General features: G+C 41.2%; 3 protein-coding genes across 6 annotated transcripts in view; 2 read left to right on the forward strand and 1 right to left on the reverse strand.

Moving 5' to 3' along the window:
- LOC125461025 (lactosylceramide 4-alpha-galactosyltransferase-like) overlaps nucleotides 1–12357 on the forward strand; it is a 17042-nt gene extending 4685 nt beyond the window's left edge. The window contains exon 2 of the mRNA XM_048549308.2: nucleotides 10997–12357. Within this exon, the coding sequence (XP_048405265.1) occupies nucleotides 11045–12163 (1119 nt within the window). The 5' untranslated portion in view covers nucleotides 10997–11044 and the 3' untranslated portion in view covers nucleotides 12164–12357. The remainder of the gene's footprint in view (nucleotides 1–10996) is intronic.
- Nucleotides 12358–41642: 29285 nt separating this feature from the next.
- cdpf1 (cysteine rich DPF motif domain containing 1) lies at nucleotides 41643–59541 on the reverse strand. Of its 4 annotated transcripts, none has more exons than XM_048549142.2 (4): nucleotides 59450–59541; nucleotides 52404–52516; nucleotides 47591–47702; nucleotides 41643–46712 (listed from the first exon to the last, which is right to left on the reverse strand). In XM_048549142.2, the coding sequence occupies exons 2-4, from the start codon at nucleotides 52514–52516 to the stop codon at nucleotides 46605–46607; spliced, it is 333 nt and encodes a 110-aa protein (XP_048405099.1). In that variant the 5' UTR covers nucleotides 59450–59541; the 3' UTR covers nucleotides 41643–46604. The 4 variants fall into 4 exon arrangements, with proteins under 4 accessions (XP_048405099.1, XP_048405098.1, XP_048405100.1 ...); XM_048549141.2 differs by having other exon boundaries at nucleotides 59251–59536; XM_048549143.2 differs by lacking the exon at nucleotides 59450–59541 and adding an exon at nucleotides 57499–59235.
- A 63-nt stretch (nucleotides 59542–59604) lies between these two features.
- Nucleotides 59605–98530, forward strand: nampt1 (nicotinamide phosphoribosyltransferase 1). Its single transcript, XM_048549500.2, has 11 exons — nucleotides 59605–59808; nucleotides 65759–65915; nucleotides 67537–67640; nucleotides 75725–75853; nucleotides 76008–76166; nucleotides 76645–76781; nucleotides 77720–77945; nucleotides 83932–84051; nucleotides 85465–85605; nucleotides 86514–86648; nucleotides 90441–98530. Exons 1-11 carry the CDS (start codon nucleotides 59755–59757, stop codon nucleotides 90549–90551), a joined length of 1473 nt encoding a protein of 490 aa, XP_048405457.2. The 5' UTR covers nucleotides 59605–59754; the 3' UTR covers nucleotides 90552–98530.
- Nucleotides 98531–119270: the final 20740 nt, after the last annotated feature.

Genomic DNA, 119270 nt, shown 5'->3' on the forward strand with positions numbered 1-119270 from the left:
AGGGGTATGGGCCAAATGCTGACAAATGGAACTAGATTAATTTAGGATATCTGGTCAGCACAAATGAGTTGGATTGAAGGGTCTGTTTCCATGCTGTACATCCTTAACTGTATGACAGTGTCTAGTGCCTTTAATCACTTTGTAGTATCATGTGAAATACTTGAAGACTGGTAGCTGGTACCTCCAATGATGGTAAGTTGGGTCCTCTGTTAGGCAATTCTGATTGAAAGTAATTGTAAATGCTTCACTTTTTCTTTTGCACTGGCATGCTGGACATAAAGTCACAGTCATAGTCATACAGCACGGAAACAGACAAACAGACCCTTTGGACCGAACAGTCTATGTTGAACATAATTCCAAACTAAATAGTCCCAACTGCCTGCTCCTGGCCCATATCGCTCAAAGGACTGAGCAATGAAGGCAAGAGTGGCAAACACCTTTCTAAACATTGTGTATATGTGGTGCAAACTTCAAGGAATTATGTATCTGAATCCCTAGATCCCTCTGTTCACCACCACTACCCAAAGGCCTATCATTAATTGTAAAAAGAAACCTGTCCCTGTTTGTTGTACCAAAACACAATACCTTACATTTATCCAGGTTGGATTCCATCTGCCATTTTTCAACCCACTGACCCATTTGATCAACATCCCATTGTGATCTTAGAAAACCTTCTTCATTGTCTAGTATGCCACCAATTTTGATGTCATCTGCAAACTTACTAATCATGCCTTCTATATTCTCATCCAAATCACTTATATAAATGACAAACAAAAGACAAATTTCTTGATCATTGAGATTGGGATGTTTGGGGAACCTCCTCCAGTTAATTATTTAAACGTCCAATTGTCATAACTGGATGTGGTAGCACTGTAAAGCATTATTCTGGTATAATGATTGGAGGATAACTTAGTTTTGTTTGTTGCATAACATTTCTGTCTGTCAGCACACATTGTCCTGTGTTGTAGCTTAGCTGGACTGATGCTTGGAGCTGTCTCTGGAATTCTGGAGCATCTATAATATACAGGACTTTCTTGGTGGTGGCAGGGAGGCAGTGAGGAAAGAACAAGATTCCCATTCTGTCAAACAGAATATTCCATTTACTCATCAATCTTGTTCAGATATCATGTATAATTTGTCATTTGTTTGAACATGAATAATTGCCCTGGGATGAAGTCTAGGTTTAAAATCACAAGGCTCCTTCCTCATTCATTGGCATAACATCGAGCCTGGGATTGGATTTGCACCTGGGTTTGGGACTAGACCTTGTTAACATCTCAATGCAGCCACTGGGACCCAGGTGCATGAGCAGAGTGCTGGGACGGACAGCAGTGCTGAAAATCAGCCTACGTGTGTATAAGGAAAGCTATTGTTCCATTTGCGCAGTTGAGGGGAAAAATCTAAGGCTCTTTTGCATGTTCGTACAAATTTCAAACCAAACCAAGTTCCTGAGATTTGGATGTTCCACTGCAAGTTCACAAGTGAGGAAACAATGCCCCTCATGATTTCCTGAAAGAGTTCAGAATGGGTACATTTTATTTCCAATGACTTGATTTGCACCCGGGAATGCATTCCATAAACATTGGGTGGGGCTTGTGACCAATTCAATATTGCACATGTGAATATCCAAAGACTTTATCGGCAGTTACACGTAAATAGAGTGTACGGTGAAGTTTGATCAATAATAGCAACAGAACAATAAAAATCAACACTACTGAAAACTTGCACTGCAATGGCATTAATGTTCAACTATCTATTCTTCCAAACTCACCTCCCTTATGTTCAGCAGCAGCATTGTGTACTGTCTACAAGATGCATTGCAGAAATTCAGGCAAAGTTCACGAATTTATTACAGTTTCAGGTTGCATATGTGAATTTGCTAAACTTCCAGGTGAGAAGGGATGAACTGACTCACCTTATTTATTCACCCAGGCCCTGATCACAATGCGATTAATTTAAAATGAGCCTCTTCCCTTGAGGATACCAAATTGAATTAACTCCCTTTAAAATGAGCCAACTTAACCTGGCTTCCTTGAGTTAATGAAAAGTGAATTTATTGATTAGAAAATGTGACTCAAAACTATTAAAACAACACAAACGTGCATTAGAAATAAGTGGTAAGTTCAAAAAAGTAAATTTGAAATTAGGTCTCTGCATTTAATCACTTCTGGGATATGGGCGTCACTGGATGGCCAGCATTTATTGCCTACCTCTAGTTGCTCTTGAGAAAGTGACGGTGAGCCGCATTCTTGAACTGCTGCAGTCCATGTGCTGTAGGTGCACCTGCAATGCCGTTAGGGAGGGAATTCCAGGATTTTGACCCAGTGACAGTCAGGGAACAGTGATTACGTTTCCATATCAGGATGGTGAGTGGCTTAGAGAGGCATAGTGCTCTCATAGATCTGCTGCACTTGCCCTCCTAGAAGGGAATCATCATGGGTTTGGAAGGAGTTGTCTAAGGACCTTTGGGTGAATTTCTGCTATGCATCTTGCAGACAGTACACAATGCTGCTACTGAACTTCAGAGAGGAGTGTGTGGATGTGGTGCCATGGAGAATGGACAGTTGATCATTAATGTTATTGCAGTGAAGGTTTTCAGTCGTGTCGATGTTGGTAGTTTAACAATCAATTTCAAGGTTCTTAAATTCTCGGGTAGATTGAGGTTCTGTTGTGATTCCTTTTGACTGTGACTGAACTCCACTTTAGGAGTGAGAGAGTTCATTTATGTCTTATTTCCTTTTGTCTGGGTCAATATCCAGTCCCTCTAACCTGAAATATAAGGATGACTAGGGAATGTTAGCTCTTTGACTGTGACCTTCACAGCACAGTAACATGCAATGTCGGGTAGGAGACACTCAAGAACTTCAATCCCAGTATTGCCATCTGAAAAAATTGAAACTGACTTCTTTAATCCCGTACTCTGTGACGTACAAACGGAAGAACACAGCGTATTAGCAGCTTGGGACAAGCTCTTTCTCTCCAATTAGCATTTACAGCTTTAAAGCCTTACTGGCTTTCTCACGCAAAGTTTGGAAGCAGCTGAACAGCAAAACAGTCTAAAGAAAGGCTCAGGGAAAGATCACCAAGGGAAAAACAGCTAGTAGTGGAGTCTTTTATTTTACTTTAAACAGGGTAAGTGAAACACAGAAGCAAGTAAGAACTAGAAGCAAGTCACACCTGACTGCTGAAGCCTGTTTGAAAGTGAGGATGTGTAGGAGCTGATTTGATTTCAGATGTTCAACTAGGAACTGGACTGCAATTGGAGCTCCAAGTAAATTGTTGATACAACATTCCTTTTGGGCAAGATGCAAAAGTGAAATTAGCGATGCAGAAATGGGCTGAGAAGGCTGAAAGTTTTAAGGTATTTTTTTTAAAAAAATGTGCTTGCAGCTCAATATGTTCCTGACATTCGGTGCCACAAGTAATAGCTACAGGTGGACAGTTCAAGGTGATAGGTGTAATTTAAACTGAGGTTTCAGCACCAGTATTATCATTAAACCAGACTTGCTGTGATTGGGTTTCCAGAAAGCCTTTGATAAGGTGCCACACCAAAGATTATTGTGGAGAATAAGAGCTCATGGTGTAGGGCTAACATAGAAGATTGGCGAGCTGGTTGGCTGTCAGAAAACAGCATGCATAAATGGGCCTTTGTCTGACTGACGTGTGGTGTTCCACTGGGATCTCATCTTTTTTGCGTCAATAACATTTTTTTTAAAAAAATTCATTTATGGGATGAGGGCATCTCTGGATAGACGAGCATTCATTGCCTATCCCTGATTGTCCAGAGGGCAGTTAAGTGTCAACTGCATTGCTCCAGTCTGGAGTTACATGTAGGCTAGACCAGGTAAGGATGGCAGATTCTTTCTCTAAAGGCCACTAGTGAACCAAATACATTTTTTGCAAAAATCAACCATGGAATCATAGTCATCGTTCAACTCTTAATTTCAGATTCTCATTGAATTCAATTTCCACCATCTGCCATGACAGCTAAAGCACGGGAACGTTACACTTTACAGGATCTCAGGATTCTGATGCTGCTTTCTCAAAAAAAGCTATACTGGCAGCATCCAAACGAATGCTGGAGTTGCATTGGAATTTACAGAAACAGCCCAAGCAACCCTAAGTGAATTCAAAAGGATTATGCAAACAAATTTTTAACAGGTGGATATGAACAGTCAAAGCTGTAACCATGCATGAATCTCTTCAAGAAATGATTCTGTTTGAGCAATTTCAGAACTGTCAACGTTTCACAGTAAGAGCCCATGTTGAGTTCCTAAGAGTTGCAATTCCTAGATACGCTGTTGATTTATGAGCTACTCCATAAACCTGAACCTTTTTTGTTACCTTCCAATTCAAAAGGGATAGACAATGGAAGGGCGAAAGGAACACATGTGGTCAGGGTAAAGAATAGATAGTTGGAATGCCTCAAGGTCTCCTTGGATCAGAAGGAAAATGTTGAGGGTGGAAGTGAAAGTTGAAGCCAAGGTGTTTCTGTTGCCACTAAGTGGTTTGTTCAGAATACTGGAATGAGGGAAACAAATGGGACTTCTTGGAGCTCGTAAGAATGCATCCAAAAAAGTCTCCAATCAGCTTGTAGCTTCAACCACAATGAAAAGACCAGAGGTAAATGCTGCTGTGAGTGTAAAAGAGGTGTACTGGGGACGTGAGAGAAATGAAGGGTTTCATCAAAAGGGAAGATCATCCCTTTTTTTTTCTTCAAATGAAGCCTCCATATCTATAACAACACAAAGGAATGCAGGAAAAGGATTTGTTTTTCCCTCCCAGATAGTTCAATGACAGTCAATGTGTTGTTAAATGGCTAAGGGGGAGAGTGTAGTTCCATTGTCCAGTGGTAATTGGGGAAGCTAAGAAATTAGCTGTGCAAGAATGGGTTCTAGTTATTTTTCCATCATGTGTGGTTACCAAAAAAAAGCTAAACAAGTCCAAGTAGTAGAGTTCATAGGAATACTACAAGCCAATGCTGGAGCAGCTTAAGCTCTTAAAATGAGGAAAATTTGAAAGAAGTGTTGGGCATGTTTCATTAACTGAAGCTCAGGAAGCAAATCCAGGGTTAAATAAGTTAGCACAGACAGCTCACACTGAAACTGAGGCTAATGGAATTACAATAACCTTTTGGATTAGAAGCAGAGTTGTGATGAGCGCATCCTCTCGGACCTACAGATGAAAAATGGACAGTTGTTTGTCAAATAGTGGTTCCACCCAGATATCATAAAGAGATAGAACATAGAACAGAACAGCACAGTACTGGCCCTTTGGCCCTCAATGTTGTGCCAACTTATTATCCAACTCGAAGATAAAACTAACCAGCATACCCTTCATTTTGCTATGATCCATGTGCCTATTCAAGAGTTGCTTAAATGTCCCTAATGTATCTGACTCCACTACCACCACTGGCAGTGCATTCCACACACCCACCAATCTCTGTGTCAAGAACCCACATCTGACATAAAATTATGCCACCTCGTAATAGTTATTTCCACTCTGGGAAAAAATCTCTGGTGATCCACTCTATGCCTGTCATCATCTTGCACTCCTCTATGAAGTCACCTCTCATCCTTCACTCCAATGGGAAAAGTCTTAGCTCCCTCGACCTTTTCTTATAAGACCTGCCCTCCAGTCCAGGCAGCGTCCTGGTAAATCTCCTCTGTACACTCTCTAAAGCTTCCACAATCTTCCTATAATGCAGCGACCAGAACTGAACATGATATTCCAAGTGTGGTCAAACCAGGGTTTTACAGCCCTGCAACATTCCATTGCGGCTCTTAAACTCAATCCCTTGCCAATGAAAGCCAACACACCGTACGCCGCCTTAACAACCCCATCGACTTGGGGAGCAACTTTGAGAGACCTATGGACGTGGACCCCAAGATGCCTCTGTTCCTCCACACTGCTAAGAATCCTGCCATTAGCCCTATATTTTGCTTTCAAATTCAACCTTCCAAAACGAATCACTTCACACTTTTCCGGGTTGAATTCCATCTTCTACTTCTTTGCCCAGCTCTGCATCCTGTCAGTGTGCCTTTGCAACCTGCAATAGCCCTCCACACTATCCACAACTCCACCAACCTTTGTGTCATTAATAAACTTACTAACCTACCCTTCCACTTCCTCATCCAAGTCACTTATAAAAACCACAAAGTGCAGAGGTCCCAGAACAGATTCCTGCAGAACACCATTGGTCACCAAGTTCCAGGCTGAATACCTTCCATCTACTACCATCCTCTGTCTTCTATTGGACAGCCAACTCTGTATCCAGACAGCCAAGTTTCTCTGAATCTTTTGCCTCCTTTCTTTCTGAATGAGCCTACCATGGGGAACCTTATCAAACACCTTGCTGGAATCCATAGACACCACATCCACTGCTCAACCTTCAGCAATGTGTTTTGTCACATCCTCAAAGAATTCAAAAAGACCGTGAGGCATGACCTGCCTCTCTCAAAGCCAAGCTGACTCTTTCTAATCAAACTATGCTTCTGCAAATAATCATAAATACTCACTCTCAGAATCCTCTTTGACATTTTGCCCACCACAGAAGTAAGACTGACTGGCCTATCATTCCCAGGGTTATTCCTATTCCCTTTCTTCAACACAAGTAACACGTGACATCCCTATGGCAGATGTGGAAGTATAGAAACAGCAAACGCCAAGACAACATAAAGACATGATATTGTTCCGTGAAAGATTTAGTACGAAAACCTCAACCTCAATATATAAACAAACCTTTGACACCCTTATCAGTTTTTGAACCATTTAGTGTTGAGTGTTAAGATTGTGTAGGAACGTACCTAAAAATAAAATCAGGCCATCAATACATCCTTACAATTGTGGAGATGAGAACCCGGTTTTCCAGAGGCTATTCTTTTAAGGATGATTACAGCTAGGGTACTGGTGGGAGAAGTTAGCTCTGCTTTATTTCTACTTGTGGAGTACCAACTGAGATGCAACCTGCTCAAGGCTCTAACTTCCAAAACTTTTATTTTCCCGGGAAATCAATAACAGTTAAAGCATAAAACAATTGAAGTTAGTTGCTTGCTTGTCACCTGTAAACACAAGGAACTTTAGAGAGAATATCACATTGTCAAAACAGTGATTAAAGCCTGTACCCACAGGATTGGAATGAAGGATTAGATCTCTTACCATAGTCGTGAGATTAAAGCTCTATTCAAACTGTTTAGGGAGAAATTATTGAACTGAAAATATACATCCTCAATGGTGGATTACATGTCCGCCTTTCTAGAAAGATTCTCTGGAGTCTGTAAGATAGCTCAAGGTCAATCAAAAGTTCCAAAAGTGAAAAATGAATTAATGGAAGCAGGAGTAACTTACCTGGACGTATCATACAAGGACAAGTGTTGCCAAAAATAGTGAAAGTAAAGACTCTAATAGAATACGCTGTTCTAGAACTAAATGAAAAAGCATGAGATGTTTAGAAATGCATGAGTTTCTCTGACAATCTGTGCACAATAACTGTAACATCTTTTTAAAAAGTTCTTAAAAAAATATGCAACAATGATACGATAAGTAGAAAGCCAGGCCACCTTTGAGAAATTGAAGGTAATTTCTAATAACCAGTGTTAGCTGCCCCTTGTGTTTCTAAGCCTTTCAATATGTAAACTGATGCCAATGATTTGGAAGTAGGTGCTGTGTTTTTGCTGGTTGATAAGTCAGGAGTGGCGAAAACAAATCCAATAAGTACTCTGCCATAAAAAAGAGACTTTGGAATTGTTGTTGGTTCTTTAATACTTTTGAAGACCTTCATTGAGAAGTTTAAAATTCTAAACGTGACTCTATTCAGATGGAGTCTTTTGTTCCAATTGTTTGGATCTGGCCATGAGACCCACCAGTCTTTATTTGACTGAGCACTCAAATGGGAACTCTTGATTAAGCCTTTATTCCCTGTCCGCTTGTAATTAGTAGGCTAATGACACCTAGTAAAATATGGGTCTTAATTCTACATTGAACAAACTCCACTGGTACGTAGACTGCTAAGTTTCAATGTGCGGAACCAGGCTGCTCTTGGCTTTACCAAAATTCACACTAGAATTCTCCCCGGTAATAGTAAAGAACTATGAGGGCTGGAGTTGTCAATTCAACTTGTCAATGATTCAAGTTTATAATTAAAATATAGACAGCCCTGAAAGATCCTGGCTAGTTCCAAACCATTTTGGGTATGAATGTTTTTATATGCTTCATAGAATTTATTAAGTTTACTGTGAATGATAATGAATAAGGCAGTGGATTTAATCAGTCAACAGCAAGGCATTAGGTGGTGACTTGAGGCTCACTGAGCACTTCTGAATTTGTGTGCCTGCCTGCAAAGCATTGCTGTTTATTAACCTTACCGGCACTCCGTCTGTGATGGATTGGTGGCATCTCTGAAAACTACAGAGGGTTCAAAGACTTTTACCCAAGATGTTGCCTGGTATGGAAGGTTTGAGTTATAAAGAAAAGCTGGTTAGGCTGGGACTTTTTTCATTGAAGTGTAGGAGGTAGAAAGGTGACCGTATAGAGGTTTATAAAATCGTGAGGGGTTATAGATAGGGTAGGTGTCTTTCCCCTAGGATTGTGGGATTTCAAGACTAGGGAACATATTTTTAAGGTGAGAAGAAAGGGATTTTAAAAAGACATGAGGCAGTTTTTTTTTTACGGAGAGTGGTTTGCACGTGGAGTGACCTTCCAGAGGAAGTGGTTAATGCTGGTACAGTTACAACATCTAAAAGACACTTAGAAAGTACATAAATAGGAAGGGTTTGGAGAGATATGGGCCAGGCAGGTTTAGAATTATATTCAGCATGGACTGGTTGGACTGAAGCCTCTATTTCCATGCCGTGTGTCTCTATGAACAACAGCTGAGCAGTCTCAGACTGGCAAGATGCTGTATGCCTAGAGATGGTAGGAACTGCAGATGTTGGAGAATCTGAGATAACGAGGTGTAGAGCCGGATGAACACAGCAGGCCAAGCAGCATCAGAGGAGCAGGAAAGCTGACTCCTCTGATGCTGCTTGGCGTGATATATGCTTAATTAGTTTAAGAACCACGATCATCATACTGCTATCCTTTTTCTGTTATCATCTAACTGGCTTTCTGAAATGTCAGTCACTTGTGGGAGCATCTTATTATTGAATTTCTCTGTTAGTAATGAGCTATAAAGTTAGTTTACTAAGATAATGAGGTACCTCCAGGTGAATCTTTGTCTCTGCTCATTTTTAATTGATGCACGGAAGTGTCTTGGGACCTAACATATGCCTTAAAGAACAATTGTTAATGGCTGTTTGTTCCTGTAGCCTTGTGTGAATCTGTTCAATGAGTAACCAACCTAAAAAAGTAAAAATCTTGATCAGTCAAGCCATGTTTCACTCTGGGTTGTCCAACATTACCATCAGCTCACATCATAGCAACTTGGCCAAATGTTTGTCTATTCTTTGAAAATGAGATTCCATCTATACAATCTTCCATACAGTGGTAGGCCTCTTTCCAGGATGTTTTGAACTCTCAGATTTGATAATTATGGTAGCTTAAATACATCAGAACTGACATTCTATGTGGCTGAATTCTGGGCATTTGATCAGTTAGGAGTGAATCCTTTAGGGTTAGATGGCTTAAACGTATTTAACTGCTCAGGAATGTGACTCTGTTTCAGCTTGCTGACTGCTTTCTCTCTCTAGCTCTTCTCTTGCCTGTCTCTGTCTAGAATATAGCTGTTTATATTTGAACTTCCTTCCTGTTGATTTTTTTTTAATTTGAGAAAATATACTTTATTCATAAGATGTACAAAAAATAAAACATATTTATACACCAACCCAGACATGCAAGCCGCTCTGGGTTACCCAGGTGGTACGTACACCAACTAAAGGATAAAAACAAAACAAAAGGAAAAAAAAACAAAGCAAAGAAAATAGCCCGGCAGTTGACTCCCCGCACAGACCCCGTTGGACCCCTGACCAGTTGGGGAAAACTTCCTTCCTGTTGATTTTTTTAATTTGAAAAAAATATACTTTATTCATAAGATGTACAAAACATATTTATACACCTACACAGCCATGCAAGCCGCTCCAGGTTACGCAGGGAGTACGTACACCAACAAAAGAAAGAACGAAAGAAAACAAATACCCCAGCAGTCATTTCCCTGCACAGTCCCTGTTGGCCCCCTGACCAGTTGGGGAAAACTTCCTTCCTGTGGATGCTGCTTCCAAGTCCATAGTCACTGCAATACACCAACCAAAAATGATGCTTGACTTCATGATTATACAATTAAACAGCCAATCAAATGGCGACTTGATAAACCATAACACAAACTTGATTTAGGCCACTAAAATATCTACCAATCAAAATCAAGAAAATTAACTACTCTTAGGCAGCCTATATAAAGCCAAGCACCAGCGGAATCACCCACCTATGCACTGATGATGTCTTCTCGACTGGAGACAAAATGTTTGCAATTCATTTGCCAAGCTCGGCGAACAAACCAACAGCCGACCAATTTACCCGAGCTACCAATATTTCACAACATCTCTAATGCTTGACTCCTTCGCAATTAAGCACTTTTAAAAGTTACTTTCAAAAGTTTTAAAACACACACTCTTCAAACATCTTTAAAGTAACCAACATTTATTGTTACTACTTCTGGGGCAAAAACCATCACAGAAGTACCTCATGATCTCAGTCCTAGCCTTAATCCTGACCCTATTTGTAGAAACCCAAGTGAATCCCTGTGAATGCCCACCAACTATATCAAAAGAAATGTAATAATTTTACAGTTAGCAATTTGTTCTTGCGATATACTTTCAAAATGTTTTGAATATATAAGGTGGATTATGTCATTTTTTATTTTGTTTTCTGGTTTCTCTCAATGGCATAATTGCCATTTATTGAATTTGCTTTTAGTAGTTGCTAATTTTGCTCAGATTTTGTTTATTTTTTAAAAAAGTGTTAGTAACTTGGAAAACCAAAGATAATATTTGTCTTTTGTCTGCAGAAGAATCTACGTTGAAAATTTGAACATTGCTTCGCAATAGTCACAAAAATGAGCCAATTTTCCAAAAATTCATCTGACGATAAGCAGAAACAGCAGCAGAATTTCATTAAGAGATATTTAGTATCAAAGAATAAAGTAAAAAATAATTTACAGTGTAAGTTATGGATATGTAGTCTGATTTTGCTCAAGTTGGTATCATTGACATTAATGCTGCACTACAGAGGTGATGCCCAAAGCCTACCTGTAAAGTACAGGTTAGACAATAACATCAAGTGTCCATCCATTGACTTCAATAATGGTACAGATGGTGACTACCATGCTCACGATAATACAACTATTTTCTTTGTGGAGGTCTCTGACCGAACTAATCCTACTTTTTTATCCTTGTGTTCTGTGGAATCTGCAGCAAGATCTCATCCCAGGGCCAAGATTGTCTTTTACATGAAGGGTCTTTCAGCTGCAAAAGCTAAAACCTTTGGGATTTCCTTACTGAACTGTTTTCCTAATGTTGAGATCAGGCCATTAGACCTGATAGATCTTTTCGCAGACACACCGTTGTCTTTGTGGTATTCCAGATTGCACCAGTGGTGGCAACCTTATCTAATACCAACCATCGCCGATGCCTGCAGGCTTGTCCTTTTGTGGAAATATGGTGGGATTTACTTAGACACGGACATTATTGTTCTCAAAAATCTGTTAAATCTCACCAACAGCCTTGGCAAAGAAGAACAGTATTTACTGAATACAGCCTTTTTGTCTTTTGATCGGGGCCATGACTTTATTGGAAACTGTTTGAAGGATTTTGCTGAGCACTTCAATGCATGGATCTGGGGCCACCAAGGTCCCCAGTTAGTAACCCGTGTTCTTAAAAAGTGGTGTCAAAAGAGGAGCGTAGCCAAGATTCAGCAGTGCAAAGGAGTGAGTGTGTTACCTCCTGAGGCTTTCTATCCAATTCCTTGGCAGGACTGGAAAAAATACTTCAAGGTAATGAGCAGGTCTGAAGCTCAGAGGTTACTGAAAAATTCTTATGCGGTACATATATGGAATAAAATGAGTCATGGAACTTCGTTTTCGAGGGGATCGAAAGTGATGATTGACCAACTGTGCTCAGTTTACTGTCCCATCTCGTATCAAGTAATGAGGTGGCAGCAAAACTTGGAACACTGAAAATATAGCAATGATTACAACATGACTTTGAAGGTGGATTTAAAAATTGAAATCAAACCATGTCAGCTGTAAGATTTGATTTTAAAGGTATGCATTTTTGAAGTTGTGCCCCAATTTAAAATGACCATGCGTGTTTCAGGATAATGAGCTGTTAAAAGTGGATGTATAATTGTAATAACAATAAATGCTGTCATTTTGAGGACCAAATATCAATATTGAGTCAATAGAAAAATCTTTTTTGTATAAGAAAAAAATTGCAATTTTGACTGACAAATGTTTCACGTTGTCATGTTTGCCAGGATTGAGTGAACCTCTTCAGAGGCCATCAGAAGCAGGAGTGGACCATTCAACTGCTCAAGCCTGCTTTACCATTCCACTCAGTTTGGGTTGATATTCCACCCCAATTGCAGCTTTCTGAGTGATCCCCATACTCTTTAGTATCCAAAAATCTTTTGATCTTGGCCTTCAATCTTCTCACTCGGCATTCTTAGTCCTCTGTATAGAATGCACGGGATCCAAAAATTTTTAAATGAGATTCCGTTTTTGAACGCAGTGCCTCTTGTTCTGGAAGTTTGACCCTTTGCTCCAGAGCCTCAGCCAGCAGTAACATTTTTCATTGAGATATCTTCTTTATTTCAAGGAACATAGGTCCAGTCTTTCTTCAGGACAATACCTCGGTTCCAACAATTGGTCTAATGTTCCTTCTTTTTATTTTAAATATTCAGTGACAGGGTTGAGGGTGTAGTTGAGTGAGACAACACTATTGTCCGTCACTAAGTTCAGTTGATTCGATGGAAGTGTTGTCTAGCTACAGTGCTTTTAGCAATGGAGGTACACTCATTCTGAGCTTACGATATACCTCCTTTTGCTAAGGAAGTCAAAATGGTACACCGTATTCCACGTCTTGTGAAATTGCAGTAAGCATTCTTCACTCAATTACTCCAGTTTCTTTGTGAAAAAAGAGGCCAATATAACATTTGTTTTCCTAATTATTTGTTGTACTTTTTATGTTCACTGATTCATGGATGAAAAACACCCACATCCACTTGAATATTAACATTTCACAGAGCTACAGAGCACAGAAAGAGGCCCTTTGTCTGTTGCATCTGCACTGGTTATCAATTACCTATCCACTCGAGTCCCATTTTCTAGCACTTGACTTGTAGCCTTGAATGCTATGGGGTTTAAAGTGTTCATCTAAATGCTTTTTTTAAAGGGTTCTTGAGGATTCCTGCCTCTGCCACCCATTCAGGCATAGAGTTTCAGATACCAACCATACTCCGGATGGGGGGAAAAAAAAATCAGTCCTCCTTTAATCCAATCTTGACCTCCTTTCTCCTTATCTGAAATCAATGCCCCTAGTTATTGACTCCTACACGAAGGGGCATATTTTCTTCCAACCTACCTGAAATATGCCCTTCATAATTTTGTATGCCTCAATCGAGTCCTTCCTCAGCCTTCCCTGTTCCAGGAAAACATCCTGAGCCTATCTAGTCTCTCTCCATTGCTGAAATTCTCCAGCCTGGGCAACATGCTGATTGAAAACTGAGAGAACTACGGATGGAATAAATCAGGAACAAAAACAAAGTTGCTGGAAAAGCTCAGCAGGTCTGGCAGCATCTGTGGAGGAGAAAACAGAATTAATGTTTTGGGTCCGGTGACCCTTCCTCAGAACTAATGGTGGCTGGGAAAACATCAGTTTGTATGCAGAAAATAGTGAGGTGGGTGGGTAAGAAGTAAGTGATATGATAGAGCCCAAAGAGAGAGAAAAACAGTGGGACAGACAAAGGAGTTGCTAACTATTAGGCTGGGAGGGTGAATAGTTGTTAATGGGGGCTGTTAATGATTAACAACAGTGGGTGTGTAGTGGCAGGCTATGTGGTAACAAGGCCTGGTGTGTGTGGGGTGGGGGCTAAGACATGGGAGAGTTTAGCCCCTAAAATTATTGAACTCAATATTGAGTCCAGAGGGCTGTAGGGTCCCCAAGCAGAAAATGAGTTGTTGTTCCCCCGGCTTGCGCTGGGCTTCGCTGGAACACTGTAGCAAGCAGAGACAGAGATGTTGACCAGGGAGCAAGGTGGTGCATTGAAATGGCAGGCAACAGGTAGCTCAGGGTCTTCTTTGCGAGCAGAACATAAATGTTCTGCAAAGCGATTGTCAAGTCTACGCTTCATTTCCCCGACGTAGAGGGGACCACATTTTGAGCAGTGAATGCAGTAGACTAGATTCTTGGGAGTGCAGGTGAAGTGTTGCTTCACCTCCCTGCGGAAGGTGGACAAAGGAGGGGAGGGAAATATGTGTCTGGTGGTGGCATCTTGCTGGAGGTGGCAGAAATGGCATCTGATGATCTTCTGGATGTGGATGCTGGTGGGATGGTAGGTGAGGATAAGGGGAACCCTATCACTGTTGGAGGAGGGAAGAGAAGGGGTGAGGGCAGAAGTGCGGGAGATGGGTCGGACCCGATTGAGGGCCGTGTCGACAACAGAGCTGGGGAATCCTCGGTTGAGGAAGAATGTGGACATTTTGGAGGGTCCCTTGTTGAAGTTTGCCTCATCTGAACATATGCGATGGAGACGGAGGAACTGAGAGAATAGGAGTCTTTACAGGAAGTGGGTGTGAGGATGTATAATCCAGGTAGCTGTGGGACTCGGTGGGTTTGTAATGGATATTAACGGCCAGTCTATCCCCAGAAATGGAAACAGAAATGTCGAGGAAGGGAAGGGAGCATGCTGATGAATCTTTTCTGCACTGTCTCTGGTGCAATCACATTCTTCCTATTGTATAGCAACCGGAATTGCACTCTGTACTCCAGCTGTAATTATCACCTTTATACAGCTCCATCATTCTCATTCTAGTATTCAGTGCCTCTACGAATAAAAGCAAGTGGCCCATATCTCCTCTTAAATACCATTTATCTACCTGTTTCATTGCCTTCAAAGATCAATGGGTATGCGCACTGGGGTCCCTCTGATCCTCGGAGCTTCCTAGAGTCCTACCATGCATTGACGACTAGTAAGGGAGTTCACACACTGTTCAGATGCAGCAGACATTGGTTGGAGTTATCTATAGGCCACCAAATAGTCATGTTGTTATGGGGCATGGCATTAATCAGAAGAGGAGAGAAGCATGTAACACCTTTACCATGGGTAACTTCAATTGAGCACCAAAGCTGTACAGTGCGCATTTCTGAAGTGTGTTTGGGGTATTTTTCTAAAGCAGTCTGTTGAGCCACCTTGAGGATGTGCTATTTTAGATCTAGTACTACATAATGAATAAAGGCTAATTAATAATCTTGTTGCAAGAGAAACCTTCAGGAATATAAACTTAAGTCAATTCTCAGAAAAGAAAACGATAAGAAGTCTAGAAACTTGAACACTAAGTGCCATTGATATAGGTTGTAAATAACTGAGGGCCAAGAACTGACACTTGTGGTATTTTATTTTCCAAACTAATACCTACCAAACCTAGTCGCCAGGCAGTTGCTTACCCTGTATTCATGATGTCACCATGCCAGCGGTTTCAGCACAGGGAGGTCTCTCGATTCGGACCGTATTTCCTCCCCCATTCATCTCTTTTTCTCTCACTCTTTCGCACTACCATCGCCATCTGTCCTGGATTCCCACTTTGACGTAAATTCTCAGTTACTCACTCTGTGTCAGCAAAGTCTCCTGTACTCTGACCCTAAGACTTACTCTGACCAAGTGCTTTGAAAGAGCCTTTCATTTCTTTCCGCTTAAGATTATCACCAAAACACCTGCATTACTAATTTTAACAATTAGCAAACACTACCCAGCAGCAGTAATGCAACATAAACGGAAGTGGGAGGGATATAAATTAAAATGGATTTGGAGGGGGAAATAATGCGCTTAAACCCCCGCAGTGCCCACCTAACAGTGCTGAAAACAACAAATGCTGGAGATCACAGCTGGTCAGGCAGCATCTATGGAGAGATAGCAAGCTAACATTTCAAGTCTAGATGACTTTTCATCAGAGCTGAAGGTGCTTTGTCTTAAACAGTGAGTTGAGTCACTTAGTTTTTCTTAACCTCCTGCAACTGTAATCAACAACTAAATCAGTGATTTATAGATAACTGCTGATATCAGGCAACTATCAATTCAACTCGGTTATTTTAACTTCCTGAAAGGCAATTCGTTCGAAGTCTAATTCTGGCTTTACCTTTGCAATTAAATTTGTAAAAGATTTACCATTTGAATTCCTGCTTTGATTCATTGTCCAGTAATTTATTCTGTCTCTGTCTCACTCTGAGTGTCTCCTTCAGTCTGTCCATTAGGTTTACACAATAAGAAAGTAGAAATTCTTTGCCTTTACTGATTAGTCAGGTCACTCTCCTTGCCTATGATTTCTTTGCTCCTCTGTGCTAGTTTATAAGTTTATGTTTCTCAGAATTACTGGGGCTGAACCAGTCTTTAACAGCTATCGCTCAACAAGCTATTCACTGTGATAGTGAAGTCATTTTTGTTTCTCACACTCAGTTGAGCAATTCTGGTCAGGGCTCCCACGCAGGTCTAAATCCTCTTACCCCAGAAGGAAACTGATTTATAATTGTAAGTGAATTGCTCAATTGCAGACACAGTGCTTGATTTTATACAAGAGTAACTCTTTAAACTTAAAGCTTTCTCCTTTCCTTTTCTCCAGGCTCAATATTAACTGTTATGGACCAGGCCCTCTCAAAATACATTAAGATGATAACCTAGACTTTAACTTTTTTCTTATTTTAAAGGCAAATACCCGATGTATTGGTCTGGATGCAAACTACTGGATTTAAAACAAAGCACACTTTATTCATCTACTATAGCCTTGGGCGACTGTCTGTGTGGAGTTTGCACATTCTCCCCGTGTCTGCGTGGGTTTCTTCCGGGTGCTCCGGTTTCCTCCCACAGTCCAGAGATGTGAAGGCTAGGTGGATTGGCCATGCTAAATTGCCCGTAGTGTTCAGGGGTGTGTGGGTTATAGGGGGATGGGTCTGGGTGGGATGATTCAAGGGGAAGTGTGGACTTGTTGGGCTGAAGGGCCTGTTTCCACACACTGTAGGGAATCTAATCTAATATATAACTAAAGAAGGAAGAATTTGGAATAATTTACTCTAATGGAAAACTTAATAGAATAATTGATTTTTAACCAACACTAATTAACTGTTCCAATATAATAAAGTGAAAATTCAGAAAACAGATTACCTCACATGCAACTCTAACAGTAGAAAGACAATGTGGACTTCACCAGCTTCATAATCTCCCCTTCCCCCACTGCATCCCAAAACCAGCCCAGTTCGTCCCCTCCCCCCACTGCACCACACAACCAGCCCAGCTCTTCCCCTCCACCCACTGCATCCCAAAACCAGCCCAGCCTGTCTCTGCCTCCCTAATCTGTTCTTCCTCTCACCCATCCCTTCCTCCCACCCCAAGCTGCACCTCCATCTCCTACCTACCAACCTCATCCCACTTCCTTGACCTGTCCGTCTTCCCTGGACTGAACTATCCCCTCCCTACCTCCCCACCTATACTCTCCTCTCCACCTATCTTCTTTTCTCTCCATCTTCGGTCCACCTCCCCCTCTCCCCCTATTCATTCCAGAGCCCTCAGCCCATCCCCCTCCCTGATGAAGGGTCTAGGCCCGAAACGTCAGCTTTTGTGCTCCTGAGATGCTGCTGGGCCTGCTGTGTTCATCCAGCCTCACATTTTATTATTATAGTAGAAAGAGAAGCCCCAGCTTTTAGCTGTAACCTAGGGAGTGAAAAAGTAGTTTACATTTCTTTAAGACCCCAGTAGAAATGGCTGAAAGCTAAATCTCAAAATCCCAGTTCTGTAGGAGCTTGGCCACACCCATTCTGGCTTCTTCTATTGTTCTAACTTTTAAAAAGAACCCAAAAGCTTCACAAGCTGTTTGCTTTACAAATTTCCAACAGATCGATCATCACCTCTGCCTTAAAACCTCTCTTCAAAAAAAAGGGACAGGAACATCTAAAGCCACGTTGTCATCACATAAGACTCTGCTGGCAGCATACTCTCTGACTCCCTGTCCAAGGGTCCTCACCTTACCCATTCCTTAAGTCTGTCATCACTTCAAATAATTTGCTTTACTACTCTCCTTCCAAAATGTGCAACTTGATACTTTCCCATAACATATTATATCTGCCATGTCTTTCCCAGTCACTCGACCTATCTACATCCTTTTGCATTCCATACATATGCTACACATCCTTTTTTGTCACCTAACTTTGTATTATCAGAAATCTTTTGAAATAATACACCTGGTCCCCTCACACACTAACATAAATTGTAAGTAACTAAGGGTCAAGCTCATACAATATGTCACTTGCCTAGCCAAAGCTGAACCACTTATTAATAGATTTAGGTCTTAATGTCATGCCTACTCAAGTACAGAGTGCATCACGGTGAAAAGCGGATAATGTCGCCACACATGATGTCACCTTAGGGACAGTGTACTGAGGCACAAAATCTTAGTTACAGAAATGGAGAAATAAGAAAAAAGTTTAAAATGTTGACCATCAAAATCCCAGTCCCAGTCCAAACCAAGAGATCTAGTTTTCTGTCATAAGCTTGAATTACTTTTGACAATCTAAGTATCATATCTACTAACTCTTAATAGATTTGTCAAACACAATTTCTCTTACTTAAATTCATTTCGACTTTGCCGAATCATATTATGATATTTTAGGTGCTCTGTCACAACACCATTAGCACTAGATATGAGTACTTTCCTAATGTGGATGTGAGACAACTGGTCTGTTGTTCTCCACCCCCCCACCACCGGCAATTTTCCATCCCCACCCTTGTCTGCTTTCCGGAGAGACCACTCTCTCCGTGACTCCCTTGTTCGCTCCACACTGCCCTCCAACCCCACCACACCTGGCACCTTCCCCTGCAACTGCAGGAAATGCTACACTTGCCCCCACACCTCCTCCCTCACCCCTATCCCAGGCCCCAAGATGACATTCCACATTAAGCAGAGGTTCACCTGCACATCTGCCAATGTGGTATACTGCATCCACTGTACCCGGTGTGGCTTCCTCTACATTGGGGAAACCAAGCGGAGGCTTGGGGACCGCTTTGCAGAACACCTCCGCTCAGTTCGCAATAAACAACTGCACCTCCCAGTCGCAAACCATTTCCACTCCCCCTCCCATTCTCTAGATGACATGTCCATCATGGGCCTCCTGCGGTGCCACAATGATGCCACCCGAAGGTTGCAGGAACAGCAACTCATATTCTGCTTGGGAACCCTGCAGCCCAATGGTATCAATGTGGACATCACAAGCTTCAAAATCTCCCCTGCCCCCACTGCATCCCAAAACCAGCCCAGCTCTTCCCCTCCCCCCACTGCATCACAAAACCAGCCCAGCTCGTCCCCTCCCCCCACCGCATCCCTAAACCAGCCCAGCTTGTCTCCGCTTCCCTAACCTGTTCTTCCTCTCACCCATCCCTTCCTCCCACCTCAAGCTGCACCTCCATTTCCTACCTACTAACCTCATCCCGCCTCCTTGACCTGTCCGTCTTCCCTGGACTGACCTATCCCCTCCCTACCTCCCCACCTATACTCTCCTCTCCACCTATCTTCTTTTCTCTCCATCTTCGGTCCGCCTCCCCCTCTCTCCCTATTTATTCCAGAACCCTCTCGCCATCCCCCTCGCTGATGAGGGGTCTAGGCCCGAAATGTCAGCTTTTGTGCTCCTCTGATGCTGCTTGGCTTGCTGTGTTCATCCAGCTCCACACTTTGTTATCTTGAATTCTCCAGCATCTGCAGTTGCCATTATCACTGGTCTGTTGTTCTGTTTTCTTTATTCCTCCATTCTTGAATTAGTTTATATTGCAATCTGTGTGGACTGTTCTAGAATGTAAGGAATCCTGGAAACCAAGGTTGGGGGGGGGTCAGCACGGTGGCTCAGTGGTTAACACTGCTGTCTCACAGCCCCAGGGGCCTGGGTTCAATTGCAGTCTTGGGTAACTGTCTGTGCAGAGTTTGCACATTCTCCCCTTGTCTGTGTGGGCTTCCTCTGGGTGCTCCAGTTTCCTTCCACAGTTCGAAGATGTGCAGGCTAAGTGGATTGGCCATGCTAAATTGCCCGTAGTGTTCAGGGGTGTGTGGGTTATAGGCGGATGGGTCTGGGTGGGATGGTCCAAGGGGCGGTGTGGACTTTTTGGGCTGAAGGGCCTGTTTCCACACTGTGGGGATCCTAATCTAATTAGGGCCATAGTTTCCTTTTTTAAAGCCCTAGTTTTGAATTTAACTGGATGATTCTCAAGTAAATGTACCATAGTGTTTTCACTATTTCCCTGCAGGTTCTTCTACTCCAGTTGATTGATTAACATACCCTCATTGCGCGTTGCTAGGTGTAAAATGTCCTATTGCTCATTTAGTTCCTCAACAGGCTAACATAGAAAACTACCTTTGAATATATTCCATGAACACCCTCCATACTATTGTTACAAATTGGTTTGTCCAGTTTATATTGCATACCCAAAGATTACTCTTGTTAAATATATCAGTAATTTTTGTTCTATACTCTCTAACATCACAACTATTGTTAGGTCGCTGGAAGTCAAAAGGTAAGAAGCTTATTTCTTTGTCTTCACATGGAATGTGAATGACTGTGGCAAAGCTATCAGTTGTTGCCCACAAAGAATTGAACCTTAGAGTTGGCTTTGAGCCCAGTTTCATGTAATGATATATAAGCCATAATGGGTAAGGATGGCAGACTTTATCCCCTCCTAAAGGACATTAATGAAACACAGGGAGTTTCACAATCTAGTTGTTTCATACTCATTGTTACGAAGGTTAGGTTTTTATTCCAGATTTATTTATGAAATTTAAATTTGCCCAGCTGAAATTCCATCTCCAGGGTATCAATCCGGATTTCCGAATTACTAGATTATTAACGTGACCACTCTGTTACTGTCACTGTTGAATGCGGGATTAGAGTTCCTATTTCCATGGCTCCTTTGGCCGTCATCTCTTTCCTAGCCATCTCACTCCATCTATTCTGCTGGCAAGCAGCTTGTTGAAAATCAGTGCCTCATTGTAAGACCTCAGATAAGGTGTCTGTCATTTTGTTCTGAGTAGCAGACATCGACAGTACTGCTGTACTCATGACCTGCATTTGAGAGTTAGTCTTAACATTGCTATCCCCTCCATGACAGACAACCTCTCAATTCTCTGCATCATCAGTTTACTACTTTCAGAGTTGGGTATCTCCAGCCTCTCAACTTTTGTGGAAATTGTAACTTGCACATGTGGGCAGCACAGTGGCTGAATAGTTTGCGCTGCTGCCTCACAGTGCCAGAGACCCGGGTTGATTCCACCCTCGGGTGACTGTGTAGAAATTATACATTCTCCCGGTATCTGCTTGAGCTTTCTCACGGTGCTGAGGTTTCCTCCCATAGCCCGAAGATGTGCAGGTTCGGTGGATTGGCCAATGCTAAATGTCAAGGGATGTGCAGTCTAGGTGAATTAGCCACTGGAAATGCAAGCTTACAGGGATAGGATAGGGGTGGTGGATCTGGGTGGGAAGCTCTTCGGAGTGTTGCTGTGGATTCTTTGCGGAATGGCCTGATTCCATGTGGGGATTCTATGATTCTACACCTTGCAACACCTCTCACACTTGCCACACCTCCAGAATTTCCTTTCCAAGATAGCTCACCCAGGCCTGTGTCGAGCTGAGAGAGATCCAAGAGGATTGGACACCCTGACGTGGACTCTTGACAACTATCCTTGCCGGCAATGCCCACTTGTGATCACCTCTGCATTAGCAAACCTAAGACATTGCCAAAAGGACTCAGCAAAGTGCATGTATTTCCATTGGTACTTTCAGAAGAATTGAGGTCCTATGAGAAATCGTCATCATGCATGTTGGCAGACTGTGGCTCATCATTGCTGTAAATGTCCTGGAATACAACAGAAACAATGAAGTTTAAATGTGGCAAAGTGAAATCTTCACAATCACCATGTACACATTTTTCATTATTTAGGTTTATTGAATTATTCAGTACAACTGTATCTGAGGCATTTTTAATTCCACCTCAAGCTATCTGTGAATTTCCAGCCTCCCCGTCTCTGATTGAGAGATACAAAGTACAAATTTACTCTATGGCATCTTCTTCTGCATCCGTGAGCTGGGTAATTTTGAGGTGTCCTAGGTCCAGTCATCTCTTTCTCCCTTACAGTTTGTGCACGCTTCTGGTACAAAAAAAAACTGACCTGTGAATCAGCAAAGAACACCTATGATGGTGCACCTGATGTGCATATCACTGAATGGACTGCTGCTATTGGATCGATGCATTACTTGCATAATAATTGGAGCGGGTGACAATGATCTGTTGATAAATGAAGAGATGAGTTGTGCAACAATGGTGCACCATGAGTGAATTTGTGGAACTTAGATGTGATAAGTCAGAGGTGAGGGGATTTCTTTTAACAGTACAGGAGGTGCTGTATATGGATCAGCTACTCTACACACTTTTTTTTCAGAATCTCGTTGGGTCATTAAAATGCTTCCTGCTCTTTAACCAAGACATGGGAATACCAATTGTGCAATTCGCCAAATTGGCTACTTCCATCCATCAATTACCATCATGCACGTTGGCAGACTGTGGTTCAACATTGCTCTCAATGTCCTGAAATGCAAAAGAAACAATGAAGTTTAAATGTTTAAAAGTTTAAATGTCTTTATTTTTGTTTTTGTTGATGGGAGGGGATGTGAGGACAGAGGTGTGAGAAACGCAAAAAAATACAGTTCAGGGCATTTTTGAACACTGGAGGGGAGATGTTGCAGTCCTTGAATGAGGAGCGCATCTGGGATGTGCGGGATGAACACGCCATCTTGGGAACAGATGCGGCAGAGATGGAGGACCTACTCTCAATTCCTCTGCCTCCACCACGTCTGTCAAAAATAAAGACATAATCCCTGTTGTCCTCACATATCACCCCACTGACCTCTGCATCCAGTGTATCATTCTCCACCACTTCTGTCACCTACAATCCGGCCCCACAACTAAAGATATATTTCCCACTCCTGTCTGTCTTTCATAGGGAATGGTATACTGGTATACTGTATCCATTGTACCCGGTGTGGCTACCTCTACATTGGGGAAACTAAGCGGAGGCTTGGGGACCGCTTCGCAGAACACCTCCGCTCGGTTCGCAATAAACAACTGCACCTCCCAGTTGCGAACCATTTTAACTCCCCCTCCCATTCTTTAGATGACATGTCCATCATGGGCCTCCTGCAGTGCCACAATGATGCCACCCGAAGGTTGCAGGAACAGCAACTCATATTCCGCTTGGGAACCCTGCAGCCCAATGGTATCAATGTGGACTTCACCAGCTTCAAAATCTCCCCTCCCCCCACTGCATCACACAACCAGCCCAGCCTGTCTCCGCCTCCCCAACCTGTTCTTCCTCTCAGCCATCCCTTCCTCCCACCCCAAGCCGCACCTCCATTTCCTACCTGCTAACCTCATCCCGCCTCCTTGACCTGTCCGTCCTCCCCGGACTGATCTATCCCCTCCCTACCTCCCCACCTATACTCTCCTCTCCACCTATCTTCTCCTCTATCCATCTTCAGTCCACCTCCCCCTCTCTCCCTATTTATTCCAGAACCCTCTCCCCATCCCCCTCGCTAATGAAAGGTCCAGGCCTGAAACGTCAGCTTTTGTGCTCCTGAGATGCTGCTTGGCCTGCTGTGTTCATCCAGCTTCATACTTTGTTATCTTGGATAGTGGCCAAGGGTTGCTTTTCAGACTAGAGGCCTGTGACCAGCGTGTGCCGGAAGGATCAATGCTGGGTCCACTGCTTTTTGTCATTTGTATAAGCGATTTGGATGTGAACATTGGAGATATGATTAGTAAGTTTGTAGATGACACCAAAATTGGAGGTACAATGGACAGCTAAGAAGGTGACCTCAGGGTACAAATCGATGTTGGTCAGATCGGCCAATGTGCCGAGGAGTTACAGCTGAAGTTTCATTTAGATAAATGTGAGGTGCTGCATTTTGGAAAGGCAAATCAGGGCAGAACTTATATACTTGATGGTTACGTCCTGGAGACTGTCTGAACAGAGAGACCTTGGAGAGCAACTTCATAGTTCTTTGAAGGTGGAGTTGCAGGTATCTAGGATAGTTAAGAAGGCATTTGATATACTTGCCCTAATTGGTCAGTGCATTGAATAAAGGAGTTAGGAGGATATGTTGCAGCTGTACATTGGCTAGGTCACTACTGCAACACTGCATGCACTTCTGGCCTCCCTGCTTTGGAAGGATGTTGTGAAACTCAAAAGGTTTCAGAAAAGATTTGCAAAGATGTTGTCCGGGTTGAAGGGTTTGAGCTCGAGGGAGAGGCTGAATAGACTGGGGCTATTTTCTCTGGAGTGTCAGAGACTGAGGGGTACCTTTATAGAGTTTTATAAAATCATGAGCATCATGGATAGGGTAAATAGACAAGATCTTTTCCCTGGGGTGGAGGAGTCCAAAACTAGAGGGGAAAGGTTTCAAGGGGAAGATTTAAAAGGGACCTTTAGGGGTAGATTTTTCATGCAGAAGGTGGTGTGTGTTTGAAATGAGCTGCTAGAGGAAGTGTTCGAGGTTGGTACAATTACAACATCTAAGAGGCGTCTGGATGGGTAGATAAATATGAAAGATTTAGAGGGATATGGGCATAATGCTGGCAAATGAGACATTTCAGGATATCTGGTGGGCGTAGATGATTTGGATCACAGGGTCTGTTTCCTTGCTGTATATCTCTGTGACTCTATGTTGTGTGCAATGCCAGAATGAAATGCTGAATTAGGCAATTCATTTTGATGTTGGGTATTGCTACTTGAAATTTTCTTCTGATTTCAAGCAAGCGATGTATCACCACGCCATTCCGCCCCACCCAGATCCACGTTTACATTAAGGCCAGAGCCTACATTTGTAATATATTTTGTCAAATGAGATCCAATACAATTGCTGGTTGGGTTTTGGTAATATATACATTTACAAAGAGCTTGCCATTTCAGCCTCATATAATTTTTGAGTTAGCTGGTTTCAATCTCAATGGAATTTCAACAGAAAATCATATTACCTCTGAACTGGAAGCTATACTTTTCCTTGTGTCTGCTGTTTTGTACCATTGGGTTCTGGAAACAAACCATTTCTAAAACTTATTAGTTTTGTCTAAATTTTGCATCACAAATTGACCAAATCAAATTGGTGAAATATTAAATGTACATTAATTTTTTACAGTCCAAATCAACTGAAAATATCTAATGACCTTAAGAAGAGACCTTAATACAGTGGACAAAATAACTTGGCGGATCCTGTAAGTATCTCTCTGGCATTGAAAATCTCCTTAATGTTTTTATTCATTTTCTAGAACTATAACATCCTGTTGCCATTATGTGTTGCTCAGGGTTTAGTTATTGATACTTAACATTGAAAATGTCTATTTAACCAGCTATGTTTGGAATTTCTTATGTAAATGGCTGCTAGTGATATTTAATTAGCACAGTGAGCTCCCCTGCTGTATCCTACAACCTTCAGAAAATAAGATTGAATTTAAGAAAAGGTTGTTTGAAATCACTTAACATTGATAAACATGATCTTTGGTTGACGTTAGTACTTCCACAGATTTGAGGCAAGAGCATTGATTTTCTGGTTGGTTGACTTGAAAATATAAATTGTGCAGTGCTGCTTTTGAAAAAAAGTGGTCAGGAGACCAAATATTGTGATCAGAGATAATGGGAACTGCAGATGGTGGAGAATCCAACATAACAAAGTGTGAAGCTGGATGAACACTGCAGGCCAAGCAGCATCTTAGGAGCACAAAAGCAGATGTTTTGGGCCTAGACCTTCATCAGAAAAGGGGGATGGAGAGAGGATTCTGAAATAAATAGGGAGAGAGGGGGAGGCGTACTGAAGATGGATAGAGGAGAAGATAGGTGCAAAGGAGAGTATAGGTGGGGAGGGGATAGGTCAGCCCAGGGAGGACTGACAGGTCAAGGAGGCGGGATGAGGTTAGTAGGTAAGAAATGGAGGTGCGGCTTGAGGTGGGAGGAGGGGATAGGCGAGAGGAAAAACAGGTTAGGGAGGCAGGGACAAGCTGGGCTGGTTTTGGGATGCAGTGGGGGGAGGGGAAGAGCTGGGCTGGGTTTGGGATGCAGTGGGGGAAGGGGACATTTTGTAGCTTATGAAGCCCACATTGATACCATTGGGCTGCAGCATTCCCAAGCGGAATATGAGTTGCTGTTCCTGCAAACTTCAGGTGGCATCATTGTGGCACTGCAGGAGGCCCATGATGGACATGTCGTCTAAAGAATGGGAGGGGGAGTTAAAATGGTTCGCGACTGGGAGGTGCAGTTGTTTACTGCGAACTGAGCAGAGGTGTTCTGCAAGTGGTCCCAAAGCCTCCGCTTGTCTTCCCCAATGTAGAGGAAGCCACAACGGGTACAGTGGATACACTATACCACATTAGCAGATGTGCAGGTGAACATCTGCTTGATGTGGAAAGTCTCCTTAGGGCCTGGGATGTGGGTGAGGGAGGAGGTGTGGGGGCAAGTGTAGCACTTCCTGCAGTTGCAGGGGGAGGTGCCAGGTGTGGTGGGGTTGGAGGGGAGTGTGGAGCGAACAAGGGAGTCACGGAGAGAGTGGTCTCTCCAGAAAGCAGACAGGGGAGGGGATGGAAAAATGTCTTGGGTGGTGGGGTCAGATTGTAGGTGGTGGAAGTGTCGGAGGATGATGCGTCGTATCTGGAGGTTGGTGGGGTGGTATGTGAGGACGAGGGGGATCCTCTTGGGGCGGTTATTGCGGGGGCGGGGTGTGAGGGATGTGTTGCGGGAAATGTGGGAGACGCGGTCAAGGGCGTTCTCGACCACTGTGGGGGAGAAGTTGCGGTCCTTGAAGAATGCGGACATCTGGGATGTGCAGGAGTGGAATGCCTCTTCCTGGGAGTCGATGTGGCGGAGGCGAAGGAATTGGGAATACGGGATGGAATTTTTGCCGGAGGGTGGGAGGAGGTGTATTCTAGGTTGCTGTGGGAGTCGGTGGGTTTGAAATGGACATCAGTTTCTAGTTGGTTGCCTGAGCTGGAGACAGAGAGGTCCAGGAAGGTGAGGGATGTGTTGGAGATGGCCCAGGTGAACTTGAGGTTGGGGTGGAAGGTGTTGGTGAAGTGGATGAACTGTTTGAGCTCTTCTTGGGAGCAAGAGGCGGCGCCGATACTGTCGTCAATGTAATGGAGGAAGAGGTGGGATTTGGGGCCAGTGTAGGTGCGGAAGTGGGACTGTTCCACGTAACCTACAAAGAGGCAGGCATAGCTTGGGCCCATGCAGGTACCCATGGCCTCCCCCTTTGTCTGTAGGAAGTGGGAGGAAGTTGTTGTGGGTGAGGACAAGTTCGGCTAGGCAGATGAGGGAGTTGGTGGAGGCAGACTGGTCGGGCCTGCGGGACAGCAAGAAGCGGAGGGCCTTGAGGCCATCTGCATGAGGAATGCAGGTGTATATGGACTAGACGTCCATGGTGAAAATGAGGTGTTGGGGACCAGGGAATTGGAAGTTGTGGAGGAGGTGGAGGGCGTGGGTTGTGTCATGGTGAAAATGAGGTGTTGGGGAGGCCAAATATTGCATGTTTTGTGGAAGAGTCATATTGGACTTGAAACGTTAACTCTAACTCTCTGCCCATAGAAGTTGAGTTTCTCCAGCATTTGTCTAATATTGCATGCCATATCCACACCCGAAGTGATTTGAGCAGCCTGCTATCCTCTCAGGCAGCTGCCTGAAATAGACACTCAGTCCACTACCCATGTGCATGAGAATTTGGATCCCAACTGAGTGCAGCAGGGAGTGCATTCTTTTTATATCCCTGTAAAATAATCTGAGGATTAGCTCCGTGACTGTTTGCTGACCTCGGTGCTCTAGTTACAAACAATTTGAGGTTGTCAGGCCAGTTGTCCATCCTTGTGAAATCAACCTACTGTGCAGCAGCAGCACAGAATTCAGATCATATTCAAATTATGAATGCTATCTGATCTCCCAGCTTTTGTCTGATTATTGGATTGAATAGCCTGAAAAAAAAAGCAGTCTCTGATTCTGTAACTCAAGTTTTCTACGTCTTTAGATTGAGTTAACATGACTTGTCATACCTGTAGAAAGCCATATTTTGGACTATTGGATATCATCATCAACCATGAAGAGCATTAGATGGTAACCAAGGGAGATGAGTGAGCAATAACTAAGACGGTCGTTTACGAGGGAGCACTTCTACTTCTCTTTGGCTCTGCTATAGGACATAAGTTAAAAATTGCCCTTAATCAGGGATTGTGAGTGCAAGCGAGGGATACTGAGATGGGACTGCATGTTATAGAGATATACTGTGACTTCTGAATTGCAGTAACACTAGTTTCATTGGAATGTGTTCTTCCAATGGTAATGCAACTGAAGAAGCCCATTAATGGCATGTGTTAAGTTGTTACGCACCTCCAAGATTTGCGAAATAATCTGGGCTGTTGCTACTCTAGGAGCTCTATTTTTCAAATCACAACTGCATCTTGCTCATCCTCCCAGTTTGTAAATTACCTAGCTGTTGGCCACAGGACTTCATCTGGGGAACTGTTGCAGGACATTGGCTTGGTGTCTGATGTCACACTTTAAAATTAAGAGGGCCACTTCAACAGTTACCATGTTCTTGTTGTTAATAACCAAAGTGGGTTCTATGGAGTTAATATTGTCTCCAAAAAATATTGCTGAGAAATAGGTGACACTTCAAAGAGGATTTCTGTCCCTGTTCAGAACAAAACATTGTTTGGCTGCTTTTTTTGTATGTGCATCTAAAAATGTTCTTTTCAGCCTATGGATCTACAGGAACATAAACAACATTGCTGGAAAAGTTCAGCAGGTCCGGCAGCGTCTGTGAAGAAAACAAATCAGTTAAAGTTTCAGTCTGGTGACCCTTCCTCAGAACTTCCTCCAGTTCTGTAGAAATTCTTTAATGTGGAGCTCCTGTTGTTCACTGCAGGCATAGGTGACTTGAGGCAGAGTCTGAAGATACTGGAAAAAGTTTAAACATTTACAGTTGCCAGCATGTGGCACGAGGCAGTTAAATGGGAACCACACACTGCACCCCATGTTACATGTTTAGCTGAACCCAATCTGCACTTCAGTATATGGTAGGTTTGCTATCACCTTCCTTTTCTAAGCTTAGAAATCTACAAAGTCTGTTTGGTCTCATACAGTAGAGCACACCACTTATTGGTCTCCCTGGAAGATGCTTTTGAATTGAACAAATAGTCTATTGCATGCTCACAACTAGTCACGTGTTACATTAATATGATAGACATCATTGTAGAGACTGAGGAAGGCTTGAATGCGAGGTCTTACATCTCTGTGGCTTTAAGATACTGTGCCCTCAAATAAAATGACATCATCATAGTAGGCAGTGCTTAAAGCACTCTTTGGTATTAACACTTTCAACCCTTTACACGCTTGCACACAACAAACGGCATTGACGTGTTGATGCTGTTGTTATACCTCTGCCAGTTAGTTTCAGTTGCAGTGAGATAAAGGGATAGGTGACATTACAATTAATTTATTACTACAATCCATATTAAAGGTGTGTATCATGAACCTGAGCACTGTAACCTGGTAATCAAACACCTTTGCACATACACAGCCAGCAATAGGAGAATGAGTTTGAGTGGTCACTAGGCATATTGTTTCAAGGTAGTACTGCAGCCTCCTCCAGATCTGAATATGTAGTTCAAATATGTAGTTCTGTCAATTTTCTGTGCGATCACCCTTGGCATTGGAAAATCAAGCTGTAATTTCAAGTGTAGAAACAAATGGTTTCCTTCCATATGGTTCTACCACATTCTGTGGATGCTTTATTTGAATTCCTCCTTATCTATGTTTGTGCAAATATTATATTGCCCAGTGACATTGAACAGTATATTTTGAGTTTACCTATCATCATGGGATATGAATAGCTGAAATCCACTTGTTTCAGGGTGTTGGTCATAACTAAATATTGAACTTGCTGTTCTGTGAGTCAAAAACCAGTCAACCTTTTACGATACAATTGAAGACTTTATCACTTTTTTTTACAATAGCTTTTACTTTTCTTCTGCAGACATTTTTTCTTACCTTAAATAAACATTAATTTGATCTGACTACATATTTCTTCCAGAACAGAGACAATATATTGATGGCATGGAACAAATTGACTTTACAAATTGAGTACAGAACATTTATTTTTATGGTTAATAACTTCCCAGTCAAAGTCTGGGTGAGTACAAATCTCCTGCACTGATTGGTTGTGAGCTACATGAAATGATGGTGATTCCCAATCAGCAAACTTAGGAACAGAAGCAGGCAATTTGACACCTCAAACTAGTTCCACCATTCAATGAGTTCATGTTTGATCTGCATACCCAATCTCCCTTACTACTTTTTGAGTAACAATAAAAAGCCATTGATGTCCTTTTTACAATTAACTATCCTTTTTATCTGACATCCTGTAGACCTTTGCAAAATATATTTGATGGCAGTGCTACCAGATCTGAAAACAAAACAAATTTCATGTCCTTTTTTCCCAGTGCACCTTGACGCAATTTGCAAGTTTTTAATTTTCACCAAGTTAGTGGTCAGCCTGAAGCTGTCGCATTAGAAGCTGATCAAAAGGCTTTGGTAACAAATTGCCACATATGACAAGGACAAAAGGACCATCTCCAATTGAGTTTCAGCACAGGAAATGCAACGTGACATTATGAAGGAGAATAATAAAAAAAAATTCTAACTATACATAATCTTTTCTGCTGTACAATGATTCTGGTAAATAATTCCAAGAGTGCCAGTGTGGTTGTATTTATCTCGTAGAATGAGGAAAACCTCACTGGGAGGAACAAACAATAAGCCCAATGGAATAGAGTAATGAGGGTTCTCTATTTGATCAATGTTCCCTGTGTTCAGATGCATGTGGACAGCTTAAGACTACTCAGAGTGGAGTGAATTTATATCATGATGTGGAGGTGCTGGTGTTGTACTAGGGTGGACAAAGTCAGAAGTCACATGATGCCTGATTATGTCCAACGCGTTTATTTTGAGAGCTACTCTTTTGTCAGATGAAGTGATCAAGAACTGGCATGATTCCAACATCTTAATTTCTTGCTTGTTGTGGTTGGAATCTATTAAAATTGTTATCCAAATTAAACTTTTGGACCAAAATTTACCTAACATCACAAAAACAAATTACCTGGGTTTGTCACATTGCTATTGGTGGGAAACTGCTGTTTGCAAATTAACTGCTACCATCACTTCCATATTAACAAGTGCACTTCAAATGTACCCCATCAGCTTAAAACACTTTGGAACGAGACGAAATAATGTGAGATAACAAGGTGTAGAGCTGGATGAACACAGCAGGTCAAGCAGCATCAGAGGAGCAGGAAGGGTGATGTTTCAGGCCTAGATTCTTCTTCAGAAATGGGGGAGGGGAAAGGGGATCTGAAATAAATAGGAGGGGGGGGTGCTGATAGAAAATGGATAGAGGAGAAGATAGGTGGAGAGGAGACAGACTGGTCAAAGAGGCGGGGATGGAGCCAGTAAAGGTGAGTGTAGGTGGGGGGGTGTAGGTAGTGGATAGGTCAGCCCAGGTCGGGAGCGGGATGAGATTAGTACATAGGAGATGGGGTTGAGGCTTGAGGAGGGAGGAGGGGATAGGTGGGAGGAAGGACAAGTTAGGGAGTTGGGGGCGAGATGGGCTGGTTTTGGGATGCACTAGGGGGAGCGGAAATTTTTAAGCTGGTGGAGTCTACATTGATACCATTGGGCGGCGGGGTTCCAAGCGGAATATGAGTTGCTGTTCCTGCAACCTTCAGATAGCATCATTGTGGCACTGCAGGAGGCCCAGGATGGACATGTCATCTGCAGAATGGGAAGGGGAGTTGAAATGGTTCGCGACTGGGAGGTGCAGTTGTTTATTGCAAACCGAGCTTAGGTGTTCTGCGAAGCAGTCCCCAAGCCTCCGCTTGGTTTCCCTGATGTAGAGGAGGCCACAAGGGGAACAGCGGATGCAGTATACCACATTAGCAGATGTGCAGGTGAAAATCTGCTTGATGTGGAAAGTCTTCTTGTGGCCTGGAATGGGGGGGGAGGGGGAAGGTGTAGGGGCAGGTTTAGCACTTCCTGCGGTTACAGGGAAAAGTGCTGGATGAGATGGGGCTGGAGGGGATCGTGGAGCAGGCAAGGAAATCAGAGAGAGAGTGGTCCCTCCGGAAAGCAGATCAGGGTGGGGAGGGAAAGATGTCTTTGCTGGTGGGGTCAGATTGCAGATGGCGGCAGTGTCGGAGGATGATGCATTGGATCCGGAGGTTGGTGGGGTGGTACGTGAAGACGACGGGGATTCTGTTTTGGTTATTATTACAGGGAGGGGGTATGAGGGATGAGTTGCAGGAAATGCTGGAGACACGGTTGAGGGTGTTCTCAACCACTGAGGGAGAGAAGTTGCGGTCCTTGAAAAACGAAGACATCTGAGACGCTGCTTGGCCTGCTGTGTTCATCCTGCTCTACACCTTGTTATCTCAGATTCTTCAGCATCTGCAGTTCCTGCTATCTTTGAAATAATGAGGGTGCTGTTTAAATATAACGACTTCCATATACAGGTTGCACTGCAGAGCACAGATTTACATTGTTAATTATCAAAGCCAATCTATAGCAAAGATTTTGAAACACTTATATTCTTGTAATCTCCAGTCAAAATTTTAGTCTTAATCATGGACTGACCATTAATTCCATTCTTCAGCGGAGCTGATGGCTTATCTAGTGTTCAAATTCTTAACAATTAAACTCTGATTAAATGATGAGAGATAGAAAGGACATATTCTACAAGTATATTTGGATCAGTTACTAATTATGAAAAGTAGTGACAAAAAACTAATTTTCTTTATAATAAAATTACATGTTAAACAACTTCCACTTCTTCAAGAATTCAAAAAAGCTGACATTTTATGTCATTTTTAAAAAAATCATTCAAGGCATTTGTGCATTGTCAACTAGGCCAGCATTTATTCCCAATCCCTAATTGACCTAGCGGAGAGGATAGTGAGCCCACATATTATAGGCACACCCACGGTGTCATTAGGAAGAGGATTTCAGGATCTCAACCCAGCGATATTGAGAAACACTTATATAGTTTCAAGTCGGGATGGTTTGTAGCTGGAAAGGCATTTTCGCATATTTGCTGCCCTTTTCTTATAGATGGTGTAGAATGCAAGACAATCAGTGCCTTGGTGAGTTGGTGTAGTGCCCTTGTAAATGGTGTACACTGTTGAAATTTTGCATCAATGGAGGGTGTGAATTTGGAAATTTGTGGAAGGGGTGGCAATCTATTTGGCTGCTTGATCCCAGTGTCAAGTTTATTGAGTATTGTTGGGACTGCACTCATTCAGGCAAGTATTTCACCAAACTCCTAATTTATTCCTTGTAGATAGTTACAGGCTTTGAAGACACCTGAGGTGAGTTACCTGCCATATGATTCCAGCATCTGACATGTTTTCATATGTATTTATATGGCTGGTCCAGCTCAATTTTGGTCAGTTGTAATCCCCAGGCGATTGAAAGGATGGGGGAATTCAGTGATGGAAATGCCATTGAATGTCGAGGGGAGACTCTCCCTTGTTAGAGATAGTCATACCTGGCTGTGTGATTGTCACTTGGCACTTATATGCCCGAGCCTGGACGTTTTCTGGGTCTTATTGCCTATGGGCACAGTTTCCTTCCACACCTCTGCAGTCCGGACAGTACTGAACACAGTGAAAACATCAGTTAATATCCCCACTTCTGACCTCATTTTAAGGCAAGGTCATTGGTCAACTGATGTTAAAACAAACACGAAGAATGCTGGAGAAACTCAGCGAGTCTGGCAACATCTGTAGAGAAATAGAGTTAGAATATTGAAACTGATATGACTCTTCTCCAGAGCTCTGGATATCAGTTCAAACCAAAGTAGTTAACTCTCCTGTCTTTTTAAATGTCTGCCCAAGTAATCAAGTTGCATCAAATTGCTCTGGGCATTTACTTGAAGTTGGCAATTGCTACCAGCTTTGTCAGCCAAGCTCATATCCCAAGTAAATATAAGATTTTCAAATTGCATACGTTCAAGTTAGCAGGTAGCAAGCTATTTCCTGGCACAATTGTATGTTATTTACGGCTCTCGTCTAGCTTTGGAGGACTTCAGCTCTACTGTAACCATTATGTCATTAATGATTTGATGAGCCATATGGGGAAATCAAACAACAAAAATATGGAAATAAAACTATGGATGCTGGAAATCTGAACTAACAATAGGCATAGAAACTCAGCAGATCTGGCAGGATCTGTGGGGAGAAAGCGGAGTTAACAGCAGAACTGACAGTAGCTAGGAAAAGGTATTTTAAATGCTGGAGACAGAGAGGTGGGGTGACAGGAAAAGGAGCAAAGAATTGGTTTAGAGAGAGCCCAGAGAACGAGAGAGACAGGCAAAGGGATGACTAAAGCAGGGAGAAAAATGCAGATACCAGGGACTCTAAGTAGATGACAAGGATTTGATTGTGCTAAAAGCAGCTAATGTCATAACAGGACCTACAGTGTAGAGGTAGGTGAAGGACGGAGGAAGATATTCAAATTGTAAAATGGTTGAATTTGATATTGAGTCCTGAAAGTAGCAGTGTCCCTGAGTGGAGATTTGTTGCTCAATATAGAGTGGCATTGTTGCCATCTAATGGTATGCACTGCAATTACATCTTAAAGTTTAAATTTGGGCTGTCTGCTGATAAATGGCAAACTTGGAAGAGGGGTTAAGATCAGGACGTGGGGGAAGAGATCAGAATTCGGAAGAGTGGGATTTTGGCATTGGGAGAACCTCAGGAGTTGGGAGGGAGAGAGAGATAAAGCTTGGGAGGAGAAGTGGGGGGAGGCGGGGGAGAATGGGAGAACAACGTTCAATTTCACCCATGGCTATCTAGTCCTCTCTCTCTCTCCTCTTGTGATCTTCCCAACCCCAACCAATCCTCCTGGTCTTTGCTGCTAGACCCCTTTTCAATACCACTGTTGTTCTGTGCATATACATAGTGCACACTTTGCACACGATGCAACAACATAGTGTGTCTGGAACGGTGCATGTTCACAGTTTCAAGTGAGCACAGGCACGGTTGCCTTGCAATTTCAGTGTCAGAAAACATTTCCATATTTACTGGGTAATATTTTCAAAAGCACGAGTTGAATTTTCATCACACAGGCTAAAAACAAAATCCAATCTTGTCAGAAAGCCTTCCCTGTGTTGGGTTCTGATTAAAGCTAAAACGTTCATAAGGTGTGTGCCTATCTGAGCATAGATGGGTTTCCTATCCATTTAGAGGCAGTGAGATCAGACGAAATGTAGGAATCATTTGGATTCTCCACTGCAGCTATCCCTGAGGCTGCCACTTAGCTAGACGGAGAGATCTATGGTTTATGTCCAAGCCATCCACTTCACCAGATCAAAACAAAATTTCGCAGAAGACCCAACGGCTTGGCTTGCAGAGCCAAGCTGCCCATTTTCATTCATGTTGACCTGCATCCAATGTTGGAAAATGTGTTTGTGTTAGTGAGGGAGAGGAGATTTACAGGAGGAGGATGCTTTGTTGTCCAGCAGGAACATAGATCTCTTCAGAGACATTCACCCCTCTGCTTCCAATTCCCTGTCCTCTCTTAGTCCCTGGTACTGATTCATCACCTGAAGAGCTGTCTCCTCCCAGGGTTTCTCAGTGCTCAAGTTGCACACCTCTCTGAAATGCAATGTCAAGAAGAGCACAGTAAAGACCACAGTAACTGAGAACTTTGCAGAAGAGTACTGGAGGGTATCACCGCATTATTCGAGGCACTGGATTTGCATTTTCAGAAGCCTGATGTTCTGTTCAGTGCTTGTCCTACTTACAGTGGCAGGTTCAATTCCAGCCCGAGGCAACTGTCTGTGTGGAGTTTGCGCACTCTCCTGTGTTTGCTTGGGTTTCCTCCAGGTGCTCTAGTTTCTTATCACAGCCCAAAAGATATACTGTTTAGGTGGATTGGACATGATACAAATTGCCCATAGTGTCCAGGAATGAGTAGGCTACGTGGATTAGCCAAGGGAATTGCAGGATTATAGGGAAAGGCTTAACTCTTTAAATGGTAAGTGTAGACTCAATGGGTTGAATGGTCTGCTTCCACATTGTTGGCGTTTTATATTTCTACCTTGAAATCAAGTAATGGAGGTGATCCCCAATGGCCAGCATCCCTGCAATGCTGTGTCTTCCATTAAATGAATGCACCGGACCGCTCTGGCAAACAGGACATCAGTGACTAGATGCAGGGGCATGCAGCCATTTATGACATGCCACTATTGTTCACATTTGATCTTTGGAAGGAGTCAAGGTTCAAGGTTAAAATGATTTTGGCAGCACCCACACACCAGAGCAACTAGTATTACAAGGTGTGAGTTCTTTGGTAGTGAGGTAGTGGATGTTGTGATAATTTGCTTAGTGAGATGCAAACCCCAGCATCACTGCTTCCTGTACATTGACAGGTAATTTATCTAATCCTGTGTGACTAATCATGTATTATATGTCCTACTCTTCTCTCTGATGTCCTCCTGATGCTTCACTTAGTTTCCTCTTAGACCCAAAATCTAACAGTTGTACCCTCATTGCTAGCTAAAGCTTTCCTTCTGAACGTGTGGCTCTCTTGCTCGTTAAATTTCTGCATCCCAAAATGCTCAACATGTGCTGACTCATTTTTGGAAATTTGGGTTCTGAATGCCCACTTTACCTGCCACTTTTGCAACACCAAGGAGACCCCTTAGCAAAATGCTGAGTTTCCTTGATACACTAGGTGGCACGGTGGCTCAGTGGTTAGCACTGCAGCCTCACAGCGCCAGGGACCCGGGTTCAATTCCAATCTCAGGTAACTGTCTGTGTGGAGTTTGCACATTCTCCCTGTGTCTGCGTGGGTTTCCTCCGAGTGCTCCAGTTTCCTCCCACAGTCCAAAAATGTGCAGGCTAGATGGATTGGACATGCTAAATTGCCTGTAGTGTTCAGGGATGTGTGGGTAATAGGGGGATGGGTCTGGGTGGGATGCTTCAAGGGGCGATGTGGACTTGTTGGGCTGAAGGTCTTTTTTCACACTCTAGGGAATCTCATCTAAATCTAAACTACTGGGGTGTAGGCGATATCCTGAGGCAGCCATAATTGTCTTACCATTGCACAGACACCTTCCCTCAGCTGTTCAGAAACTGACAAGATTCTGATACCTATGTGCTTTTAAAAAAAAATGCTATCCCTTCAATAAAGTCTTAAGTGAATTTTTAAACCAGTTTTGATCAGCTCATAAGAGACTAAAGGATGCCTATTCAGTCTGCTCATTACTGTGGGCCCAGGAATTTACACCTTGAAGTGAAATGTCACCTTCAGTAGCATTTTGGGGAAGCCCTCCACTCTGCTCCTGCCTTCAGGTCTGTGGCTTATCATCAGAATTGAGGACAGAAAAGCAACATAATATGCAATTAAAAGTTGGGGGGACAGGGGATGGTGTGTGAATGGCATGCCAGCAGAATAAATAAAAGGGAAGTCTGTCATAAGGTGGAAGACAGGAGTGATCAAATGAGAAGGCTTTCATGGTTAAATGAAAGCCAAATAAAGTGGCACTGGATAAAGTAACCAAAGATTTCTCTAGATGAAGTGTGAAGTGCTGGATAGAATGTATTAGAATGTAGATTTAAAGAAAATTAAAACAAAAAGGATACAGAGATAACAAAATGGAGGCAGAGATTATGATTTAAATTTGTTAAACTCAAATGTTGATCCTTGAAGGCTGTGGAGTTCTGAGTCAAAAGAAGAAATGCTGTTCCTTGAACTTGTGTTCAACTTCACTGGAAAAATGATGTAGACCAAGGATAAAAAAAGCCAGAGCGAGGGCCAAGGAGGAGAATAAAAATAATTAATGACAGCAAGCTCAGCGTCATGCTTGCACATTGAATGCAGATGATCAGCAAAGCAGTCACCCAGTCTGCTGTTAACCACCACTGACTAAATACAAACAAGTCGATATTTATTTTGTGCAATAATGTAAAAGGAGTGATAATAACTCCAGAGATAACAGAGACTGCAGATGCTGGAGAATCCGAGATAACAAAGTGTGAAGCTGGATGAACACGGCGGGCCAAGCAGCATCTTAGCAGCACAAAAGCTGGCGTTTCGGGCCTAGACCCTTCATCAGAAAAGGGGGGTGGAGAGAGGGTTCGGAAATAAATAGGAAGAGAGGGGAAGGTGGATCGAAGATTGATAGAGGAGAAGTTAGGTGGAGAGGAGACAGACAAATTAAAGGAGCGGGGTTGGAGCCTGGAGAGGTAAATATAGGCAGGGCGGTAGGGAGGAGATAGGTCGGTCCAGGGAGGACAGACAGATCAAGGGGGCGGGATGAGGTTAGTAGGAAGGAAACGGAGGTGCGGCTTGAGGTGGGAGGAAGGGATAGGTGAGAGGAAGAACAGGTTAGGGAGGTGGGGACGAACTGGGCTGATTTTGGGATGCAGTGGGGGAAGGGGAGATTTTGAAGCTTATGAAGCCCACATTGATATCATTGGGCTGCAGGGTTCCCAAGCGGATTATGAGTTGCTGTTCCTGCAACCTTCAGGAGGCATCATTGTGGCACTGCAGGAGGCCCATGATGGACATGTCATCTGAAGAATGGGAGGGGGAGTGGAAATGGTTTGTGACTGGGAGGTGCAGTTGTTTATTGCGAACCGAGCGGAAGTGTTCTGCAAAGCGGTCCCCAAGTCTCCACTTGGTTTCCCTAATGTAGACGAAGCCACAGCGGGTACAGTATATCACATTGTCAGATGTGCAGGTGAACATCTGCTTGATTTGGAAAGTCTCCTTGGAGTCTGGGATGTGGGTGAGGGAGGAGGTGTAGGGGCAAGTGTAGCACTTCCTGCGGTTGCAGGGGAAAGTGCCAGGTGTGGTGGGGTTGGAGGGGAGTGTGGAGTGGACAAGAGAGTCCCGGAGAGAGTGGTCCCTCCGGAAAGCAGACAAGGGTGGGGATGGAAAAATGTCTTGGGTGGTGGGGTCGGATTGTAGATGGCAGAAGTGTCGGAGGATGGTGCGTTGTATCCGGAGGTTGGTGGGGTGGTGTGTGAGGACGAGGGGGATTCCCATTATGTCTGATATGGAATCTCCAGCATCTGCAGTTCCCATTATCTCTGATAACCGCAACATCCTCGCCACAGTAGTCGAGAACACCCTCAACCGTGTCTCCCGCAACTCATCCCTCACATCCCGTCCCCGCAATAACCGCCAAAAGAGAATACCCCTCATCCTCACATACCACCCCACCAACCTCTGGATACAACGCATTATCCTCCGACACTTCCGCCATCTACAATCCGACCCCACTACCAAAGGCATTTTTCCCTCCCCACCCTTGTCTGCTTTCCAGAGGGACCACTCTCTCCAGTACTCCCTTGCCTGCTCCACGCACCCCTCCAACCCCAACACACCCGGTACTTTCCCCTGCAACTGCAGGAAGTGCTGCACTTGCCCCCACACCTCCTCTCTCACTCACATCCCAGGCCCCAAGATGACTTTCCAAATCAAGCAGATGTTCACCTACACATCTGCCAATGTGGCATACTGCATCCGCTGTACCCGTTGTGGCCTCCTCTACATCGGGGAAACCAAGTGGAGACTTGGGGACTGCTTTGCAGAACACCTATGCTCGGTTCGCAATAAACAACTGCTCCTCCCAGTCACGAACCATTTTTACTCTCCCTCCCATTCCTTAGACGACATGTCCACCCTGGGCCTCCTACAGTGCCACAACGATGCCGCCTGAAGGTTGCAGGAACAGCAACTCATATTCCGCCTGGGAATCCTGCAGCCCAATGGTATCAATGTGCATCTCACAAGCTTCAAAATCTCCCCTTCCCCCCACAACTGCATCCCAAAACCAGCCCAGCCCTTCCCCACCTCCCTAACCTGTTCTTCCTCTCACCTATGCCCTCCTCCCACCTCAAGCCGCACCTCTATTTCCTACCTACTAACCTCATCCCACCCTCTTGACCTGTCTGTCCCCTTTGGGCTGACCTATCCCCTCCCTACCTCCCCACCTCTACAGGCTCTATCCCCAGCCCTTTAACTTGTCTGTCTCCTCTCCGTCTATCTTCTCCTCTATCCATCTTCGATCCACCTCCCCCTCTCTCATTTATTTCAAAACCCTCTCCCCGGCCCCCTTTTGTGATGAAAGGTCTAGGCCCGAAACATCAGCTTTTGTGCTCCTAAGATGCTGCTTGGCATGCTGTGGTCATCCAGCTCCACACTTTGTTTTCTCTGATAATAACTCCAGTTAGTTTTACATTATGCTTGATTTACATTTCCATTGAATTCAAATTCAGTAGAGCTGTAGCATGGTATCTCCTTTTTCACTTTTGCATAGTCATGATCTACCTGAAACCTCTAGAACCTATGGCAATAGAAGAAGAATATTTCAGGTTTAAGATAACAAAGTGTGGAGCTGGTTTGGTTGATTATACGAGGAAGAAGTCGTGAGTTTAGTATTTAATACCTAATCCTGCTATTATAGCTTCTGACTTGTGTCTAAACCATTGAATGGCGGCTTGCATCAAGTCGACGTGATAGATCACCTTGTTTGATCACTTTGCTTCCTTATTTAGAAGTTAACACATACTTCGTCCACTCAAAAGCAGAACTTTATTTTAGAATTTCCTTCAGTAATGCTGGAAACCTCATACTGAACAACTTTAGAGGCATGTCATATTAGCAGATGGTCGAGAGTAAACATTGAAAGATTAAGTCCTTCATTTAACTGAACTTGTAAATATGTAAAGTCCATTACACTTGTTAGATGACAGCTCAAGTGTTTGGACACTGCATCATTGCTAAAAGAGTATTTCAATAATACAGGTAGACTTATACATACTAGGTTAGATAAAGCAAAGGTGAGAAGATGGCTGAAGAAGCAGATAAAAATTCCTGATTACAATTTAATATACTAGGCCCAACAGGAAGCACCAAACATAGCAAAAATGCTCAATGGTTCAAAGGCCAAATGAAGAAAAGGACAAGGGCCTTTTTTTTTGTCTTGTACTAACAGAGGAATAGTGTAAGTCATGGAAACATATCAACCACACACTGAAAGCAAACCAGTTATCAAACATGCCAAATAGCATCGGAGATAATGTGAACTGCAGATGCTGGAGAATCCAAGATAACAAAGTGTGAAGCTAGATGAACACAGCAGGCCAAGCAGCATCTCAGGAGCACAAAAGCTGACGTTTCGGGCCTAGACCCTTCATCAGAGAACCACAAAAGCTGATATTTTGGGCCTAGACTCTTCATCAGAGAGCCACTCTGATGAAGGATCTAGGCCCGAAACATCAGCTTTTGTGCTCCTGAGATGCTGCTTGGCCTGCTGTGTTCACCCAGCTTCACACTTTGTTATGCCAAATAGCATTTAATCTTTTAAGGGTGATAACTACTACATTGTTCTTCAGCAAAACCTAGCTAATGCTGAACTACTATGGAACATGTAAACTATGTCTTTTGTCAATAAAGATTTCAACTTTATTTGTTCATGCACTCTGTAAAGTTTAACGTTGGAATGTTATCAATTATACTGTCAAAATTTTAAATGAAATGTGATTCACTGATGCATTATACTTTATCTTTGAGTTATGGCTGCAAGAAGGGAATAATTTGTTAAAGTCAGAAGTCACACATCATCAGGTTATGGTCAGGTGACAAAGGGCTACGCTCTGAAAGCTTGTGATTTCAAATAAACCTATTAGACCATAACCTGGTGTCATGTGACTTCTGACTTTGCCCACCTCCACATCATGGCTACCATTGACACCACAACTTGTTAAGTCTTATACGTAATCCTTGTGCTGACTGGATTGGTTTGATAGCTATCAAAATAATGCAGACTGGCTTATGTAAGATGTTCGAAAGTGAAGCCATATAATGCATCTTTGCAGAGGAAAATTACAAATGGAAAACGTATAACCCAGTTCTCTGATGTGTGCACATCAGAAAAGGGAGGAAAAGATTTACCTGATAACCATACAGCAATTGTCAATCCAGATTCTGTATGCAAAATTTTAATTTAACATACAGCTTTATTATTTGATCAGTTTTAGACGTTGAACGTTCATGGTGCCAATGACATGAGGAGCCATTGTTCAGCTACAATCATCCTTTAATATTTATGGAATGAAAAAAAATTTTGGAGAAACTCAAGGTCTGGCAACATCTGTGAAGAGAGAAACAGAGTTAAATGTTTCAAATCTGATATGACTCTTCTCATTTCAAATGGGACTGAATTAAATAAGTCCGAGAAGAATGCGCAGAGAGTGTGAAAACGAGAGCACTCACAAACTCCATTAACTCTTTAGCTCTTTTGAGATACCATGTTGAGTATTCCACTTTCTTAACTGCCTGGGATTCCAATACGTCTTTATAGCTTTCTTAGCTACCTTTTTGATTGTTCAATAGTCCTTCTTTCAAATGTCTCTGATATTGCTGCTTCTCCGTTGCTAGTTATTAGTTCGGGAAACCATCATTAGCACCTGTATTGGCTTCATTGAATCAATATATAGAATTTGCCTCACTTCCTGCATTCTACCAGTATTCTGCCATATGGAGCAACTGATTGCTTCAACTCAAGGCAATACAAATGGAAAGTAGGAGATTTGGACAATCAAACAACATTACTAATGCCCAATTCTGAACAGTCATATAAATGAACCCTATCTCTCTCTCCATGGATGCTGGCATACCTGATAAGTTTCTTTAGCACTTTGATTTTATTTCACACTTTTAGCAATATTTTTCTTTTATTACCTGAGCTCCATTATAATTAGTTTCAGTTGTATTTTATGATTCAGAGGAAATTTAAACTCTTACTGAAATAGCAGGATCAGAAATGTTTCAGCTAAGGCACACTAAAAGTAAATGTTTTGTTAATTACAGTTTGCTAAAAAGCAATTTGTAGAATTGCCAGTGAAAAAAGGGACTTTTTTTTCTTTATTCATTCACAGGATGAGGGCATTGCTGGCCACGCAGCAGTTATTGTCCATACCCAAATGCCCAGAGGGTAATTAAGAGTCAACTACATTGCTGTTGGCCTGGAGTCACATGTAGGCCAGACCAGGTAAGAAAAGGGGGGAAAATATTTTCCTTCCCTAAAAGGACATTAGTGAGCCAGATGGGTTTTTCTGACAATTGGCAATGGACTCACGGTCGTCATTAGACTCTTAAGTCCAGATATTTATTGAATTCAAATTCCCTAGTCTGCTGAGGCAGGATTCAAATCTGGGTCCCCAGAACATTACCTAGGTCTCTGGGTTAACAGTCCAGCAATAATACTAGTAGGCCACCACCTCCCCTACTTTGTACCGTTTGCAACTAAGACTTGAGTCACAATCTCTGGAATATTGTAAACCTTAGAACTATGGTTTAAACTGAGTTGCTACTGCCCATACTTCAACTTGCAGCTATGAAAAGATTTGTATTAGTAGACCTATTGCCTAAATAAAAAGCTATGAGGCTGTTGGCTTGCTTGCCGAGCTGGCTGGTTATCATACAGACATTTTGTCACATGCTAAGTAACATCATCAGTGAGGCCTCGGACGAAGTGATGTTGTTTTACTCCATTTGGTACTGACATGATCTGGTCTGTTATGTTATGGTGGGCTGTGCCATTTCCGGTTCTGTTCTGCATGAGTCTGTATGTGGAGTCTAATTCCACATTTGTTGATTGCATTATGGATTGAAAACTAGGCCTCTAGGAATTCCTGTACGTGTCTGTGGTTGGCTTGAGCAAAGATGATCACATTGTCCCAGTTAAATTAATGGCATCCACTGAGATGAGTGAAAGTTTGTCGTGTTGTTTTGCTGCTAGCTGGTGTTCATGTATCTCAATAGCCGGTTTCCTTCTGGCTGACGTAATGTTTGTGTTGCGGTCATTGCATGGCATTTAGTAAACTCCATTGATCCTGCATGCCATGGGTATGGCGTCTTTGGTCCTTGTGTTTGTCACAGTGTGGCTGTAGGTTTGTGTGCTACCAAGATTTTTAGTGATTGCAGGAGTCTCGTTGTCAGTTCTGACATGATTAGATTAGATTAGATTCCCTGCAGTGTGGAAACAGGCCCTTTGGCCCAACAGGTCCACACCGCCCCTTGGAGCATCCCACCCAGACCAATTCCCCTATAACGCACACACTCCTGAACACCACAGGCAATTTAGCACGACCAATCCACCTAGCCCACATGTCTTTAAACTGTGGGAGGAAGATATGTTCTTGATAATAGCGTAGTGTGGCCAGTACACTGGGGCATACTGTGTCCTCTTGTTGTTGTTTGTTGATTGCATTACGGGTTGAAAACTAGGCCTCTAGGAATTCCCTCGTGTGTCTGCAGTTAGCTTGAGTTAAGATGGTCACAGTGACCCAGTCAAACTGATGGCCTTCATTGTGGAATTGGGCCCCATATACAAACCCATGCAGAACAGAACCAGAAATGATACAATCCAACTTAACAGACTGGGTCATATAGATAGCAAGTGGAACAGAACAACATTGCTTCATCGGAGGCTGCACTGATGATGTCATCTCACGTGGTGACAAAACATTTGTACAACAACCAGCCAGTACGTGCAGCAAACAAAAAACTCATCACAACCTGAGCTACAAATCTTCACAAGAACAATAAATAAAAAGCTATGTTAGATCTAAAGTTTTACAACCTCAAGCATGAAACATACAGTGGAAAGTGTGACTGTATTTCCTGAAATTTCAAAGCAATTGCAGGCTACTGTTGATGCCATCATTTATGGAACAGTTTAAATGCTGGATAAATCAGACAATGAACTTAGAAATTTGTAAATGTACAAAACAAAACTTTTAAACTGGCTGAATCTTTAAGAGGTTTAACTACCACATTCATCCTCGTATTAAATATTCTTTCACTTCCACACGCGATGGATCTTCAATGGTGATGTGGGGCTGAGGAAGATGTGGTGCAACAGGAGATGTAGAAAGAAAATAAAGAACAATAAATGTGGAATTCAAGAAAACGAAAACCAATATTTAGAAAGAAGTATTTTAGTCAAGTTAACTCAAAAAGAAACAAAGCAAGAGGAAGTTCGTCAGCAGCAGAAAACCTGAAATTTTCACAACTTCAGTGTCTGACTTGAGGATATAATCCATCCAATCAGCATATTTGTCTACTTTCACCCTTGAAATAAATGGAACATCTCAGGGTGAAGTAATGGACAATGACTTCACTTTGGCCCTTACCTCAAATGTCCTCCCTAAACTCCTGTCCCTCCATCTTATGTTTCTCAAAAAATTTTAAAACTCTTTATCCAACTGTTGAAACCTTATTTCCTATGTCAAGGAAGAGTCGCATGGAGCACAAAGGGACTTCAATTACCTTAAATTTACTTCACAAAATGCAAGTTGTTCTTGTTGAAGTATCCCCTTTCATTTAGACCCCAAAAGGAGTTCAGAAATAATGAAGAGGACCAAACCAGTAAATAGCATGAGATCAAGCACTGCTAATAGCTTCAAAGCTTCAGATACCACATTTTTGGATACAGAAGTTTAATTATCATCTCATGAATATATCATCATTTTCAGGGCTGCAAGCCTCATCATTTTTCCCAGATTTACGGCACAACATCGTGGGCCGAAGGGCCTGTACTGTGCTGTACTTTTCTATGTTCTATGTTGCAAGTATGAGATGTATTTATCTAAAGAGACTTTGGTGATATCTTTGCTCCAACATGCTTTTGCCACTGCAATAGTAGTAGTGTTCACAAAGGCAGAGTCCCTTATAGGAGCAATTTAGTCAGGAAGATGTACACAACAAAAGCAATGGGTACTCTGTCAAAATAAAGATGGAATCAGTGAATGGGGTCTTTTTCTTACTCGTCTGGTGATGAGCAGCCTAGGGAAGGTACGACGAACAGAAAGAAGACTTTTCGATATTGTGAAATATTTTAACAATTGACAAAGTTTTCTTGGATCTCTGAAAAGATGATTGAGGAATACAATAATCTTTTCTCCTCTCATAGATCAAAATGACTGTCACTGCAGAGCTATTAGCCCTTAAATGCAAAGATGTAAAACATGATTTCTGCAGCGGACATCAATACATTGTGCTCCATAGAAGAAACATCGACTGAGCTTACTCTTGTTATAGCAAGTATTTCCTAAAGAACTGGCAGGCAGTTGAATTATGAATGAACTATAGCTCTTAACTTTACATAGAGAAAGAAAACCTCTTTCAAATGTCCAGGTTACTGTGAATATTTAACTCCCTTATTTTCATCTTAAAGCTGATTCTTTGCTGTGTTCACCTGAAGGCTTGAAGTTTGTTACTGCTTTTTCTTCTGCAGGTCCAGCTGAATCTCTTCAGGAAATTCAGCTATATGCTTCTTCACACAGGGGATGCAGAATCGCTTTGTATAAAACAGGCTACATTCCTAAGAAGATTATTAAAAAGGGAAGAAAAATATGGTTAAAAAGTTTATGAAATGCATAGTTACGTTTGCCATCCTGAGTTCCTCACCAACACAGTCTCCATCAAATCTCCGTCTCCATTCATGGAATTTATTTTCTCTATATATTACTCTTCAAACTTCCTTAACTGTTGTTCCTTGATGTAATACCATATGCCAACCATGGGCATCCTTCTCAGTGCTTCAAATTGTAACTCCTACTTTACAATGCATCAGAAAGAATTAAAGGAGTTAAAGATTTAGAAAATTACAGGTATCTAAAAGGGTATGGGGTATGTTGATTCAGTGTCAGGTCTCAAGAAGAAACAGATAAAGGAGGATGCTTGTAAGTTTGAACCAAATTAAGGCAAGATGAGACAGAGGCAGTCCAATGGGGACAGCAAGCAATTCAAGATAATGGAAGCAATATCAAGTCGGACAGCGGTAGGAAGATCACAGAAATACAGAATTGAGAAGCTTCAAAATTAGCATGCAACGCTTCAACAGGAGAACGCACAATAAATTTATGTAAGCCAAGTCGCAGAGCAAGGGTCTGGAAAGCAAAGAATAGCAGAGAATAGGTCAAAGCAAAGCCTAAGAGAGAGAGGCACAGTGAAAACAACTTAGGGATTCTAAAGGAATGGCAGCAGGACAAACTGTGTATGACTCTTTGACACAACTGAGTAAGGCTGTGCAGAACAAGCAAAGGAGGAGATAGAAAGGAATGACTTCAGTCTTACCTGCCTTAGCAACAGAACCAAGAGTAAGATACAGGGCAAACTGCTGTCTACTTACTTTGTTTCTGAGCTGTGTTTTTTCCCCACAAAAGGACTGATACATGATCAATTATGTGGCACACATACCTGACCAACACACACAACAGCGTTGCACAGACTACAGTGGGAGCCAAGAATCAAGAATGTGTCCCTTTGTGGCGTGAATGGATCATTCATGGTATAGCATTCCTCTAAAAGTCTGTGAAAAGAAAATCTATTTATACGAAGAGTGTGGAATAGATGGCTAAACTCCAGCATTTATTCTACCAAAATCATAATTTCTTAGCAATTTCAAACTTGATCTCCAATAGCAGTTGCGCTTCTATATATTTGGCTTCTACATATTTGAACTGTGGCAACTCCAACAATAGTCTAAAAGGAAAATAAATTACAAATCAAATTGACATTGAATCAGTGTAGTCCGTGGTCTAAGAGTCCCTTGCACAGGAAAACTTTCCAGTTTATTCAACAATAACAATCTTACTTTTCATTTAGTGAGCTCTATATTTTCAAGACAGGGAAGATGGCAATTAGGTATGTATTTTCTATAGAGGGTCCGGTGTGGGAATGGGGGTTTTCACCATTTTTCAGAATCTAATAAAATCAAAATGGAGCAGTGAAAGATTAGGTTTCCATACAATGAATGCCAAATTACTTTAATGAAAATGGGAGGACTCAGGCCCCGAGGAATGTACAAAAGCAGTCTTGAATCAGAACTATCAATCTGATGTTACTGGAAGTTTTGAATTTCCGACTTAAATAAAGGCTTGATGACAAAATGGCAAAAAGGCAAATACCTCTCTTGTCTGAAGGACTATATCTCTGTTCAAAACTAACTGCAATATCTTGACAAATCAAATAAGACCATGTAGATTCCACATGTTATGTACAAGGATATCCGCAAAGAACCTTTTCTTAAAAGCAATAAGTCTGTCAGGTCATTTTCTTTCAATGAGGTGTTTTATCACTCTGGATGGATAATTGACTTATTTATCTGCCATCATAAAACACCAAGGCACATGACATATTGTACTGCAGAACCAACTAACTATTAGAAGATTTCTAAAGGTGACACAAACATTTCCTGGCAATCTAATGAGTGACCTAGGGATTTTTGTAGAAGAATCTTTTATTAGAATAATCTCTATATTTATGATTCAATAGAGAAACAGTAGGCCATTTAGCCCTATGAGCTTGTTTTTTCATTAAATGAATTTATAGTGGATCTCTGGCCTAACTCAGCTGCACCATTTTGCTTAGTAGCTTTGGCTGACAAAAATCTATCCATCTCAGATTTAAAATTAACAATTGGAGTAACATCAATTGCTATTTGCAGGACAAGGTTCAAACCTCTACCAACTTTTCCACGTAGAGGTATTCACTTGATTCACTCTTTAAAGGCTTGACGCTAATCTTTAAGCTATGTTTCTTGGTCCAAGATTCCCTAACAACATAATTAATTTTCCCTACATTTCCTGTCAGTTTCCCTTAATATCTCAAATGCTCTGATCAAATTATCCATTTATATCAAACTTTTCATTAGAGAGAAGAAGGTTGAGAGGTGACTTAATTGAAACATATAAAATAATCAGAGGGTTAGATAGGGTGGATAGGGAGATCCTTTTTCCTAGGATGGTGACGGCAAGCACAAGGGGGCATAGCTTTAAATTGAGGGGTGACAGATATAGGACAGATGTCAGATGTAGTTTCTTTACTCAGAGAGTAGTAAGGGAATGGAACGCTTTGCCTGCAACAGTAATAGATTCGCCAACTTTAGGTACATTTAAGTCGTCATGGGATAAGCAAATAGACGTACATGGAATAGTGTAGGTTAGATGGGCTTCAGATTGTTATGACAGGTCGGCACAACATCGAGTGCCGAAGGGCCTGTACTGTGCTGTAATGTTCTATGTTCTATGCAGGAAATATAATCCTTCCCTATGAAATCTTTCTTTGTAATTTAATCCTTGGAGTCTAAATATCATTCTAGTTTAAGAAAAGGCCTGAAGCTTAGTCCTTAGCTACAACACCCAAGTCTGGCCTGAAAATGCACAATATTTCTCCCTCAGTTTTCCTGTGTTAAGATACACCCAAGCATTCTGCCCAATATCATCACAGTAGTGCAGAATTTAAAATTAATATAAAGCTAATTCATTGACGGGATTGTGAGAAGAACAGCAGTGTCACAATTAAGACCTGAAAATTAACTTTGTTTCACGATTCACCTGAAAATGTTGAGACTTCTCTGAACAAGTGCACTTAAGATACTCCCATCTAAGGGTTGGGGTATGCCCAGTTTTGTGGGTGAAGATTGTAATTAAACAGAGAGTTTGATGGATGGACATAAAAGATCAAGACAACTCAGGGGTTATTGTAATTATGTGGGTTACCTGTATATGCCCAAAAAGCTACCAAATGAAAACTCCAGAGTCTGGTATCCTGTCACCCAGTCACTCATTATTTATACATAGAGAGCCCTTAACACTGATCCAGCTTCCTCTGAGCCAGCTCTTAGAGTCAATAGAACCTCTGACACTCCTGTTTCTATCTGTCAGCCCAAGCTCCCTGATTGGGTTGTTAATCTGGTCCAATCAGGGAACTCAGATTCTATAAGGCCCATCTCCCTGACTTTGTTACATTCATGACATCCTTTAGTCCAAGGACAGAGGCTGGTTCTTTACATGTATCTCCCACTGGCGTCTTTGAACACCGGCTCAGATTCCTCCAACTCTATCTCTGATACGGGTGGCCACAGCAGCTTCCCTCTTGCTCCCGGAGAATCTCGGAAGAAATTCATTGCCTTCTTCTTGCGGCAATGATGTTGAGGCTGCGACATCCACTGTGTCCATCTCAGATTCCAAGATATCTCCTATACTTGATGGAGAGGGAGAACCCACGCCCTCTGGAACAGTCAGAAAGGCTGTCAGGAGCTGGGCATGCTTTGTTTACGCATCGTTTGCGAGTCTGCAGCAGTCATGGGCCATGTGGTTAACAGAATTGTTGCACCTATCCAACTTTATACGTCACTGGACTTGACGTCGTGTCAACCATGCCTCTTACCCATGCAGGGCCATTTCTGTGGTTCCAGCACCAAACTTTGTCCCCTAAAATAAACTGTTGCTCTTGTTTAAAGGAAGCAACTGGCCTTCCTGATGCCATGTCACTCTTCCCCAGGTCCAGGGAGATCAGATATAACCTGGTGTGGATTCTTCACCCCATTAGCAACTCTACTGGAGTTAGCCCTATAGTTGAATTAGGGGGTAATCCTTTAATCAAAAAGGAACTGGAGCAGTGTGGTATCTAGTGAAACTGTAGGCTGTTTCTTTAAACCTCCCTTCCAAGTTTGGACTGCTCTTTCTGCCAAGCCATTGGATGATGGATGGTATGGAACTGTGGTTATATGTCAAATACTGCTCAACTTTAGGCAACACGCAAATTCCCTTCTTGTAAATAATGGCTCAATATTTGTGATCAACACTTCTGGGAATCCATGTACAGCAAACAATGTACGCAGTTTTTCTATCGCCATTCCCGCATTTAACGAATGAACTCTATGCACATTCAGCCACTTTAGAGGGGGTGTCCACAATGGCTAAGAATACTAAGCCAATGAAAAGACCAGCATAGTTGACATGTAACCAAGTCCAGAGTGTAACCAGCCATTCCTATGAATGTGGGGGAACTGCTGGCAGTAATTTTTGTCCTTGTCGGCACTCTGTGCACTACTACCAACGCGGCTATGTCTGCATCCAATCTTGGCCACCAGACATTACTTCATGCTAATATCTTCATTTTAGAAACTCTTGGATGACCCGGGTGGAGTTCACCCAGTATCTGGTAGCGACCTTTGCTTGGAACAATCACTCATGGTCCCAATAATAATATACCGTCCTGTTTTAGTGCCTGTTTGAAGACCAATTGGGCTTTTGCACAGGTACAGGAGTAATCCCATATATCAAACAGTCTCTAGGCATCTCATTAACAGTTAAACCAAAGTCATACGCCTCTGCCAGTCTTAACCTAGTCAGAAATCCTGATATGGATTCTCACGGTTCTTGAATTATTGAGTAAAATTGATAGATTTCAGAATTAAAGGAGTCCTGGGGTCTTAATATTCCTGAGCTATATCCACCAACTCTTGAAAGGTTTTAGTATCTGGGAAAGTTAGTCTCCTAATAACTAAAAAAGTTATGTGTCCACAAGCAGTCGGGAGAATTATTCTTTATTTGTAATCTGACCGATGTCATTTTCCCAGTAAAAATAACGCATTCTTTCCACATACCGGGTGCAGTCTTTGATGGCAGGATCAAACAAGTCAAGCTTCCTGATGAAAGACAAGATCCCAGAAATGCTTATGCCCACCTCAAGGACAAGTGTTGCGGGTGAGTTTCTTTAGGAGCACGCTTTTCTCTTGTCGCCGCTGAAATAACTCCATACAGGCCAGTATCCCATTACCAAAGTCACCTATTATTTACATGTGGAGAACGCTTGACAACTGATCCAACTCATTCAGAGCCAGCTCAGAGCGAACAGGACGTCTGACACTCTCGTTCCTACTTGTCAACCAGAGCTCCCTGACGAGACCAGATTAACAGTCGTAATCTGGGAACTCCTATTCTATGAGGTCCACCTGTCTGACAATCACTAGACCTATGTAAATTGCATCCAGATTACAAATATATCTAGGTGTAAATGTAGAGGAAATCTCAGGTCATAAAGTTGAAATAATGATGGTATACTTTAAATATCGGCATTGGAGTTAAACGTGACTGTTCCTTTAAACAGTGTGCAAATGAACCACGAGGCCACCAAGTTTCTATGATCCTATAGATAGGCACTATGGAATTTGTGCTGTCTGCTGATGCGGGCAATGTTGTTATAAACATCAGAAATCACTAACACAAGAGACCGTGCATTTGGTGGCTTTTGTCCATGGTAGCTGTATGGAGCTCTGAGACTGCACAAACTGCATTCAAACATTCCTTCTGGCTCTGGATCTTCAACAGACTGCATCTGAAACAAAGGCATTAAGAAGAACTTTAATGTAGTCAATATGTGACAAAAACAAGTTTCCTATTATTGTATACTCGCGGGACCACAGGAGGCTTTGTAGGCCAAATCATTGAATAGACTCAAGAAAGAGATTGGCAATTTTTTGATGTTAAAGACATCAAGGAATGTAGGGAGAAAGTAGGAGTATAGCATTGAGGATCAGCTACTGTCGTGTTGAATGATGAAGTAGACTCTAAGGACCAAATGACCCATTCCTGCTCCTAGATTAAGAAATCTTTGTAAAATGAAAAATTGGCTCAATGACCATAACCTACACAGAACAAAAGTCCACAATCATCCACAGATTTGTACTCAGCTCATTGAGCATCTGTGGGAAAAATAATTGACCTCAACAACCCCAACAATATCAGGGAGAATTGATCAGTGAGTGAGATCTTCTGTTTTCAATTATGAAACTGTGCGAGTTGCTGAATATATAGTTTAGTGCAAAGACAAGATTTGATTTGATTTAAGACTCATACAGCACAGAAACAGACCATTCAGTCCAACCAGTCCACTCCAGATATAATCTCAAATTTAACTAGCCCCATCTGCCTGCTGTTGGCTCATATCCCTCCAAACTTTTCCTATTCATGTACTTATCCAAACACCTTTTGAATGTTGTAAGTGGTGCCCACATCCACTATTTCCTCAGAAACTTCATTCCACATGCAAACCAAACTCTGTAAAAAAAACTGCATGTTATTTTTTTCAAATCCCTCTCTACTCACCTTAAACATGAGCGCCCTAGTCTTGAAATCCCCCAAAGGGAAAAGACACTTGCCATTAGCCCTATCTATACTCCTCATGATTTTATAAACTTCAATAAAGGTGATCTCTCAACTTACCACGACTTCTCTCATGCTGATTCACCTTGTTGTGCTTGAATGAGACAATGTCAGCTTGGATTCCCCTGGGGTCATTACCTCACTCCTGCAGTTGCCTCCTCTACATTAAAAATTACTATTCATTCTCCTTGAACTGTTGCTTTTCTTTAAATATAGTTTTCTACATTTGCCTGGTACCCTATTTTTCAATGCTTTGTAATTTGAGATTGCTGGTTGTACTAAGTATAAAGAACTTTTAAAAGGAGAGTAAAACATATAGGATGGGTAACAGTAATAGCCAATAAGTTTACACAATCTTGCCCAAGACAACACAGAAACAAGAATACACACTGTACATTGCACGTGATTTTCTACAGTGTAATACAAACATCACTGCACAATCCAAAAAATCCGGTCAGTGCATGCCACTACACTCAGAGAGTAAACAAGTTAGTTCTGGCTGATTTTTCTAATTTCATGAGAAATGGATGTCACTGTGCCCAGTCCAATTTCCTTTGAAAAGAGTGGCTTACTGGGCCACTTCAGAGACCAGTTAGGAGTTGCTGTGTGATTGGAGTCATGTACAGGCCAGAGTAGATAAGATGACAGATTTCCTTCCCGAAAGGTTACTGGTGAACTAGATGATGTTCTGTGACAATCTAGCATAATTTCGTAATTTACTGAGACTAGCCTTCAAATGCAGATTTTTATGAATGTTTAAAGCAGAAGTATGGGCCTCTAAATAATCAGTCAGGAGTAACATTAACAAGGCACCATCTTCAATTGCAGGCATCTGACTGGAAGCCAATTACAGTGACGTGGCACCAAGAAAAATTAAGTAAGAAAAAGTCTGTCTCAGCACATTCCAAATGTTGGCATTGTTTCATTTCTGTTTGATCGGGCTGATCAAAACAGAAAGTATTATCAAGTACTCGAATACTCACAGCGACAGATCTGAATCATCAAAAGTTTACGACATTGTTTGAAATTTTTGAGTCATTTAAGAAACTGTTGTTTCTATATTTCTGTATTTATCATCAGTGACAGACAATATCCACTTTCCTGTGATTGCTCATCACCTCCTCAGAAGGCACTGATGCTTGCCAGAGTGCAGTTCCAAACAATAATTCCTATGCCAAGTTCCATTTCTTTTCTTTGCGTGTGACTGCACACACACAACAGCTGGCAGCACAGGCTGCTGGCAACAGGCCCTCTAACTCTTTTTCTGGTGCACATACCTCCAAGTAGAAGCAGAAAACCAATCAATCGACCAAGTCTGTTCTGCCATTCATTAAGATCACAGCTGATCTTACTGATAATCCTCAGCTCCACTTCCTGCCATTTTCCCCATAACCCTTGACATCTTTACTGATGAAAAATCTATCTCAGCCTTAATGACTCAGCCTTATCAGCCCACTGTGGTAAAGAATTCCATAAATTTCCTTCAGAGAGAAAATTTCCCTTAATCTCTATTTTAAAAGAGTATTCCTTTATTCTTGAGATTTTGCCCTTTTCATGAAGATTTTCACACAAGGGGCAACAACTTTTCTTCATATACTCTGTCAAGTTCCTTAAGAATCTTGTAGTTTCAACAATATTTCCCTCATTCTTCTAAACTCCAATGAGTAAAGGCCCAACCTATTCAACCTGTCCTCATAAGACAGCCCCTTAAACCCAGGACCAGCCCCTTCTCTGGATTGCCTCCAATGTTAGTATATCTTTCCTGAGATAAGGGACCCAAAACAGTTTACAATATTCCAACTGTGATCTGACTTGTATAGTTTTAGCAAGAGTTCCTATTTTTATACTCCATTCCCTTTGAGATCAAGGCCAACATTCCATTCACCTTCCCTATTTTTGTGGTTTGTGAATGAGGACACCCAAATCACGCTGTCCTACAGCTTTCTGAAGATTTTCTCCATTTAAATAATATTCAGCTCCTCTATTCTTCATTCCAAGTGCACACCTCACAGTTTCTCACATTAGATTCCATCTACCATGTTTTTGCCCATTTGCTTCATTAGTGTCACCCTCACTACTTGCATTCCCAAATATTTTTGTGTCATCCACCAATCTGGTTTTAATACATTCACTTTCATCTTCCAAATCATTTATATTGTAAATAACTGTGACCTAGCACTGATCCTTGCAGTACTCCACCAGTTACAGGTTGCCATCCTGAAAGTCACCCCTTCTCCCAATTCTTTATCTTTTATTAGCCATTCCTCAATCCATATTAATATATTACCTCTAACACCATGGAATTTTATTTTGTTAAGTAGCCTAACACATGGTAACTTTTCAAATAATTTCTGAAAATTCAATTTCATTCACTGCTTCCTCTTTATCTATCCTGCTTGTTAACTCTTCAAATCATTCTAAAAAAATTGTCAGGCATGAATTCCCTTCGAGAACCCATGCTGACTCATGTTATGTATTTCCAAATGGTCTGCTTTCACATCCTTTATAGTAGATTTTAACATGTTCCCAATTACAGTTAACATTTTGGGTCCAGTGAAGTTGTGAAATTCTGAAAAAGACTCATTGGATCGAAAATGTCAACTCTACTTTCACTCCACAGATGCTGCCTGACCTACTAAGTATTTCCAACAATTTCTGTTTTTGTTTCACAACTTCAACTCCTCCTGAATAAATAATAAAGTTCCAAGGCAATTTTCCCAGGTCCAATTTGTACAGCTAGGAATTCACCAGACTGTGCATTCCCAAAGTGGGAACAATACTTCAGACCTAACAATCCTTCAGACCTTGTTCAAATCAGACTTTATCTTTAAGTTGTGTTTTCACTACGGATTTCATACAACGGGAGACTTTTACATTTGATTTCCCGATCATTACACCAGGGTAACCACTCTTAGTTATTCAGTCAAGGAGAAATGTCTTGCAGACTTTGAGACAATGCAGGGTAAAGAGGCAAAATTTGATATCCATGATTCAATGACACATAAATATGCCATTATACTCTGCATCATCGTTTGTTTGGATTATAGAGACAGATTATAACTTAACTCCTAATTGGTAATTTATGAGACGATGATAGATCTGTGATCTAATTCCAAATACCTCATCTTTGTTCAGTAGGCTAAAGTAGCTAAGAAAAATCTGCCTTGACAATTCTAAAGGACAGAATTAATCAATACTTAGAAATGGAGGGACTAATCAAAGATAACCAGCATGCATTAATTAGAGGCAGATCCTGTCTAATTCAATTGAGTTCTTTTGAAAAAGTGACTAGGTGAAAAGGTGAGGGTAGTGCACGGACACAGACTTTAGTAAAGTATTTGGCAAGGTCCCACATAGAAGGGTAATCCAAAAGGCAAGAGACCATGGGATCCAAGGAAAGTTGGCAAAATGGATCCAAAAATTGGAGTACAAAGAGGAGGCAAAGGGTGATGGCGAAGGGGTGGTTTTATAATTGGAAGCCTGTCATCAGTGGTGTACCACAAACAGCAGTGCTGAGATCCTTGCTGTTTGTTATATACAGTAATAACTTGGATGGAAATGTAGAAGGTATAATTAGTAAGTTTGCATATGACAAAAAAAATTGGTGTTGTTGATCTTGAGGAGAATGGTTTCAGGCTGCTTATTGATCAGTTGATAGCGGGCAAAGCAATGGAATTTAATCCCAATAAGTATGAGGTGACACATTTTGAATGGTATTGGACATTTTAAAAAATTGCTCTGAATTTAGCGTTGGTAATTTTACTGCTGATTTTTGTTTCCATTTCATACTGATGGCTTGTGTCCCTCTGAACTGATTCAATTTTTACAAAGTGACAGTCAACCTTTTTTCAGTGACAGTTTGCTTTCTGTGAAGACCATATCTTTTCATGTTTCTGTAATTTTGATTGTGGACTAAAATGGAAAAAAATGTCTCTGTTTTAAAAAGCAAGGATTATGGAAAGAATTGTTGCACTTTTTAAAAACAAGATAGCAACACTTAATATAAGTGGTGTTTACACTGCTGTTTGTTTAACCAGTGGAAGAATGTTAGTGGCAGATGAATTGGCACCAGATGTGTATACAAAGCATGGTACAAAGGAGAAATAAAACACAATGAACAGTAGGTCCCTACGGAATATTGAGGAACAAAAGGACCTTGCTGTACAAGTCCACGGATCCCTGAAGATGTCAGCATAGGTATACATGTTGAAGATGCCTTACAGGATGTTTTCTTTCATTCGCCAGGGCATAGAATGTCAGAGCAAGGAAGTCTTGCTACAGCTTTATAAAACATTAGCCTCCGTCAGGACGTTGATTTCTTCTTTCCTCCAGATGCTGCCTGGCTTACTGTGTTCTTCCAGCCTCCTGTTTGTCTTCCTTGGATTCCAGCATCTGCAGGATTTTTTGTCTCCTTATAAAATATTGGTTGGATCACAGATGAAATGCTATGCAGCTCTGATTTCAATCACGTCCTGATAGGGTGGCACTGGAGAGGGCGCAGTGAAGATTCCCCATGATACTGCCTGGGATGAGAACTCTCAGTTATGAAGACAGATTGGATAGGCTGGGTTTGTTTTCTTTGGAGCTGACAAGGCTGAAGACGGATCTGATTGAGAGGTAGATTGTGAAAGTCTCTTCCCTATGGCAGGCTGGTCTAAGAACTGAGACCATAAGGTTAAAGTGAGGAGTAAGTGGTTTAAGAGGAGATCAGAGAAGGCACCTTTTTCCCCCTCCACACACCTGGAGGGTGGCGGAGGCATTTCAGCAGCCTCTGGGCTTCTTAAAAGGTCAGTTCTGTAGGAAGGGTCACTGGACCTGGAACATTGACTCTGCTTTCTCTCCACAGATGTGGCCAGACCCTGCGAGTTTTTCCAGCAATTTTTTGTTTTTGTTTTGGATTTTTAGCATCTGCAATTCTTTCTTTTTTCACAAAAAAAAGACAGTCGGCTCAGAGGACTTTTTTTGCTGTACAGGAATTGACAGCTACCTTTCCTCCACAAAACCATAAGATAAAGGAACAAAATTAGACAATTCAGCCCATCAGGTCTGCTCTACCATTCAATCATGACTGATATGTTTCTCAACTTCATTCTCCTGTCTTTTCTCCTGTGACCCTCTTACTAATCAAAAACATGTCTACTGCTGCCTTAAATACACTCAGTGACTTGGCGTCCATAGCTTTCTGCAGCAATAAGCTCCACAAATTCCCCCTCAACTCAGTTGTACAGGGTCATCCCTTCACTGAGGCTGTGTTGTTGGGTCCTAGTCTCTCCTAATAGTGGAAACATCTCTATATCCACTGTATCCAGGCCTGTAAGTTTTAATGAAATCATCCCCTCAGCCTCTAAACTCCAGCAAGTACAGACCCAGAGCCGTCAACCTGATAAACCTTTCAACCCAGGTTCCTTCTTGTAAACATCCTGTGGAAATCCTCCAAAGCCAGCACATCCTTCCTTAGATACAGGGCCCAAAACTGCTCACAATATTTCAAATGCAGTCTAGCTAAAGCCTCAAACAGCCTCAGCAGTGCATCCCTGTTCTTTGTATTCTGACCTTCTTGAAAGGAAAGGTAACATCGCATTTGCCTTCCCACCCACCAAGTGAACCTGCAGGTTAGACAAAGCAAAACAGAAATTGTTGGAAAGGCAGCGGAGTTGTGTTAGCATCTGTGGACAAAAATCAGAGTTAACGTTTTGGGCTCGGGTGACCCTTGCTCAGAGCCTGCACGTTAACTTTCGGAGAATCCTCAATTAGTCCCTCTGTGCTTCAGATTTCCAAAGCGTTTCCTTGTTTAGAAAACAGTCCTACATCTCTATTCTTTCCACCAAAGTGCAGAACTTCGTACTGTATTCCATCTGCCACTTCTCTGCCCACTCTCCCGACAACTGAGGAATAAATTTCAAGTACCTGAAAGATCTTGGGGGGCTGCGAAAGTCGCTATTAGCAATCGCAGTGAGAGACAAGGGGTCACTGCCTCTCTACGATCGCAGCCGCCTTAACGGTCGTGTGGCGCATCGGTAAATGCGACAAGCACTAGGTCGAAAGGACCGAGTTCCAGTCCCACTTGAGGAACTTGATGGCGGTTACCACAAACGGACAAACTTACGGACGAAGCCTCCGCACTCACGCGGTCCACCGCCACATCACATGATTCAATCACGCATCAACACGGCCCCCAGTGTGACGGGCGCCGGGAGCAGGCAGCGTGATGTTAGCCTCCGCCCCCTCCCCGAGTCTCGCGAGATGTCCTCGTGCCGCCGTGCTGCCCCAGGCGCTAGGGAAAAGGGGCACGCACGCCGCAGTTGGGCTGTTCGTTAGCGGCGGTGGGAGAGAGGTTCCTGTTCGGATCGGGCTCCTCGTAACCGCTCCGCCCGACCACCTTGGGAAGGAGGGAAACGTCAGCGGGGTAGGATGGACAGCCGCAACGGCGATTTCAATATCCTGCTGGCCACTGACTCTTACAAGGTAAATCCGCCACTCCCCCATCCCAACTGATCCCCGCTAACGGCACGGTACTTACTCGACTCTCACCGTAGGCCGCGGTCCTGATAAAGGTTAAACGCTATTTATACACAGGTACGACCCCTGCTGCCCCTGAGAGTAAGGGGGTCCAGGCCAGACTTGGCCGCCCGCCCACCCCCTCTCCACATCGTTCCAGAGACGCTGGGCTTCCCCCGGCCCCCACAGCCTGAATTTCCTCAATGAAGGAGACAGAGAGGAGGGGTGTGGAAGGGCCGCTGTCCGAGGGGATCCCTTCCCGACCCCTGGCTCTGTCATTCTGTCCTCAACAGCCCTCCCTCTCTGTTTAGTGCCTTTTATTTTGGCCATCGCAGTGAGTGAGGGAAGGCAATTTTATTTTCTTGTCTCTCTGTCTCTCAACGTATCCTGCGAGACAGTTTTTCTACCTCTAAACACACCTCCAGTCACCGTCTTCCTCCCTCCCTGTCACCCGTCCCGTTGCTATCGATCGACCCCCCCCCCCCACCTTGAGATTTGTCAATCTGTGGTTGAACAATTTCGCTTCAGCTCAGTGGAAAGCCTTTCCACTGTGGAGCGTTTTCTATCCTTTTTTTTGGTCCCCTATTGGGAAATGAAACTGAAAGCTCGGAGCGAGGTGAGTGTGGTTGATGGAGAATTTCTTTCGATAGTTGTTAATGATGTGACTCCAGTTTCTCACCTCTTGCTCACTCATTTAACGCTTCGTTTTGAAAGATCGCTTTTAGAAAATGAGGCGACTGTTCCAAATGTCAGGGCTGTATAACATTTGGAAAGAAATGTGCTTTTATTTGGGTTAGTTGTTTGAATAGGCGTACGAGCAGTTATTGCTCCGACTTTCTACTGATATAAAATGTATGCAATTTCCTCGAATGATGATTTCTGTTTTGCCGTTATTCGTAAATGGGCAACTTTCCATTCCTTACGTGCCGCACCAATCGGTGCTCATGGCTTATCAAATCTACCTCCTGTTAGTTGCAGTTGACGAATTGTATGGCATGTACTAACTCCTCGATGGTGTTTTTGTTTCTCTCAATGACTGGGTTTTCCTCCTCTTCTATTATCAATCTGTTTTGAGTGCTAGCATTGGTCGGATTTTAAATTATTTCTGACCCACTTCAAACTAAAATTCCGTCCCATTCAACCGAGAGGAGGCAGTGTTTGACTAGAACTGCTGTATATTTCATCGCCAAAAGCAATCGATTGACACTCCATCCTTTATAGTAAGACAGGGCGAGGTGAAACATTCAGACAAAAAATGCAAATGATGTTTACTGAAGTTTTTGTATTAACAAAATTTTAAAAAATGCTAGGAAAGCTCTGCAGGTCTAGCAGCATCTAGCTGATGTTGAAATTGCTGTTCTCCTTTGCATGATCCCAAAACTGGAGGGAAAATAATTGAAATTATCATCAGTTGTTAAATGTTCAATATTCTCTGTAACCAGAGCTGCATTATCATTCAACAGAACTTATGGGATTGACTTTTTGTTTTTGCCATGAGAGGTTCAGTACAATAACTAGTTCTCTAGACAAATTAGCCAAAATAAATTAATTATTCTTTTAAAATCATTGCAACCTTAATATCTCTATGGTGAACAGAGAGCTGAAAGACTTTGTTTATATCTGTTTCTAATTTTTGTTTTTTTTTGCATTGAGGACGTAACATCATTTCAAACACGATAGGTTGAATTTGATCACCATGTTCTCCAAGTTAAGCTCCTTCAAAAGTGTGTAAGTTTCTAGCACAGCAGAGCAAAGGTGGATTTCTGCAGCTTGTTGATTGAGTAAAGGAATTGCATTCTCAGGTTTCTCATTGCCAATTAGAGTAGCAAAGATTTGAAGTTTGTCCAAAACTACCTGACTCATTAAGATAATGGGAATTTCAGGATTATTCTTGGAGGTTTCGTTTAGGGACTAACCCACTTGATCATCAGCAGAAGATATGACACCTGACTGAGACATTAGTTGTAAGCTTTCCAGGGAGCGTTGACTTTGTGAGACAAAAGCAAATGCTGCAAATTGAAACAAAGGTGTTGGAAACGTCCATTCGGCCTGTTGGCCTGATTCATGGAGACTGAAACAGGTACCATTTTAAGGTATTTTTGACAAACTTCTGCCCAAAAGGTTATCACTTTGAAATGATACCTCTATTTATCTTTCCACAGGTGCTACGGTTAAGTATTTCCAACAGTTTCATTTTTACAGCCTTTAAAACTTCTTTTGGCTTATCTGTTATAGATAATGTAGTGACATGGTTTCAATTTCAGCCTTCAAATTGATTTGACAAATGGATACAGATTATTGCTATTGGACAGTAGGTACCAGGACTCCTGTGCTGCATGGTGGGCAATTTGGACTCTTCCCAATTCTGTGCTGTAATTCCCACAGTTGGTGTGGAACTTGAAGATTATGCTGTCCTTGCCCCTCAAATCCAGGTTATTTGAGCACAGATTTATAACTCATCTTCTGATAATGCTTTCCATCAGTTCTCTCAGTTGCATCCCCACCAGCCATTGAATAGATTTGCATTTTAGAAGGGCTGGCACTGAGAAGCATTTGTTAGTCACTTTTTGGTGTTCTAGGTGTCTGTCAAAATCTGGAATCAGACTTGTAATACTGACTCTTAGTCTAGCTGTCCTGTTGAAAACTTTGGCAAAGAAACCTGCCTGATAAGACTGACACTGTCCAAAGGACATTGTGACAATTGTCTTAAGCTAGAATTGCCTTTTATCTTCAAACGTGATCCTCCATTTCTCTTTTGTCACTTATGCACCTTTGTAGGGTCATCCCTGATCTAGACAAAGACCAGGCTTTGTCATCCTTGAGCATGGATTCAAGATGGACAAGTGTCTGACAGGTGAACACATCAAACTTTAACAGTTACTGACAGAAATTCTTGCCAACTTGTTTGTTTGGCACTTACTGTCAGGTTTGTTTTCAGAGACCCTTACGGACTTGCTGCAATAACAAGACACTGACCTGTTTAGAAAAACACAAATCCTTTTATTACCAAGCAAGTACAAGCTGTGAAGAATCACTGTACTCAACCCAGCACAGAGTGCAGAGTCTCGCAAGTAATTCTCCCCGAGCAGTGGACAGTCCCCGCTTTTTATACTTTACAAAAGACATGATACATAAAACGATTTCACAATTTACAATGGCATGATACATAAAACAATTACTACAACAGACAAAAACAGGATACCAAACAATTATTACAACAACAACATAAAAGACCAGGATATAGTATTGATTGCTAGTGAAGTACCTGCTAATGGCAGGAGGTGATTTCGAGTTGTTGTCCGGGACAGATTTTGATTTCAAGTTGCCAGTGTGTCTGGCCAGAACAAAGTCAGTGCCCTGGCCCCTTTGTCAGCGATAGAAGTTACATGCCTTAGAGGTTTCACACCCTTACAAATTTTCCCAAATTAACCTTATTTGAAACAGTTTGATTCTAATTTTAATTCAGCCAGGAAGCTTAAGACAGTGTCTGCATACCGATGTGTGAGAAGATAAGGAGTTACAAAAGCTTTACACTGAATTCCTAGCTGGGCAGGAAGCTTCAGTGCAGTGCCTGCATACCTATGTGTAGGTAGATAAGAGTTTACTTCTATAAATTAAAGTCTCTGTATAAAAAATCAAATGCAGATGAAAGACTTTAATTTATAGAAGTGTAGAAATCAATGGGATGTTATCATATTAACATCTCACCTCCACCACTGCAGTGTGTACAAATTACAGTCACTTGTTCTTTGGACAATGTCAGTCTTATCAGACAGGCACTGCAGCAACTTTCCAAGGTTCCTTCAACTGCACCTTTTTAACCTGTAGCCTTTACTAATAAGAACAGCAATGGTAGCAAATGCATGGGGATCATTGCCAGCAAGTTCCCTGCCAAGTCATGCAAAATCCTAACCCGGAAGCTATTTTGTTTTTTTTCTTCACTGTTGTTCGGCCAAATCCCTACTCCCTTTTGAAAATACTCTGTAGTCCATCTGGGATATATAACTACACCGAGTTGTTCAAGAAAAGTCAACTTGAGAATTATTAGAGCTAATTAGTAAATGCTGGCTTAGCCATTAATACTGCACATGCTGCGGAAAGAATTTATATGGAATGGTGAACCCCTTCAAGAAGTAACATTGCACTCCTTTCAAAATACCAATTGAGTATATTGCTGACTACCGAATACAGTGGATCAGTTGGCAGGGTTAATTCTGCCTCACTTTCTGTCTGAAGGAAGATGAACAGGTAAATCCACAATGTGTGAACATACAAATTAGGAGTACAACTATGTCTTTTGGCACCTAGAGCCTGCTCCACCACTTGCTCAGATCATGGCTGAACTCATTGTGGCCTCAACTGTCCACTTTTCTGCGAAACTCTTCCTTCTCAAGTATTGAGATTCTTCATTAATAAGGAGTCTATAGTTCTAATGTCAAAGATTTGGCTTGCGCTCCAACTTCATGAGCCACTAGGTCAAAAGACTGTGAAAATTAGTGAAACAGTGTAAAAAGGTTTCATTTTAAGCTTGGAACCCTGCAGTTTTGCACTACGTTTCTCATAAGTGGAAAAATGTTCTACTCCTTCATAATTACTTGTACCTCAAGCATCCAACACCTAGATTAAGATATGATTTTATTGGCAGTTTTCTGCCCTGCTGGAAGAAAGTATTGCTTGCATAAACAGAATCCCCTTGTTCCATTCTCACACGACCTCAATTCTCTTCCCAACCGGCAACCCACAGTTGGCTTTTTGGACTTTGTAAGCGTCTGTCAAATTGCTTTATTAATGTTCAGATCTATAGGTTGACCTATATACTTGATGCCTGTTGAGTCAGGTGATGACTGTCAATAGCACGTTTATTCAAATCGTCTCAATGAGGCTACTTGGTAATATGTATTAGCCAAAAGGACCCTTTCAGCTGTTGACAAATTGGTCAAAGGAAACTTCATGGTCAAGATGTGACTGAATCAAAAAAGAATGCTTGATTTATTGCTATTGATTTATGAAATCTGAGATGTTTAAAATTGTGTTTTGTCAAATGGATGCTCTTACAATCAGCACAGCAAATAATGGAAGTGCCAAAGTTCTTGATGTCTCAAGACATAGTGATAAACATGCAAAAAGCATGGTTATCGGCATGTGCCAACCATGTTGAACATATATTTCGCTTTGCCATGGTTTGAGTTTGGTGGCCAATAGGCCCATGATAGATACTTGTCTGTTTTATATTTAGTTCATATGACTGAAATGACAGTTTCTATTAACCACTGTTATTCACTATACTGGTTTTAAGTCACTATTTCACAAGCCATGTGTTGTTAAATAAAGACATTAGTTTAAAAATAAGTCCTGAACTGGTGTTGTTACATGGTTAGTATACTATTTTGCGTGGGGCGGCACAGTTAGCTCAGATGTCCTGACAGCTGGTTTGTGGTGCAGTGATGCCAAAAATTCCCATACTGGCTAAGGTTACCATGAAGGACTCTGCTGTGAACCTCATTCCTTGCCTGACATGTGGCAACAATCAGGTTAAATTTTGCACCTGTTAACTCTGAGATAGCCCACTGACCCTTTACGACTGGCGACTTTACCTTTGCATGCGATTTTGACCTGATTAATACTTTGCTTGAGGTTGGAGACTTCAGACTTGTTTCTGACTTTTTATGAAACTTCAGAGTGATGCATGCAGACTTGTGAAGTGGCAAGTTGCGTAGATTGCCAGCTCTGAGTCCTTTGTGTCCTCAGTCTAGAGGATGTACGTTATACTTAAATATAATACTGATTTCTGCCAGCAATTTCTGACGTTTTGTTGACTGTTTTGACTGCATTTAATTATTTACAACTTGTATTTTAAAATTGGCTTTCAATGAACCCTTTTACTGTATTTACTGTTGCGCTTTCTCCATTTACCAAGGTGACTCACTACCTGCAATATCCACCTAATACAAGCAAGGTATATTCTTACTTTGAATGCCGTGAGAAGAGGAGGGAAGATGTAAAATCCAGGAAAGTGCAATATGATGAGACTGTGTTCTATGGTTTACAATACATACTGAAGAAATATTTAGCAGGTGACTTTTTAAACATTTTCTATTAAGCATGCGAATCAAATATTTTAAAAGCTGGAATTTGGGTCACTCATTATTAGTATCTCTATTCCAAAAACCTAATTTATTTAAGACTTGCTCATGCTCATTCTAAGTTGTAATCTGGCTCATTCTATTTTATATGTGAACTATGTATTGTACATAGATGTATGTAGTAATGGGAGGGGAGGGGTTCATTCAGTCATTAAAGAATAGTATATAAAAGTTTCAGTGCAAACTTTAGCTATAGATCCAGTATTAGAGGATTTTTTTCCAGGAAAGATGTGCATAAAGCAGCCTGTATTGGTGAAATTAACTTTTCACAAAATTTGTCCCTCAATTTGCTGTTGGCATCAAAGAAATGGTGGTTGCTGCACACCCCTCTGGCAGCTTTCCACGCGAATGTTACAACAGCAACTTGCTCTAGTTTGGTATGTTGCAGCCCTGATAAGACTCCATAAACAGGATGAGAGAGAGGTTTCTCCTGGCACCCTTATAGACTATGTAGTGCACATCTCTCTCCATTACATTGATTTCAGTGGCACGCTTATTCATGATGACTGGCAATGCACCTCATAGAAGAGCAGAGTGTTCTTGACAACATCTATGGAATTTATGCTTTGTGATGCAGCTTTGGATTTTGGGAGCAGTTACCTGTTTTACTGTTATAGTGTTGAACAGTAATAGCCTCTCTGTTGTGCTCAATGGAAATCTGGGTCACTGTTTGTTCTTGTCATTCTCTTATTGACATCCATCTTAAATTTACAATTTAAATTATACTCCTGACAAATTAAAATTCTGTTCCTGATTTGGTTTTTCTATCCTGTTAGAAATTTTGCATACTTTTTAAAAAGCCTTGCAGACACATTTTGAGGTTAAATAGCTTACCTACTACTTGTTGCCTCTGACACTGGAAAGCAATTAAATTGACTCCTCTGCATCACGCCAATAGCCAAAATATTCCATCAATGTTATGGTGACCAGAATTATAGCGAGTACTACAGATAAAGTCTGAGCAGCATGTGAACTCATTTACTGTAAATTCTTTCTTGCCCATAGAATACAAGTGCTTCCTGTTAGCCTGGAATGCAGTCACTTGGTTAATCATTGATGAAATGTTCAGGCCCAATATAAAATCTGCTTACCTCTTCATATCATGGCTACTACCTCTGAATCTGTAGATCTTCTAGTTTTGTCACCTGGAAACTTTCATCTCACTATCCAAGCAGCGAGATTAGTTCGAACTTAAGCATTGCTTTGCCCTGACCTGGACAAATCATTGTCTTCATTTGGATGAAAGGAGTTATTTGGTTCCCTCCTTCATTTATAAATGTCCGTGCATTTGATGATCAAAATATGCCTCAGGTGGAAAATTGGTATGATAAAATTCCTTGACTAGTAGAAGTACTAAGCTAGATTCTGAATAAGCTATTCCAAAATGTTCTTTGAGGTAATAAGTACAATTGCTATTCTTCTTTGTATAAGTATCAATATTTATAATGGTTGGCTCTGAGTAGATTTGCCACAAGAACTTGATGGAAAAACTCAAACTTGGATTAATTGTTTAATCTCTGAATGAAAATTGCTTCCTCTAAATTTCAAACAGGCAAAGTTGTAACAAAGGAGAAAATTCAAGAGGCCAAAGAGGTCTACAGAGAACATTTTCAACATGATGTATTTAATGAGAGTGGTTGGAATTATATTCTTGAGGTAGGAGATTTAAGATTTTGTCTGCTCCAGGAACTGGAAGTATCAGGAACTATTAATTTTATGCCCCTGAATCAGCATTTTGGCTTTGCTTCCCAAGCCCAGTATGTAATTACTGCGAGGATACGGCTTGAGTTGTCCATTAGTCTCTTTCGCTTACGACTGTTAATGCATGCGCCTTGATAGATATAGTGGGCTCTTTTGACTGCAAGAGACATCACATTCCAACAAGTAGTTTTTCCTATTGTCCCGTTTCTGGGCAGATTTCTTCTTTGATACCCTTCTTCACACCTCCATGTCCCTTTTTAACTTTGGGTGCTTGAAGCAATTTGTTGTACTATGTATGATGACGATAAGGTTTAGAGGCGTGTGTTCTCATAATTGTGCTGTTGAGTGCAAAAGAAAATACTTTATGGTCATTCCTTTAACAAAGCAAGTAACCGAACATTTTGAGCGTAAGACATTCCAGCACGCGCACTGGATTGGCATTCCACCAATTGATTACTCGTCAGTCGGGGAATATATGGGAGACCTGGGAATTAAATGAAATATTTGAATTAATGAGCCCATTGATAATATTTACAGTGGCAAATAATGGAATTTTAAAGCCCTTTTGAGAGGGAAGAACTGAGTGGTTATTTAGTTTGTGTGAGAGAAATTTAATAATAGTACTTAATTCCTCATTTTGGGGCAAGTTTTTTTTTTGCTTTTTGTTGTAATTGAGTAACGATGTTATGGTTGATAGAAAGTAAAAGCCACTGAGTCTAATGATTTCAAAAGTATTGTCAGCTCAGCTGCCAAGTTCAAGGACATATGTTTCTCTACTCAGCCAACTTTTTGTTCTTCACTGGAGTTGGTGCAGGCAATTAGTCAGATTCAGTTGCTCAGGTTCCTGTGAGTTTATCAGTTTAGCACAAAATGTCCATCTGAAAAGAATTTGAAAAGTGAACTTGTCTTTTTGCTAAACAATATAAATCTCTTGCAGTTATGTCATGCCTTTTTAATGTTAAAAAAAAGTTCAAATCAGCCAGGTATATTAAAAAAGATGTTGAGTCAAAGGAGACATTTGGAGGAATAATCATAAGTCTTGTTTAAAGAGGTAACTTTTTAAAGCAGAGTATTGCAGGGGACAGCAGTGTTTTGAGGACTGTTAGAAATGGAGCTTGAAAATAGTGCAGTAGTTTGTAAGTACTGAAGGGATCAAAATGTATATTTTCTGAAGGGGAGCTGAACTTAGTAGTTTTGAAGGTTGAATCATTTATGTCAGTTTCTGCAGGGGCCAAAAAGGGAATTTAGTAATTTGTCAGAAAGGATTGTGAGGCAGATCCCCATGTATTAGCTAAATCTAACAGGCATAAGATGGAAGTTTGTTTATGAATGGTAGGCTGAAGACCTGAATGGGTGCTCCCTAACTTTGTGATTGAAATCCCATGACTTCTTTGTTTGTCAGAGGTAGAGAGTGTTGAAGGGAGTTAAGATATTGGTGGTGATGGAGGAAAAACACTGTGATGTCTTTGCTCTCCAGGAATATTGACAATTGACAATATTCCTGGACACCACACTTCACCCAGTAGAGTGCTGTGAATACCATCAGACTTTTGGCTAGCTAAGTTGATTTATGTACAGTATGTGGGTCATGGTTTAAGTTAACTTGATTGGAAATACTGAGTTTAATAATGCATCACTGACCAAAGTTCAAGAGAAACAATTAAAACATTTAAAGCTCTTTGAATGCTTTGGACATTCAGATGAAGTAACAGCTTAAATTAAAATAGTTAGTTCAGATTGAATCACCATGTATGGGCATGGTTACATTGTAACCAGGGATACACAGCATTATGAAAAGATGGGTAAAGTGGAAAAAGAGGAGAGTTGACCCTTTTAATAAAAGGACAGTATTGAGAGAAGGTCGTGGCTCAGAAGATCAGGAAATCTAACAGGTATTGTGGACATTAGTAGAATAGTCAGCAAACATTGGAAATAGTTTTTGCGCCCCCAGGCAGCAGTTGTACCATTGGACAAAGCATGAAGAAAAAGTAATAAAAGTTTTGACAAATGTAATGCAGTAATTGTTAGGGGTGGGGAGCTAAATCTTTTAAACTAGACAAAAACATTGACAATGATAATTCAGAGGTTAGGATTGTTAAATGCTCTTACACAGTTTCTGAGAATGATGCATTTCTTTTCAACTTGAGATAAAGCTTTTTTAGGCCCGGTATTGTACAGTGAAGCAGGGTTGATCAGCAATCTTGTATGATGAATGTTCCCAGTGACCTCCCAATGAGACAGTTGACATCCACATTGAAAGTAGCATACTGCTGGCTGGAACAAGAATCTCCAACTTAAACCAATTCACGGATAAAGTTGATAGAGTAAATTGGTTGCAAGGAATGGAGCTAAATGAGCAGGAGAGAATATTTAAAAGAAACAATTCTGGGCATTAGTGCACTGCACTTCAACCACCTGACTTTGAACATCTTATGGGAGGAAATATTCACAGGACACTGACTTTCTGGATTGTCAAAAAAAAGTTTTGGATTTTTCTTAATCATGACTTTTTTGCCACTGTTTGTGTGATGTCTGTGTATGTGTGTATGCGTGAAGCCAGAGCCAGTATTGTTGCCAGTCATTGAAGAATTGATCTTCAACAACAGTTTAGGGCAATACATCAGCCTGTTTCAAAATGGAAAAGAAAAGATGATGTGGGGGGGAAGAATATCCTTGCAGACAGAAGAGGAGACAAATAAAATGGTTGGATTTACCTTCCTGCCTCCTGTCTGCAACACAAGTTCAGGATTAATTCATTAAAACCAAATTTGACCACAATAATACAAATCTGACTGGAGTCTAAGTTTAAAAAAAAGAGTTTGAGTCTGATACTGAAGTAAACCAATTGGAAGCCAAGAAGGAAAATCAGTGTTGGAAATTTTTTTGAACAAAACAAAGAAATTCTTAATCACAACATTAGAATTCAATATGTGCAAAGGTGTGTGTAGGAAAGGAAAACTTCACTGCTGAAACATTGGTCTTTCTGAACATAGGATTGTTACAATTGTAGCTAGCAGAACAAAGGCAATAAAACTGAGTTACTCCAGGTGTTTCTGAAGCATTTAGACACTGGCCAATTTTTGGAACAGGTAGGAATGAGAACCGAAGTGACTGGGGTACTTCACATCCACATGCCAAACAAATCACTGATTAGGCTGGAAAAGCGGAACATATGGTTAGAATTTCAAAAAAGGGCAAGCTCCACCACAAAAGATGCAGGATATAAAATTAAAAGTATAGGTATGATAGATGGAATTAGATATGTTTCTGGGAAATGGCTTGACAAGCCTTGGGCACTGTACTCCGCTATTGAAGGAAACTGCAAAAGCAGAGGGGAACCAGCAAGCTGTCAGAACCTGCAGACTTCAAAAGCAAAAGACTGCGAGCACGAAATCAAATTGGCCGGTATTGCTGGATTAAATGGGGCCAGAACAGTTTAATTGTAAATCAGCTGGTGAGAAAAGTCCTCCCACAAAGACCTAAATGGCAGAGCAGTAGAAACTAGCCTGTCAAGTGGATCCAAGGTATCCCGATCGACGTTAGATAAAATAGGGATCAGACTACCCCCACAGTAGCTGAAGTGGGAAAATCGTTATCCTGTAAGCAAGACTGCACTTGGAACCACCCAAAAAGCAGTTCAGTTGCTGCTGATAATTCCTTGGATTGCAACATTAGATGCCATACTTTGTTGTTGGGCCAGAGGGAAGTGAAGCGCAAGAATGAGAATAGCAGAAGTAGAAAGAGATGCTTCTTTGTTCCAAGGAATAGATCGCAGCACAGAAAAGGTGCCCAAACAGACTGGGAAAAGGAAGGGAACTTGTAAGCCTACTGATTAAGTAGATGCCTGGTTAAAATTGAAAAGCTGGCTTCAGTTAGAAGCTGGCAAAGGAAGTTCCCAAATGATAGATTCAGTTAGTTACAAAAATAGCTGTTCCAGACTTAAAAGAAAAAGCAACCTCTACCTGTGCTAGATGAGCCAGAGATCTGGCTATCCTACAGTCACTTTCCTGGTATCGGAAAGGGAAGACATGGAAATTCCAACTTGGACTTGGTGATGCTTCGCCAGCTGAAGAGCTGCAGAGCAGTACAGCAGGAGCTGAACAGTTATCCAAGAGTGATAATATCCCTGGAGAGGGCAGGTTGGAGACCAATCCGTTTGTAAGATAGCAGAGTAAGGAAGCTTCATAACCCTGGAGTTATGAATCAGTTTTTTGTGGCTGCCGCGTGGTGTTCAGATGCAGGTGAAATAAAATGAAGTACGACTCTTGGTCAACTGGTGGAATGTCTTCCTGAGGGTAAATATCTCTGGATAGTCAGGAGAAATCAAATGGGAAGGAGTATGTCGAGGCTTCCCCAGTTGAACCCAAGACTTGAATCTGGAATCTTCAAAATAAATGCCCATGTTAGCACCCTGATCAAAGGGCAGTGGGACCATGTGACTACCCTGCTCAGAAAATGTAAAGAAATCCATCCAAGATGTGAATGAGGGAGAATCCTCTCCAGGAAGTAAGTCTTAACCATCTGAATCCTAACAAGCTGGCCCATGTCATGCAGGGAATTTAGCATCAGCTAGACCACAAAATAGTTGAGCTCAGCTGGAGCACCCCATTGCAATGGCTGTAAGCTGGGCAGATCAAAAGACCTCCACACCTGCGACTGGCAAGTAAGTGTAGTGACCAGGATGGCCTCTGATGCAGTCTCTCTCACAAACAATTATTTAGATGAAGTGAGGCAGTCAAACATTCCTGGATGATTGATAATTTACTTAATTGTGAAGAAATCACAGCTGATGTGGACAGAGGGATTTAAAGAGGTAGAAAAACTGATAAATGCTCGGCAAATGTCAGCCGAGCAGAAGAAATTCTGAGAAAAGTGCACAGCAGCCAATTTCGATTGCTGTGCTTGAGTTCGCTTTACACCATTTTGAACCTGAAGAAAACATTGCACTTGTTGCAGGAAAGAACAATATCCTCACCATAGCCTTGACCCAAGTGTGGATGCTCAATACAGTGTGGATCTGATACTTGTGTGGTTGACTTTCAAGAGTGATTGAGAGAATGAGCGGAGACCTTTTTTTGCCTTTTACAGGAGAAGGTAGAAGATTCATGTTTTTTTTGTGCGACAAAGGAATCCATCTTCAAAAGATGTGAAGTTGTTTTAAAATCCATGCTGGTTTAAATTCAAAATTAACTTTGGACTAAAACATGGCTGCCACTAATCATATTGTTCAAATTGTCCACAATTCCTGGAAGGATTCTAATCATCAGTTACCAGGATGGAACTCCACAGGCGAGAATGTCATATCCTTCCATTGCATGGACGTTCCAGTCCACAAAAACAAAATGATTAGCAGACAAAATGTGACCCCACCTAGTTCTGAACAAAAGGAAGGCACTGCAACTCCTCATACTTGAAGTGCTTCTATTGGCTCACCATTGACTGCCCTTAAACAAGTCATATTCTTGACCAGCAGAACCTTGTCAACTTGAAAACGACGCAACACGGAACCTAACCCTACTGCAACTCCTGAACTGCCTTGCCCAAGCCTAGTAAGGAGCAAACTGCTGTTAACATAGAATCAATCTGCTAAGAAATTAACTGATAGCATGGCACATGAGATTATTTTTCTTGTAAACTTGCCTGTAAACTAAATCCCTTAACATTTCTTATTCCTTGTGAGCTTGTATGTATATGTTGCAAGAATCATCCCCAGAGTTTGAGTACATGAATAAACTTACCACTTTTATTGTAATTAACTCAAAAATTGGACTTCATTGATAAAGCCTGAGGGAAATGCACCACTGCTTCCTTTTATAAAAGGAAGAAGTCACAAAAGAACACCTATGCTTATGAATAGAAGAGGGCAAAAAATTTAAATTAAATGTCTTCCTGCCTCTTGTCTAAAACACTTTTTAGACAAATATTTTCTCTTCTCATAATGGAAGAGAAAAAATGAAATCTAGAAATACAGGTTTACCAACAACTAAAAAGACTTGGGAACTTAAGATAACAAAAAGAGGTGATAACAACAACAGTCAAAAGTTATTAGAGGAACTTAAGGGCCTTTAACTAAAATCAGATCAATCCCTTGAGCTTGATAGCCTACATCCAAGGAGTTGATGACATGGTAACTTTGCAAAAATGTCAGGTAGTTAAACTCTGACCTGCAAGCCAGATGTCAGTTGTCAGGTAATTATTGAAATCTTAAAACCTCAATACTACAGTGTGAACATCATTCTATAATTAGCCAAAATTAATATGGTTTTGTTTTGCAATTTATTAATATCTTTGAGGGAATTTAGAGCAGGGTAAGGTAAAGTTAATCTGGTAAATGTAGTATACTTGGATATCCAATAGGCGTTCGACAAAGTGCCACACAATAGGCCAGCATGCAAGATGGAGATTGTAGAGTTGTTACAATAGATTAGCATGAATAAAGAATTAAGAGTGGGGTTCCAGAGTATCAATGCTGGGATCTTGCTCCTTGTCATCTACATCATTGATGTAGATGTTATTACTTTGAGCTTTATCACCTGTGTTGGTGTGGTAACTATGAGGAGGTTGGTTTGATGCTGGGGAGATGGGATTAGGTTAAGTGAATGGATTACAGAGATGGCTGTTGGATCCTAATGTGGGGAAGTATGACATTAATCAATTTTATATGGTTAGAAAAACACCTTATTAAATGGTGTAATACTTACAAATTTTGATGCTGAGCGACCTAAGTGTACTTGTACAAGGAACACAACGTGGGCATGCAGGTACAACACAATTAGGTAAGCAAATGACATGCATGCCAATCCCTTGCAATAAAGGACCAGAAAAAGGGGGTTTGATTCCATTGTACAAGGTTTTGGTAAGACCATATTTGGAGTTTCGGTCTTCATAGGGAAGCATGTAACGGTATTGAAGGTGGCACAACAACAATTCCTTAGATTGGGCTCTGAGATGACATGGTTGCCCTATGAAGGGAGGCTGAGTAAATCTGACATCTGTTCTTTGGAGTTTAGAAGAATGAGGGTAAATTAATGAAGCACACAAGATTGTAAAGGGGCTGTAAAGTTTGGGTTGGGAGAGTCTGGAACAGCTGGCCACAGATTATGGATAAGAGGTTAATCCTCTTAAGACATTTTGATCAGTAAATGCTACAGAGCTAACTACCTCGAGATTCACATGTGAGAAGTTGAAAGAAAATTAAAACATGAAAATGCATGAAACCCTTTTTTGTCTGATATTTAAAAAGAAACATTTTTTGTTGCAGCCTTGCTTTTCAATCCATAATTCCATGGGCAGACATACCATAAAGCAATCATTCTAAAACCATTTCCACCCCCTTGAATTTGGTTACCTTACATTCTCTTCCAAAGAGATGCAGAAGATTATAATGTGTTTTTAAATAGCAACACAGTAATACTGATAACTTGGAAATGCCATATCTGATGAAGATTGGACCAGCTTCTTTTGGGGCACTGGCCAAAATAGCAATGGTATGATCCAGCCAAAAACCAGTTTTGTAAATTTTGACATTTATAACAACAGGGAAACTTTTTTTTCTCAAAAGACATTACTTTGTTGAGCACGTGTTTGATGTGAATTTTCTTTCATCTTAGAAACTATGATATTTTGCATAAAATCACATGCTGAAATAAAAGTAATGGTTTCTACCCTCACCCCTCTTTTTAAAAATATATAGATGCCGTAATGATATAGCCCAGTTTAAATTTTTTGCAGTGCTGCTGGCCCTATTACTGTGTTGTTTCTTCTGACTAGGACTGAGGTTTTGGATCAACAGTGTTTTTTTTTAAATCCCCTCCTTTTGAATGTTGAGAAATTTAGAATATTTAATTGTAAAGATTTTGTTATTTGCCTTCCCTAGATCAGCAAATGGTTTGGTGGCCTTGTTGCAGTAAAGTATACATTTTAGGAAAATTTGGATAGTTTACCATATCGGTTTTTCAAATCATACGAAAAATATAATGTGCTGTTTCTTAAGTCAGCATTTTTTATTACAATTTTTGAACTTTGATTCTCCACTCCAGAAACATGATGGCCACCTTCCAATAGAAATAAAGGCCGTTCCTGAAGGAAGTGTCATTCCTCGGGGAAATGTTCTCTTTACCGTTGAAAATACAGATCCGGAATGCTATTGGCTAACCAACTGGGTTGAGGTATGTATGGAATGTAGGTAAATATTTGCAGAATCAGTCTCCTCAAATTTTTTGCAATCTCCCCAATAACTTCCTGTGCCTTTGACATGTGCACAATGCATTCGCTTGTGGGTAGCAATCATATTGTGTTTTTTTTTGCTGTTTTGATTTCCAGACTAGCCTTGTTCAGACTTGGTATCCAATCTCTGTGGCCACGAATTCCCGAGAGCAGAAGAAAATTTTAGCCAAGTACCTGTTGGAGACTGCTGGTAATTTAAACGGGCTGGAATACAAGCTTCATGACTTTGGTTACAGAGGGGTCTCCTCACAAGAGGTAAGGACTGTGTACAGTGACAATCATGTGTTGCGCTGGTAGAGTTTTCATTGAAAAAACTGAAACACAATGACTTGTCTAAGATGTAAGCCATAATAGCAAATAGACATATTAAATTCACAAAACTTTTCCTTCCTTTTTCTCCCTGACAGTGGATTGGATTGGTGAATTAGGCACTGAATTGTTTGCACATTTCTTTTAGAGTCCAGATTAGTCAGTCGGATGGCATACGAAGGTGCATGGTTGTGATCAAAGATTTTTTTGTGGGGAAATTATGATCACCTATCATCTTGTTGGAAAGACTGCATGACCAAGATGTGCACTTGATTGGGGGTGGGGAGTTAAATTTACTGAATGAAGTGTATGGGTTTGTGTAAAAAGTTATACTGTGGTGCAGTAATGTAATTTTTTAACTAATTAAATATTGATTTGTATGAAATTTAATCACTTGCATGTCATAATTTAAGATCTCTTTTAGACAGCAGGAATAGGGGCATCTTCCCATTTAGTCAACTTCAAAGGAACAGACACTGTTGCAGGAATCACTGTCATCAAGAAGTATTATGGAACAAAGGATCCTGTGCCAGGATTTTCAGTACCAGCAGCAGAACACAGGTGGGTGCTTTCCTAGTTTCACTTCAGATTTTTGAAATGTAGCTTCCTAATTTTAAGGCAGCAAATATTCACCCAAATGGTAGGAGGAACTCCTTATAAAATGCCTGTGTTTTCAAAATTGCATGTCTACATCGGAATGCTAATACATTGATCTCAACTTAATGTGATGCACAAATCAGAAGTGATCACTTGTGGACACCTACATCATCAATTGAATCTTTTAAATCCCCTCACACATGGCCTTGTTTTGCTTGATGGGTTTGTTTTTACTTTAAAGAGTGGTTTAAGGAATGAAAAAGGCTTGGTTCTCATTTGCATTCTGACAGGAAAAGGTTTGTTTTACTTCAATGGGAATTAAGATAAGATCTTAACTCTGACTTTTTGAAATGCATGTTTCTGAGGATATTGAATATTAGCATTCAAGAATTGATTTATATCCTCCATTTTATAATTTTAAACAACAAATGTAAGTAATATTGTAATTAAAGTATCCAGGAAATTATCTTTTGTGTGTGTTTGCACATCTAACATCTGTTTGTGGGATAAACTGTCTGGAAATGCTTGAAGTTTTAAGTATAAATCTTTAGGATTCTCTCGCTGTCACCGGTCCTTTGATTTTTATCTTTGAGTTTCACTCTTATTACTTGGTTGTACTATTGACTCATTGGTTAAGAATGACAATGTAAATTTCATCTTAGATATATACCATAGGAAACTTTGTATCTTGTAAAGTTGAGAAAAGCAGTGAATCATTTGAGATTGCTTTTAAAAAAAAACCTGTTTTCCTCATTATTATTTTGAGGAGCTGTGTTGACTTTAATTCTATTAGTTTTGAACCAGTAGGGTTTTTTGTGCAATTATAGCAGTTTGCAACGTTAGTTTTAACGTGTTATTTGAACTACTTGTTGAATGGTTTCTCGTTCTTCTCTTTTGAGCAGTACAATTACAGCATGGGGAAAAGATTGTGAGAAAGATGCCTTTGAACACATTGTGAAGAAGTTTTCCACTGTGCCAGTATCAATAGTCAGTGACAGTTACGACATTTATAATGCTTGTGAAAAAATTTGGGGAGAGGACTTGAGGCATTTGATAGAGTTACGGAGTCCTGAAGCCCCACTTATTATACGACCAGATTCAGGAAATCCACTTGATACTGTTTTACAGGTAAAGTATTTCTTCATGGATCGCCACTTATTTTCTGTGATAGTGAGAGTTATTGGTGTGCATTGAAATAATATGCAAGCACTTGTTTAATATATTTTGGAATTGAAATGATGAAATAAGGTATTATTTGTACTTTAAATTTAGAATTATAATTCATAGCTTATATTTGTTTCCTTTCAAAGAATTTAATCAAGTCTTCGGTGGCCCACATGACCAAATTCTTCCAAATGCATGGTCAGAAGCAATTGCAACTGATTTTGAACGCTAAAGATTTTAAACTAAATACCTCCCACTATAATTAGGCTAATAGTCTAACCATTATCTTCCATGCTTGTACAGATCTTACCTACACGTGAAACTTAATGGCATAATATTTGCAGGGTGTCACATCAGAAGAACACATTGACAAAAACCCAGGGGGACAAATTGTGTTTGTAAACACATATACAGTGTGAGATTTAAATGGAAAGGCTCCAAATGGTGAAACTGCCGAGAACAGGAGGGTGGTGGTGGTCATGGTTTAGGAAAGCATTATAGTGCTGGAGAAAGAGGATGACTCGGCATTCAAGGACAGAATTTGTTTTGATAGAGTTTGCAGACTGGAATGCAGTTAGTCGTTTTAAGTGATCTACATACCACCTACTCGTAGCAAATGTATCAAGAAGCAAACAGGTTTTTTAAAAATGGAAGAAAAGAAGCTAAACTAAAGGGAGTCCCAGAGTTTCCTTTAGGCAGGTAAGGGAAACGGATGGCCAGTGGAAACTTTGGGACTAAAACAGAGATTTACTTAAAGATATAGAAGGCATAACTGTGGTAAGACCATGAAAAATAGGAACCGGCATAGGCCACTTGACCCTTCAAGCTTGCCCCACCATTAAATAGCACCCATGGCAGATCTGACATTCCTCATATCCACCTATTACATTTTTCATGTAACCCATCTGTCTCGGTCTTAAATATATACAAGGACTCTGCCTCTACATCTAATTGTGGCAAGGAATTCCAAAGACACTCTAACCGCAGAAGAAATTCATTCCCATGTCAATCTTAAATTGGTGCCCTTTAATTCTGAGACAATATGCGTCTGGTCCTAGAATCTGCCACGAGAGGAAACATCCTTTCATCATTTATCCGGTCAAGCTCCTCAAGAATCCTAAATGGTTTCAATTAGATCACCTATCGTTCTTAATTCCCAACCTGTTAAATCTTGTCTCATAAGACAATCCCTCTATACTGGGTAATATCCCAGTGAACCTTCTGTGACCTAAATGAATGTCTTATCTATCTTTACCAACAATGCAGATGTTACCAAAGCTATTGTGACAGTAGAAAACAAAGTACTAAAAGACCTCAAAGTTATTGGATGAGCTGTTGATGGTGAGAGTTATTGAAGAAAGTGAGATTGGAAATTGCCAGTATCTCTGCAATGATCCTTGATTTCCCTAGACATGGGGCTGGTGGGAGAGAAGTGGAGAATTGCAAACATTGCATGCTTGTTGTCAAAAAAAGACAAGCCCAGTAATTACAGTCCTATCTTTTTAATATTGCTAATGTGGAAACCAGCAAAGTTTCTAGAAATAGTAATTTTGGATTAAACTAGTAGTCACTTGACAAATGTGAGTTAATTGAGAAGAGATTGCTTGGTTTTTCACGTGCAAGTCATTTTGAACTGTTGTGTTGGAGTTCTTTTTGAGGTAACTTAAGCCTGTAGGTCGGGCAGCACAGTGGCACTGCTGTCTCACAGTGACAGGGACCAAGGATCATTTCCAGCTTTGGGTAGCTGTCTGTGTAGAATCTCATCGGAGAATCAGTGCAGAGTCAATGGGATGACAAAGGAGTTCTGTGAATAGAGTGGGTATGTGGTCAACATTAACTTCTGAAAAGTATTTGACACTGCCACACGTCTGACTTGAGAAGTTTTATAGCTTCAATAAAAGGGACCACAACAGATACAAAATTGGTTGAATGATGGTCTTGAGAGCACTGGTTAATGAATCATTGCCTGGATGAAGGTTTGTGGTGGAGTTTGGCAGAAATTGGTTTGGTTGCCTTTTATATTCTTTTGTGGCATGAATGTGGCACTGGCTGGCCAGCAATTATTGCCTATCGCTAGGATCTTGGGAATTTCTGCAGTGCACCTTCTATATAATACGTACCACTGATGCTTGAGTGGTGTCAGTCAAGCAAGTTGCTTTGTCTGGATGGTGTCAAGCTTTTAGTGTTGTTGGGGCTGCACCCACCCAGGTAAGTAGGGAGTATTCTGTCACACTCCTGACTTATGCCTTTTGAATGGTGGGCAGGCTTTGGGGAGTTAGGCGCATTACACGCTGTGGTATTCCTAGCTTCTGATCTGCTCTTGTCACTGTTGCAAAATAGAAATTTTGCAACTCCAATTGAGTTTCTGGTCAATGGTGACCCTCTTGCATTTTGTTAGTATGCAATTGAATGTCAAAGGCTGTGTTTAGATCATTTTGGTGAAGGTCATGCCTGGCATTTGTGCAGTGTGAATATTACATTCCTCTTGACAACCCAAGTCTGGAAATTGTCCAGGTCTTGTATTTGCATTTGAACATGGACTACTTCAGTACCTGAGGAGTCATGAACGGTGCTGAACATCCTACTCCTGATTTTGTGATGGAGGGAAGGTCTTTGAAGAAGTTGGCAATGGTTGGGCCTAGAACACTACCCTGAGGAACTCCTGCAGAGATGTCCTGGAGCTAACACAAATGACTTCAATCAATCAGCCACATCCGTCATCTTTTATGAGCCAGATATGACTCCAATAAGCAGCCAACATTTCGGCAATACTCCTGACTATTTGTTTCAGAGCTTGCCTTTTGCCTCCGATACCCACAGATTCTAGTTTTGCTTGGGCCCCTTGATGCCACAATTTGTTGAAAGCAGCCTTTGATATCAAGGGCTGTCACTCTTGCCTTGCCTTGTGTTTGGAATTTGGCTCTTTTTTTTTGTCCATGTTTGAACCAAGGCTGTGAGGCGTGAAATGGCTCTGGCAGAATCCAAATGGTAGATTAATGAGCGGTACTGCTTGATAGCACTAATCACACCTTTCATCACTTCACTGATGATCAAGAGTAGATTGATGTGCTGGTAATTGGTTGGGTTGGATTTGACTTGCTATGTACAGGACATAGCAGGACAATTTTCCATGTTGGGTAGATGCCAGTATTGTAACTGTACTGGAACAGGATGGCTAGGGAATGGAAAGCTCTAAAACACAATCAGTAATATTACTGGAATGTTGTCAGGGCCCATAGCCTCTGCAATATCAAAAAGTGGTTGGATGCATTGGATATTACATGGACTGAGTCAAAATGGTTGAAAAGTAAGATTATGGGAGCTGTTAGAGGAGGCTGAGATAGATCATCCACTCAGCACTACCTGTTTTCCATGAATGCTTCAGCCGTAACTTTTTTGCACCGATGTGTTGGGCTGCTGCATCATTGAGGATGGGGATATTTGCGGAGTCGCCTCCTCTTCCAGTGAGTTATTTGTCCACCACCATTCACAGTGGGATAGGGCAGGACTGCAAAGCTCAGATCTGATCCGTTACCTATTCGATTGCTTGACTTCATTTATCACTTGCTGCCTGTGTTGTTTGCCATTAGATTAGTCTTGTTTGGTACTGATTTGACAAGTCATTTTTAGGCAGTGTTGCTCCTGGCATGCCCTCCTACACTTGCAGTTGAGCTAGGGTTGATCCCCAGGCTTGCTGGTAATGGTTGTGTGAGATATGTCCGGCCGTGTGGTTGCAGGTTGTGCTGGAGTACCATTCTGTTGATGGCCCACAGCACCCCATAGATGCCCAGTCTTGAGTTGCTAGATCTGTTTGCAGTCTTGTCCCACTTAGCATGGTGATAGTACTGCACAACATGATAGAGGATATCCTCTATGTAAAAGTGGGACTTAGTCTTTAAAAAGATTATGTGCAGTGGTCACTGTTACCAATACTGCCATGGACTGTCTGCAGCCAGCAGATTGATAAGGATGAATTCAAGTATTTTGCCCCTCTTGTTCCCCCATCCTCTGAAGACCTAGTCTGGCAGCTATGTCCTTTTGGGATCCACCCAGTTCAATTAGTGGTAGTGCTGCTGAGTCAGTCTTGGTGGTGGACATTGAATTCCCCACCCCCAGTGTATAATTTGTGCCCTCGCCACCTTCTGTGCTTTTTCCAGTCTTGTTCAACATGGAGAACTGACTCAGCAGCTGAGGGAGGGATGATATAGTGAAAACCAGAGGTTTCTTGCCCATGTTTCACCAGTTGGCTTGAGACTTCATGGGATCTAGATCCCATGTTGAGAACTAGCAGGGCAACTTATTTTTGACTGTATTCCACTGTGCTACTACCCCTTTAGGTCTGTCCTCCAGATGATCAGGGTGTATCTGGGACATGGTCTGTAAGGTATGACTTCACGAGTACGACTATGTCAGACTGTTGATTGATAAGTCTGTGAGACAGCTCTCCCACTTCTGGCACTAGCCCTCAGATGTTAGTAAGAATGTTTGCAGGGTAGATGAGGGTCAGTTCCAGTGGTCTGTCTGGTTTTGTTTCTTTGAGATTTTGTAATGATTCATATAATTGTGTAGCTTGCTGGGCCATTTCAGATGGTGGGTGGGAGTCAGCCACATTGTTGTGGGTTTGGAGTAACTTGTAGGCTGGACCTGGTGTGGATGGCAGGTTTTCTTCTGTGAAACACATCAGTGAACCATATTGTGTTTGCTGACAAGCAACTTGTTTCATTGTCATTAGTACACACTTAATTCCAGATATGTGTTTTTGAATTCAAATTCCACCATTTGCCAGGACATTAGCTGAGTTTCTGAATTAATTGTTTCATGATAATACTACTAGGGCATCGCCTCCCCATCCTGATATAAATAAATGCTCCAGATCTTGGTGAGCAAGGGACCGTTTCAGAATTTGCACATAATTTTCAAAGTTTCCAAGTTTTGTACGGACAGTAGAAGTCAAAAGGACTTGGAAAGTTGATAGGCTGGACAAGTAAATAATAGGAAGTTAATTGCAGAGAAGTGTAATGTGATATGCTTACAGTAGGCAGAACGTGAAGAGACAGTACAACATAAAGGATAGGATCCTACAAGAGATGCAGGAGCAGAGCAACCGGGATATGTGTATGTATGTATATACGCAGACGTACGCGCACACATGATTGACCTGCTCAAAACCATCTAGGGTTATGATAGAACTAGATGGGGAGAAACTGTTCACACTTGTATCAGGATCAAGAACAAGAGGGAACAAAGTAGAAGTGATTTGCAATAGACTAATGCAATGTTAGAAACTTTCTCTCGCAACAAATGTTTCAGGTCCAGAAGGTACTGCCTAGACGTGAGTCAAGAGGGTTTTCAATGATAAACTGAAGTACTGTGCAGCTTTTACAGGGAAAGTGCGAGAGAATAGCTCTAATTCATGCTTATTTGGAGAGTCAGTATAGACATGATCAGCCAAATGGTCTCCTTTTTGCACTAACAATTTTGGTTTTTTTGTGGTTTTCCAAATCAACTCTGCCACTGGATGTGTTTCCTTCATAAGCATTCTAAAGGAGATCTAAGAACAATGACATCACAGGTGTTGTCACTTTTTGTGCTGATAGTAGAGATGAAAGCTATCAGGTGCTGGCACTCCGTGTAGCCAGTTTGCCAACTCTGATCTGGATTGAAGTGTGTCAGGCAATATCAACAGAGCTTTTTGAGTGTTGTTATTCTTTGGATTCTATTCCCAGGTGCCAACTTTCTTTCCTTTCTTCCCCCTCAAAAAAAAATAACTTGTCTGTTCTGACTCCATATTGTTCAAGTTGGATTGGGGAGAAGTAATAAATGACTACAGACTATTAGCTATAAAACTGATTCATTGCTCTGAAAGAGTTAGTTTGCTTGAAATGAAGTTTTTTTTTGATCTTTTTGAATTTGTGTTGTCTAATTAAAATATCTGTTCTCTGACTAACAGGTTCTTGAAATCCTGGGAAAGAAATTTCCACCAACTGAGAATTCTAAAGGGTATAAGGTGCTTCCTCCTTTCTTGAGAATTATTCAAGGAGACGGTGTGGATATAAACACGCTGCAAGAAGTAAGAGTGTAATCTAGCAAAATAATTGCAAGCACTAGATTTTCTCTTTTCTCAAGACCTGTTTAACTTTTTTGACCTGAACTGTTTGCATAATTGAAGGACAGCTTTTAGTGGTCGTGAACTGCAGCACCATCTATTTCACAGAAACAGAAGATGAGAGGAGGGATGACCAAAAATATGGAGTGGTTTTATGGAGGACTTAGAAAGTTGATACTGGAGAGAATTTACGTCTAGCATTCTAGGAGCATGGACCTATAATCACTGCATGGCTGCCAAAGGTGAAGTCAGTTGAAGGCATCTGAGTTAGGAGAACAGAACTTGTTGCAGGTCACTGCAGGTAGTTATAATAATGAGTAAAACCATTGAAGAACTTCAAACACAATTTTTTTTAAAACCTGAGACTAGGAGTCAATATAAGCTGGCAATAATAATGTGGGAATAGAACTTGGTGAAATTTTTACACCTTCTAAATACAGTAAAATGTTAATCTATCAATGTGGAATTTTGTCACAGAAACCACTTGAGACCCCAAAGCATTGAATGTTTTCAGGAAAGGGTTAGGTACAGTTGTTGGGAGTAAAGGGATCAAAAGAAATAGGGAGAAAAGTGGGAGCCTGGTACTCAGTTGGATCGTATTGAACGGTGGAGCAGTCTCTAAAGGCTGAATGACCTACTGCTGCTCCATTGTCAGTGTTTCTGATTAATTTCACACGTTACGTTCTGTCCACTTTTATGCACAATTTTTAAATTGAATGAATTCCTGGACAATAAAACTGAAATGGCCAATGGTTCTACATATCTAAAGCAGAGATTTAAAATTAAAAGAAACCATAGATCCAACTATGCAGTGATTTTGGTTTGGATATGCTTTGAATACTGTGTCCAGTAATGTCTACCCATTACAACAACCAAAAAAGTGGTGGCATTATGGCTTTTTCAGATATAAATTGCAAATGGTATTGAAATAATAAATCCAGAGTTAAACCATGGAAATGAGACACTGGGACACGGGTTCAAATGATTAAAAGTAATGTGAAGATTGTCTTAAATCTGAAATTGTTTGATTAAATTGGAAAGGACTTCAGCATAGATGTTTTTAAAAAAAAACTGGATGCATCCAGATATCTGTCATCAACCTGTTCAGATATGTTATGACATAAATATGGAGCAGGTGGGACTTCAATCTGGCGTCTTGGCCCAGAGTAGGAACACTACCATTGCACACACAACTTGTCTCTTCTCTCTTTCTCTTGTCCCCCCCCCACCCAACCCCTCAGTCCCTAACTAAATCTATCTATGAAGTCAGTACTGGATTGTTAATGATTAAATGAACTAAGACATGCAGAATATAACAATAGGTACATTTATAGGCCTTTCTTAGAGTAGTTCAGAAAGTATTATGCTATTTTTCAGATTGTACAAGGAATGAAAGCACATAAATGGAGCATTGAGAACATTACCTTTGGATCTGGTGGTGCTTTATTGCAGAAAATGACCAGAGATCTCCTGAACTGTTCCTTCAAATGCAGTTATGTAGTAACCAATGGACTTGGGGTATGTTATTCTATATTGAGTCATACTTAAAAACAATTCTAGGTTTGGGTAGAGAAATTACTTTGACATTGAATGTTATGTCTCAATATCCTATATTGGAATCATGCCCTTAGTTAATCAATGTATAAACTTGTTTGAGCTGATTTCCTGAATGTAGGAAGAATACCTGTACTTAACTTAATGTGATAGCTGTGCTGTTGCATGACATCGCACTATGCAAAATTACATGTGGAAATAGCAATAGAAAATCACTATACCTGTACAACAAAGTTTGCGTTATCCAAACAGCATCTAATATTCATCAATCTTGCGACAGCCAATTTGCATTAAGGAAACACATTGCAGAAATACCTGTAGGCTAATATGTTTAGTGCTCATTCTGGCTACGTAATCTGAGTTCTCAGCTCAGATCATGTACTCAAATCCTGTAGTATGAAGCTTTTAGACTTTACATAATTCTGTTGACAAACAATAGTATAACTTGATACATCTTGTGGAACAATACACATTTATGCCAGTTTTTTTCTCACGTGATTCCTAATATAAGCCAAATTCTCCCCACTTTCCACATCCTTGTTAATACTCCTCTCAGAAGTAACTACCTAATTCTTTATGGATTCACTGCTGTGTTCCACAGTTGATGCTTGCTAGATTATGATTAAAATGGCATCAGTACATTGCCTTCCTTCAGTGTGAGAGAAGATATCAAACAGTCTTCCAACACTCAATGTACTTTCAATGGTGATTGTTTGGGTGACATTTATGAATCTGGAATCTTGCTAATCCTTGACATCATGAATTTATCTTTTTTGGTATTTGTGTGGGTGTTTTCATAACAGCTGCTTTCTCATTCATTTTAAAAATTGTGCTCCTAATTCTGTAAATTGACCTTTTTTTTTCATTTTCAGGTGAATGTTTTCAAAGATCCAGTCATGGATCCAAACAAGCGATCTAAGAAAGGACGTCTGTCTTTGCACTGTACTACTGCAGGGGCTTATGTCACACTTGAAGAAGGTAAAGGAGAACTGGAAGAAAATGGTCCTGTAAGTAAACTTGATCTTTATTTGTCTTTGTCATAAATATGTGGAAAGTTGAACATGATCAGACTCCTAAAGTTAATTCAGTCAATTAGAACAACGTGTGTTAATATTCATGGAATTTTATTTTCTCCAAGCCAGTATTATGCTACTCAGTAGTAATGAAAGCTTTTTTTATATATAACAAGAACAGTCTAGTACTGTACAACAGTGTGGAGTTGGAGGAACACAGGAGGCCAGGCAGCATCAGAGGAGCAGTAAAGTTGATGTTTTGGGTCAGGAAAAGTCAACTTTCCTGCTCCTCTGCTGCCTGGCCTCCTGTGTTCCTCCAGCTCCACACTGTTATCTCTTACTTCAGTATCGGCAGTTCTTACTATTTCCTTGTCCAGTACTGCACCAGAATTCTTGTCTTAAAGGATATGTACCTTGAACTGTATCTGAGTTTTTCTATCAAACAACATTGACTTTCCTCTGCAGAATATGTAAACAAAATAGCAGTATAAATACAAATAACATTTCTCTTGAACACTGAGCATGAAGGTAATGTTAAGTGCATGCAAGTGTGAATATGCAGTAGGCATTGTGATGAACACAAGACGTGATGCAGCAGGGAATGTGGTTAGAAAAACAGTTTGAGGGTGGTGATGAAAAGAGCAGGTTTAAAAGAACATGTGATATTTACATTGGCTGAGTTATTTAGCTAAATTCTTTGAGTATAGGCACATGATGAGTGTTATTGGCACGTGGCATTATTAACTGAGGGGGGTAATAGACAGAATTAGCTAGCAATTGTGATACTAAGGGTGTATATTTAACTGATTCCAGAATAGTAAAGGAAGATTGTTTCTTGGACAGTATCCTGCAAAAAAAAAGCAGCAAGTGGGGCTTTGTAAGTTGCTGAGTTAAAACTCTCTTTTTTTTTTATTTTTCTGGGAAAAGATGGGGAAGGTGTAAAATAAGAATGTAGAACAAGAGCAGTGCAATGTCAGAAAGGTCAGCGATAACGGGAACTGCAGATGCTAGAGAATCCAAGATAAAGTGTGAAGCTGGATGAACACAGCAGGCCAAGCAGATCTCAGGAGCACAAAAGCTGACGTTTCGGGCCGAGACCCTTCTTCAGAGAGGGAGATGGGGTGAGGGTTCTGGAATAAATAGGGAGAGAGGGGGAGGCGGACCGAAGATGGAGAGAAAAGAAGATAGGTGGACAGGAGAGTATAGGTGGGGAGGTATGGAGGGGATAGTTCAGTCCAGGGAAGACGGACAGGTCAAGGAGGTGGGATGAGGTTAGTAGGTAGGAAATGGAGGTGCAGCTTGGGGTGGGAGGAAGGGATGGGTGAGAGGAAGAACAGGTTAGGGAGGCAGAGGCAGGCTGGGCTGGTTTAGATGAAAATGTATACTCAACTGACTTGCAGTCCAGTTAATAGCTTTCCTTTCTCACTGGCAGACTATCATCCATTCCTTTATCTCCCTAACTGTTGTATTCTCCCTATCTCTGCCTCTGCTTTTGTCCAACTGAAGTATGAAATAGTCTGTATTTAAATAAGATCATTTTGAATACGACTGAAAGCCTGACATTGAGTAATTGTGTAACTGAGAGCGCACATACATCAGAGAAAATGTTGAAAATACAACCTGCCTGCAGTATGAATTTGAGTCAAGCCACTTCGTGAAAAGTAGGACTGACTGGTTGTGCTGTATATCTAGACAGTCTGTTTTAATATTGATGCTTTTTTAAAGAAACAAATCAATATTGTGCTGTCCATTGCCCTTCATGCAATCTAGTTCCTGTTCTCTTGCCATCTTATTCCTAACATTTTGTTTTGAGCTATTATATTTTCTAATAAAGGAAAAGAGACTGATTTGAAATGCCAGAGCATGTCCAGACAGTAAAGTACTATAAAGTGGAATAACTGTAACAATGTAAGAAATGTGGCAGCCAGCAGGCACAATGGAGGTTCCCACGTACAGAATTTTTAAGAATTCATTTGTGGGATGCAGATGTCACATTTATTGTCTGTCTTTGGTTGTCCTTGTGAAGAAGGTCGTGAGGTGCCTTATTGAACCGCTGCAGTCCACCTGCTGTGGGTTAATCCACAATGCCCTTGGGGAGGGAATTCCAGGTTTTTTTTACCCAGCAACAGTGAAGGAATGGAAATATATTTTGAAGTCAAGATGTTGAATGGCTTGGAGGGGACTTTTTGTAGTTGGTGTTTCATGTATCTGCTGCCCTTGTCCTCCTAAATGGAATGATTATGGTTTAGAAGATGCTGTCTGAGGACCTTTGAATTTCTACAGTGCATCTTGTAGATTATCTAGTCATTGTACTAACTTCCTAATGTTAATTGAGGATAAAAATTGTCTGGAATTGCGGACATAAACTACCTACTCTTTGAAATACTGTAGGTGTCATGAGATCTTTCGCATTCACCTGAGAAAGCAGGTAGGGCCTCAGTTTGATGTCTCATCTGATAAATGACATCATCTCAGCACTCGGTCAGTATAGCGAGTTTTGAGAAGATTTGTAGCTCAGGTTGAGGTTCTGGATGTGAGTTTGCTCGCTGAGCTGGAAGGTTAGTTTTCAGACGTTTCGTCACCATTCTAGGTAACATCAGTGAGCCGACAAAGCGCTGGTGTTATGTTCGCTTTTTATTTATCTGTTTAGGTTTCCTTGGGTCGGTGATGTCATTTCTTGTTCTTTTTCTCAGGGGATGGTAGATTGGCTCCAAATCAGTGTGTTTGTTGGAGTTCCGGTTGGAATGCCATGCTTCCAGGAATTCTCGTGCGTGTCTCTGTTTGGCTTGTCCTAGGATGGATGTGTTGTCCCAATCAAAGTGGTGTCCTTCCTCATCTGTATGTAAGGATACGAGGGATAGTGGGTCATGTCGTTTTGTGGCTAGTTGATGTTCATGTATCCTGGTGGCTAGCTTTCTGCCTGTTTGTCCAATGTAGTGTTTGTCACGGTTCTTGCAAGGTATTTTGTAAATGATGTTCGTTTTGCTTGTCTGTATAGGGTCTTTTAAGTTCATTAGCTGCTGTTTTAGTGTGTTGGTGGGTTTGTGGGCTACCCTGATGCCAAGAGGTCCGAGTAGTCTGGCAGTCATTTCAGAAATGTCTTTGATGTAGGGGAGAGTGGTTATGGTGTCTGGGCCCGTTTTGTCTGTTTGTTTGGGTTTGTTGCTGAGGAATTGACAAACAGGCAGAAAGCTAGCCACCAGGATACACGAACATCAACTAGTCACAAAATGACATGACCCACTATCCCTTGTAGCCTTACGTACAGATGAGGAAGGACAACACATCCATCCTAGGACAAGCCAAACAGAGACATGCACAAGAATTCCTGGAAGCATGGCATTCCAACCAGAATCCATCAACAAACACACTGATTTGGAGCCAATCTACCATCCCCTGAGAAAAAGAACAAGAAACGACATCACCAACCCAAGGAAACCTAAACAGATAAATAGAAAGCGGAACATAACACCAGCGCTTTGTCGGCTCACTGATGTTACCTAGAATGGTGACGAAACGTCTGAAAACTAACCTTCCAGCTCAGCGAGCAAACTCACATCCAGAACTTGGTCAGTATAGCATTGTCAACCTTCATTTTGTTATGCTCAAGTTCTGGAATGGGACTTGGATCTACAATTTTCTCGGGCATTTAAGATTCTTTGTTATATATTACCTGCTTGCGTATGTATCTGTCTTTCTTAACTTTAATCCATGATTTAGAACAGCAACTATTTTCTTCCCATTAAATCCGTTACATTTGCATTTAAATTTTACATCTTTTTACAGGATCTTCTGCATACAGTTTTCAAGAATGGCAAAGTTATCAAGAGTTACACCTTTGATGAAGTGCGGGAAAATGCTCAGCTGAAGATGAGTAAATGTGGCAAACTTCAATAAATCCAAATTCATATCAAATATATATACATATGTACACAATGATGTCAATTCTGTTGCGGGTTCAATGCACAGATGTATATATCATAATGGTTTTAAAATTTGACTAAGTTGAAAAGATTTGTAAGTGTCACACAAAACAGCAAATGAAGTCCACCCATACCCTGATCCTCCACTACAGTTTGCATTTTTAACTGACGCTTGCTGTACACAAATTTTAAGTGTTGCTTTGAACAACTGCTGCTTTGTATTTTAATATATAAATTGTGGGGTATAATAATGGTAACAAGAAACTATGAAGATGTGCAAATGTTGGTCATGTGTTTGAACTGGATAACCTACTTCACAAAAGAAAATGTTGGCCAATATTGGACGTAATTTAAATATATTTTTGTGTGTGTGTGTGTGTGCGTGTGTGTACATACCAAACTCCTTTACAATCTTAAGTTCTTTTTTCCTTTTAATGGGGGTTCAATTTTATATTTCCATACTCTGTTCTGGTTTGAAAGTAGGGACAGTGTTGCTGAATAGGAATAAACAATTATGGCAGTTGTACAACTATTTGGTATTATGATGAACAAAGCCGCCTTTGCACACAAATGTTTAGATGTTGGGGGGGGTGGTGGGTAGTTGGTGCACTTTTTAAGAGAACTACTTGTTGGCTGGAAAATGTAGGCTTTCTTAGAACCTGTAACACTGAGAAAAGGTGTCTCACCACACAACTACCTTTTTGAAGTTTAATGGAACAATCAAAAATGAGTTTATTCTTGAAAGACTTTGTAGTTTGTCGAGAATATTCATTAATTTGGATGCACTTGTTGAGCGCTAGCCTTCTATTTCACATTTCCAAACTTGATAGGAAGAATACTTTTCATTGAGATGCTAAGCTTTTTTTTATTTTGCCAAATTCCTTTGTACAGTTTAAATTGAGAACTCTCTTTCCCCCAAAAACATTCTACACCAGTGTAACAGGTAAATTTGGAAATGGATGGGAAAATTAGATGCATCACGGCCACCCTAGTGGAATGAAATAAACCTAACTTCTCTTGCATTGAGGGATGAAGTAGTAAAAGTATAAATTTTATAACTGACGTATAGATTAGGCCTTTAAATTCCATATTGCACGATGTTGTAGTTTTGTGTAGAAAATTAAATTCCTGGGACTGCTGTTTACAACAGAGGTCTATTATGTTTCCTATCCCCCTCATTGTTTCACATCCCCAAGTTTCAATGATGCTTGTAATGTATTTTGATGCTCCGTACTGTAGCAATATACCTAAACAGTAAAACAGATGGCTAGACTATGCAATAAGATTTTTAAAAAATTTTTTGTTGAATGTGGGAAGTGAACATATTGGTTCCATATATCAATGCTGAAATAGCTTCAGCATACTTCTTCTAAGGACACGATTCTGAAAATAAGCCATTTCTGGATATCATGAATTCTGCTCCCCCCCCCCCCCCCCCCCACCACCACCGCCACTGGAAACTGTGACACAGGAAGATTATTAGTATTACTATGATACAAATTACAGACCCAATGACTTAATCTTAAATGGCTTGTTAAATTTGAATGTGTTGTTAATATTTTCTCCTTGTAATATTAACAAAGTAAGTCTGGGATCATCAATTAGTAAGGGGAGCAAGTGTGAAGAATATTTTCCAGATGTTCAGAAACAACAGGGGCAGGGTTCACTTAAGTGGTGGAGAAAGCAAAATGACAGGTACTCTGAAACATTTTTATATGGAAAAGCTAGGTTTGTTCAATACTAAACCCACTATTTAAAATGTTTTTCATGCCTTGCAGGACCAGTTTCTATTTCCAAACTGGACTTTTTTTTTTACATTTGAGACACCAGTGGTTCAGCTTGGAATACTCCAGATTGAAAAATGTTATTGTTTGCTCTCTCTACATACAAATCATTAATGTATAAAGTAAAGTGAACTTAGAGTTGACACTTGGAGATAAATTATTGCCATTAAGTAACATTGAAGAATGAGTTCAGTCTGTCAGTGGTTTGGTTTCATGTTTTGGTGAATGAATTTCAAAGTTAGGGATTTTGAAAAGCCATGCAAATATTCATGATTCAGCTAAATCCACAAATTGAATAACTATTGGGTGAAGCTGTCAAGGAATTGAAGTGGATGTCAGTTATGATCATGAATAAAACATCCAACGTAGCAACCAAATATTTAATTAATGTCTTATTTCAGATTCTTCCATGGGCCCAAAAGCCTGAAGAGTTGTAGCCCTACTGATGCAAGCCTTGCTATTTTTAATTGCATTAGCTATCAGATGCTGATCACATTTTAAGTGAGTTAATCAACAAAGTAACATACTATCACCTCATTGAGGAATATTTTTTACTGGGGGTGGTTTGTAATGGTAGTTATTAGTATTTGTTGAATTAAAGCTTTTGGTTGGAATGTTACTGAATACTTCCTTACCTATCCTTTAGTAATTTTTGTAGACTTCTATGACCACCTGTTTTCCACGTTTTTGAATTTTGGTTGGGATATTGGTTGCAACAATAAAATCCTGTTGAGCATTTGTCCTTCCATTAGTGTATAACAACTGCTGTACAATTCCCTAGCGTCTTACTCCATACCGAAATTTGGCGTGGTTAGTTTGTTCTGTATGAGCTCCTTTTTTTTTAAAGAGAGCTCTTTAATTTCCTACATATTCTGTGGTGTATATTATGTCTGAGGAGTTTCAAATAAATTTATATGGTTTTCTGTAAAAACATGTATGCTTTCTGCTTTTAGATCAAACAGCTAATGTTACTTCATCTGTAATTTGTGTGCAGTTGTGTATTGCTGAAGAATTTGAGGATTTTTGATTAAGCCTATAAATTCTGTTAGTTCCTTTAATGTCTATCTGGACATTATTATTGTTTAAAACCACTTTGACTCCTCTTGTCGCTGTCAGTACCACCCCAACTGTAACATGTCGGTGTGGGCAGTATGTTCTGTAAATATCATCTAAAATTATCTGTGTTAATTCAGGTAAAATGCAGTTGGAAAAAATATATTTTTGATAGCAGAAACATTAAATGTATTTTGATCAAGCTTAATGATTTGGATTGTTAAGGTTGCATTTGCCATTCACAACATTTGCAAACTTTACAGGCATCTTGTTGACTGGGGCTTTATTTACAGGGGATGTGGTGTGATCAGGGCAAGCATGAACATGTCTCAACAGAATGTTCAACATACAACAAAATCATGGAACATAAGATCAGCTTGAGAAATGAAACAAAATGTAAAATTGAAGAAATCTGCAATCATGTTCTGAAGATCTAGTACTTCAGGCTTGTAAAGTTTAAATTTTCAGCAAGTTGGTTAGTAAGTAAAGCACCAGCTTCCAATGTTTTCTAGTGTTAAATGGGTAGTGATGTCATATATGCACAGGATTTTAGAGTCTCTTAGCAAGAGGCAAGTGTGGCAAAGCTTAACAAGACTGAGTAGTAGCAGAAGTAGGCCATTTTGGCTTGTTGAGTCTGCTGTTCCATTCAGTAAGATCATGGCTACTCTGTTAATCCGCAACTTCACTTTCCTCCTTTTTACCCATGTCCTTTAATTCACTTACCAGTTTTAAATCTGTGGCAGTCTTGAATATTTATAATGACCTAACCTTGATAGAACTTTGTGGTGAGGAATAACACAAACATAACAGCAGTCAGAGAAAATGCATAAGCCCTTAGTGAGTTTGTAACCTGATCCTAGACACACTTACAATACAGAAACAACTTCTCTACATCCACCCTGTCAAACCTCCTAAAAAATCTTGCGTTTCCGTAAGGTTTCCCCTCATTCTTGTATATTCAAATGAGTAAAAATCCAGCCTACTCAAACTCTCCTCAAAATTCTTACATAGCTTTGATCAACCTTGTGAGCTTCTCTGGACTGTCTGCCAGTATAAGTTCCCTTCAATAAGGGGACCAGAACAGTTTGCGGTCTTCTGTTGTGATGTGACTAGTGGCTTGGACAGTTTTGCCAAGACTTTTTTTTTATTTTTATATGCCATTGCCTTTGAAATAAATCACATTTTATTGTCTTCCCTTTGTGATTCATGAAGGAGGACCCCAAAATCCTTTGCTGTAATTTTCTGCAGTATTTCCTCTGCTCTTCTATTTCATTTTAAAGTGCATAATTTCCCACATTATATTCCATCTACTGACTTGTTTGCCCACTTATTTAACCTGACTGTCTGTCTCCCTCTGGACTTTCCCAGTTGCTTTCCTATCTGTTTGAGTCATCTCTAAATCATTAATCCTGTAAGTAATTATGGCAGCAGCACTTAAATCTGTAGCCCTTCTTGTTACAGATTGCCATCCTGAAAATACTTACCCTGATTTCATTTTCTATTAGTTAGCTAATTCTCTTTCCACTCACATTTACCCCTTACTCCCCACAACCCAAACACACTCTACTTGCATGTTAAATCTTCTTGTGTAAAGGTATTGCACACATTTGGAAATACAAATACTTGATGTACTTGTTTCCCTTGATCTGACCACGTAGCCTTTTTCAAAGAGCTGTAACAAATTTGTCAGGTGTGATTTTCCCCTTTGATACTGCTGACTCTGCTGGATTGTATTTTCTATTTCTAAATGCTCTGCTATTTTAGTCATTTAAATAGATAGATATGTTCACCAAAATGTTCAGTTTTATTTAATCTCCTATTTTGTATAAGTGTATTACAATCTCAGTTTTTCAATCTTCTAGGGTTTTTCCAGAATCTTGGAATTTCTTAGCTTACTGCCAGTGTATCATTCTTCAGTTACCTCTTTAAAATCTGATATGTAACTTTCAGGAACAGGGGTCTTGCTGGCCTTTTAGCCATATCAATTGCTTCCAGTACCTTTTTTTTCCCTCCAGTGGTTTTATTTACTCTTTTTTTTATATACCTAGCCCCTGCCAACCGACCTAAATTTCATCCCTTGATTATATTGGAATATATTCAATATAGTGGAAATTCCGTCAGTGTATTCTACCATGTGACCAATGCAAAGTATTTATTCAATTTTTTGCTATTTCCTGGTTCCCTGTTTATATCCCCAGATATATTATTCAAGAGACTAATAATCACATTGTTATTCTGGGATAGTAGGACATGGCCATCCTGGCCCTCCTGCAGTGCCACAACGATGCCACCCAAAGATTGCAGGAACAGCAATTCCTAAGCGGAATATGAACCCTGCAGCCCAATGGTATCAATGTGGATTTCACAAGCTTCAAAATCTCCCCTCCCCTACCGCATCCCAAAACCAGCCCAGCTTGTCCCTGCCTCCCTAACCTGTCTGTCCTTCCCATCTATCTTCCCCCGCCCCACCTCAAGCCCCACCCTCATCTCCTACCTACTAGCCTCATTTCCCCACCCCTTGACCTGCCTGTTCTCCCTGGGCTGACCTATTCTTCTCTTCCCCCCCCCCCCCAACTCCCTACCTATACTCACCTTTTATTGGCTCCTACCCCACCTCTTTGACTGGTCTGTCACCCCTCCACCTACCTTCTCCTCTGTCCATCTTCGATCTGCCTCCCCCCTCCCCCATTTATTTCAGAATCCCCTTCCCCCTCCCCCACTTCTGAAGAGTCGAGGCCAGAAACGTCAGCTGTCCTGCTCCTCTGCTGCTTGGCCTACTGTGTTCATCCAGCTCTGCACCTTGTTATCTCATTGTTATTCTGTTCCTTTGAAATATGTTTTTTTTTGTTTTTACAATAATTACTAGTTTGTCCTTGTGTTTTTTTGTTTTGGTCTTATTTTCTTTGGGTTTTATGTCATTCTCCATCTTCATTTACCATTAATCTTTTGCCACATTAGAAAAAAAATTGTGATAATTGGCCATGCTAAATTGCTCATAGTGTTCAGGGGTGTGTAGGTTATAGGAGGATGGGTCTGGGTGGGATGCATCAAGGGGCGGTGTGAACTTGTTGGGCTGAAGGGCCTGTTTCCATGCTGTAGGGAATCTAATCTTAAACAACTATCCTTATGCTATGGAAGACACTGTCAAAGGTTTGCTGTTTAGGGAAATTCATCGACATCCTTTTGCTGTCTGGTCACATGCTTTAAGCTCAAACAGGGATGTGTCATTGCTCTCACCTTTTTCTCCATTATCGTCGTCACTGTTCTTCATTTTAGCAAGAACAAATTTGCCAGTGGTCTGGGAATTGTCTACAGGATGCATGGCAAAGCTAGGTTTATTTAATACTAAACCCACTCTTTTAAACTGTTTTTCATGTCTTGCATGACCAGTTTGTTTCCAAACTTGAATTTCAACCAAGAATAAAATTATACTGACCTTTGCTTGTGAAACTTCAGTTTGTGGATGGAAGTCCTTTCTCTTCTCTTGGAAGAGATTCTTCAAGCCTCTGAATGCTTTTTGCAGTAGTTAGTCTTAGTCTTAGCCTTAGCCTCAACCTGAAGACAATTCAGATCCTTTACAAATCTATCCCAGGCTCTAGTCCATAATACCTGCATTTAAGATTAGTGGAGAAATCCTTCAAAACATGAAACATTTCCCTTAACTAGGAAGCTATCTCTCAAAGGCTAAACATCGCATACAATCTGAACATCTTCAGAAACCTAAGGATGAGCTTGGTGGACAATCAGGCTCACTCGTGAGAGGGAATGATGACAATAATTCTTAAGTTCCTCTCTCAACTGTAACTATGCTCGTATCTTCATTCTTCACTGAGATATTTCTTTACTATCAATCATGAGCTATTTTCTTAAGGCCCTTTTTTTGTTTCTCATTTTTCTGCTGAACTCCCCTTCCATCCATTCATCCGCCCTCATCCCTATGTAATTGCCCTTACTTAAATTTTGGGTTTTTTTCTGACCCATATTTCCCAGTCTCAAATTGATAAGTTCTACCATGTTGAGGTGTCTCTTTTCCCAGGATACCTTTCATGTTCTGAGAACATTTATGAAACCTACCTAAAGTATACATTACCAGATCCAAAATAACCTGATACCTCATTATTATTGAACTGTCCCAAATGCACTCTTCCTCATAGTTACCTCTACCTATTTGATTTAGCAATATGAAGATTAATGTCACCTGTGATTAAAGCCCCTGTGCTATCCCCTTGTTATCTTCTGATTTATTCTCAATCCTGCAGAAAAGCTACTGTTTAGGGACCTATAGACTATTCCTATCAGTGTCTTTTATTTTATTTCTTACCTTTTTTTTTATTCATGTAATTCTACGTCATTTGATCCAAATCATTTCTTGCTATTACATTTCTTCCCTCTTGTACTAGTAAAGCTTCCCCACTACCCTGTCTATCTGCTGTCTTTCACCCCTGAACTGTTAATTCTGAGCTTTGATCTCCTTTGTAGCTGTGTCTCCACAACAGCTATAAGATTGTACCCATTAATTCACTTGCTTCAAAAAGCTTTGTACATTAAAGTCCAGAAATATTAATTTTACCTTCCCTGTACCCCCATCCCACCACCACCCCACATTTGACCATATTTGCTGCTGTTTGTGTTTCTGTCCCTTCGTGTTCCAGTGTGGCTAATTATCAAAAACTTTGCTGTGAGATGCTCCCATATCTCTTTGCTTTATAAGTATACATATCACCATCAAAATCCAACTCCACACATCAACCTTCCCTCAATTCTAATTTAAAGCCCTCAAGAGAGCAGGGCAGTCTCACCTAACTACATATGTGGGTAGTCGAAGTTGCTGTCAGATTTACCCAATAATAATGACTTAAGTTATTAATATGAAAGCTGGTCCAATGCAATGTAAAAGATTTAATGACAATGTTTTTCTTGAAGTTGTTTCAATTGTGAACAATCAATTTTCTTAGTTTAAAAAGGCAAGAATAGATATCTTATTTGTATGCAAATTAATTAACTTGCTTGGAGAAATGCATTTGTACATGGTATATGAGCAGACACTACCCCTGATGTAAGTGCCTCACTTTGGTTTATAGCAGACATTAAACTTATTTGAAGAGTGGTGTCAGAATGATGAATCTGTGAGTGAATTTTCTTTGTAATTTTGTAGCTGTTTCAATGAAAAAAAATCACCGAATTGGAATCCTGATATTCAGGTTGGGGAAAGAGTGATGATTGTATTGTACCCCAGATTTTAACAGTTAACCCAGACAATATGCTTTGAAGGCTTCAAAGAGTCTTCGAACTTCATGTTAATGTTATAATCCTGGACCAAATCTGTTATGATCAAGCTAGGAATTAAACTGTAAGATCCAAGAAACTTGAAGAATAAAGTACCAACATTATATGGTTTTGAACAAGCAATAACCTTCAATGTACAATAGTCGACCAAATTGTAAACTTATTCTAACAATCCGAATTACAGGTGGTTCATATGGGCAATAGACTTACCAGACACCACCCCACAAACTAATATAATTAAGACGTTGTACAGTAGCTAAGATAATAAAATGTGAGGCTGGATGAACACAGCAGGCCAAGCAGCATGTGCTCCTGAGATGCTGCTTGGCCTGCTGTGTTCATCCAGCCTCACATTTTATTATCTTGGAATTCTCCAGCATCTGCAGTTCCCATTATCTCTGATCTCTATTGTACAGTAGCTCCTTTGTTTATGATATAATTGGTCAACAAGTCTTTAGAGATTAGGGATAGTAGGAACTGCAAATGCTGGTGAATCTGCGATAACGAGGTGTAGAGCTGGATGAATTCCACAAACCAGGCAGCATCAGAGGAGCTGGAAAGCAGACGTTTCGGGTCTGCACTGTTTTTCAGAAGGGGTCCAGATCCCAGACGTCAGCTTTCCTGCTGCTCTGATGTTGCCTGGCCTACTGTGTTCGTCCAGCTCTACACCTTTGTTATTTAAAGAGATCACATCTGTCAACCTTGAGCTGCTCTGTTCACTGGCTGCACCCGTTCTCGTCTTTTCTGAGGACAAATTCCCCTGGACTCTGAAACTGCACTCCAGTACTTAGTCACCAGTATAAAATCAGCTTCTCATTGATAGCAGACTTCTCCAGTCTTTTGTCCCTGGGTTTTCTCTTAACTCCAAACTTATTTGTGTGGAGGAATTGCTGATTGAATTTGTGACAAGCAGATGCTGATTGCCAGGTAGTGAAATAAGTTGTTGATGGTAGAAAATGATTTTAACTTTCTAGTTGCTGTGTGTGATTGATATCATACCTAATTACTGAGATGACTACTATTCTGGCAAAATAGTGCCAGATTTCACTGCCTCCTTGAGAAGCGTGTTTTTTTTTAAAATATGTCCCAGTTTACACCCTGCATTGCTTTAATAGAATCTTCCTTGCCCCAAACACGAACTTTTGCAGACAGACAATCTCTCTCCTAACAGCTCCCAGTTGTCGGATGTATTACTTTTCTTTCAACTTTATAGGACTTCTCTTTGGAAGCATGATCTTTCATTTCTTTTGCAAGTCATAGTTGAGCCACCTTTCCTATTGTGTTCTTCCTCTGGAAAGGAATATATAATTGTTACAATGCACACATTTGTTCCTAAAATGTTAGCCTTTGCCAGTCCTTTTCTAGTGCCTTTTAATAAAGTCACCTGTCATCACTGGTTCCTCTTTCTTATTAAAAAAAAATCATTTAAGACACCTATTTTGGATTGGAGTGCTTCACTTTCGACCCGAATGAAGAATTCTATCATAATGTTGTGGCCACTTGACTCTCATGTATTTATTACAACACGATTATTAATTAACCCCTTGTCATTGTTTCCAAGTTAGTTAGTTCCTCAGTCTATCCTAGATTTAGTTTTGTAGCAATGTACTAGTCTGAAGAAAACATTTTGTATATACCGCAAGAATTCATCTAGCGTAGTATAAACTGGTAATGTAGTTTGACCAGTTTATATGTAGATTTACTGTCACTAACAATGCTATTCTTACATCCTATTTACCTTTTATTCAGCTTGTCTTTCCTAAAAGATTGAATACCCTCAGATGTTCAGATCCCTGCCTTGATCATTTTGAGGGCCAAGCCTCTAATTGCAACTATATCATTCTTGTTCACAGCTATTTGTGCTGTTAACTTAATTTACCTTTTCGTGGAAATGCTGTATGCATTCAGATCTACAGCTTTCCAAGTTGCCTTTTTGACATTTTTTACAGTTTTCTTTTGTACCGTGGGTCATTTTGCTCATAGCTCGTTTCCTCTGACCTCCAGTTTTTGCCCCTACCTTTTATTATCATTTACTTTTGTCTTTGTTTCCTTCACTTTATGTCCTCTTTCTAAAGTTCCTGTATCCCTGCCACTCTGGTACTGTGGTAGACAGTTTAAACAAATGAAAACCCTTGAAGGATATTGGCCTCAGACTTGCTGGAGTGCAGCTCTTGCATCTTGTAAAGATCCAATTTTCACTGCCATTCTTTCCAATATCTCAGGAATCTAAATCCATCCCTTTTGCATTAACCCAGTAGCCACATATTGAACCAACTGTTCTCCCTGTTCCTGATCTAATTAGCATGTGGCACGAAGAGTAATCCAGAGTTCATTACCTTTTGAGTGCCTGCCTTTTAATTGATTCTCTGACTCCAACTTGCATGATCTTATTGCTTGTTTTACCTATGTGGTTTGTACGACATAGACTGTGACTTCTGACTGTTCTCCTGCAGCTAAATGATATCCTTGATCCTGGGACCAGGGAGATAACATCATGGAGTCACATCTGCAAGTGCAGGATCATGTATGGTTTCCATTAATAATAGAATCCCTCTCGCTACTTATTTTAGCTCTGTCTCCAACCCCAAGCAGCTGAGCCACTTATGATGTCGCAGACTCAGCTGTTCCAGTAGCTGCAACAGGAGGCACTTCTTGCACAGGAAGAGCATTTCCCTGAGAAATCATCATCCCCCAGCAGTATCCAAATGGAAAATCTGTTAGAGAGGGAAATGGCCCTAGGGGCTTCTTGCATTACCTGCCTGGTACTTTTACCCTGTTGAGTAGTCACCCATTCCCTCCCTTCCTTCCTTCCTCCCTCCCTCCCTCCCTCCTATGTAGTCTCTGCTTAGGGTGAGCGTACCCATGTGGATCTCAGCATTGTATGTTCCACAGTGACCCTAACTACCACTCATGATCTGGAACACAGTTTCTGGTAGCTGCAACTGGATGCACTTACTGTACACATTGCACAGGAAGACCATTCACCTAGACTAACTGCCTTTCCGTGGCCTAACCTAAAATGGTTCTCTTTCCATTTATTTTTATAGTTTAAGCAATATTTACTGTATACTAGGGTTCTTATCTATTCCTAATACAGACCAATTTTTATTTAGACTTGATATTAGTAACACTTATCTGATCTTGATTGCCAAGGCCACCAATTCCCTTGCTCTGACTTTCAGTCCCACTTTATGCTTATCCTATGATGTCCCTCTTGAATGTTTTCAAAACACACCCCAGTCATGTAGCTTTTTAACTCCTGTTCTGCTTGAAGCTGAAACAGAGAAAGCAAGAAATTAAACGTACCTCCCTCCCCTTCTCACCAAACCCACTGTCTTTTTTTTCCCTGCATCAGAGGATCTGTGATAGGTCACGTGACCTATAATTTATTCAGCTGTGATTCAGATTAATCTAACAGTAACAAAAAAGCAGGTAAACCAGTCACTTAATTATCTGATCTCACTGCTCTACAAGAGAAGCCTTGATTAGCTCTGTCCCCAATTCTGTAAGCACTTTCAAAGTTAAAATAGTGACTAAGTAAAATACTAAATTTCAGAAAAGCAATCATTAATTCATGCAAGATTAATATTTAAAATTTCAAATGCTTATCTCACCTCTCAACAATTCACTTTCTTTCCACTCTGCGTGAGAACACCATTCATGGTAATCATAGATATATCAGGCTTTGATCTCAGTGTTACATTATTGAGGACTAAACTCTCTTCTTCATGTGCCTATATACTCTCTTAGAATCTCCTTCAATCTAAGATGCTGTATCTCTGAGCTACCTGTGCTAGTTACATTTAGTTATGAATAAACTCTGTGACATTGTTACAAGATTGCACTAGGGTCCTAAAGCCATTACACGGCACCCTTTTTTATTCGTTTTTTAATTCAGTTTTTTTTAATTCTTTCACAGGAAGAGGGAATCGCTGACCAGGCAGTATTTATTGCCCATCCCTGATTGCCCAGAGGCCAGCTAAGTGTCAACCACATTGCTGTGGGCCTGCAGTCACTGTAGTCCAGACCAAGTAAGGATGGCAGTTTCCTTCCCGAACGGGACGTTACTGAACCAGATAGGTTGTTCCTGAAAATCAGCAATGGATTCATGGCCATCGTTAGATTCTTAATTCCAGATATTTATTGAATTCAAATTCCAGCATCTGCTGTGGTGGGTTTCAAACCTGGGTCCCCAGATTAACAGTCCAGCGATAATACCACTAGGCCTTCATCTCTTCTTTAGTAATAAAATGTAACTGGATTTTTAATGGAATACCAGACCTGACCTGCTGCTACATATCTTCTCTGTCCTCAAATACAATTTTCAATTTGTTTCGCATCAGATTTTTCCACTCTGTTTTGATCAATTTTAGTATTTTAGCTTCTAATGTGTATGCACAAGTCTTAATCGTGCGTTCGGTTTTACAAACTGGAGGATAATCCATGCATTTTATTTCTTGATTTTCTTTTGTGAGAATGATTCATTGCGGTAGGCTCAGTACCTGCTAGTTGACATCAACCTGTTAGACAGCTGACGATCCCCTTAACCTAGAACCAGATGTAATTCAACGTCTGGTGCCAGGTGATGCCACCACAGAGGTTTGCCAAGTCTTTATGGGCAGCTTTCTTCAGGGTTGGTGGTGAGATCTGTCACCTCACTGCTGACTGCAGTCCCAAGCTATTAAGTAATGGTTGCTGGAGTCAAACACTCAAAAGAAACCACTTCTGCTGGCAGGAAAATTGATTAAACAAGAGGACACAGATTTAATATAGTTGCCAGAAGAATTCAAGTGGGGTGCATTCAATTGCTGAAAAGGGGGAGATGTAATTTTCTCCTGCTGTTATAGTACAAAATGCACTATTTAAGTGAATCTTTGAAGCAGCTTAAATCAAATCTTTCAAAAGAGCGTTGATCAAATGCTCAAAAAAATGATGAGTGACTAACTGGCTCTTTCAGAACTGGCCCATAAACAGTGGGCCACTGTGCTGAATGATACAATGCTACAGAAATATAATAATGCACATTTTTTGAAAAGTGCCTCCTTGAAAATGAATTCCTCCTCCTGTTTAAATTTGTTTCACAGCAAAGCATTTTTAGCTCAGAAGGAGGCCATTTGACCCATCGTGCTTGTTGACCCTCTGACAGAGCTCTGCTCAGATCTTCTTTCCAATAGCTTTCATTTCTGTTTCAAACCTTTTTATTGTTTACCATTGTTCAATCTTTATAACATTGTCACAGATGAGCAGTTGCAGCATTGGAAGTTACATGTTTTGCAATTAGTTGGAGGAACAAGTCACTGATGACCAAACATTAGGTAATGGGCATAGTAGACTGAGTGATGTGTTTCTATTCTATGAATGATAAGAAACTAAATTGCAGAAAGAGGATATTTGGTCTGTTGCTTCTGCACTGGCGCTCTGAAAAACATCTCACCCAGCCACACTCCCCCCACCCATCTCATCCCTGAAACCCCACATTTTACCATTGTTAAACAACTCAGCCTGCACATCCCTGATGCTACTGAGCAAATTAACACAGCCAAGCCACCGACGCTGTGCATCCTTTGGGAGGAAGCTGGAGCATCTGGAGGGAACCTATGCAGATACAGGGTGAATGTGCAAACTGAACACAGTTACCTAAAGCTGGTATCAAACCTGGGTGCCTTGGTGCTGTGACGCAACCACTCAGGCACTGTCTCACCCTCATTTATACAGTGTTTTGGACATTGGACAGGATATGGTACTCTTGATATGGTAAATTTTAATTGCCTCATACTGAAAGGTGACTGTAATATATGCCAGTGTCATTTCAGTGATGGATGGATTTCATATTTCACTATGGTTTAATGAACATTGAACACACAATTGATCCAGGTGTTGTTTGTTGGTATTTTCATTAGCCTCATTTATGTTGTATGCATATCATGGAATCATAGAATCCCTACATCATGGAAGCAGGCCATTTAGCCCATTGAATGCATAACAAATGTCCCACCCAGACCTCCCTATCCCTGTAAGCCTGCATTTCCCGTGGCTGATCCACCTAGCCTGCACACTCCTGGACCCTATGGGAAATTTAGCATGGCCAATCCATCAAATCTGCACATCTTTGGACTTGTGGGAAGAAACCATAACACCTGGAGGGGACCATGCAGACACAGGGAGAATGTGCAAACTCTACACTGACAGTTGCTCAAGGGTGGAATTAAACTCAGGTCCCTGGTGCTGTGTGGCAGCAGTGCTAACCGCTGCTCAGCTTTAAGAACGTTCACCTTGAAGGACTTGCAAGTGCTGTGTGTATTCATAGTTGTGATGCTGACTAGCAGTTTGACTGCAGTGAGTCTGCAGGCTTTACAAAGCACGAAAATCAGTTGGTTGCCCACTTTATGACTTAGGATGTGTTATACCTTTGGAAATAAAATAACCCACCATGGAGCTAATCAATCCCTGAAGACTAATTGATTATTAAACCATCATCATCTGTTTTAACTGTCAAATTAGTTTTAATCATTGTAAAATATACCTCTTTGGTCTCCCTCTGTGCCAGTTTAGATTTTGAATGGTATGGTATGGTGGCTGTGGTTTGTGCTGCTGCCTCTCAGTGCCAGGAATATGGGTTTGATTGTGCCCTCAGGCGACTGTGTAAAGTGTGCACATTCTCCCCGTGTCTGCATGGGTTTCTTCCAAGTGCTCCGGTTTCCTCCCACAAAGATATGCAGGTTAATTGGATTGGTCAAGCTAAATTGCCTGTGGTGTCCAGGGAGTGTCCTGGATCTCCACCTATCTTCTTTTCTCTCCATCTTCGGTCCGCCTCCCCCTCTCTCCCTATTTATTCCAGAACCCTCACCCCATCCCCCTCTCTGATGAAGGGTCTAGGCCCGAAACGTCAGCTTTTGTGCTCCTGAGATGCTGCTTGGCCTGCTGTGTTCATCCAGCCTCACATTTTATTATCTTGGATTCTCCAGCATCTGCAGTTCCCATTATCTCCAGGGAGTGTGCAGGCTAAATGGATTAGCCATGAGAAATGCAGGGTTACAGGGATAGGGTGGTGGGCCTGGGTGGGATGCTCTTTCTGAGGGTCAGTGTGGACTCGATGGGCCAAATAGCCTACTTACACATGGAAAAAGAAACAAAAGTCAGTTTGGTAATGTTCCTTATTTCCTGTTGCTGGGTTAATTTTCAAACAGGGGTTAACAAAAAGATTTTTTTTCTCCTTCCCTCTCTTGATGTTATGGTATAATCCAAGGTTCGCTAATCTTGGCTTGTCTCATGACATGCCTGTGGGGCAAGGAAGCAGGCAGACACAAACAACTGCCTCAGTTGGAATAAATCCTCATTACTACTGTTATTAAGCACCATGCACTTGCCATCGAGCCACCTTGAATTAACTTGGATTTCTGAAATTACTTCCTTAAAGATGTGTTTCCCAACTTGAGAATTGCTGAAATGTTAAGATGTTTTGAAATGAGTACAATGGACTCTGTAAAAATATCTCCAGATGTCCCCTTCAAAGTGTTTGCTTGGAATTAGTTTTATACCTCCTGCTGCAAAAGTATTTCCAAAAAGTACTTTTGTCACTAAAAGGCAAGATGTTAAAAGATGGAACAAAATCTTCAATATTCTTTATCATTGATTGGAGCACTTTGCACTATCATTACATTAGGAACCTCAAAAGGAGAAGGAAAAAAGAAACTTAGAGCATTTAAAGCTATGTAATTATTGATTATTTGACTGTAGCTGTTGGATTATACATGTCGTTGGGTGGTATTTTCCAAGTGTATTTAGATCTCAGTCACACACTAAAAATACTGAATTTTATCTGATCCAGTGGATTCCACAAGGATTCTGTCACTAAAGTCCAGTTTGTTTAGTTCTATTGGAAGCTAAGTATTATTGAGCCTTGTAAACAATTTCTTCTTCCGGTCCCTTTCTAATATTATTAAGTAAAGTTTCATTCTTTCTGTTCATAGTTGGAATGTGTTGTAAGAAGAATTCTCGCCATAGCTTATCAAATAGTGATTTGTACAACTTGCTCTGTTTTGTGTGGTAGAGGAAGACCAGTTGGTAGTCCAATGAAAAGGAGACTTGACTTACCTTTTGTTTTCATTCACTCATGGGACGTGGGTATCGCTGGCTGGCCAGCATTTATTGCCTGTGCCTAAATGCCGTTAAGACGGTGGTGGTGAACCACTGCAGTCCATGTTCTGTAGGTAAACACACGGCGCTTTTAGAGAGAGAATTCCAGGATTTTGACCTAGCATCAGTGAAGCAATGGCAATAATTTTCTACGTCAGTATGAAGAGTCACTTCAGAGGGAAACACGCAGGTGGTCGTGTATGTGCTGCCTTTGTCCTTCCAGGTGGAACTGGTGGTCGATTTGGAAGGTGCTGTCTGAGAATTTCTGCAGTGCATCTTGTAGATAGTACACACTGCTGCTACTGAGCGTTGGTGGTGGAGGGAGTGGATGCTTGTGGATGTGATGCCAATCAAGTGAGCTGCTTTGTCCTGAATGGTGTCAAGTTTCTTGAGTGTTGTTGGGGCTGCACACAACCAGGCAAGTGGGAAGTGTTCCATCACACTCCTGACTAGTGCCTTGTAGATGGTGGACAGGCTTTGAGGAGTCAGGAGGTGAGTTACTCGCTGCAGTATTCGTAACCTCCAACTTGATTTTGTAGTCTCTGTGTTTATGTGGTAAATCTAATTGAATTTCTGGTTAATGGTAACTTGAAGGATGCTGATAGTGAGGAAAATCAGTGATTGTAACACCATTGAATGTCAAGAGGTAGTGGTTAGATTGTCTCTTATAGGAGATGGTCATAGCCTGACATTTGTGTGGTGTGAATATTATTTGCCACTTGTCAGCCCAAGCCTGGATATTTCCCAGAATCTGTTGCATTTAAACATGCACTGCTTCAGTGCCTGAGGAGTTAGGAATGGTACACATTGTACAATATTCAGCGAACATATTGCAACTTCTCACCTTATGATGTAGGGAAGATCATTGATGTAACAGCTGAAGATGGTTGGGCCTAGGCAATAGTCAATATTTAGTCCCTGCCAATTCCATTTTGATTTAGCCCCCTCCACCTTTCCCCACCTCTCCCTCACCTTTAATGGTTTGGCTTTGCCTCAATCAGCTTTGCATGTAAATTATTCAATTGGAAACATGGGTGATTTACTGTTGGTGGTTAATAAATGAAGCAAAATTGTCACGATGATTTGTGTGTAACAGCACTTCCAGATATGTAAACAAGTTAAAAACGAGAGAAAATAAACAATGTATAGTTTATTTTGTGTAGGCAATATGTTACATTCGTATGATAAAAATTTTTTTTTTGCTCCATGCTAATGACGATGACTGTTAGTATCTGGTGTCAATTCTACTCTGTCCCCAGGCTTCTCATATGTATCTTCAAGGGTTTTTACCTTTTTAACTGAGTGGGTTCTGCTGATCTTTTCTTGTAAGGCTGCTCTTCTCCTCTTAGCATTGATTTGTGTTGCTTCCAGATTTCTGCTTCAATCACCATTTGAATGGCTTTCTCCAAAGTCAAATCTTCTTTTGACTACAATAAATCTGAAAAAGACTCATCCATAATTCCAGTAACAATTCTATACATTTTGACTTTAAAGAGATCATGAATTAAATAAAATCAAAATATTGCACGTCACTAACAGGGTCTGAAATGCTTTTTACCATAGAATTTATGCACATTCCTGTCAGATGGGGTGGCATGGTAACTCAATGGTTAGTACTGCTGCCTCACAGCACCAGGGACTGTCTGTGTGGAGTTTGCATATTCTTCTCGTGTCTGTGCTGGTTTCCTCCAAGTGCTCTGGTTTCCTCTCTCAGTCCAAAGATGTGCATGTTAAGTGGATTAGCTATCCTAGTCTAATGTTTCAGGTGGGAAATGGTGTAGGGGGTGGGTCTGGGTGGGAAGCTCTTCAGAGGGTTGATGTGGACTTGATGGGCTGAATGGCCTGCTTCTGCACTGTAGGGAACTCTATAATTCACAAGGTTGTCTTCTGAAGGGTCCTTAAATGTTCAGCTCTTCCAGTTGCTAACTGTCTCTCAAATGGGTTTTCTTTAAAGCTGTGGCTTATATTGCACCACTGCCACCATGTTACAAGATACATCCTCAGAATGGACTGATCCATTCTTGTTTTTGGAAGGAATCAACAGGATCTGCTGTGTCCAGTGTTAGAGAGGAAAACCACTTGGTAGTCTATTGAGAAGAAACTCTTGCCTCAAGCAAGATTTAGTTTATTGCATGATAACCAGGGCCAAGTCTCATGGTACAAGATACATTGCTACTGACACACTGAATGGGTAAGACATGTTCCTGTTGAGTGCGTTTTTGGTGGGAGGTCACATAAAATAGGTCTGCTATCCAGTCATTGTACTCACCCTAAACTGTCCCCATATTCCAGAGGATGGGCAGATGCTGGCATCAGCAGCTCTGCATTCAGTAGATCTGAATAATCAGTTAAAGGTCAATTTAGCTTGTTAAATGCCAAGCTGACCCAATAATATGTTGGCTGTCACTGGCGGTCAGATCAGAGTAGGCATGCTGTTCTTGAATGTCTAAATGAATAAAGGTAGGAAAGAATGGGGCACCTCTTTCAGAGGACACCCTGTCTGTATTGGAGGCATGATGCCAACTCACCCTTTTCTCCACCTCCCAACAGAGCCTGGCCCCCAACCCTTACCCTGGGCTCTAGGATTACTCCCGCCCTATAAACTCCAGAACTTATCATCCTGCTGGTGGAGAGGGTGATGGAGCTGGAAACCAAGCAAAATGGCCACAAGCACCAAAGGGCAGGATTCCTGTCTAATGGGGGAAAGATGTCCTGCAATCAGGCAATTTACCCCACCCTCATCCTGTGGGGCAGGCCCCTAATGGGCAAGTCAGCTTTCTGACAACTTTACTTTGGGGAGTGGGCTGATGCACCCATCCTCTTTAACTTTCTACTTAATGAGCTCAATAGTAAGTCTTACAGCTTCCAGATCCTAAGCTGTTCTCCTGCTGAGTTGTTCTAATGTCACCATGTTGAGTGGTGCTTAGTGCACACCTTAGTGTTTACTCTTTCAGACCCTTCCACCCTTATACAATAGGATGTACTTGTTTTGAAATTGGATACTGTCGAGCATGACTCATCAAATAAGATTTGCCAAAGCAGCAGCTACCAACTCTAAACCTATTAGTTCCTTATTTTGTAATGTGAGCATATTACACCAAAGCAAACTTGTACCAGTGATTTATCTGAGTGCCAGTGTTAAAATAGGCCTAGATCCACTGCAAATCACAATATTAATGCAGTGTAGTACTTTTGGTCATCTAGGAACTGATGAAGGAACATCTGGAAATATGAATACTTTCACAATGACATGAAATGCTGTGTGCATCAATAACCAATTTTACTTTGTGCATTGACCTTGTGCAGTGACAAGGGCTGCCAGTTCCATGGTTGGCAAAGACCAACTAATGCCCATACAAATAACCCAACCTGCAAAGAACCATTGGCGTTGCAGGATCACCAACAAGTGAATCATTGGATTGAGGGCTTCTAAAGTAATATTAACATAGGCAACTGGATCCATACGATCATTGCTTGGCAGACAGATTTTAATGTATGTAATACTTTAAAAGTTAGCATCATAGAGTGACATTGCCTCATAAAGCTTGCTTTGGCCTGGCACGCAGTAAAAGGCATCAATGTGTTTTAGATTGCTTCATACATCAAGACCTCACCTGGGTATATCTGCGAGAGCTATAACTTCCGAATCATGAAGATTGTTGCTAATCAAAATGGCTGAATAGATGTCTTTTTTTTTCCTGACTGGTTCAGGACAAAGTAAGACTTCCAAACCTTCCCCCAAAAGTTTGACTTTCTTCTCAGTAACATTGCATTTCTAACCCTGTGAGATCTAATTTTTGTTCCTTTCTCGCACACCACCCTAAAATGTCAAGATAATAAAATGTGAGGCTGGATGAACACAGCAGGCCAAGCAGCATCTCAGGAGCACAAAAGCTGACGTTTCGGGCCTAGACCCTTCATCAGAGAGGGGGATGGGGGGAGGGAACTGGAATAAATAGGGAGAGAGGGGGAGGCGGACCGAAGATGGAGAGTAAAGAAGATAGGTGGAGAGGGTGTAGGTGGGGAGGTAGGGAGGGGATAGGTCAGTCCAGGGAAGACGGACAGGTCAAGGAGGTGGGATGAGGTTAGTAGGTAGCTGGGGGTGCGGCTTGGGGTGGGAGGAAGGGATGGGTGAGAGGAAGAACCGGTTAGGGAGGCAGAGACAGGTTGGACTGGTTTTGGGATGCAGTGGGTGGGGGGGAAGAGCTGGGCTGGTTGTGTGGTGCAGTGGGGGGAGGGGATGAACTGGGCTGGTTTAGGGATGCAGTGGGGGAAGGGGAGATTTTGAAACTGGTGAAGTCCACATTGATACCATATGGCTGCAGGGTTCCCAGGCGGAATATGAGTTGCTGTTCCTGCAACCTTCGGGTGGCATCATTGTGGCAGTGCAGGAGGCCCATGATGGACATGTCATCAAGAGAATGGGAGGGGGAGTGGAAATGGTTTGCGACTGGGAGGTGCAGTTGTTTGTTGCGAACTGAGCGGAGGTGTTCTGCAAAGCGGTCCCCAAGCCTCCGCTTGGTTTCCCCAATGTAGAGAAAGCGGCTTTCTCTACATTGGGGAAACCAAGCGGAGGCTTGGGGACCGCTTTGCAGAACACCTCCGCTCAGTTCGCAACAAACAACTGCACCTCCCAGTCGCAAACCATTTCCACTCCCCCTCCCATTCTCTTGATGACATGTCCATCATGGGCCTCCTGCACTGCCACAATGATGCCACCCGAAGGTTGCAGGAACAGCAACTCATATTCCGCCTGGGAACCCTGCAGCCATATGGTATCAATGTGGACTTCACCAGTTTCAAAATCTCCCCTTCCCCCACTGCATCCCTAAACCAGCCCAGTTCATCCCCTCCCCCCACTGCACCACACAACCAGCCCAGCTCTTCCCCCCCACCCACTGCATCCCAAAACCAGTCCAACCTGTCTCTGCCTCCCTAACCGGTTCTTCCTCTCACCCATCCCTTCCTCCCACCCCAAGCCGCACCCCCAGCTACCTACTAACCTCATCCCACCTCCTTGACCTGTCCGTCTTCCCTGGACTGACCTATCCCCTCCCTACCTCCCCACCTACACCCTCTCCACCTATCTTCTTTACTCTCCATCTTCGGTCCGCCTCCCCCTCTCTCCCTATTTATTCCAGTTCCCTCCCCCCATCCCCCTCTCTGATGAAGGGTCCAGGCCCGAAACGTCAGCTTTTGTGCTCCTGAGATGCTGCTTGGCCTGCTGTGTTCATCCAGCCTCACATTTTATTATCTTGGAATCTCCAGCATCTGCAGTTCCCATTATCTCTGACCCTAAAATGTCAGACTTGTTTAGTTTCTCTTCCAATACATTGGAATCTATCGATATGTCAGATGGTTAGGCAGGAAACCTGTTGAAATACTTTGAAGCAGGATCTGGTGAAATTTCTTACTTTTGTGTTTCCTAATATTCTTTTACTACCTGCAAGCCATATAATTGGCCCAATGTATCAGCCAAGTACACTGAGGCAGAAGCTTAGGGCTAGGTGGCTTCCATCACAAAGTCGAAAGCAAGTCTAAATCTTGCCCTCACTATAAACCTCTAAAGTTCTCTCATTTTGAGAACCATTCCTTTGAATTAGAAATTTGAAGGTATCTCACAGGACAGTGGGAAACCAATTAACGAAACGTCTGTTATTGGGAAATTATTTTGGTCCGTAAGACAACTTGAACGTTTTCAGCTGATCAGTGATAGCCAGTATGGAATTGTAAAAGGTAAATTATGCAAGATGAATGTCATTGAATTTTTCAGGAGGTGTCTGAAGTGATGAACATGGGCGTAGTGCATGCATGTAATCTAAATAGACTTCCAGGAATGAGTTAACAAGGAATAAGAAAAATTTGGAACTCTCTTCCATAAACGACAGCCAACCCAAGATCAATGGGAAATTTTAATGTTAATAAAATTTTCATGGCTAAAGTTATTAAGTGATTTGCACAAACACATGAAAATCTTTTTCCTTCTCCGTTACTGGATGGTGACTTTCGAGCCCACTCCAATATTGTGATCCTGACCTGGCAAAATAATCCAATGTTGGATGTTGTAGGTGGGACAGGTACCGTTTGCTGAAATGCATGGTAGGGGTGCTCAGATTTTCACACCTTCTGTTTGAGCCCTGCCTGGGCCTCTCAGAGCCACACTTGAAATAGTTGGCACCTTCTTGGATACGCCTCCAAACCGATTGCCTCACCAAGAGATTATCTTGGGAAGGTCAGGTTATTGCATTTTATCAGAGAAACATTTCCACTATCTTACTGGTAAATGCTTGCTGTAATGGAGCTCAGAGTAGATGGGTTATTTTGGGTGTTTTGTGTGGACAATGTGGCCTGCCTATTGCAGCTAATTGACCTTTAAAATGGCCTTGATAATGAGGCAAAGAGAGTGCATTGAGATTGGAAACCCTATCCTGCCAGTGAATTTGCAGCACCTTGCAAAGCAATTTCTTGAAGATATTCTTAAGGGACTCAAGTTGGGTGAAAGATGTAAACCGTGAGCTTGGTGTTGGGTTTGAGAGCTTTGTCATCAAAAGCTCTATTGCTGTCCCTAATTTCCCTGGAAAAAAGTGGCAGTGAGCTGTATCCAGAGTTTATCCATTACTGAGAATTCCTCTGTGTGTGTGACATTAACCTGTTACTGAATGTTTCTCGACATGGGTGTGTGATTTACCTGTTCCTGAATGTTTCTCCTTATGTATGGAGTTCATACTTTACAGAATGTCCCCTCTGTGGGTGTGGAATTTACTTGTGTAAGAGTTTTCTTTTTCCCCCCTGCATGTGGAGTTTACCTGTTGCTGAGTGTTTCTTCATGTTGGTGTGCAGTGTACTTGTTGAACAACATTTCCCCCTGTCTGTATGGAATTCACCTGTTGCTCACTGTTTCTCCCTCTCTGTGGCATCCACCTCTTGTTGAGTGTTTCCCTGTGCAGGAATGTTTACTTGTTTCTGTGTGTTTCCCCTTTGTTTGTGGAGTTTATCTTTTGTGCTGTGTTTTTCTTTTCTTTCTGTGCAGTTTGCATGTTGTGGAATGTTTCTCCCTGTGTGCATAGAATTTATCTGTTGCTCCCTGTTCCCACCCCTTTGTGTGTGTGTGTGTGTGTGTGGAGTTCACTTTTTGCCCGAGTGTTTCTCCCAGTCAGTGGAGTTTACTTCTTGCTTAATGATTCTCCCTCTGTTGGGCTTAACTGTTGCTGAGTAAATTTCCCTATCTGTGTAATTTGCCTGTTGCTTAGTTTACCTCCCTGTGTGCATGTTGTGACAATACAATGGCTTTAGGAGTTGAATTTTGACCTGTTTTTACAACAAAAGATTGAGACACGTGTGTTGAGCAGTCTGCTCAAAGCCAATAAAATAAACAGATTGTGAAGCCTTGGGTTTTTTTTTGTTAAGTTGGAACATTAGAAGCAGCCTGAATGGGTGGGGTCAAGCTCCCACATAACCAGGATTTTTACTTTTAGCTTTCTGCAGTTACTGAGGTCTTGAATCTAGATGTGGAAGCTTTTACTCCTCTCTCTGAGACAACTAAAAGCTAGGGTTCTCTTCCTGCTGCTAGAATTGGATGCTGAGACAATCTATGTTACTGAATTTGCCTTTGCTGAGGATGTATTTACAGGATATTACTAGATTGTAACATGTAATTAGTAACAGGTAATATACAGATATGCATTTTGATAGAGTTATAGTTAGGCCAACTTTTCTTTATGTTTATTTTGTCAGTATTTTAACTGTAGTGTAAAAATAAAGTGTGTTCTTAAAGTTGAATAGTTTGACAAATCAAACTGCATCTTGAATGCAACACCTCAGACTTACATTTAAATTAAGAAAACATTAGGGTCTGCACAATTTTCCTAATATATTTTGAGGATGTTTGGTCTAGTTCATAACTCTGTGTGGGTGTGAATTATCTGTTGCGGAATGATCCTCCCAGTGAACATGGAGTATAACTGTTGCTGAATGTTTCACCCTCTATGTGGGGTTTATCTCCCTGTGTGCACGGGTTTGGGTGTGGTTTACCTGTTTGTGAATGTTTCTCCTTGTTTGTGTGAAGGTTACCTGTTGCTCAGTGTTTCTCCTTCTGTGTGGTGTCAATCAGTTCTTGAGTGTTTCTCCTTTTGTCAGGAGTTTACCTGTTGCTGAGTATTTTGCCCTTTGTGTGGAGTTTTAACTTTTATGTGTGTTTCTCAGTCTATCTTCCTCTGTCGACTATACCTTTTTCTCTGTGTTACTGTCTCAATAGAGTGTTACCTTTGGTTCGTATTGCTCTCTCCCATGGACTCTACCTGATGCTGAGCATCTGTGTGTGTGTGTGTGTGTGTGTGTGTATACGCACGTAGAGTTTACTGGTTCCAGTGTTTCTCCTTGTGTGCGGAGATCTTTTGTTGCTGAATGTTTCTCTCTGTGCATGCAGTTTAACTCTTGCTTAATCATTCTCCCAGTGGGTTAAAATCTAACTGTTCCTGGGTGTGAAGTTTACCCATTGGTTAGTTTATCTCCCTTTATGTTTGTGTTTGTGTGTGTGTGTACTTTTTACCTGTCGCTGAGTGTTTTTCCCCTTTATGTGGAGTTTATCTGTTATTCTGTGTTTTTCTGTGTGGAGTCAGCCTCTTGCTGAATGTTTCTTCCTATGTGTGGAATTCAATGCTTGCTCTGTGGTTGTTGAGTTTTCTTGTTGCTGAGTGTTATTCCTGCGTGGGTATAGAACATAGAACATAGAAAAGTACAGCACAGTACAGGCCCTTCGGCCCACGATGTTGTGCCGTGGAATAATCCTAATCCAAAAATAAAATAACCTAACCTACATTCCCCTCAATTCACTGCTGTCCATGTGCATGTCCAGTAGAGTTCTTTCGATTTCTATTAAAGTCAGTCCAAGTGTTCCCCAACCGTAAACCTCAGATGAACCAAGAAGTCCAGTCCCTACTTAAGACTATACATGTAACATTCAAGTTGGGATGACCTGGACCAATAAAAGGAAATCCAGATATGACCTTCGGTATGTGGAGTTTATTATTGCTGTGTGTTTCTCCTTGTGTATATGCCATCAACCTGTTGCTGAACGCTTCACCTTCTGTGTGGAGTTCGTCTGTTGCAGAAAGCTTCGTCTTTGGATGTACAATTTTCTTACTGAATAGATTTTCATGTGGCATGTGAAGTTTACCTGTTACTGAATGTTCCTCCTTGTGCATGGACTTCATATTTTGCAAAGTGTCCTGTGTGGGCATGGAGTTTACCTGTTGCTGATTGTTTCTCCCAGCGTCTGTGGACTTTACTGTTGCTGAGAGTTTGCCCCTGTGTGTGTATAGGGTTTGCATATGCTGAGTGTTATCCCCTGCATGTACAGTTTACCTGTTGCTGAGGGTTTCTCACTGTGTGGGGTTTACCTGTTGCTGAGGGTTTCTCACTGTGTGGAGTTTACCTGTTGCTGAGGGTTTCCTCCTGTGCATAGTTTATCTATTGCAGCAAGTTTCTCCTTGTGTCTATGTGGAGTTTACCCATTGCTGTGAGTTTCTCCCTGTGTGTATATGCATGACATTTACATGTTGTAGACTGTTTCTCCTCTGTGTCAAATTGACTTGTTACTGAATATTTCTTCCTGTATGTGTGGGGTTTGCCTGTTAATAACTGTTTCTCCCTGTATCTCTGTAGTTTACATTTTGGTGAGCGTATGTTCCTGTGTGTTCTAGCGTTGCAGAAAGTTTCTTTTGTGGGTGTGAAGTTTACTTGTATGTGGAGTTTACCTGTTGCTGAATATTTCTCCTTGTGTGTATGTAGCTTACTTGTTGCTGAGAGTTTCTCCCAGTATGTTTGGCGTTTACCTGTTGCTGAGAATTTCACCATATGTATGTGGAATTTACCAATTGCTGAGCTTTTTTTCAGATTAGATTCCCTACAGCGTGGAAACATCTCCCTCTTTGTGTGTGTAGTTTACCTGCTGAAAGTTTCTTCCAGTGTCTGTGCAATTTACCTGTTGCTGAGACTGTCTTCATGTGTATGTGGAGTTTACCTATTTCTGAGTTTTTTTCTCCCTCTTTGTGTGTGTAGTTTACCTGTTGTTGAGTATTTCATCCTGTGTGTGGAGTTTACCCTTTGAGTGTTACCCTCTACGTGCGTAGTATTCTTGTTGCTGAGTGTTTCCTACTGTGTGTTTTTAGATTACCTGTTGCTGAGAGTTTTTCCATGACTGTGTGTGGAGTTTACCTGTTGCTGAGAGTTTCCCCCTTGTGAATCTTTCTCCCTCTGTGTCTGTATAGTATACCTAATAATGTTTCTCCCTGTGCATTTAGTTCACTTTTGTTCAGTGATACCCTGTTCGTGTATGTACTTAACCAGTTGCTGTGTGTTTTGTCCTATGTCTGTGTGTGTAGTTTATTCTTGCTGAGAGTGCCTCCCTGTGTATGTAGTTTACCTGTAACTGAGTGTGTCCTCCTGTGTATTGCTTACTTATTGCTGTGAATTTCCCCCTGCATCTCTGAGTAGTTTACCTGTTGCTGACTACTCCTCATGTATGTGCATATTTTACCTGTTGCCGATATTTTTTTTCTCTCCCCGTGTGAGTGTGGTGTTTATCTGTTACCGAGAATTTTCCCCTGTGTATAGTTTACCTATTGCTGACTTTGTCTCCCTATATGTGTGGAGTTTACTTGTTGCTGAGTGTTTCAGCCTGTAAATCTGGAGATTACATGTTACTGTTTCTCCCTTTATACATGCAGTTTACCTGTTAATGAGTGTTTTCTGTGTGTGTGTGTGTGTTGTGTTTACCTGTTACTGATCATTTCTCCCTGTGTGTGTAATTTACATGTTACTGAGAATCTCCCCCATGCCCGTGTGTGGCATTTATCTGTTACTGGGTGTTTCCCTGTAGTTGTATAGTTTACCTATTGCTGACTGTTCCCCCATGTGTGTTTACCTGTGACTGAGTGTTTACCCATTTTGTGTGTGTCTACCTGTTACTGAGTATTTCTGTGTGTGGCGTTTACTCATTACTGAGTGTTTGCCCCTCTATGTGTGGTGTTCAACTGGTACTGTATTCCTGTCTGTGGACTTTACCTGTTACTGACTGTCCCCCGTATGTGGGGTTTACCTGTTGCTCATTGTTTCTCTCTTTGTGTGTGGAGTTTACCTGCTACCGAGGATTTCTTCCTATGTGTGTGGAGTTTACTTGTTGCTGAATGTTCCTCTATGTGTGGAGTTTACCTGTTGCTGGGTGTTTCCCACTCTGTGTGTGTGGATTACCTGTTGCTGATCATTTCTCTGCGTGAGTGTAATGTACATGTTGCTGATGGAGACCCGTGTCTGTTTGTGGAATTTATCTATTACTGAATATTTACCATGTGTGTATAGTTTACCTGTTGCTGACTGATCCTCCATGTGTAGTATTTACCCGTTACTAAGTATTTCCACTGTACACGTGCAACATAGTTTGCCTGTTGCTGAGTTTCTCCCAATATATTGCAGTATACCTGTTACTGACTGTTTTTCCCTGTGTGTGGAGTTGACCTGTTGTTGACTGTTTGTTTCTCTCTGTGTATGTAGTGTATTCATTGCTGAGTGTTTCTTGGTGAGTGTCTGTGCAGACTACCTCTTTCTGAGTCTTTCTCCCTTTCTATACATGTAGTTTACTTGTTGCTGAGTGCTTCTCCATGTGTGTATGTAGTTTATCTGTTGTTGGGGGTTTCTCTCTCTCTGTGTAGTTTACCTGTTATAGAGTGTTCCTCCCTCTGTGTGTGTGTGTGTGTATGTAGTTTACCTGTTGCTAAGTGTTTCTCCCTGTGTATGTGGTTTACACATTGCTGGGTGTTTCTCCCTGTGTGTATATTTTACCTGTTGTTCACTGTTTCTGCTGGTGAGTGTTTCTCCCTGTGTGTGATGTTTACATGTTCTTGTGCTTCTCCCTGTGTGTGTGTGTGTGTAGTTTACCTGTTGCTGGGTGTTTCCCCGTGTGTGTGTGTGTGTGTGTGTGTGTGTGTGTGTAGTTTACCTGTTGCTGGGTGTTTCCCCGTGTGTGTGTGTGTGTGTGTGTGTGTGTGTGTGTAGTTTACCTGTTGCTGGGTGTTTTTCCCTGTATGTATGAGTAGTTTACCTGCTGATGAGTGTTTCTCCCTGTGTGTGATGTTTACATGTTTGTGTGCTTCTCCGTGTGTGTGTGTGTGTAGTTTGCCTGATGGTGGGTGTTTCTCCCTGTTGCTGGGTGTTTCTCCGCGTGTGTGTGTGTGGTTTACCTGCTGCTGGGTGTTTCTCTGTGTGTGTGTGTGTGTGTGTGTGTGTGTGTGTGTGTGTGTGTGTAGTTTACCTGCTGCTGGGTGTTTCTGTGTGTGTGTGTGAGTGTGTGTGTGTGTGTGTGTGTGTGTGTGTATAGTTTACCTGTTGCTCGGTGTTTCTCCCTGTGTGTGATGTTTACATGTTTGTGTGCTTCTCCC

The sequence above is a fragment of the Stegostoma tigrinum genome, chromosome 18 (assembly GCF_030684315.1).
Source record: "Stegostoma tigrinum isolate sSteTig4 chromosome 18, sSteTig4.hap1, whole genome shotgun sequence".
NCBI classification, from domain to species: domain Eukaryota; kingdom Metazoa; phylum Chordata; class Chondrichthyes; order Orectolobiformes; family Stegostomatidae; genus Stegostoma; species Stegostoma tigrinum.

What these genes read in the sequence shown, in the direction of transcription:
- cdpf1 (XM_048549137.2), bottom strand. Translation starts at nt 57,538, where the DNA reads ATGCTGACATCTTCAGGGATCCGTGGACTTGTACAGCAAGGTCCTTTT. An exon ending in CTTTTGTTCCTCAATATTCC is followed by an intron (nt 52,517 to 57,475) that starts GTAGGGACCTAC and finishes CCTTTGTTTCAG; the next exon opens with ATGCAGTCTGTTGAAGATCC. An exon ending in CCAAATGCACGGTCTCTTGT is followed by an intron (nt 47,703 to 52,403) that starts GTTAGTGATTTC and finishes TTCTTTTCACAG; the next exon opens with ACTTTTAGAGGAATGCTATA.
- nampt1 (XM_048549500.2), top strand. Translation starts at nt 59,755, where the DNA reads ATGGACAGCCGCAACGGCGATTTCAATATCCTGCTGGCCACTGACTCT. An exon ending in GTTGGAATTATATTCTTGAG is followed by an intron (nt 67,641 to 75,724) that starts GTAGGAGATTTA and finishes TCTCCACTCCAG; the next exon opens with AAACATGATGGCCACCTTCC. An exon ending in TAGTAACCAATGGACTTGGG is followed by an intron (nt 85,606 to 86,513) that starts GTATGTTATTCT and finishes TTTCATTTTCAG; the next exon opens with GTGAATGTTTTCAAAGATCC.